This window comes from Pongo abelii, chromosome 8 (genome assembly GCF_028885655.2).
Source record: "Pongo abelii isolate AG06213 chromosome 8, NHGRI_mPonAbe1-v2.0_pri, whole genome shotgun sequence".
NCBI lineage: Eukaryota > Metazoa > Chordata > Mammalia > Primates > Hominidae > Pongo > Pongo abelii.
In genome coordinates this window covers 68,817,499-68,959,190 of record NC_071993.2, presented here as the reverse complement: position 1 = coordinate 68,959,190, position 141,692 = coordinate 68,817,499, and the positions used below count along the sequence as shown (strand labels likewise).

The following is a 141,692-nucleotide window of genomic DNA, read 5'->3' as shown; positions in this document are numbered from 1 at the left end:
GATTCTGGCAAGTATGTTAACAGGAGGCAATTATGTGAATTAATATAAAATCCTTTTATTAAAAAACACAGAAGAGCCTTCATTTTAAAAGTAATTTAATATTCCTTCTCTGATGGTGTTGATGTCATGAACTTGTTTGATTAACTCTTCAAATGGTTTCAAAGCGCTTGGGGTGGTAATTTATGAACTTCTAATTGATTTCCCCAATCTTGGTTTGGCAGAGGCGGGCCTCCCGGAAGCCCTGAGGAGGCTGGAGGCCATACTCAGCTTCCTTCTCAGACAAGGGAGCTGGCCGGGGTGGACTTTCTTGAGTGGCCAGGGGAGAGGGAGCTCTGGCAGTGGAGACCCAGACTGTGACGTCTGACCAGGCCCATTGTGCTTCCTGAATCCTAAGCAGCTGGGCCTTCACTCCCTCTGAAGATGTGTGGAAACACCACAGGTGGTTTCACAGGAACCATTTCCCACTGGGCCTCACCTCAGAACAAGCCTTCCTTGTTTGGGGAAGGGCAAGACTCCAGAGGTGCAGCCCTCACCATGGTCCTGCCGCTCCACCACTTCCTGTCCAGGCCACTTATTCATCACTGGTCCTGTCTCAGATGCTACACAGGGGACGCTCTGGGCCTTGGGAAGGCGAGGGGCTAAGGCTGCCACCTCTTAAATCTGTCACCCACAAAAGCTCGCAGAGAAATCAAGGCCTTGGCTGGACCCAGGGAAATGATCATGTTGCTTTTATTGTGTGCCCAGTGATTATCTACTCTCAAAACCTTCTAGATAGTGGCCGGGCGCGGTGGTTCACACCTGTAATCCCAGCACTGTGGGAGGCCGAGGCAGGCGGATCACTTGAGGTGAGGAGTTTGAGACCAGTCTGGCCAACATGGTGAAACCCTGTCTCTACTAAAAATACAAAAAAAAAAAAAAAAAATGAGCTGGGCGTGGTAGTGTGTGCCTGTAATCCCAGCTACTAGGGAGGCTGAGGTATGAGAATCACTTGAACGCAGGAGGTGGAGGTTGCTGTGAGCTGAGATCACGCTACTGCACTCCAGCCTGGGTGACAGAGTGAGACCTTGTCAAAAAAAAAAAAAGAAGGAAAGAAAGAAAGAAAAGAAAAGAAAGAAAGAAAGGAACGTTCTAGATAGGGAATAACTGCCTCCACTTTACAGATGAAAAAATGAGGGTCAGGGAGGTTAAGAAACAACACACCAAGCTAGTAAAGGGTGCAAATAGGACTCAACCCAACAGCCCCACATCCCAACCCACCACAATAGATACTTCACTATATTCTTGGTCACAAAGTACAAGCTCCTGAGGGCATGCCTGGGCCTCTCAATTCTGTATGCGTCCCTCCCCAGAGTGGAGCACAGAGTCATGTAAATTTGCAGCAAGCGCCTCTTATGGGCCTTGGAATCTCACTACCTGGGCTTCGGCTTCCTCATCTGTCAATGGGGATAACATTCACCTCACTGGTTGCTGAATTAAATGAGATAATCTAAGCCCTTGGCACATCCACATGGGCTCAAAAAGGGTTTCAGGGAGCAGGGACAAGGAAGCGGCCTGGAGGGTGGGTGGGGAATTACCAGCTGTACTGGGAGTTGTGTTCCCAACCGAGAATAGGAAAGAGTGGGTGGAGCAGTTTGGCCGGGCAGAGGTCTCGGTAGGGAAGCTGTGGCGGAGGAGACGGGCTCGTGTGAGCCTGAGCATTGTCCTGTGGGTGACCGGGCCCGTCGCCTCCTGCGTGACATGCGAGAGAGTAGGAGAAAGGACTCTCCCCAGCTAGTCAGTCTCCGGTCGCTGTGTCAGGCTGCTGGGAGATCTGACCCCCTTGTTACTGTGGAAGGGGTAGGCCCAGAAACATGAATGGTCACCAGAAGAGGAGATTAAAACACCATCTGCTCTGAAATCAGGCTGAAGAGGACAAACAGCTGACTCTTGGCCCAGGAACCTGGAGTGGCTGTTTCCAGGCTGGGCCTCCCTGAGAGAGGGGCCCTGGTTGGAGTTTAGGGGTTGAGAGGAGTAGGAGAGTGAGACGCCACCAGGTCTCTACCCCACTGAGGGGCACCAGAGCAAAAGGGCTACACCCCCAGACTCTGAGGCACGCTGGGTTCTGGCCTCTGCCCCTGTTTAGGCTGCATGACCTTGGGCAGAACACTTAGTATTTGTGTCTCTGTGTCCAATCTGAAATGGGGCTGTGCTGTCCACCCCTCATAGAGCTGTTGCAATTATGAGGAATAAATGATTTCTGCTTGTCAGGAAAGCTCTTGGAACAGTGCCAGACACATAGCACAGGAAACACCGCCAGGCCTCGAGGCCACAGTGTCTGGGGAAGGCTTGGTGGAGGCTGCTCACCCCCACCCTGGTGGACTCAACTGGCCCTCCCTGGGGCTGCTGGAAAATGCTCACAGCCCAGCCCCTGGCCTCAGGGCCTCCCCTAAGCCCCTCATCTACTGTGGGATTGTCAACAGCCACGGGAGTGCCACCCACAGACAGGACCAGGTTCCCACCCAACCCAGGTGTCAGCCATGACTGAAATGTCCCCAGTAAGGGCTCCAGTTTGTCTGATGGCCGAGGACCACTGGCTCTCTCCTCACCCTCAGCACAGATCTGCCTTTGCCCATGAAGATCCTTCAGAGCCAAGTGAGCCCCTGATACCGGAGGAGGGCGGGGAAGTGCTGGGTAGAGAAAGGCGGGTCTCTGGCCAGGGCTCCACCCCCACAGACCTGGGTGAGGACAGGCACTCCTGCCTTCGCACCCAAATGTTGTATTTTCCAAGACCACCCTGGCCCGCCACACCCCAATCCTGTGCCTATAAAAACCTGAGACACACAAGCAGCTGGACATACTGAGGAACACATAGGCAGAAGACACAAGCAGCTGGGTGTCAAAAGCACGCCGGCAGAAGATCATGCCGATAGGCGCCGGCAGGCCTGCAGGCCATTAACCAGCGGAACGATGCAGAGTTTGGCCAAAGCGGTCGGAGGAGAAGAGTCGGCTGCCGAGTGGCCCAACTCCAGGGAAAAACCGTCTCCCTTCTGGCTCCCCCATCTGCTGAGAGCTACTTCTACTCAATAAAACCTTGTACTCTTCTCCAAGCCCACATGTGATCTGATTCTTCCCCTACACCAAGGCAGGAAACCCTGGGATACAGAAATCCCTCTGTCCTTGTGATAAGGAAGGAGGTCTAATTGAGCCAGTTAACACAAGCCGCCTATAAACAGCAAACTAAAAGAGCACCCTGTAACACACGCCCACGGGGGCTTCAGCTGTAAACATTCACCCCTAGACACTGCCATGGGGTCAGAGCCCCACAGCCTGCCCGTCTGTATGCTCCTCTAGAGGTCTGAGCAGCTGGGTGCTGAACAAGCGAGCCACACCCCCATCGCATGCCCTGTGAGAGGGACAAAGGAACCTTTCCTATTTCACTCCCACTGACTCTCCTCAGACCCACCCCATGTCCACCCCAGCCTCCATGCCCAACGCTCTTTCCTTGTTAAGAACTCAGCTCAGAAGCCCTTTAAGTGTTGTTTGTTAATGTCCGAGTCCTTGGATTTGTCGGTGGGACCAAATGATATTCTCATGACGAGAACAAGGAGGGATCACAAGCTAAAGGTGGGGGCAGCGGAAAAAACATCCAGTGCCAGGGACCCTCAGGTGCTGGCGGCCGAGAGTGTGGCAACCTCTCCAGACATCCTCCTAGTACCCCTCCTCCTGCTCGCTGGAGCATTTTCCACTTTCCTGAACAATCAGAGCCCCCAGGCCCAACTGTTCTTGGGTTCCAGGCCCATGAAGGGCCCCCTGGGGTCACAGCACAAGGGCACCAGGGTCTAATGGGAGAGCCCTGGTCTAAGACGCAGGCCCGTCCCACTTCCTGCCCACACGTGTGAGACGCAGGCCCGTCCAACTTCCTGCCCGCACGTGTCTGAGACGCAGGCCCATCCCGCCTCCTGCCCACACGCAGTGCCGCCTACACTCTTGGTCCACTGGCTCTGATCCTTCATGACCCAGCCCCACCCCCCATCTCTACCACGGCAGCGTCATCCCCAACCCCATCCTCCCAGCAGGACTGAGAAATGCTTCCAAACCCGCCACTCTGTCCAAATGATGCTTTTGCGTTACCTGGGACACAGGGAGAATTCTCATCCCTGGAGCTTTAAGTACTTTCTTGTCTTTGATGCTGCCCTACACAGGATCTGAGTCACTCCAGGGCCTCTCTCTCTCTCGCCCCCGAGATTTCTCCCCCTTTACTGGCTAAATGGACAAACGTAGAACCTTGTCAGAATGTGGAATATGATACAATACATCCAATGCTTCACAAGGGCTCGATGAGCTTTAATCCACTCCATTATCCTTTAGAAATGGTCGTTGAACTGGAAGTTCAGATTTGGAGAAAGGGAAATGGAGAAAATTCCATGGCATCTCTAGTAAAAGGACAGCAAGAAACCTTTCACACTAGAAGGAGGTCAGCTGTTCCCCACAGCACCAGGAACAGGGTGGAAAAGGGGCTTCTAATCCCCACACCCAGGCCCCCAAAGAACACGTGGGTGAACCCAAGGGGTGCCGGCCTCCCCACCCAACGGCCTTACCTGGGTGTGCCGGGGCCTGGCCGCGTCAGGAGGTTCTGGTCCGTGGGGCATGTAGCAGCCGCACACCCAGCCACCCCAACTGGCAACAGAGGGGCCTATTTTTAGGGTCAGATCTGCTGACGCTGACTTTGCGTGCCGTCCAGTCTAAGAGGAGATCTATGACATCTGCTTGCAAAATGATTTTCCAGTGTGACCTGAAACCCTTGACTTAGGAAGCCCTGTACCTGAAGCCCACATGCTTGTCCCTGGCCCAGCCACAGAGGCAGGGCATGTGGCCGCCAGGGCAGGGACAGACAGGAATTTTCCAACTTTGTTTTCCTGGGATGGACGAAGCCAGGTGTCTACAGGCCCTGCCCTAAGCCTTGTCCCAGAACAGCTAGAACAGGGGAGGTTTGCCCACTGGCACAGCTCTCCATTCCAGTCTTTTCTGAGATTTTGTGGAGCTATCTCTGGGAGGCCAATGGAATGGATGCCACATCACACAGGGTAATCAATGAAACTCTGGGCAGAGTTTGTGCTGTGTGGCTTCCAGTGAGACCCCAGCAAGCACCCAACCATGCTGGGCTTCAGTGGGGATAATGATCATAATATCCTCCTCTTGCGTTGCTACAAGGACTGAATGAGATAAAGAATTTAGTGGTATTAGAATATTTAACAGTCTGCAGTGAGCCAAGATTGTGCCACTGCACTCCAGCCTGGGTGACAAATCAAGACCCTGTCTCAAAATATATGTATTTATTTAACGTTAACAGTCATTAACAGTCATTCCCAGGTCTCTCTTCTTGGCCCTTCTGCCAACCTCCCTCCTCAGTGGCTCCAGAGTTCTTTGCTCTGGGATCCCTCCCACCAAGCCCTACCAACGTAGCCCCCCTTTTTAATACTTATGGGCAAAATCCTTCCCAGTCTCCTCTAATTTTCTAGTAAAATCTTCCCAGGGCTTGCTACAGTTCCTTATGAATGACGTGGTTCTTCATTCATATCCATCGTTGTCACCCTCTCTGGGGCATGCTTTAGTGTGTGAAGGACTGGGAGAAGTAGGGAAGGAGGCACCAGGCCCCCACATCTTTCACTTAACACGATCTTCTTGCATTGGGGTCATTATATTGTCCTCTGCAACTTTATTCAGCCAACCAAAGATCTTCCTCACAATTTGCTACATTAGCTACTGCCAGTTTAATTTATAGCGATTATTTCTACTAGTACTATTCATTGCTAAGTGACTTAGCTTTTATTGATTTCTTGGTGTGAGGAAAATTCCCAAGGCAAATACACAGAATCTGAGTGTACAATGAAATCAGAATGTCAGAGTCCAAATATCCCTGCTGTCAAGTGCTGGAGTCAAAACAGCAAGGTCGAAAGGCCCTTCTGCACTTACCCCAAGAACTAAGGGAGTCAGAGATGCTGGAATTGCCAAAGATAGAGAAGAAAGATTTCTCCTTAGCTGAAAGCCTGGGGGGCAGCCCCAGCCCCAGTCAAGGGCTGAGGAAGCAAAAGGGAGCTCTGAAGATGCAGCTTCAGCACGGAGCAAACATAAAATATCTAAAGACATCTGAGCTAGCTAGATGACTGAGAGAGGGAGAGAGAGAGTATTTCACACCATCTAGGAAACGTTCAATGACTTACTTTACATGAAGTCAAGAGGAGAATTTGGTGGGTTGTTGGATTATCACCTCCAGTAGAGTAGACCCTACATGTGGTTAACCAGAAGACTGATGGCCCCTCCTCTAATCCTTCACACATTAAAATAGGCCCCAAAGAGGGTGACAAGGATAGAGAAGGGGAACTGAAGGAAGCCCTGGGAAGGTTTTCTTAGAAAAGAGTGGTGGTGGTGGTAGAGGACACCTGGTCTGTCTTCGAGGAGCTAAGGGGAAACACCAACATTCTCTGCACAACACTAAGGGCAGAACCTGGTCCCTGGCAGACAACCCAAGAGCTGCCTCATGTAGATGAAGCAAACACACCATCCCATCAAGATGGGAGCGAGCCAGGTAAGCATCAGTTGGACTGAGAGATGTGTCCAATTATTCCCACCTCCAAGGAGATTTCCTGGGATTCTGTGAAAAAGCAAGCTCCATTCATGCAGGTCAAGTATAATCCTGTAGAAACAACTGTTACTGGCTGGGTGCAGTGGCTCACACCTGTAATCCCAGCACTTTGGGAGGCCGAGGTGGGCAGATCACTTGAGGTCAAGAGTTCGAAACCAGCGGCCAACAGGGGAAACTAACATATGAAGTTTGCCGTCCTGGACCCAAACTTTTCTGGGTCCAGAAGATCCAGAGGCTCTTAGTGCCCTGTGGATACCTGAATATGCATGGAGGCTGAGTCCAGCTGCAGCCCAGGGGAGAGGCCTCCCTGCCCACCCAGAGGCCAGATCCAGTGGCTGTAAGTCTGCAGCTCTCCCAGAGGGCAATCTCTTCCTTCATATCAAAAAGCAAAGCAAAGCAAGAGAAACTGAGGCCCATGTTCTGCAGGAAGTCCAAAGCCCTCTCCCACATCTCAGAGGACTGTTTTCCCCTGGGAAAAGAATAGTAGGATGGCTCTCATTTCTCCAAAGTCAATTCTGCTGTGGCCTGTCCACCCTCGCTGGTGCTCTCTGGCCTCTCACTCCTACAGCCTCATTCCGAGCTTGACACCACCATCTTCTATTATTCCTCCATCACTCACACAAGGGATTGTGTGGGGCAGAGGGATTGCAGCACAGAGCAGGAGACAAGTCCACATTCAAGGTTCAACCTCCACATTCTTTGAAAATTATTGGCTGGGCCCCATCTCCAAGGACTTTCTGTGTCCTGCTGTGTTCATGAGGCTCCTCTTTGTACATGCGATTGTCACAGCTTTCCTTTTTCTTCATTCGTCATCTCTCACCTCCTCTCTAGAGCCGAGCGCCTCAACAGGCTCGAGAGTCCTCCTATTGCCATGCAGAGCAGCTCAGCTCCCTCTTAGTCTCAACCTCCCAGGCAGACTAAGTCTAGGGTGCCCCCATTCTCATCCAACAAGCCCACCCAGGTGGCTTGGTGGCGGGTGCCTGTAATCCCAGCTATTTGGGAGGCTGAGGCAAGAGAATTGCTTGAACCCGGGAGGCAGAGGTCGCAGTGAGGTTGCAGTGAGCCGAGATTGCGCCACTGCACTCCAGCCTAGGAGACAGAGCAAGACTCCGTCTCAAAAAAAAAAAAAAAAAAAGAAGAAGAATATGTAGGTGCTTTGTTCTCTTGGGATCTGGCTTTCAGCAGTGGCAAAGTGTGACGGTAACTCTACCCACTTTTGTAATTAAAACCATCCACAGGCCACAGAGAATGCTTTTCCCTTTCTCTTGCTCTGTGTCCTCAAAATCAAAGGTAACTAAATATGAATTGCATGAAGGTCGGTGGGCCGTGCTGCCACTGACCTTGGAGGTGGACACTGCTTTGGAGTACTAGGAGGATCTGAGCTGTGGAAGGGCTTCCTGGTGAAGAAACGGAGCTTATTCTATTTGTCAAGTATATCTACTCAGATAGTATAAAGGACCTGGTAGCACTGAGCATCATGATGTCTGTTTCACCTCACAGTTCTGGGGGCACTCCAGAATTAGCATGGTATTCTGACAGTTGCAATGGCTGAGAAATATTTTGGTATATTACACAGTTCATAGTGGTTTTCTGTTTGTTTGTTTGTTTGTTTGTTTGAGACAGAGTTTTGCTCCTGTTGCCCAGGCTGGAGTGCAATGGCGCAATCTTGGCTCACTGCAACCTCCGCCTCCCGGGTTCAAGCGATTCTCCTGCCTCAGCCTCCCAAATAGCTGGGATTACAGGCACCCGCCACCACGTCCAACTAGTAGAGACAGGGTTTCACCATGTTGGCCAAGCTGGTCTCGAACTTCTGACCTCAGGTGATCCACCTGCCTTGGCCTCCCAAAGTGCTGGGATTACAGGTGTGAGCCACTGCACCTGGCCCCATAGTGTTCTTTAAAGCATGTATATGTAGGTCTAGATGTAATGAGCGTAACACATAATGACAGTTTTTTACATTGGCTGCTAGACTTGTAAATAGTTTCATTTTTATAATATTTTATTTATTTATTTATATTTGTTGAGATAGGGTCTCATTCTATCACCCAGGCTGGAGTGCAGTTGTGTGATCACAACTTACTGCAGCCTCGACCTCCCTGGTTCAATCGATCCCCCCACCTCAGCCTCCCAAGCAGCTGGGACCACATCTGTGCACCACCACACCCAGCTAATTTTTAAATTTTTTTGTACAGATAAGGTCTCCCTATGTTCCCCAGGCTGGCCTTGAACTCTTGGGCTCAAGCAATGCTCCCACCTCGGCCTCCCGAAGTGCTGGGATTATAGGCATGAGCCACTACACCCAGCCTATAACAAAATTTTATGAGATTTAACAAAATTTTTTTTAAAAGACTTCAGATTTTCAGGTTTATTTAGATCATTTTGTCTTAAAACTTTGATAGTCAATGATTATATTTCTTTTTATTTTTAATAGAAACACTGAATATCTTAGAAAGAAAAGAACGCTTGAAAATTATATGAAAATAATTTTAGGTTTTTATTGTTTTTATTTAATTTGCTTTTTTTTTTCTTCTTGAGACAGAGTCTTGCTCTATTACTCAGGCTGGAGTGCAGTGGCGCAATCTCAGCTCACTGCAACCTGCGTCACCTGGGCTCAAGCAATTCTCCCACCTTAGCCTCCCGAGTATCTGGGACTACATCTGTGCAGCACCATGCCTGGCTAATTTTTGTTTGCATCTTTATGTAGAGATGGGGTTTCACCATATTGCCCAGGCTGGTCTCAAACTCCTCAGCCCAAGCAGTCCACCCAAGTGCTGGGATTACAGGCGTGAGCCACCGTCCCCGGCCTAATTTCATGCTGATAAAGAATATGTTCATATTTTTTTTCACTTTGAATTCAATGAATCATTTTATTTTTGATCCTTCAGAGCAGCACTGTCCAACAGAAATATAATGTAAGCCATGTATACAATTTTAAAATTTTTAGTAGGCACATTCAAAAGCGTAAAAAGAGCCAGACATAGTGGCACATGTCTGTAATCCCAGCTACTTGGGAGGCTGAGGTGGAAGGATCACTTGAGCCCAGAGTTTGAGTCCAGCCTGGGCAACATAGTGAGACTCTATCTCCAATCCCAGCTACTTGGGAGGCTGAGGTGGAAGGATCACTTGAGCCCAGAGTTTGAGTCCAGCCTGGGCAACATAGTGAGACTCTATCTCCAAAAAAAAAAAAAAGAAAGAAAAAGAAAAGAAAACCTAAACTTAAACAGGTGAAATTAATTTTAATAATACAAATTAAACAGGTGAAATTAATTTTAATAATACATTTTACAAGGCCAAGCATGGTGGCTTACGCTTGTAATCCCAGCACTTTGGGAGGCCGAGGTAGGCAGATCACCTGAGGTCAGGAGTTCGAGACCAGCCATGACCAACATGGAGAAATCCCATCTCTATTAAAAATACAAAATTAGCCAGGCATGGTGGCACATGCCTGTAATCCCAGCTATTCAGGAGGCTGAGGCAGGAGAATCACTTGAACCCGGGAGGCAGAGGTTGCAGTGAGTGGAGATTGCACCATTGCTCTCCAGCCTGGACCAACTCCGTCTCAAAAAAAACAAATAAATAAATAAATAATACATTTTACAAAATCTGTCCCAAATAGTATTTCAACATGTAACCAATATGAAAAATTAGATATTTGACATCGCTTTTTATTTCACACTGTGTCTTTGAAATCTGTGAGTATTTGATACTTACAGCACATTTCAATTTGGACCAGCCATCTTTCAAGTGCTTAGCAACCCCACAGTGCTGGTGGCCCCCATGCTGGACAGCCCAGGTCTAAATCATTGAGAATGGGACAAGTCAGTGTGGTGATGGGAATATGGGGTGGGGGCTTCCATTTGTCCTCCGGCCAAGCCCTGACCTACCTTCCTCCCACCAGGAGGACAAGTTTCCTTAAGTGATTACAAACCTTCCCTCCTGCCCTGCCTGGGTTGGCCATAGTTCCTAAAGTCTAGGTGTGGGTGCCTTTGGAGGTTTCAGTCGCTCTCGATGGAGTTTGCCGGCAGCTGGCCTGGCCACGTCTGCTGTGAAGCTGTCACTTTTGACTCTGATGGCTGAGCTATGTGAGGACATCGTGTTTGGCGAGAAGGCCTAAGGGCCAAGGATATTTCTCTGAAATCGATATCTCTGTTTCTCTCCCTGGCTGTCAAAACACTGAGAAAGCTGCCGTCAGTCTTCTGCTGGGGGGCTCTGAAGCACTTAGGACCCACAGCAGAGGTTATGGGTAGGGGTCCTCACCAAATTCTGCCTTTCCTAAGGGATGAATGTTTTGCTCAAGCCTGTCAGTGATCTCAGCAAATCGGTCAATTGTGTCTCTATTAGCACCTCTGTCTGCATGCCAAGACTTGTTTATTTTACAGATAGATGGCTGTTTCCTCTTCACGGCCTGTTAGTGCATCAAAGTGACACTGGTGAGGATTGACAGGGTGATTGCTGGCATGGGGGAGGCAGGAGAGCAGAGGAGTGAAGGACGTGTACTTTCAAACGTAAGGAATTGGGTTCAAATCCTGCCTCTCCCACTTACCTCTGAACTTGTGCAAATTCCTTAACTTCTCCAAGCTCATCTCTCTTTACGTTGGGCATAATAACAGGAACAGTAACGGGATCCACCTCTAGCATTATGGTGCAGGTTGAATAAGATAATGCATATAAAGCTCTTGGCTTGTCCTAAGCAACCAATCTGTGCCAGTCACTACTGCGCTTTTTCTTGCTTTCCCTCAACTCTGGTTCATTGTCTTAGCTCTGATTGGACTAAGAAATCCCTAAAGAGGATTAAACTAACCAACCAATGGGGGCTGAATTCTCCCCATGGATTCAGCAGCTGACCCAGGTGAGGCCCTACTCTGTGTCCAGGCCCTGTTCTAGAAGCAGCCAGCAGGTCAGGGAGGCAGGAAATCGGGACCTGTCTGGGGTGAACTCACGGTCTGGTGGGGAAATGCACTCCGGAGCACACGCTGGTGGCTCAGTGGATGCGGGCTGTGCTGGGGGTGCACACGGGGAAGGGCTGTCCCATAGAGCTGGGAGATTCCATAAAGACTGCTCAGAAGTGGCCAGTTTGGCACTGGATGGGAGTATCATATGATGATGTGCTGGTCATCCATGAACCCAGTGGGCACTCAACAAGTCAAATACTTGTTGCACAGAGAGTGATATTATTCCAAACTGCCATGGGCCTTTTGTTCAGAGATAGACATTAGCCAGTCTGTGATCGTTTGGTTTTTTGTTCGTTTGGTTTTTTAGAGACAGGGTCTCGCTCTGTTGCCCAGGCTAAAGTGCAGTGTTGTGAACATAGCTCATGGCAGCCTTGAACTCCTGGGCTCAAGCAATCCTCCTGCCTTAGCCTCCCAAGTAGCTGGGACTACTGACGTGCACCATCATGCCTGGCTAAGTTTTTGTTTTGTTTTGTTTTGTTTTCATTTTTTGTTGAAACAGGGTCTCATTTTGTGGCCCAGGCTGGTCTTGAACTCCTGGCCTCAAGCAATCCTCCCACTCAGCCTCCCAAAATGCTGAGATTACAGGTGTGATTACAGGTGCCACCACACCCAGCCAACCCATGATAGTTTAGTCATGACAGGTACCTTGAGCCCACCCCAGTTAAATTTCAGGGACTTTATCTTGAAGAGAAAAAAGATGATAATGTATAGGCTGGACTGAGCTCAGTTTTAGGAAGGGGTTGACTTTGATACATTGTGCAGAGAGGATCCTCTACTGGTCAGGAACCAGCAAGGAACAAAATTCGTCAGGGTTGCTTTAAACAATAAAATATTAATGAAGGGACTACATACAGAGTGTGAACAGGGTTAAGGGAATAAACAAGGAATGCTGCAGCATCCAGGAAGTGCAACAGTAGAAAGCCATGGGATGCGGATGTGGCTGTGCCCCAGCTTCAATCCAGCAGATAAAGACAACATTCTCCGGGACAGCAGAGCAACAAGGTGGAAGGAAGCTGGGTCCCTGCATGACCTTGTGGAGCTGAATCACTTTGCCAGTCTAGACTGCCCACCTACCTCTGTACGTGACATGAGGGAGAAATAAGCAGCTGTCTGTTTAAGCCACTGTATTCTGGAGTCTCTGTTACAACAACTGGCCTGTGCCCTTATGCGTTCAAAGGCCAATGCAGCTGGAATAGAGTGAGAGAGGGTGTGAGGGTTAGCAGATGAGGGCCAAGATCTCATAGGGCCCTGCAGGCCAATGTAAAGAGTTTGGAATTTATTCTAGGGAGCGATGCTTACACGATCTAATTTGCATTTGAAAAAGAACATTCTGGTTTGTGGAGAATGAAATACAACAAACAAAAGTAGAGGCTGGGACACTAGTGAGGAGGTTATTCTGGATGTCCAGGCAAGAGCTGCTGGTTGCCTTGGTCAGGGGTGGTAGCAGCAGAGGTTGTGAGAAGTGAATCAGATTCTGGGTATGTTTTGATGGTGGATTATAAAGGATTATCTGACGATTTTGACTTTGAGGGGTTTGTATATTCAAGAATAAATGAAATAATACACAGTGCTTAACACAGGCCCTAGCACATAACCATTGTTGTTTTAAGAAAGGCTTTCTAATCCTGCTGCTGTAGCTTTTCCCACAAGACGCTGGTGGGTTGGGCTAGCAAACCAACTCACTACTTGGGTTCTGGGGACAAGGTCTGGGACTGTCCCTGAGGCCAGTTTCAGGAGGGAAGGATGTCTGCGGGCATGACCCAGGAATCTGAGAGAACCTCGTGGCTGCAGTTGGGCTTGAAACCAGTCAAAAACTCACTTCTTCTACCCATTCCTGTACAGCAAATAATGACCCATTGCCTATTACGAGCTGAAAAGTACTCTAGAATCTGAGTGAAAAGTACCAACAAGAGACACTGTGCACTGCCCTCATGTTGCTGCTATTCTTTCCACTGGGATGTGCAAAGAATGTGAGGTGTCTATTTTTCTTTGGCTCTTCTACCTTTCCCCACATGACCAGCCCCACCCTGCTGGGAATTGAGGACATTTAAATGGCTAAATGATAATGCCACAGTCCCTTCCCAGTTAAAAGCTCAAGTGGGCTGGGTGCTGTGGTTCACGCCTGTAATTCCAACACTTTGGGAGGCCAAGGTGGGAGGATCACTTGAGGCCAGGAGTTCAAGACCAACCAGGGCAACATCTCAAAACAAAATACAAAAAAACAAAAATAAAAAACCAGCCAGTTCTAGTGGTGTGCGCCTGTAGTCCCAGATACTCAGAAGACTGAGGTGGGAGGATCACTTGAGCCCAGAAGGTTGAAGCTGCAGTGAGCAGTGAATGCACCACTGCACTCCAGCCTGGGTAGCAGTGAGACCCTGTCTCAACAACAACAACAAACAAACAAAAAAACAACACCTCAAGCACTTCAAATTCCCTTCTCCTGCCCAAGATGGATTATGGATGACATCAGGGTTTATTGCAAGAAGCAAGGTGGCAAGAAGGCCTTGATGCTATGGGCCCCTTGAGTCTGGCTGTTACATGTCTACGTTGGTGCAAAATGATCTTCCAGAAGCCTGAGTAAAGAGCAAAGTCCCCCTCTTTCAGTGTCTTCCTTGTTCTATATGGCACCCCCACCTACATCTGGGACACTGTCTTAGAGAAGGGAGGTCACCCTCCATAGACCTCTGTCGCTGCCCCTCCTCACCTCCCTCTTCTTCAAGCATCCTCTTTCTTTTCCTTTCTTACCAGAATATCCCCCCTCTTGGCCTCCTCCTACTGGATGTGGTCCCCCTTTCCCATTTTTCTGGGACAATAATGACAAAATGAGTTCCAGGTAGGGTTGAAAGATTTACAAATAAATGGGTTTTTGTGTTTTGTTTTTTGAGATAGGGTCTTGCTCTGTCACCTAGGCTGGAATGCAGTGGCACGATCACAGCTGACTGCAGCCTTGACCTCTCAGGCTCAAGCAATCCTTCCACCTCAGCCTTCTGAGTAGCTGGGACTACAGGCATGCACCACCACACCTGGCTACTTTTTTTCTTTATTTTTTGTAGAGATGGGGGTCTCATTTTGTTGCCCATGCTGGTCTTGAACTCCTAGTCTCAAGTGATCCTCCCGTCTTGGCCTCCCAAAGTGCTGGGATTAGAGGCATGAGCCACTGCATGGGCCTACAAATAAATTTTTAGATTAAGTTTGTCCCATGCTTCTTTGGGACATATTTATGTTAAAAAGTTATCTGTTGCTTATCTGAAACTCAAATTTAACCGGGTGTCCTGTATTTTATCTGGCAACCCTACTTCTAGAGAACTTAATTATCGGCGAGAGGAATGAAAAGTACAGCCATTCAGTATTTTCAAAATATTATGCTTGATACAGAGCTTACCTCCTTCTGGCCTCTTGGCTGGACAGACTTAGACAGGCTTCAGAAAGAAGGAGGTTTCTCCCTACCTTCCCACTAGCATGGGCTATTCTGTTCCTCAGAGGAGCCCATTGTGTCTGCTGTGTGTGAGGGGGGGTGGAGTTGTGGGGAGGATGGAGGAATCAACTCTGGTTTTCTGCCCTTCCTCCCCCAATCACACCAGGCAGGCTTCCCTGGGATGTGGGTAGCCCCATCCTGTCGGCAAAGCAATTGCTTACCTAGGATTTTATGAGGACATTTTTATTGAGCTATAATTGAAAAAAAAATTCCAAGACACTCCAGATTTTTCTCATAAGCCTGCTTCAGGTGTGCATGCCTGTGTGTGTGTGTGTGTGTGAGTGTGTGTGTGCGCGCGTGTGTGTGTGTGTGCGCATGTATGAACATGCATATACTTTGGCCAGACCACATCAGAGTCTTTGTTGAAAAAGTGAGGAGGTTTCATGTAAGGCATTTTACTTTTCTTGCCTTTTCTCTAAATTAAGGATCAGAATAAAGATCAGTAGGGATTCTGGAGAGCCTCCAAGAGTCTTTTCATTGCCGGGCGCGGTGGCTCACGCCTGTAATCCCAGCACTTTGGGAGGCCGAGGCGGGCGGATCACGAGGTCAGGAGATCGAGACCATCCTGGCTAACATGGTGAGACCCCGTCTCTACTAAAAAATACAAAAAATTAGCCGGGCGTGTTGGCGGGCGCCTGTAGTCCCAGCTGCTCGGGAGGCTGAGGCAGGAGAATGGTGTGAACCCGGGAGGCGGAGCTTGCAGTGAGCCGAGATCGCGCCACTGCACTCCAGCCTGGGCGACAGAGGGAGACTCCGTCTCAAAAAAAAAAAAAGAAAGAATCTTTTCATTAAGCGAATACTGCAGTAGTTGGAGAATCTGAGTGTTATGTAGGAGGGCTGCGCTTGTCATGACAGCCTAATATCCTAATGGAAGTTGACAACCGTAGTTGGGAAATCTATAATAGAATGCAGAGCCTGTTATCTCTGTGAAACTGCTTGGCAAAAGTTTGTAAATCATATACATATATTTAAAAGAATGTGAAGTAAAGCCAGATGAGGGTCTTTTAGAAACCGGCTGACTGTAATGGCCCTGTTATGTCCTCCTGCCTCACTCACGCACCTCCCCCCACTGCTGTCCTGAGAAGCTGCAGGAAAAGACAGCGTCTCTCTTGGGGTCTGTGTGACCAGCCCTCCCATCGCCCACTCAGGAAGGATGGAGATACAGGTCTTCCTTCTGCGCCCTTGATTGTCTCAGCAGAAGGAGAGATACTCAAGCTTGTACTGAGCGCCTACTATGTGCCAGGCACTGGGCTGCTTCGTTATTTCCACCCCCCCAGCAGAGCTGCGCAAGGCTGTTAATCCTTCCCACTTTGACACTTGAGGAACCTGAGGCTCAGAGGAGTTCAATATCTGCTCAGGTTCACACAGCTGGTTGTGAACCTAGTCGCAGGAGGAGTCGCAGCGAAAACCCGGGTCCGCCTGTGTCCAAGGCCCGGTTCTTTCTACCTTTCAGTTCCTGCCCCAGGCAGCGGCGCAGCTTGGTGGTGGCCGTGTGCGGGTGGCGAGGTGTGTTACGATCTCCTTGCTGGAGACATGTCGCTGCTTCTCAAGAGGGACAGCGCTGGATGGAGAGTGAGTGAGATCGGGCCACATATCTCCGTGTGGTGCCCATTTCTGGGACAGGCCTGGATCCATTGACCCGCCATCCTCCCAAAGGTGCTCCCTCTCTTCAGGTGGTGCCCATGGTCCGATCAAGGTTCAAGAAGTGAATGATGAGGTTCTTTCAGATGCCACAAGGTGGACCCCCACTCAGGTGACCTCAGAGGTTCATGAGTAACACACTTAAGAGCAAGGACTCTGCTGGGCAATGGGAGTGCCTCCCGGCATGGCCCGTGGCTCCCTGGCCGGCTCCGCATGGGTTCTCAAGTGCAGACTGCTCTGCCTCCCAGCGCTCTGGTTACGGGGACTCTCCTCTGCTTTGCCTCTGAGGTTCCTGTGGCTGCAGCTGCCTGCCTCTGGTTCTTGGTGACTTCTGCTGCCTTCTGGCTACTGCTTCCGGATTTCTCTCTCCAGGCACCTCCCAACCCAACCTGCCACCTCTGACTCTGTCTCCCATTCAAACTCTCCCAGAGAGCACTTCACTGGGTGGGCAATTCCCTGTCCCGTCAATGGCAGCTCTTACATGAAAGAGCCTCGCAGGCCTCTGGCTACCTGTGGGTCAGGAGACAGAACAGTTAAGACCAGGTTTGGGGCAAGTAACGGAGACTTGAAAAATAGTGGCTTAAACAAGATAATCGTTTCTCTCTCAGAAATTATAAACTTGGCTTAAACAAGATAATCATTTCTCTCTCAAGATAATCATTTCTCTCTCGCTCGTCCTGGACTGCAGAGGCAGTTCAGGACAAGCAGGGAGCCCCACACTCACATTCACACTCCAGGCAGTGGAGGTGATTTTTTTTTTTTTTTTTTTTGAGATGGAGTCTCCATCTGTTGCCCAGGCTGGAGTGCAGTGGCACCATCTCAGCTCACTGCAACCTCCCCCTCCAGGATTCAAGCAATTCTTCTGCCTCAGCCTCCCTAGTAGCTGGGACTACAGGCACCCACCACCATGGCCGGCTAATTTTTGTGTTTTTAGTGGAGACAGGGTTTCATCATGTTGGCCAGGCTGGTCTTGAACTCCTGACCTCAGGTGATCTACCTGCCTCGGCCTAGTCTTTCCCTTACAAAGAGACTTTTCAGAAGTTCCACACAAGAATTCCACTTACATTTCATCTGCCAGAATGTAGTCACTTGGTCACACTTACCTGCAAGGAGGCTGGGAGATGTTCTACTTTAGCTGGGTTCACGGCCACCCAGCTAACACTCGAGGCTCTTTGCCAAAGTAAAGGGGAGAATAAATACTGGGAGGCAAGTAGAAGTCGCTATCCAGCTCCAGACAAAGATTCTTGGCTCGACCAAACTTCAGTCAGGCTCCTGAACCTTCTCCTAGGCCCACCTGTGCACTTCCTGGTAAAATCGAGTTTTAGCAACAACCCCGCTAAGTCAGTTTATCAGGAACTCCTCCCTGCCCCCGCTCCCCTGCATATCTGATCAGGTTTCTCCTCCTCCACCCTTCTTCAGGTGATATCGAGCCATCCTGGCCTGTTTTCAGCAAAAATCCTATTAGGCTAGTTTAGCCAAAACCCCTCTTATCCCTGATACTTCCTCTTGGTAATTTTCCTTCCACTAACTCTACCCCTCTCCTTGTCTATAAATTCCCACTTGTCCATGCCGTATTCAGAGTTGAGCCCAATCTCTTCTTCCCGCTGCAAAATCCCACTGTCGTGGTCCCCACACCCATCTCGGTGGTCCTGAAGTCTTCCTTTCTGTGCTTTAACAAGCATCACTAATTTTTTTTTTTTTTTTTAACAGGGCTCATCCTAATGCAGCCATCTCTGGCTAGGACAACAGACCTACCCTGTAAAGAGTTTGTGAGGCCAGGAATCCCTCAGAAAGGGGTGCTGGCACAATGGGTGCCTTGCACAGGCTGGACAGAGTGCTCATTCATATTCATGTGGCATGGCTGAAAAGGAACCAGAAGAGCCTCTTCACCCCACTCCCAAGCTTCCCACTTAGCACTGCTGCCTGCAAGTTCATCACTCAAGTTAAGTGATGCCTTCTCCAGCACTCCTTTTCAAGTGTGCCCCTGATCCTGGGCCCTCCCTCACAATCACTGTTCAAGTCAGGATGGTCCTAGCAATCACTATCACTAAGCTGGAGCCCACAAGCCTAGTCTGACGGGGTCCTAGTCATGGGTCCCAGGAGCCCCATCTCAGGCTCAGAGGGTCCAGGAGGCAAAGCCCGAACACCTGCACAGGTGTGAAAGGGAAAGGTTCTGAGGAGGGAGCGGGAGGGTGGGGGTGGGGGAAGAATGGGCTGATGGAAGGCTCTGAAGTAGCAGCCGGAGTGCAGAAAATCTCAGAGGAGGGGAAATGCTAGCAGCTCCCAAGGAGAGAGACCAGGCTGACCTGACTTCATACGGCTCAGGAAGCATGGTTGAGGAGATGAATTCAGACACCTGGGGGAATGAGCTGAGAAAAGCAGAGTGATCTGAGGCAAAGGAGAATAATGGTGGCGGTTCCTCCTGATTGGTAGGGAGGGTAGTACCTGGGGAGGATGTCATGGGGTGGGCCAGTTCCCCTTGAGTTTTCCCCAATCAAGTTTCCCCCAAGGCCTCCCTGGCTACGGAGTCCACACTGCAACTGCCCACCCCACCCCAGGGCAGAAAGCAGAGGAGGCAGCCATCAAGGACTGGCTCTGAACTAGAGGCCAGCAGAACCCCCAGGAGGCCTTGCCGAGGGAAGGAAGGAGGTCTCGGGCCTCTCAGCGGGAGTTTATTGTCCTGGGAGGAAGGTAGGATGGCTGGAGCTTAGGAAAGAGCTGGGGGTGTGGATGAGGAGCGGGGAAAGGTTCTCTTTCTGGTAGCCTCTCCACCCTCCCCATCTCAAGCCCTTTGCCACCAATATTCCCCTTGGGCCCCTAACATCTTTCCTGGTCTCCAGTGGAGCTCTATTGCCATCTTCATTCCCCTGTACACACAGGGCCTCTCATCTCCATGCACTCAGCACCACGGGGATGGATGTGGCCGCCCTGTCCCTTCCTCACTCACACACTCCTCTGGAGGCTAATGAAGTGGCTACAAGCCAGGGCTGCTGGTCAGACCTGGCTCTGCCCCTGTGCTGGTTACCCATTGATGTGTAACAAACTACCCCAAAACTTAGTGACTCCAAACAAGAGCATTTTCTGATATCTCATTTTAGGTCAGTAATTCAGGAGGGTTCAGTAAACAATTTTGCTGTTCCATGTGGCATTGACAGAGGTCACTCTGTGGTATTTCGCTGGCAGATGTGCTGGTCTGGAGTGACCAAGAAAGGGTCACTCAAATGTCTAGTGTCTGGGCTCAGTAAGGCTGTCAACCAGTTGGCCTACCCATGACCACTCCAGCATGGCAGAGTGGGGCGCAGGCCGACTTCTACAGGGTGGCTCAGGATTCCCAGAGAGCACATTCCAAGTGACCCAGGCAGAAGATGCAAAGTGTCTTATGACAGCCTCGGAAGCCCCAGAATGCTGCTTCTACTGCATTCTCCTGGCCAGCAAGTCACTAAGGCCAATCCAGAATGGAGGCTCCTGAAGTGTTTAAGAACACAGGTTCACTGACTGAATTGGTAGTATGATTCTACCCTGCTAGCTAAGCAACCTGAGTAAGTTTACTTATGCTCTTTAAGCCTCAGTTTTCTTATCTGTAAAATGGGAATAACAACAATATCTACCTCTTAGGGTTTGTGAGAGTTTAGTTATATATACATATATAATTTCTAAATTAATACAAATATAAAAATTATACATATAAATTATACATGTGTGTATGTGTATGTATATATTTTGTTTGTTTTTTTTGGCATTTCATTTTTATTTCATAATCATAAACTTAACTCTGCAATCCAGCTGGGCATGGAAGGGAACAAGGAAAACATGGCACCCAAAGGGAACTGCAGCGAGAGCACAAAGATTCTAGGATACTGCGAGCAAATCAGGTGGAAGGGTGCTCTCCTGAGTTACAGAAGGAATGGTCTGGAGGTTAAGATAAAACACAAGTCAAACTTATTAGAGTTGTCCACAGTCAGCAATGGTGATCTTCTTGCTGGTCTTGCTATTCCTGGACCCTCCATGGCCTCCACAATATTCATGCCTTCTTTCGCCTTGCCAAAGACCACATGCTTGCCATCCAACCACTTAGTCTTGGCAATGCAGATGAAAAACTGGGAACCGTTTGTGTTGGGTCCAGCATTTGCCATGGACAAGATGCCAGGACCTGTATGCTTTAGGATGAAGTTCTCGTCATCGAATTTCTCCTGGTAGATGGACTTGCCACCAGTGCCATTATGGCGTGTGAAGTCACCACCCTGACACATAAACCCTGGAATAATTCTGTGAAAGCAGGAACCCTTACAACCAAATCCTTTCTCTCCAGTGCTCAGAGCACGAAAGTTTTCTGCTGTCTTTGAAACTTTGTCTGCAAACAGCTCGAAGGAGACACAGCCTAAGGGCTCGCGGAGATGTCAAAGAACACGGTGGGGTTAACCATGGCTGATAGTACAGGGCTCCTGGCAGTGGCGGTGGCGTCTGCAAAGCCTGTTTTTGTTTTTTTTAATGCCTGCTGTAGAAAGCTCATGATCACCAATATCTGCAGTTTCCTCTTCTTCTTGGGCACCACCCTAGACTACTTCCTGGCTTCCCCTGCAGTTAGGTGTGGCCATGTGACTGGTTCTGGACCATGGAACTTGAGGGGCAGTAGTAGACCTGGCCTCCATTCCTCCATGCTTACTCTCCTGGCCCTCCATCAACCTGTGTTGTGAATAAAAAATAAAGCATGGCCTGCCAGGTGTGGTGGCTCATGCCTGTCATCCCAGCACTTTGGGAGGCCAAGGCAGGAGGATTCCTTGAGCCCAGGAGTTTGGGAACAGAGTGGTAACATAGGGAGACCCTGTCTCTACAAAAAATCAGCCGGGTGTGGTGGCATGTGCCTGTGGTCCCAACTACTTGGGAGGCTGAACCCAGAAAGTCGAGGCTGCAGTGAGCTGTGATCGTACCACTGCACTCCAGCCTGGGCAACAGAGTGAGTCGCTATCTCAAAAATAAAAATATCAATCAATAAATAGTGTTGCTGAGTTTAGGTCACTCAGGTTTTGGGGCTGTCAGAGTCATTGGCCTAGCCTGACTGACTAAGGCACGGGTAGACAATAAATTTGTCAGCCAATACTAGCTGCTATTCTGGCCTAATCTCCCTGGGCCTGTGTTCTCACCCATAAAATGGTGTTCACATGACCCACCCTACAGGATTGTGAGGAGTGAAAGAAATGATGGAGAGTATGACTCACTGGCTTAGCTTCTCTTCAACACAGTTACTTTATCTAAATACTACCAACTGAGTCATCATTACCTTTTTTCTTAAGCAAGATTATTTGTAATATAGCCTCTTTAAAGTTTTATTTTTATTTATTTATTTTTTGGAGACAGAGTCTCGCTCTATCACCCAGGTTGGAGTACAGTGGCGCAATCTTGGCTCACTGCAGCCTCTGCCTCCCAGGTTCAAGCGATTCTTGTGTCTCAGCCTCCCGAGTAGCTAGAGCTACAGATATGCGCCACCACACCCCACTAATTCTTGTATTTTTAGTAGAGATAGGGTTTCACCGTGTTGGCCAGGCTGTTCTCCAACACTTGACCTCAAGTGATCTGCCTGCCTCGGCCTCCCAAAGTGCTGGGATTACAGGCGTGAGCCACTGCGCCCAGCCCAGAATACTTCCTAAAATCCATTTGACTTGATGGTTTCCAAACCTAAATATGGAGTAGGATGTTCCTAATTTAAAAGTTAGTAGATTTATTTATTTTTAATTTTTAAAGTGACGAAATATTTTTTAAAATATACAAAATCATATAATAAACACCTATATTCCCACAACTCCATAAATATGGTCAAATCTTAACATTTTGCTGTATTTGATATGTGATTTTTTTTCTTTTTTAGAGACAGGGTCCCACTCTGTTGCCCAGGCTGGACTGCAGTAGTGCAATCACAGCTTGGCTCACTGTAGCCTATAGCTCCTGGACTCCGATTCGTGTGTTTTCAAAAGGCATAAAACGTTATGGATGAAATTTGAAAAAAAAAATATGTATCTAAAGAACTTGGCACAGTGCCTGGCATATGCAAAGCAGTTGGTAATTGTCAGCTAATTTTTTTATTTTTGAAATAATTTTAGATTTACAGCAAACTTACGGAGATAGCAGAGACATTTCTTGTATATCCACTCAGCTTTCTCTAATGTTAGCTTCTTACATAACCTTGCTACCTTTATCAAACAAATTAACATTGCTATAACACTATCAACTAAACCACAAACTTTATTCAGATTTCACCAGTTTTTCCACTTATGTCCTTTTTCTGTTCCAGGATCCAATCCAAGTCCAGGTGTGGTGGCTCACTCCTGTAATCTCAGCACTTTGGGAGGCTGAGGCAGGCAGATCATTTGAGGTCAGGAGTTCAAGACCAGCCTGACCAACATGGTGAAACCCTGTCTCTACTAAAAAAAATAAATAAATAAATAAAATAAATAATATGCCGGGCACAGTGGCTCACACCTGTAATCCCAGCACGTTGGGAGGCCGAGGTGGGCAGATCACCTGAGGTCAGGAGTTCAAGACCAGCCTGGCCAACATAGTGAAACCCTGTTCCTACTAAAAATACAAAAAATAGACAGGCATGATGGCAGGCACCTGTAATCCCAGCTACTTGGAAGGCTAAGGCAGGAGAATCACTTGAACCTGGGAGGCGGAGGTTGCAGTGAGCCGAGATTGTGCCACTGTACTCCAGTCTGGGCGACAGAGCAAGACTCTGTCTCAAAACAAAAAGCAAACAAAAAAAACCCCAGGATCCAATCCAGGATACCACGTTGCCTTTAAGTCAGCTGATTTTTACTCATTCATCCATTCGTTCAATGCACTGAGAATGCTGCCAGCTTTCAGTCCAAGACTGGAGCCCCAGTACTATGTGCTGTGATGATGATTGATCACAGCTATCATTTATTTATGTATTTTATTATTTTTATAAATGACATGGGGTCTTGCCATGTTGCCCAAGCTGGTCTCGAACTCTTGGGCTCAGGCGATCCTCCTGCCTCGGCCTCCCAAAGTGCTGGGATTACAGACATGAAGCACTGCACCCGGCCACAGCTACCATTTCTGGGAACTCACCACATATTGTGCAAAGCACTTTCTATATGCCCCACTTAATTCTTACAGCAATCCTATGTGGTGGCTGTCATTAATCCTGTGTTATGGATAGGGAAACTGAGGTATGGAGAGATTAACTGAGATCATACATCTGACAAGGGGCAGAAGTAGGATTTGAACCCAAAGAGTCTGGCTCCAAAGTGGTGCTCCTCACAATACACCACTTCTTTCACAAGGCTGCTCTATAGAAGAGGGAGATATGTTATTACAGGCTTCCCTGGGTGAGTGTGGCAGGCAGGAAGGCATCCCAGAGGAGGTACCAGCCTGGAGCTCGGCCTCGATTTCCTCAGTACTTGGGGAATGTTTGGCTTCCCCTCCACCTGCCTCCTCATGGCTTCCTTCAGTCTCGCCCTGCAGCCTCAGATTCTGCACCCAATCCACAGAGCCCCAAGAAGGTGACCTGCTGGAACCCAAGCCCCAGGCCCAGAGTGTGGCTCTGCCGCAGCCTCAGTGCATCCACCCCAGCCAGCAGGGGCAAGCTGCCCATACTCAGATAGGGATGACTGGCTTCTGGAGCCACCATCTTGGGTCCCACTGATGGTGCATGAGCAAGAAACAGCAACAAGCATTGAGTTGTCAGGTGGAAGAGGGATCCAAGAGAATTGGGAATGGGCAGGTGGGGCTACTGAGCTGGGACTGGGTTTGTCTGCTCCAGAGAATCATAGACTCCATCAACCCCAGGATGAATTGAGAACAGTCTTCCATTCCTAGGGTGGGGAGCCCAGGAGTGTTTGCACCTGCCAGGAGGGGGCTGGGCCCTGTGACTAAGCTAGACACGGCAGCACCAGCCCTCCCGCCATCCTCCACCTAAGACATACATATATCCTCTGTAAAAGACCCAGAGAGCACCTGAGGCAGCCAACAGCAATGTGGGATTGGGACCAAGTGTTGCAGAGAACTGGGAGAGCAGAAACACTGCAGGAGAGAGGAGGCAGAGGATGGAACTCTGAGAAACCTTGATATTGAAGGGCCAGCCAAAGGAGGCAAGGGGCCAGGCACAGTGGCTCACACCTGTAATCCCAGCACTTTGGAAGACTGAAGCAGGAGAATCACTTGAGTCCAGGAGTTCAAGAGCAGCCTGGACAACATAGTGAGACCTCATCTCTACAGAAAAATTTAAAAATTAACTGGGTGTGGTGGCTCACGCCTGTGGTCCCAGCTACTTGGGAGGCTGAGATGAAAGGATTGCTCGAGCTGGGGTTCGGGGATCAAGACTGCAGTGAGCTGACTGCACCACTGCACTCCAGCCTGGGCCACAGAGTGAGACCCTGTCTCAAAACAACCAGAGACCCCAAACACACACACACACAAACAGAGGAGGCAAGACCTCACTAAGAGCAGCCAGAGAGGTAGAGGAAAGCTGCCCATTTAAACCCCATAAATACCTTGGGTTTTTATGATGTATTTTACAGGTGAGGAACCTGGGAGAGGGGCCTTTCTTTATTGTTTTATTTTATTTTATGCTAAGATAAGAACTAAGAAACTCAGAGCTGTTTTGCTCTTTGCCTAGTATTTCTGGTATGTCTCCTTCCCAACCCCATCATCCTCTTGTTTAATGCTTTAATTTGTTGGGTGTCTAATTTTAAGCAGTCCGTTTGAAAGCAGAGTGCCAATGAAAAGACTGGTTTCAAGAGATGCTACTAGTGGACAGTGAATTTTGATATTCAGCCTTGGGTAGGACGGGCATGGAGAGAATAGTGATGCATTGAACTTGGGTCTTTATCAGACAACCTAACTCTTGGGTGAGGGTATGAGGAGGACAAGATGAGGATGAGGTTATCTAATCCTCACACTTGTACCCCCAAACCTTCCTCCTGCACCCAAGGCAGATATCATGAATTATTCCCACCTGTACTCCTCCCTGAGGCTGCCATCCCACTGAATCAGAGTTGGCAAGCCATCTGGAACCTTGTGACCATCCCGAGAGTAAGTCATTGCCCCACAGACTATGAAAAGATCGCCTGTCTTTATGACGATGAATATTTTATTATAGAGATGGACTGAACTCACTTTTGCATAAAGAATCTCTGGATTGGGTCAGGGAAATCCACCTGCTAAGAGGTCACCACCAAGCTATCCCTGCCTCTGCCTCAGCCCCCACTTGTTTACATCTCAGGGTTACTAGAAACAGCAGAGCCTGCTGTTCCCAGGGCCAGGCTGGTGGGGTTGGGCCAAGGGTCAGGGATCCTGGCTGCCTGCCAGATCAGAACCGCCCCGTCTCCCGCCCCAGTCGGTTGTCCAGAACCTGGAGCTGCCGGAGGAAGCCTGAGTTAGGGCAGATATTGCGGTGGGCCTGCACCGTCTGGATGGCCTCTACCAGCGTCATGTTCTCGTAGATCATGAGGAAGGCCAAGACAAGTGTGGCAGAGCGGCTTACCCCCATGGCACAGTGTACCAGCACGCGGCCTGTAGGGAGAACCAACTTAGCATCAGCTACCTGCCCTTGAACCACCCACCCCTCTGGGAAGAAGAGACACTCATGGCCATCCTCTACAGTATCCTGGAATACTGACACTGTCTACTCTGTCAAACGGGGCAACTGAAGCCCAAAGAGACGAGGCTGGCTCAAAGTCACATAGCAAGTTAGAGGCAGGGTTTAGGTTAGCGGCCGGGATTTCCTTCTTCCAGTCCAGGTGCTTCCTCAGGCATCCTTTGCAACTCTGGGCCAGGGGATGGGGGTTTACTGAATTCCTGAGGTCCCTGGGTTTGCATCAGATTATAGGCGGTGTCCACCTACCTCCCTTTCCCCCGAGTTCTGCCCTCTCGCCTGTCCCTGCAGCTCTGTGCCAAGGCCTCATCTTAGAGGAGCCCACTCAAGAGCTTCGCTGGGTCCTATACCTTCTGTCCAGTGCCTGGCCTCTCACGGAGGGATGTGGTGATGCTGATGACCACACTGGATCTTAGTTATGTCTGCGATTGCTAGCCTCCAGGGTGTCCCTGAAGGGGACACTCACTGAATGGTAGTAGCTATTTTCCCCATAGAGTGGGAGGGTTGCTGAAAGGGTTTGTCTCTCTGGACTCCCACCCACCAGTGCTACTGGAATAATGGAGAGTCCTAAAGCACACCCTCCACCCTCCACCAGGCCTGACCCAGAAGTGCACCTTGGGGAACACTGAGGGCAGCTCGGATGTATCGAGCAACAGGCAGAAAGTAGACACTGAGGTCGAAGAAGGGGTTGTCATCTGCCTCGATGCCATAGTACTCCAGGGACATTCCATGGTAGAACTTGGCACCTGTGTCCACCTGGAACTTGCCCGCAGCGGCATTCACAATATGGGTGATTCCCAGCTGGATCAGCTTGCTCTTGTCCCGGGCTGCGTACCTGGAGGAGAGGGCACAAGGGGTTAGGAGAGTGGAGGGAGATCTGACTGTGGCAGCTCTGGCTGGGTTGAAGTTTGCAAACACCCCCGCCCACCACCCACCAAGGGTAAAGACAAGAGCCTGCAAATTGGCCCAGGGTGAAGGGGCTCCTCCTGTTGGAGTTTAAGACTCCTTTTCCGGCTGGGTGCAGTGGCTCACGCCTATAATCCTAGCACTTTGGGAGACTGAGGTGGGCAGATCACTTGAGGTCAGGAGTTTGAGACCAGCCTGGCCAACATGGTGACACCCCATCTCTACTAAAAATACAAAAATTAGCCAGGCATGGTGGTGGGCACCTGTAGTCCCAGCTACTCGGAAGACTAAGTCAGGAGAATCACTTAAACCCAGGAGGCGGAGGTTACAGTGGGCCGAGATTGTGCCACTGCACTCCAGCCTGGGCAACAGAGCTAGACTCCATCTCAAAAAAACAAAAAACAAAAAAACAAAAAAGACTCCTTTTCAGGCCAGGCACTGTGGCTCATGCCTATAATCCCAACACTTTGGGAGACCAAGGCGGGAGGATTGATTGAGCTCAGGAGTTCGAGACCAGCCTGGGCAACATGGCAAAACCTTATCTCTACAAACAATGCAAAAATTAGCCAGGCATGGTGGCATATGCCGGTAGTCCCAGCTACTTGGGAGGCTGAGGTGGGAGAATCACCTGAGCCTGGGAGGTCGAGGCTGCCGTGAGTGGAGATTGCATTACTATACTCCAGCCTGGGTGGCAGAATGAGACCCCGCCTCAAAAAAAAAAAAAAGAAAAATTAGCTAGGTGTGGTGGTGCAAACCTGTATTCCCAGCTACTTGAGAGGCTGAGGCGGGAGAATTGCTGAGCCTAAGGAATTTGAGGTTGCAGTGAATGATGATAATCCCTGCACTCCAGCCTAGGCAACAGAGAGAGACCTTGTCTCTAAATAAATAAATAAATAAAAATTTTTAAATGAAATATTACTAAGATCACTGTTCATAATAGTAAAAAAGTGGAAACAATTCAAATGTCCATATTCAGTAAAATGGATAAACTGTGGCATAATCATATGACGAAATCTCCAGCAGTGAAAACATGATTGAACTGCAGGTACACATAACAATGTGGGTGACTCACAAATTTGAGCAAATGATCCCAGGCACAAAACACACACAACATGATTCCACTCATTTTAAACAACAGGTGAAACTAACTACACTGTTTCGGTATATAGGTGGTAAAACTTTACAGAAAATAATTAATTCAACAGATAGTGATTAACCACAGAGAATAGAAAAGTTATAATGAGAAAGATTCAGTGGGGGCTTCTGGGAGACAAGTAATATCCTTTTTCTTCACTGGGTGATGAAGCTGTTCATACATCCTCTGTGCACATTTCCTTTTTCCTTTTTTTTTTCTTTTTTTGAGACAGTTTCGCTCTTATTGTCCAGGCTGGAGTGCAGTGGCACGATCTCGGCTCACTGCAACCTCTGCCTCCCGGATTCAAGTGATTCTCCTGCTTCAGCCTCCTGAGTAGCTGTGATTACAGGCGTCCACCACCACACCTGGCTAATTTTTTGTATTTTTAGTAGAGATGAAGTTTCACCATGTTGGCCAGGCTGGTCTCGAACTTCTGACCTCAAGTGATCCACCTGTCTTGGCCTCCCAAAGTGCTAGGATTACAGGCTTAAGCCACCGCACCCGGCCCTGTGTACTTTTCTTATGTGCATTCTAGTTCCACAGTTAAAAGCAGTAACAATATAAAAGGAAAGAAACATAGGGAAAGAGACGGTGGGAGGCAAGGGTGCCACCTCTGCCCTGGAGGGCTCTGGGAGAGGCTTATGCCCCCATTCCCGTGTGAACCTCACACCCTTCTGCCACCCCCACTCCTAATGTGGATCTTACTCACGCATCTCCCAGGAAGAGGCTGGGCCAGACCTCGTCGATATGGTTCAGCGTGCCAGCCTGACGGACCCACAGCAAGCGCTGCAGCGAAGCCAACGTGGGCGGCTGGTAGGGAGATGCCCGGACTGCCCCATGGATCTTGGGCCTCCGGAGGTCCTGCTTCTGCAGTGAGTCCATCCTGGAACAGAGTGGACACCGCAGTGGCTGGAGGCAGGCTCCCAGAGGGTGGATCCAGCTGATGGGGAAGCCCATGGTGCAGTGCCCAGGTGCCACGGGGATGCTGCGGGAAGGGCCTCAGCTATTTCACATGAGGTATTAACAAGCTCAGCTGGGGCTGAGGCCTAGAACCCTTCCTCAGGGAACAAGGGAATCAATCCTTTGTCACTGCTGTGGAGCTGGGCAGACCTCTCTCCTGCTCTCTGCTGAGCTGCAGATGTATGAAGCTTTGGCCAAGGGGCCCTTGGACTTCCCTGTTTGTGGCACTAGTCAGTGCAGATCTCACCCCTAAGTCAGCTTGGACTTTGTAGGGATGAAAGCCCCAGATGGCTGTGGCTCTCAGGACACCCAGGAAGCCCCCACCACCAACCTAAGCAGCTCATCCAAGCCCCCTCACCTGCTACTTCCAGTACTCATCCTCAGACCCCTGTCCCCTCCCACTTTCAGGGACTTGGATATCAGAGCCCATCTCCAGGTAAGAGGCCAGGACTGTGAACTGGTATTTGTTAGCATCTCCACATGGAATGAGCTAATGCCTCTTACAAGCCTGATGTCTCTGGCTGGGCACGGTGGCTCACACCTGTAATCCCAGCAGTTTGGGAAGCTGAGGCAGGCAGATCAACTAAGGTCAGCAGTTCGAGACCAGCCTGGCCAATGTGGCAAAATCCTGTCTCTACCAAAAATACAAAAATTAGCCAGGTGTGGTGGTCCACTCCTGTAGTCCCAGCTACTAGGGAGGCTGAGGCAGGAGAACCTCTTGAACCTGTGAGGCAGAGGTTGCAGTGGGCCGAGCTCACACCACTGCACTCCAGCCTGGGCAACAGAGCGAGAGTCCGTCTCAACAACAACAAAAAGCCTGATGTCTCATTCGTGGGATGTCTGTTCCTATTTTACCCAGGAGGAAGCTGAAGCTCAGAATGTTTTAAAAGTGATGCCCAAAGCCATACGGCTCATGAGTAGCAAAGCTGGGGTTTTAGTCCATCCCCAAGCCTTTCAGTTACCATCTTTGGGGCCTTCAGAGAGTGGTCACTAACCCATCTGTTTCCTCAAGGGAGCCTGGTGCTGCTGAGCCACACACCTGCCTATAGGCCCTGGGTTTTCCTCCTTACCCCCACGACTCAGGCCAGCGCTGGATGTCAGGCCCCACCCGGGTCGGGTAGCTTGTTTCAGGCATCTGCTGGCTGAAGGAGTCAGGAACCCTGCGGAGCTGGATTTTCAGCGGCACCAGAATATGGGCCTGGTGCCGTGTTGGAGAGGGGGTCCTGCCTTTGCTAACTGCCCCTGATCCCCTGGACCAGTGACTAGGGAAGGTGCATACTGGGAAGAACATCTTTTCCTTTTGGTAGGCAGTGCCAGGGCCAGAAAAAGAAACGGGCACCCAGGAGTCTGCCGGCTTGGCCAGGCTCACCCAGTGGGAGGCTGTCGGGCAAGGCGGAAGTGAAGACCCAGCTGTCCTCCTCATCCCCCACTGTGACCTCTCCAGGTGGCTGAGTGGCCTGCCACCTACCTGGGGCATGGTCTGGGGCTGGGAATGGGGGAGTGGGTGCAGGCGCAGGACTCTGCCTGAGCAGAACAGGGTTGGGCAGGTTCCGCCCAGAACACAAACACTGTGAAGTGGCTAGAATTCCAGGTGCTGGCTGGGGCGCCCATGGGGGTGGGGCCTGAGAGCCAACTGAGGCCTTGCGGACTACAGTGGGCCCTCTGGTCCCTCTAAACCCCCAGGCCTCCTCTCTGCTTGGTATCTCTTTGGGATTGAAGACCGTTGGTTCCATAACCCCCCATGAAGATGGGAGGCTACCTGAAGAGGTGGGAAGAGAACTTCTGAGGCAGGCAGGAGAGCCCGGCTCCCCCAGGACTCTGCCATAACTCATTCTGTAGCCACGAGCAAGTCTTTGCTCCCATCTGGACCACAGTTTATCTTCCCATGCTAGGGATCCTGGACTTAACTTTCAGGATGCGCTGGGTGTCTGACCCGAGAATGAGAGAGGAGTGTCTGGATGTGCGGTCACTGCAGGGCAGAGGGCAGTGTAGTGTGGTGGAGTCGGGGAAGCCCCCAGGCCCCAGGGGAGTCCAACAGCCACACTAGTCTGGAGCCACCGGGGGGGGTGCTGCACCACCCCAGGCAGGAGATGGGGCTTTGGGAAGTGGGACAGGCTCCGGGCTCAGGCCTGCGGAGCTTGGCATGGGGTGAGGCTGCCCCCTGGTGGCCAATGGGTGTCTCACAGCCCAGCCTTGCCAGGGAGCAGGCAGCCAGGCTCCACCCCCAGGAGGCTCCAGAGGGGTCAAGGATTTGGGGGCTGGTAGGCCACAATGCATGCCTCTGCCTCCGAGAGGACCTAGGCCCAGGTCTGAAGAACGGGGCTCTCCCCTGGACTTAGCGCTATCCCTGGTCAGGCTCCACCTAATGCCTCGCTCCCGATGCTCAGGGTGTTGCCCCACCTGTCCACTCTAACCCACTGGGACCCAGCTCATCCCATCAGTCAGAGTCAGGCCCGGCCACCCGCCCAGGGATTCGTCCTTTAAGCCCCAGGCCCTCCCAAGGAGGGGAAGTTGGTGGTTGTGGCAGCTCCACCGGTTTCTGAGACCTGAGACTTGGTCTTCGGAGGGCCCTGCCTGACACTACCTTCCATGTCTCCTCGTCCCCAGCCGGGTGAAGCACAGGCCCAACGTCCAGCAGGGCCAGGGACCGGCCGAGCTCCCCTCCTACTCCCTGCAGCCTTCCTTCTCTACCCGGTCCCGTGCTCCTCCTCGCCCCCTTCCTGCCTCCCCCGCTCAGCAGAGCAGCTGCCTCTGTAGGCAGGGCTTTTCCTGGCTGCTCCTGTGCTGCTGCTGTTTGCAAGTCCATGCACTTGTTTTCTGTGTTTGCATCTCTCCTCCCTGGGTCACTCCCCGGTTTGCCTCTGTCTCCCATCCTCCCCCAGGAAGCTCATGTGCCTTTGCAGCCTCCCATGACACTGCTCTGTGTGCCCACGACATCAGGCAGAGGCACAGACTTCCTTGGGGGCAGGGGGCAGCTGTTTGCCATCCACCTCTCAGCTGCAGTTTCAGATGGTCCCCTGGACTTTCTTCCTGCCCATCCTTTCTGACTCCACTCCAGGGAGGCCAGACAGGAGTGTGGCCACAGGCCATGTGGGGCTGGAGATCTCAGGGCAGGACCAGTGAGGAGTGTGGGGAGAAGGCCTGCAGAAGGGAGGCATGTGGCTGCCAGTGGGGAACAGCTGTGGGTCTCTGCGCTCAGCCTGCGGGTCTTGGGGAGGGCAGACCTGGGCAGAAATCTCAGGTCTGGTACTTGCAGCTATGTGGTCTTGTCTTCATTGAGCCAGTTTCTTCAGTGGGGCTGCTGTGAGAATTCCATGTAATAATTAATGTAAAGCACCTCCCACAGGGTCTGTCTCATGGTAGATGCCCAATAAATGGCACATCTTACTATTATTATCACTACTATAATTACTCTTACCCTTTCCAGCCCCAGCCATATCCTATGTGGAGGGTAACTTCCCTACGGGACAGTGAGATTTCTTCTCTATCTCTGTATTTCTTGACGTCTCTTTCTCTGTCCAGCAATAATTGTTATATTTAGCACTCATCAAGGATGTACTATGTGCCAGACAGAGCTAGGCGCTTACATTTTCTCATTGAATCCTCACAGTGCCCTTAATGGAGTAGGTAATATTATCATCCCCATTTTACAGATGAGGAAACCGAGACTCAGAGAGGTTAAGCAACATACCCAGAGTCACACAGCCAATTGATGTGGGAGTCAGGATTCAAGCCCAGGTCTCTCTGACTGTACTATACTTTGTCTGTGCCTTCATCTCTGACCCAGTCGGTTATCTACCCAACCCAAACCCCACCCCTCCCCACACAGGCACAAGTGTCCTGGCCCTCATTACCCAGCATGCTTAGGGACCACACCCTACTCCCCCCAAATTAGGGGCACTCACCCACCTGTGGGAGTATCTGGCCCAGGCTGTGCACTTCTCTGACGGGCAGCGTGTGCTGCCGGCTTTCAGCTGCCTGTCTCCGCACACTTGATGCTGTTTCTATTTTTTGATTTGAGTTTAATTGTAAAGCATGCTGTCTACCCCCCTCTTCCAGCCTCCCCTGCCACTCCCAACTTGTCCACTGATTCCATGGCATGGCCAGTGCCAAGCCCAGTCAGGCACCTTCCCCTCCAGGCCCAGGCCTCTGTCCCAGCACTACTAAGGATCAAGGCAGCTCAGCCCAGGTCTGACTGTGGCATATTTTGTACATGTATGTTGATAGTGGGAGAAGGGGCCGGGCGCGGTGGCTCACGCCTGTAATCCCAGCACTTTGGGAGACCGAGGAGGGCGGATCACGAGGTCAGGAGATCGAGACCATCCTGGCTAACATGGTGAAACCCCGTCTCTACTAAAAATACAAAAAAATTAGCCGGGCATGGTGGTGGGTGCCTGTAGTCCCAGCTACCCAGGAGGCTGAGGCAGGAGAATGGCGTGAACCCAGGAGGCGGAGCTTGCAGTGAGCCGAGATTGCACCACTGCACTCCAGCTGGGGTGACAGGGTGAGACTCCGTCTCAAAAAAGAAAGATATTGGGAGAAGGAAGATCAAATAAACCATTTTAAAAGGTCCCTTGGCCGGATGCAGTGGCTAACACCTATAATCCCAACACTTTGGGAGGCTGAGGTGGGAGGATTGCTTGAGCCCAGGAGTTCAAGACCAGTCTAGGCAATATAGCCAGACCCTGTCTCTACTAAAAATACAAAAAATTAGCGAGTTGGGCTGGTCGCGGTGGCTCACGCCTGTAATCCTAGCACTTTGGGAGGCCGAGGTGGGCGGATCACCTGAGGTCAGGAGTTCGAGACCAGCCTGACCAACATGGAGAAAACCTGTCTCTACTAAAAATACAAAATTAGCCAGGCTTGGTGGTGCATGCCTGTAATCCCAGCTACTCGGGAGCCTGAGGCAAGAGAATCATTTGAACCCAGGAGGTGGGGGTTGCGGTGAGCTGAGATCACGCCATTGCACTCCAGCCTTGGCAACAAGAGCGAAACTCCGTCTCAAAAAAAAAAAAAAAAAAAATTAGCTGGTTGTGGTGGCACATTCTTGTAGTCCCTTCTACTCGGGAAGCTGAGGTGGGAGAATCACCTGAGCCCAGGAAGTCAAGGCTGCAGTGAGCTCTAATCCCTGACCATGCCATTGCACTCCAGCCTAGGCAACTGGAGTGAGACCCTCTCCCTTGGCCTTCAAGGGTATTATAGAAGAAGGGCAGGAAGTTCAAGCTGGAAGGATGTTCTGTGGAGGAGGACAGTGAAGAGACTAGCCAAAAATCACATGTAAACTGGTGGCATTGCCAACAGCAGGACCCAGGTCCAGGCATCCTCAGTTAGGGGCCAAGGCTGATGGGACAGGTCCAGGATAAAGACCTAGAAGACTCAGGCTGAGGGAAGCGGCACAGGCCCACACACAGACACAGGTATAGAGCAGGTCTTCAGACAGCCCTGGGCTGCAGGCAGAAGCAGTGTGTCCAGGGCCACTCCTACCCTCTGCCAAGCTCCTCCCCCAACCCAAAAGGCAGGGACACCCAGGCCCCACTGTCCTCTGAGGCCAGAGAGATGGTCTTTAAGGTTTCTCCCCATGCTAACTGTGGTCAGCTAGGACCTTCAATTGAGCCTATTAGAAACCTTCTCTGTCATCCACAGACCTTTGTCATACACCCATACCTTGATACTACTCCCCACTTGCACTCCCAGATGGTGGGAACAGGGCACACCCATGCCTGCAGCTATACCTGCACTGGGTCTCTGAGGTCTGAGCTCCAGGGAGCTAAGGCTCAGCCTCTCCTGGGGCTCTCTGAGCCCTGAGGGCAGCTGCTGGAGACAGCTGTGGCCAACAGCTATCACAAATACCTGGAACCCCCTTCCTCTCTCCTCCCCTCCCCACTTTCCCAGGGAACTTGGGGTCCCTGGCCAAGAAGCCTGAGGGCTTGGCTGAGAGGGGAGCCCACTCCCACCTGTGGAGACTGAAGACAGTGGCTGAGAGGAGGTGCAGGCGCCAGGAGGAGCCAGATGGAGTAGCAGGCTCTAGGGCGGACCCCACGCTGGGCTTCCACCATCTTCTGTGTGTCCGCCTGGGCCAGAGCCTCCACCAGCACCAGCAGGACCAGTGCCGGGGTGGCAAAGTGGCAGAGCCCCATGGCAGGGAGTAAGGACCAGTTCTGGAAGAGAGATGAGCTCTGTGTTACAGGCAGGTGAACCAAGGCCCAGGCTGGCTGGGACTTGTTGGGGCAGGGATAAGAGCTGTCACCTAAACCTGCTTCTGCCTTGAGCCCTGTGCATAAGGTCAAGTGAGTGCAGCTGCTGGGAGAGATGAGGAGGTAGATTTGGTATCCATGGCTTAGGGACAGAGATGACCTCTCCCCATGGGCCCCTTATCTTTCAGAGTCCCCGGACCCAGAGCTGCTCTGTACAGCTGCACAGGCTGCACACTGCATAACTCCTGGGGCCTCCAGTTGCACAGTTTGGTGGATGACACCTCCATGAATTGTGCAATGCTGTACCCCTGCCTATCCAACTCCCCCAAAGTCAGCTGCCTGATGGGAAAGATGCTGAGGTCAGAGGTCAGGGAGCCTAAGGCCCCAGGCTGAGGGAGAAGGGTGACTTCTCCGACTGGGCATGGTCGGAGATCTGCTGCTTTGCCAGGTTCCTGGGTCCTGTCTAGAGGAGAGAGAGCAGGCAGGGAATTTGCCATTCCACGGGATACATGCCCCCTTCAGACCTTTTACCCACAGAGCTCCATGCCACAGCTTGGCCGCAGGCCAATCTCAAGCCCAGCTATAACCCAAAGTTTCTTATCACACTCACCCCCAAACTCTAAACTTAGCCCCTGATCCTTCCCTAATCCTCCTCCTCAAGATGCTTATCCTCCAGCCAGCACGTGGGAAGGGGTCGATGCTGCTGAAGGGCCCCCCTTCTGCTTGGGCTGGCTATGCCTTCAGAGACAGGAACTGCTCTTAGGGGTGGGAGGCAGGGAGAGAGTCAGGCCCTGCCCTGGGAGGTTTCTGGGAGGAAAAAGCTGCTGCTGTTCCAGCTCCCAAGCATGCCCAAGCCAGTCACCCACCCCCAAATGGCAGCCCATCTGTGGCATGGGGTGGTAGGGACAGCCAAAGACATGCTTGAGGCGAGACAGGGAAGGAGTTATAGGGGAAGCAGAGGTGGAGGCAGGCCCTGCTGGGTGGGGAGCCACCGTGGAGGCCTGGCCTTAGCTCACTGATGAGAATTAGCTAAGCCTGTAAGGTTTTCTCTGTGGCACTGTACCTGGGGTCCAGACCTAGGGGGAAGGGGATGTGGAGGTTCAGGAGGATCCAGGCTGGCTGTGCAGATGCCTCAGTGAGATTTAGGGGAGCCCCCACAGGCTTTCGGCTGAGGCAGGGCAGGTTGGCCCCAAGACCAGATAGGAAAGTCTCCTCTCTTCCATTTTATGCTTTCCACACCCTCGCATCCCAGTCCTTCTCTTCTCTTTGGGGTCTGAAGGATCCGGGTGGGGTGGGGGAGATGGGTTGGGGGTCCTACAGGAGAATTGCCTAGGCCAGACCCTTGGGTGAGACCAGACCTTGGGTAGGTTAAGGGAACCCAGCAGTTTGGGGAGAGGGCCAGGCCCCCTTTAATCCTCACTTCCAGCCACACACAGCCCTGCCAACCAATCCTGGAAGAATGCAATCCTATGTCTGCAGCCCAGGCCCTCACCTGGCCTTTTCCTGCCAACCACATCCAGCTTCGCCCCCTGAGGCCTCACCTGGCCCCTCAGCTCTGGCCGGCACCCCGCAGTTGCTGGTCCAGCCTGCAGAGCTGGTGCAGGAAGCCTCGGTTGGGGAAGACCCATCGGTGCTGCCTCACAGTGATGACCGCCTGGCGCAGGGACAGCCGCTGGTGCAGCATGAGGTAGGCCAGGACCAGCGTGGCAGAGCGGCTCACGCCCACCACACAGTGCACCAGGACCTTGGCTGAGGAAGACATCCTGGTGAAAAACCCTGTCCCACACACCGGCCCACCCATGGGCTGGGATGGGGACCCAGGTTCCTTTCCTGACCCTGCCTTGAGTGCACTCTGTGATCCTGTGCAAGTCACTCAGCCTTTATGGACCTCAGTTTCCTGATTGGTAAAATGGGTAGATCAACACCTGTTCTGCCTACCCTTGGGATAGGGTCTGAATTTCTTTTTTCTTTTCTTTCTTTCTTTCTTCTTCTTTTTTTTTTTTTTTTTTTTTTTTTTTTTTTAGTAGAGACAAAGTCTCACAATGTTGCCCAGGCTGGTCTTGAACTCCTGAACTTAAGTGATTCTCCCACCTTGGCCTTCCAAAGTGTTGAGATTACAGGCATGAGCCACCGCTCCTGGCCTCCAAACCTTTTTAACATAGCTTGTAAGACCCTTCAAGAGCTGGCCCATGTCGCCTCATCTCAGACTGTCCTTCCCCCACCTTTAGCTCGAGAAATATGGAGGAACTTGCAGTTCCTTGAGGCTGCCATGGTTTCTGACCTCCAGCCTTACCACATGCTATTCCAAATACCTGCAAATCATTTCCCCTGATCTTGGTATGACTAACTTCTACTACTTATCCACCAGGCTTCGGCTGAGACACAGCTTCCTCTACAGGCTTTCTTGATCGCTCAAAGTATTGCTTGAATCACAAAGCAGCTCATCTTTTTTGCATATGACACATGGATACTTTTGTAGAGGCAATTCCCCCCACCTTCCCGATCCTCTGGGCTCAGCACCCCTGACGTGTGCTCCCAGAGCCCTCCACACTGGCCCACTCTTATGAGTAGCTCTCACTACGCTATTCACAATTTGGCTGTCTTTCCACCAGTTCCAAGAGGGCAGGGACCCTGCTTCTTAAAGTCTAGATTCCCAGTATTTAGCTCAGTGCCAGGCACGAAGTGGATACTCAGTGCCGGGTGTGGTGGCGGATGCCTGTAGTCCCAGCTACTTGGGAGGCTGAGGCACGAGAATTGCTTGAAGCCCGGAGGCAGAGGTTGAACCCAGGAGGTGGAGGAGCAGAGATCGCGCCACTGCACTCCAGCCTGGGTAGCACTGAGACTCTGTCTCAGAAAAAAAAAAAGGAAGAAAAAAAGTACTTTGGGGCAGACATCTAGGTGCCAAATGGTGCTTTCCCAAAGTTGAGTGTTGCAGAGAAAGAGCTGTTCTGCTGTTTGGGAGAAACGGCTTTCCGCCTCAGGGTTGCTCCTAACTCATGGCATGACCTTGTATTCCAGGCCTGAGTTTCCCCATCTGGGAAGGAATAGGGTTCGATAAAATGCTGGAGCACTAAGCAGAGGACTTTTTTTTGGAGGAGGCAGGATGGAGTTTCCCCCTTTTGCCCAGGCTAGAGTGAAGTGGCATGATCTCGGCTCACTGCAACCTCTGCCCCCCATGTTCAAGCAATTCTCCTGCCTCAGCCTCCCGAGTAGCTGAGATTATAGGTGCGTGCCAGGAAACCCCATGCCTGGCTAATATTTGTATTTTTAGTAGAGATGAGGCTTCACCTTGTTGGCCAGGCTGGTCTTGAACTCCTGACCTCAGGCGATCCACCCACCTTGGCCTCCCAAAGTGCTAGGATTACAAGCATGAGCCACCGCACCCGGCCTAAGCAGAGGATTTTTAAAAAACAGGGCTGGGAGGGCACTGATGACTGAGAGGAAATGAGGCATCCTCCCCATGAATGAGCAAGATGGGATATGGGCTTGGACCCCAAGTCCTACCCCCAGGCGTGTTGAGGGCACGGTGGATGAAGTCAGCCGCAGAGGAGAAGTAGGCACTGATGTCAAAATCAGGGAGGTCGTGGGCTGGCACCCCCAGGTAGCTCACACTGCTGCCGTAGAAGTCAGGGCCGCCCTGACAGTAGAGGCCCCCGTGGGCGGCGTTCAGCACGTGAGTGATGCCCAGCTTCCACAGCTCAAAGCGGTTGTTTGCCGTGGCCCTGGGGAGGGCAGGAAGGGCACTTGATGCCGGCCAAGCCATGGGACCAGGAGGGAGGCTTCGCCTGGCCCCCTGCTGCAGAGGGACCGAGCCATTAGGGTCCAAAGAGAGTCCAACCCCAGCAAGCTCCAAGTGGGGTCTGACTCCACAGCCCCATACCCAGAGCCCCGCACTTTCTGGTGGTAGAGCCGGTGGTGTGTGTGTGTCGGGGGATCTTTAGACCCTCTTTGCTTCCTCAGTGCATCTGCCCCTGCCTTGACCAGGACAGGAAGGAAGGGATTGCTTCAGCCCTGGAACCTGGCTGCCCCTCCCTTCTTGCCCCATGTCCTCCCACGCACATCCGTCCTCTACTGGCTACCACCTCATACCTGCTTCTAACCTACAAATGTTTAGAGGCAACACCTTCTCTGATTCACCTTCAGTCAGGCTTCTCCACTGTCTGTATCCAGAGGAGGGAGGCTGGGCCCAGAAACAGGGGGCTCTCTGTCTACCTTATCTCATGCCCCAAATACTATTTCCTAGGCCTCTGCCTCTACACTTGACAGTTGTCCTGGAAATGTTTCCCAGGACTCCTGGGAGACTCCCTGCTTTCAGGCAGGCGAAGTCCCTGCTCTCCCTGGTGTCCATACCTGGTCACTGCACTGTCCTCAGCACGCCGGGGGGTCCTGGAGAAGGTCCCTGGCCTGGGACGGTCAGAACAGAGCTATTTCTCCTTGTTTCCACCCTCCTGTGTCTGGTAAAGCGACCAAGAACGGCCTCTCCATGTCCCCACCCCCATGCCCCTTGGCCAGCTACCACTCACGCATCTCCTATGAAAAGGTTGGGCCAAACTTCGTCCACGCGGCTGCAAGAAGACTTCCCCGCCCTCAGGAGCTCCTCCAGCTCCAGGATGCTGGGGCAAGGTGTGGCTTTGTCCTCTCCCCCCAGCTCTGGGAGAGAGGTCTCAGCCATGGGCCAGCCCACCCACCCCTCTGCCTCTGCGGTCACTCCTCTCTCCCTCTCCAGTGTCATTTCTCCTTCCCAGAGATTGACAGGGACAGGTGACAGGAGCAAGTGACTCAGCAAGTCACAGGGGCCTCCAGAGCAGACAAGACCTTTTCCTCCTCAAGCCTCCCCCCACCCCCAAACTCCATGAGAACATGGAATCAGGGAGACCTCTGCAAGTCAGCTACCACCCTGAACCTCAGTTTCTTCATCTGTGAAATAAGGATAATCACACCTACCTTACAGAATTTGAGGATTAAATGAAACAAAGGACGTGCTGGGTCTGACACATAGTAGGTGCTTAGAAACATCTGTGGAATTAGTAGATGTAGAGCCCTACCTAAGGCTATTAGGTTCTGAGGACTGAGTTAAAGTAGAGATCCAGGGTGCAGAGGAGGTGGCTGGTTCCAAGGATGAACGATAGAAAGAACTGAAAGAAGTGTACAGTCTAGGTGGGCCACAAATTGGATAGGAGCTGGATTGGATGTCTTTTGGATGAGTCTCTGAATTATGGAGGTCAGGGACAATTTTCTGAGTTGTAGAGTCAGAGAAATATGGGTAAGAGACATGGATAGCTTCCTTTAAAGGGTGCCCACAAGATTCATGGGGGGAGGGGGAAGGTGTTTTGTTTTGTTTTGTTTTGTTTTTTTAGACAGGGTCTCACTCTGTCACCCAGGCTGGAGTGCAGTAGCATCATCTTGGCTCACTGCCACGACCACCTCCCAGGTTCAAGTGATTCTCCTGCTTTAGCTTCCTGAGTAGCTGGGATTACAGGCATATGCCACCATGCCACACTAATTTTTGTGTTTTTAGTAGAGACGGGGTTTTGCCGTGTTGGTCTGACTGGTCTTGAACTCCTACCTCAAGTGATCAGCCTGCCTCGGCCTCCCAAAGTACTGGGATTACAGGTGTGAGCCACCGTGCTGGGCCAATGGGGGAAGGTTTGAACAATGGTCCTGTAATGAAGATGGCTAACTTCTCAGAAGAGAAGGCTGAAGAGGGCCTTGTATGTCAAAATGGGGAGAAGGGAGGTGAGTGTTGCCCTAGACTTTGAGAGCCAAAGGGGCTAACTGTCATCAGAAACATTTTGAGGGTGGGAGGGAGATTCCTCTGCCTATAAGGGCTTTGGGTCCCAAAATAGAAACTGAGAAAGGTCAGCCTGTCCTTCTGCCAGAGCTGGTTATCAGCAAAAGAGATGAGATGTCTCACCCTCTCTCATGTGACTTCTCAGTGGCCCTGATGGAGCTGGGAATGGTATGAGCTGCAGTGAGGAGGTTCCCAGCTGCCCTTGACCTTAAGACCAGTTTGAAGGGAAAGGCCACACCAGGGCATCCCATGGAAGCAGTCTACACTCATGTCCATCCCATTCAGAACCATTGAAGTCGGCCTGGCACTGTGTGGGGAGGCGAGGCCAAGGAGGGGCTCGTGTCCAGGTTACAACTGGGTTTGGACTTGGTTTATGCCAATGCTAGACGTGGCTTGGGAGCAGACCTTCCCTCAGGGTGGCGCAGCATGGTGGAGTGAGGAAAATACAGGATCTGATGTTAGAGAGATTTGGGTTGGAATATCAGTTTGCAATATGTCAGGTAACATGTTTCTTTACCTTTCTGTGCTATAGGATCCCCCTTGCAGAATTAGCACTAGGATTTTTTTTTTTTTTTTTTTTTTTGAGATGGAGTTTTGCTCTTGTCGCCCAGGCTGGAGTGCAATGGCGTGATCTTGGCTCATTGCAACCTCCACCTCCCGGGTTCAAGCGATTCTCCTGCCTCAGCCTCCCGAGTAGCTGGGATTACAGGTATGCGCCACCACGCCCGGCTAATTTTTGTATTTTTAGTAGAGACGAGTTTTCACCATGCTGGCCAGGCTGGTCTCGAACTCCTGACCTCAGGTGATCCCGCCTCAGCCTCGCAAAGTGCCGGGATTACAGACGTGAGCCTCCGCTCCCAGCCTTAACACAAGGATTAAATGAGATGTTTATATGGCGTTTGGCATAGACACTGTCAAAGAGTAAATGGGCAATAAATTATAACAATGATCATTGGGGGCTGGCTATTGGAGAAGAGCTGGCTGTCTCCAGAGGAATTCGGATTACCTCCTTCTAGGCCCTAACCCCATTTACTGATCCCACAGGCCCCGCCCCCGCTCCGCTAGCCCCGCTTCCTCCTGTCGCTTTGGCCTCCGGCATGACGCATGCGCCCTCGGGCTCCCCCGCGGCAGCATCTCGGTTCTCCTCTCGGGCCCATCTGGAGCCTCGCGTCTTTTCCAGCGTGGGCCCCGCCCCCTGCCGGTAGAACCCCGTCCCCGGCAGGTAGGGCCCCGCCTCCCGAAGCAGTTCCGGTTCGGCTCACAGGCCCTGCCGGCGCGGCCGTGACGGCGGCCGGGACGATGCCTGCGCGCAGCCGCCACCGCCCCCGCCTCCACTCCGGCTCCCCGCCCCAGGCTCCGCCCCCGCCGCTTGAGGCGCTTCACTCCGGCGAGGCGGGCAGGGCCCCGGACTCCGACGGCGGCTCGGACGCCGACTCGGAGGTGGGTCCGGGGAGCCCGACTCGAACGGCGGAGGTGAGCGGGAGCTGAGGCTGAGGAGAGGGGAGCTTGGGGGGCGCCTGCTGCCAGGGGTGAGTGGGGAGTCTGGGATGGAGCTGGGGGCTGCCGAGGGACCGCGACCTGGAGGGGCCCCGGGGAGACAGTTGAGGGAGCCGGGAGAGTCAGCTCTGGAATGGAATCTGAAGGAAATGGAGGTTGTCGAACCGAGGGCCTGAAGGCTGAGGGGTAAGTGGAGGCCGAGGAACGAGAGGGAGGGGGCGGGAGGGGGAGGCTTGAAGAGCCCAGAGCTTGGGGGCTTTTGAAAGCTGCGCAGTGGGGGAGGAAGATCGAAGGTCCTGCGGGAATGTGGACCCGAAGGAAGAGATGCTCTGGGTTTGGCAGCGGGGATGAGAAGTCAGAGGAGCAAGACCTGGGCCGGTGTTCCTTTCCCAGGGCGAGGGAGGGCGATCGGGGCTGGGACTGGAGCCCTCTTATGGGGTTCTCCTCTTTTGGAGCCCTCTTATACCGCCCCCACCCCGGGTGGGGCTGGTGGTGATGGAGGGCAGGATTTAGGTTTGACTAGAAGGAGGAGGGCTATTGGATGGGAAATCGTCTGGCCTCAAGGGGTGAGGGAGGCATTGAAAAAGAGAAGTGTGGTCAAGAAAGAAAAGGAGCCCTTGGGGATCTAATTTTGGGCTTTGGAATTTTTACAGGTGCCTTTTAAAACATCAAAGATCACTAGGGCAATGTACTTGGATCGTGGGGCTTTCTCGTTCGTGCACGGTGGATCCTTTTAAGAATCTTGGGTGGAAGGGGCGGTGTGAATCACTGATTTGCCTAAAGGACTGGGGGAAGTAGTGGAGAGGAAGTGATGTTTGAAGAAGGTAGTGGAAGACGTGATTCTGAAAATGAAGATATCATTTGGATTTATTGACAGTAATGGTGTCTTTTTTCATTGTATTTTTTTCGTAAATAAGTTTAAATACCAGACATGTTAAGATCCTAAAAAAGATTTACTGCATTACCTTTAAGTTTTAAAAACTTGAAACAAGAGTTTGGATACTCAGATTTAAAAAATTAAACTTGAAACAAGAATTTGGACACTCGGATTTTACAGATACTCAACATGGACTGGTTCCACTTTCAAAGTTTTAAGTTGACACATGTATTTGCCACATAGTAAATATATAGTCAATGCAAGTTTCTGGGTTAAGGGGGCACAGTGAACTTGCCACAGTCTAGGCGCAATACCAAATCTTCCTCTCACTGATAACCCCAGGATTGGAGTTATCTCTTGAAAATTGGAGAGGTACCTTTGACTGATTGGCAAAACCAATATTGAAATACTATTTTGCAGGTATTGTGTGAATAGTATTTTTAGTAGAGTGATTTGGAAAAATAAGGACAGAGGATGCTTGTAGTTGGCAGCCAACACAACTAGGACAGGTGGGTACACAGATGCTTTTTATAGAAGACATAGTTCCAAAACATAATTATGCCAGAAAAAGAATGATTGCAATATTTATATTCACTTTAGTAGAGATAAATTCACTTCCTTTTGTGATTGTTAAGTCGTAACATGGTTCCATGAAGTCTTTGTGTGACTTTAGCCACATGTCTCATATGTTTTACGACTTTTTATGTGATTATAGGTTTGTAAAGTTGTTGGCCATTTCTTTTCTCTTCTTTCTTTTCTTTTCTTTTCTTTTTTTTTGAGACAGAGATTCGCTGTGTTGCCCAGGCTTAAGTGATCCTCCCACCTCAGCCTCCCAAGTAGTAGCTGGGACTGCAGGTGGGCGCCACCACGCCTGGCTAATTTTTGTTAGCATCAAGCATTTTCTAAATGCTTGATTAAGTCTAAATGGATATCTACTGTTTAATCTTCATGAGATGATAATTTGATTGGCAACAGCTTTTAAATTAGTTTATGTGTATGGGCTACGTGACATACCCTCAGATGCACAGTGGAATAGTAATTGTTTCTTCAAAGGATATGTGAATTCTTAGCTAAAAATGCTGAGATTGTTAAAGTATTAATTCCCTTTTCTTTAACTTAATACAAATTATCTTCAGTTGAAGTTTATGTAATATTACTGTTTGTTGGTTTTATCTCTAGAGTTAGATCCTTTGGAGACCTTATCTTCATACTTAGTTCTAAATAAAAGTCATGGCATGTAAAAATTTGCTGAATTGCAATATAAGAACTCTATTAAGATTACAGCTTAATGTTATTGCAAAATTAAAGAGAAACTGTTAGATGGAGTTGTACAATTAACATATTAGCATGTCTAATAGTTTTTTAATTTTTGTTTCCATTTGTCAGTTCTTACACCCATTGAATAAAGAAAATCAGTTTTAGGCTAGGTGTGGTGGCTTACTCCTGTAATCCCACCACTTTGGGAGGCCGAAGCAGGCAGATCACTTGAGGTCAGGAGTTCAAGACTAGCTTGGCCAACATGGCAAAACCCCGTCTCTACTAGTACTATAAAAAGAATTAACCAGGTGTGGTGGCTCACACCTGTAATCCCAGCTACTCAGGAGGCTGAGGCAGGAGAATCTCTTGAACCCGGGAAGCAGAGGTTGTGAGATGAGATCACACCAATGCACTCCAGCCTGGGCGACAGAGTGATATGTCTCAAAAAAAAAAAATCAGTTTCTCTAAGGCAGAAGAAGCCATCATGACTGATGGCACAATATGCAGACACATTTAGGTAAATCAGTTTTGATTTCAGTAGCATAACCCGCCTTCTGCAAAAGCTTATTCACATTGCACAGTTGCTTGTAAACATTTTTTTTATTTTGTTAATCATTAGATTCTCAATACTTCTTCAAAACTTTGCTGTTACTGGTTAAGACATTTTCATGGCTTTTCTAAGAATTGAAATTTGAACACTTTTTTTGAGAAACTTAAATCACAGATGTTTCCATGAATAGTATTATTATTGTTTTATAAGAATGCCATGTTAATGAGCTATTCTTTCGAGATTTTTTCTTCCAGGCCTGATGTAATATATGGTGTTAATTGTTGGGTGTACCTAGCATGCCCGTTAATTTATGGATGGAAATCTTTCCTGTCTTCAGATTCTACCCCCTTCATTTTTCATATGCCATGGATTGTTAGTGAACTAAGATTGAATTCACTTTCTAATTTTAAAGCTTCTGTAGCTTTGATTCTCTTTGGACATCAAGCTGATTTATATGAGATATGAATACAATTCCATATTTTGCTAAATTACCTATGAAGCTCTTTTGAATGATTGTGGTATTTGGTGAAAAAATACAGTATGAGCTAATCGTAGTTCTTTTAAGGGATTTAGGTTATAGAGGAGGACTATACTATTTCATTCCCAGATTAAATGTTTTACTTATTTGCAGAGATGACAGGGGAGAGCCTTGATTATTTTCACATGTCTCATGTATTTATATTTGTTTACAAATAAAGAGTTACTTATTTGCAAAATGCCATGCTTTAATACTTGCTTATATGTGATTTTGGGAATTCTTTTGGAACTAGTTTTTGTTCTTGTTTTTGTTTTGCTCTAAGGGTATGATGTAACACATTGAGGGGTTAATAGTAGGGCAAGAACAGAGAAAGCCATTTGACAACAGATATCGTCAGGACAGTGATGCTTACTTTAGGTCTTGTGGTTTTCTTGGCCTTGAGAAATCAAGATGTTAACTAAAAATAGGAGAGCATGGGCCAGGCACACAGGAAAAACAGATCGGTGTTTACATGCTATCGCTGTTGCTTCCTGGTAGTTTGCCATATGAATGTGTGGGTATGGATTTGTAACAGACCTGTGATGTGAATATTCCTGTACCCCCTCCTCCCATACACACAGCACCATCATCACAGATCTGAAGCCTAACCTTTAGCTGAGTTTAGTGACTTCATGTTTCCGTATTGAAATGTTCTGTTATTGGGTCCTCACAATACTATAGAATGTAACATACTGCGGGCACGGTGGCTCACGCCTGTAATCCCAGCACTTTGGGAGGCCGAGGCGGGCGGATCACGAGGTCAGGAGATCGAGACCATCCTGGCGAACACGGTGAAACCCCGTCACTACTAAAAATACAAAAAAATTAGCCGGGCCTGGTGGCAGTTGCCTGTAGTCCCAGCTATTCAGGAGGTTGAGGCAGGAGAATGGCATGAACCTGAGAGGCGGAGCTTGCAGTGAGTGGAGATCGCACCACTGCACTCCAGCCTGGGCAACGGAGCGAGACTCCGTCTCAAAAAAAAAAAAAAAGACTATTATTAACTAAGAAAAACTTGGTTATAATAGTTTCACCACAAAACAATGTTTTCTGATATGTACTTCAGAAAAGAGTGTTGTGGGGCAGGGCAGTGAACTATATTTATATTTGTCTAAATGTTTTTTAGTAGTTTTTTTTTTTTAAAGATAGGGCCTCACTGTCTCCCAGGCTGGAATACAGTGGCGCGATCATGGCTCATGCAGCCTTGAACTCCTGGGCTCAAGCAGTCCTCCTGCCTCAGCTTTCTGAGTAGCTGGGACTATAGGCGTGTGCCACCACACCTGGCTAATTTTTTAAATTTTTCTTTTGTAGAGATGGGGTATCAGCTATGTTGACCAGGCTGGTTTAGAGCTCCTGGCCTCAAGCAATCCTCTCACCTCAGCCTCCCAAAGTGCTAGGATTACAGGTGTGAGTGTCTTAAATTTTTGAAGTGCATTTAGTTAAGCTTATGAGTTGTGGCAGAGGACAAGAGAGGTAGTAACATGAGTATCTGTTATCTTGATACTTGTTTTGTTGTCTTGAAATTTTTGACAGATAAATTCTAGTTGGAGGTGAGAACCATGGATTCTGCTAATTTAGGGCCTTCGTATAGGTTAACTGGTGTCACTGAGTTTTTGGAAATACTTGCAAATCTGTTTTAGTTTGGAACTTTGAGATTAAATGGAATTGATGTCAGTTCCATCAATATAATATTGGCATGAAAGCCAGAGATTTCCAAAACCATACATTAAAATTTGGCTCCAAATCCAATCCATTTTCACAATATTTAAAGGAGTTGAAGTCTTGAGCCAGTTTCTCATTTTCCATTATATTGATTAGATTTTGGATGTAGCATATTTATTTATTTATTTAGAGACAGTCTCACTCTGTTGCCGAGGCCTGGTGCAGCGGCATGATGTCAGTTCATAGCAGCCTTCGCCTCCCGGGTTCAAGCAATTCTCCCACCTCAGCCTCCCCAGTAGCTGGGATTACAGGCGCATGCCACCATGCTCAGCTAATTTTTTGTATTTTTAGTAGAGACGAGGTCTCACTGTGTTGCTCAGGCTGGTTTTGAACTCCTCGGCTCAAGGCATCCACCCACCTTGGCCTCCCAAAGTGTTGGGTTTACAGGCGTGAGCCACCGCGGCCTGCCAGTGTAGCGTATTTAAAAATAAAGATTTTACCAGCTGGGTGGGGTGACTCATGCATGTAATCCCAGCACTTTGGGAAGCTGAGGTGGGTGGATCTCTTGAGCCTAGGAGTTTGAGACCAGCCTGAGCAACATAGTGAGACCTCGTCTCTACTAAAAATACAAAAAATTAGCCGGGCGTGGTGGTGTGCACCTATAGTCCCAGAACTCAGGAGGCTGAGGTGGGAGGATCACCTGAGCCCAGGAGGTCAAAGCTGCAGTAAGCTTTGATTGTGCCACTTCACTCCAGCCTGGGTAAAGAGTGAGGCCCTATCTTAAAAAAAAAAAAAAAAAAAAAGGGTGGGCGTGATGGCTCACACCTATAATCCTAGCACTTTGGGAGGCCAAGGTGAGTGGATCACTTGAGGTCAGGAGTTCAAGACCACCCTGGCCAACATGGTGAAACCTTTTCTCTGCTAAAAATACAAAAGAATTATCTGGGCGTGGTGGCACGTGCCTGTAATCCCAGCTACTTGGGAGGCTGAGGCAGGAGAATTGCTTGATCCCAGGAGGCAGAGGTTGCCATTGTACTCCAGCCTGGGTGACAAGAGTGAAATGCCATCTCAAAAAATAAACAAACAAAAAAGATTTTACCAAATTGATATGTTAAACTGCTAGCCTGGTTAGAATAAAAATTAGAATTTTAGATACTTAGCTTCTTTACTGGTTTGCTGTGGCATTGCAGCCAGGTCAGGAACCCTTTACCAGATTTATCACCAAAGTGATAAATCACTTTGGTGATTTATCATCGTGTAAAAACTTTTGGTATAACTGAGGGTATAAAATGGACGGTAATATCTGTCAGATTCTTACTCATTGAGGGGAGACAGTTCTGGATTTGGTGTAGATAATTTGGTGCAGCCTGATAGTAGAAGTTAGTTTAAAGGCTATTTGGAGTCAGAAAAAGATTGCGTTATTTGGTATATATGACAACTTTTTTTGAGTAAAATTATAAGAGTTCACGGTTAGAGCAGCAAAAAAGTCCCAGAACCGAAGTGCAGCCAAGAGAATGATGATGTAACTGAGGAGGGAATTTAATTCTTTTAAAGGTGCTGCCCTAAATTCTACTGCTCAGAAGCGGGACATAACAAAACAGAAAATCACCACTAAAGAATTTCAGAATGGATGGTAGGAATTAGTGTAAGGTCTTTGAAACTGTTTTGTAATTATTGCAGGTTTTATCGATGTTTTGGAAACGATACCCTGTGCTTACTAAGAAAATGCAAAACAGGCTGGGTGCAGTGGCTTGCGCCTGTAATCCCAGCACTTTGGGAGGGTGAGGCAGGCAGATCACTTGAGATCAGGAGTTTGAGACCAGCCTGGCCAGCATGGTGAAATGCTGTCTCTACTAAAAATATAAAAATTAGCCAGGTGTGGTGGTGCGCCCCTATAGTCCCAGCTACTCGGGAGGCAGAGGCAGGAGAATTGCTTGAACCTGGGAGGCAGAGGCTGCAGTGGGCTGAGATCATGCCGCTGCATTCCAGCCTGGGTGGCAGAGCAAGACTCCGTCTCAAAAAAGAAAAAGAAAAATATCTTTCTATAAGTATAAAGAGAAAAGAGTAGTTTTTGTTTGCTGAATGAAAATGTTTTCATTTATGGTAAAAATTTTAAAATGGGATGGAAAAAAGTTGGATAATCCCAAATACTATAAACTACAGAGTTACTAATCACAAAGTTTGGCCATAAATGCCCACATTAAACCTTATCCTTCTACATCATAGTTTAGGCTTTTTGCTTTCATAAGAATTGTTTTTATGTTCTGGTTTATGGATCTGCAAACATGTAGTCTTTATTATGTGGATATTAGATAAGCTAAATGTATTTGATTTAGCTGTATTTTAGCTTCAGTGCATCTATAATATATAATTGCCCTAAGGAAAATTTATTAACTCTAGCTTTATATAATGTTTTAAGTCTCTTCCTCAGTGTTTATCTTGGGATATGGATCTTAATTTTTTTATGTTTTATACATCATTTGGAAACTGTTTAACTTTTAAATTTTGTAAACTAAATCAGTAATAATTTCTTTTTTTTTTTTTTTAATTTGAGACGGAGTTTCGCTCTTGTTACTGAGGCTGGAGTGCAATGGTGCAATCTCAGCTCGCTGCAACCTCCGCCTCCTGGGTTCAAGCAATTCTCCTGCCTCAGCCTCCTGAGTAGTTGGGATTACAGGCGTGCGCCACCATGCCCAGCTAATTTTTTTGTATTTTTAGTAGAGATGGGGTTTCTCCATGTTGGTCAGGCTGGTCTCGAACTCCTGACCTCAGGTGACCTGCCCGCCTTGGCTTCCCAAAGTGCTGAGATTACAGGTGTGAATCAATAATAATTTATACAAATAGCACATATTGTATTTATGAGTCAAGTTTTATCAGTTGTGCATTCCTTTAGGGGCATTTGAATGTAGGGCTTTTAAATACAATCACAGAATTTAGAATAGAGGACAGTTGCTTCAGCTGGTTGTACTCCAATATTTTTGATTATTTTCTGCACACACATGCACACACACGTGTGCACACGTGAGAAGTGAAACTACAAGAAAAATCCAGCATGTTTAAGTCACTGTAATCACCATCTGAACATGGACGTTGGTTCTGTAAAAGTAAGCATATTGTAAAGGTTTCATTTTGTTGATATATCCTCTCTATTTTAAATATTGTTAGCTGGGCATGGTGACTCACGCCTGTAATCCCAGCACCTTGGGAGGCTGAGGCAGGCGGATTGCCTGAGGTCAGGAGTTCAAGACCAGCCTGGCCAACATGGTGAAACCCCGTCTCTACTAAAAATACAAAAAAATTAGCTGGGCATGGTGGTGCACATCTGTAATCCTAGCTACTCGGGAAGCCGAGGCAAGGGAATCGGTTTAACCTGGGAGATGGAGGTTGCAGTGAGCCGGGACTGTACCACTGCACTCCAGCCTGGGCGACAGAGTGAGACACTGTCTCAATAAAGGTAAAGATTGTCCAGTGATAGAGGCCATTTTCGTCTCTTGTGTGTTGGTATAATTAAGCCCAGTGGAATAGCTGTGTCTTTCTAGTTTTTAGTGCCTATCGCTTTAGGAAGTTTCCCAATTCCCAAACTGTACAGAAGTGCTTTTAGGTATCAACAGTAATCAGTTACATCACTGACATACTTTTTATTTTATTTTAATTAATTTATTTATTTTTGGAATGGAGTCTCGCTCTATTGCCCAGGCTGGAGTGCAGTGGCACGATCTCGGCTCACCGCAAGCTCCGCCTCCCGTGTTCATGCCATTCTCCTGCCTCAGCCTCCCATAGTTGGGATTACAGGCGCCCGCCACCATGCCCAGCTAATTTTTTGTATTTTTAGTAGAGATGGAGTTTCACCGTGTTAGCCAGGATGGTCTCGATCTCCTGACCTCGTGATCCGCCTGCCTCAGCCTCCCAAAGTGCTGGGATTACAGGCGTGAGCCACCGTGCCTGGCCGGCGACATACTTTTTAAAATGTTGGTGAGTGGTATGCTCCTGTGGAAATATTTATTAATAGTTAAATTTTTTGTTAAGTCTTTATATGAGCAGTGCATATTGATGTGTAGAGCAATGCATTGAGTAACTAGAACCTCTATTTTATATGATTGTTTCTCAGTTTATGTAGCTTAATTACACTGTTGTTATGTTGAAGAGTAATTTCCATCTTTTTTTTTTTTTTTTGAGACGAAATCTCACTCTGTTGCCTAGGCTGGAGTGCAGTGCTGCAATCTCAGCTCACTGCAGCCTCTGCCTCCCAGGTTCAAGTGATTCTCTTCCCTCTGCCTCTCGAGTAGCTGGGACTACTGGCGTGCACCACCACACCTGGCTAATTTTTGTATTTTTAGTAGAGGTGGGGTTTTATGTTGACCACGCTTATCTTGAACTCTTAACCTCAAGTGACATACCCAAGTCAGCCTCTCAAAGTGCTGGGATTATAGGAAGGAACCACCACATCCGGCCTATTGAGCAGTTTCTATTTGCTAAGCATTATTATAAGTGCATTATTGTAAGTGCATTACGTGTATTATTCCATGTAATCTTCACAACAAGCCTATGAAGTAGGAATTCTCCTCATTTTACAGATAAAGACAGTGAGGCCCAAGAAAGTTATGTAACTTCTGCAGGGTCACATAACTGTGAGTGGTAAATCCACAATTTGAACCTAGGCAGTTTAATTCTAGAGCCAGTACTCTTACTTTCTGGGCTGTATATCAGTTGCTGTTGGCGAATAGCTTATTTATCTGAAGCTTGTTTAACTCTCTAGCCTTAGTTTTTTCAGCTGTAAACTGAGGAATTGTACTAGATCTCTCAGGTCACTTCCATTTTCTAACCTAAGAATGCTGTCATTCTGATTTACAAAACACAACATGTTTTAATGTTTCAAATTACTTTCTGTTTGTAATCTCTGGATCCCTTATGAAATAAAGGTTAAGCTATTTCCAACATCACACTGTTAATGGGTCGTGGAACTGGATCAGATCTTTTTTTGGACTTCCTGGTTTTGCTGGTTGCCTCATGCATATACTTAGTGTGTATATGCATATATGGGTTAATAATTGAATTTAATTGACTTTCTTAATTTTCTTTTCTTCTTCTTTTTTTTTTTTTTTTTTTTTTGACAAGAGTCTCACTTTGTTGACCAGGCTGGAGTGCAGTGGTGCGATCTTGGCTCACTGCAGCCTCTGCCTCACAGGTTCAAGCGATTGTCCTGCCTCAGCCTCCCGAGTAGCTAGGATTACAGGCATCCGCCACTATGCCCAGCTAATTTTTGTATTTTTAATAGAGACAGCATTTCACCATGTTGGCCAGGCTGGTCTTGAACTCCTGACCTCAAGTGATCCACCCTTTTTGGCCTCCCAAAGTGCTGGGATTACAGGAGTAAGCCACCATGCCCAGTGACTTTCTTAATTTTCTATTTATATCTGTTTAAATGAGATTTGCTTCAAACAGTGAAAAATAATACTGCTTTCATTTTCTTTCTTTTTTCAAAATCATATCACATCATTTTCTTAAAAATCCTTTTCTCTCTGATTATTAGTATTACATTCTTGTTGTGTAGAATATAGAAATTTTAGAAATTTTTAATGTAGACGGTGAAAGGGCCCATCCAAGGAGTAAATATTACTAGTTTGATATTTATTTATTTAAAAATATACACATATACCATATTTGCTATTTTTTAGGACATTGTGCTTCTTTTAAAATTTTTTCAGTTTTTATTTTGAAATAATTATAGGCTGGGCGCAGTGGCTCACACCTGTAATCTCAGCACTTTGGGAGGCCGACGCAGGCAGATCACCTGAGGTCAGGCATTCAAGACCAGCTTGGCCAACCTGGCAAAGCCCTGTCTCCAGAAAAAAAATAGAAAAATTAGCCGAGTGTGGTGGGGGCACCAGTAATCCCAGCTACTTGGGAGGCTGAGGCATGAGAATCACTTGAACCCCGGAGGCAGAGGTTGCAGTGAGCTGAGATTATGGCACTGCACTCCAGCCTGAATGATAGAGGGAGACTCTGTCTCAGACAAAAAAAAAAAATTTCTTGGCTGGTCACTGTGGCTCTTGCCTGTAAACTCAGCACCCCAGCACTTTGGGAGGCTGACACGGATGGATGCTTGAGCCATGGAGTTTAGCCTGGACAACATAGCAAGACCCCGTCTCTTACCCCTTCCCCAAAAAATCCTCCTCTGTTAGCAGTTTTCTGACAATTTGTATTATAAATGGGTATTTGCGATAAAAATTTTGTTAGATGCTTTTTTTATTTATATGCTCCTGTGTTTTTTCTCCTTTAGCTGGTTAAGATGGTGAGTTACATTGTTTGATTTTCAAATATTGAACCAGCCTTGCATCCCTGGAATAAGCCCTATTTGGTCATGATATATAATTAATTTTATATATGGCTGAATTCTGTTTGCTAATATTTGGTTAAGTATTTTTGCATCTATATTTGTGAGGGATATTGGCCCTTCCTATTGTAGTGTTCTATAGGCACCATCTCCATAGTACCAGGTGGAGAAGGGTTAGGTTTTGTACCTTGCTTGCTGGGAAGGAAATGGACACCTCATGCTTACTTCCCACCCCACCTCACCCCACCCCACCCTGTGCAGGGGGTTGGGCGGGTAAAAGAGATGAGGGTTGTGGGTGGTTTTGTTACCTCCGATTTACCACTGAGTGGTGTTAGTCCTGACTCTCCAGCAGGCTTCCTCTGGTAGTACCTCGGCAAGGAGCAGGAGGGGTGCCTCATAAGTGCTGTTTGGGTTTGAAGTCTGAGTTCCCCAAATGGTCTCCTCTGACAGCGTGTTAAGAGAAGGGGAGAGACTTGTTACTGCTAGACAATGATGACACTCCCAGCTCCCTACTTGGTCTTCTCTGATACCACCCTGACGTGGAGAGAGATATGGCTGGATTATAACCTGACAGGCTTAAAAATCAAGGCTCTCCATTTGGCCTTTCCTGGTGAGGGTGGGAGTGGAAATGGGGCTGGTTTTTTATGTGGTGTTTGGCTGGATTAGAGTGGGTTATTGTCTAAAAGTCTTACGTCTTGCTAGGCTGTCTCTTTTTCTGGTCCTTTGGTTTTTCTTTTCTTTCTTTCTTTTTTTTTTTTTTTTTGAGGTGGTGTCTCACTGTCTCCCAGGTTGGAGTGCGGTGGCATGATCTTGGCTCACTGCAACCTCTGCCTCCAGGGCTCAAGCGACTCTCCAGCCTCAGCCTCAGAGTAGCTACTCAGCCTCAGAGTAGCTGGGACTACAGGCACACGCCACCACGCCCAGGTAATTTTTTGTATTTTAGTAGAGACAGAGTTTCACCATGTTGCCCAGGGTGGTCTCAAACTTTTCAGCTCCGCCAATCCACCGGCCTCAGCCTCCCAAAATGCTGGGATTACAGGCGTGAGCCACTGCACCCAGCCGGTCTTTTGGTTTTTCTTGGAGCTTTTTTTAACTGCACCTTTGACATTTCCAGGTTGCTAGCTTCTCTAGTATCCACTTTGGGACATATGTGGCAAAATAAACAAACAAAACACCCAAAGAGCTCACTACTGTGTTGTTCCTTGGGTCCCAAGGTGCCTGGCCAGTCAGTCTTCCTCTTCATTTCTCAGAGTCTTCTTATGTTTATTTTATATATAATGTCCATAGAGTAATAGGAAAAAGTATGTCTACTCCATCTTCCTGCAAGCAGAAATCCATTTATTTTTTAAAATGTACCTGTCAGAGGCCAGGCACCATGGCTCATGCCTGTAATCCCAGCACTTTGGGAGGCCAAGACAGGCAGATCACTTGAGGTCAGGAGTTCGAGAGCAGTCTGGCCAACGTGTTGAAACCCTGTCTCTACTAAAAATACAAAAATTAGCCAGGTGTGGTGGCGCACGCCTGTGGTTCCAGCTACTTGGAAGGCTGAGGTGGGAGAATTGCTTCAACCCGGGAGGCGGAGATTGCAGTGAGCCGAGATGGTACCATTGCACTCCAGCCTGGGTGACAGAACGAGACTCCATCTCAAAAAAAAAATTTAAAAAGTACCTGTCAGAAAAATCTAGAGAGCAAAACAGTACACGTAGTGAAGAGTAGCTCTCTCTTCTTCTGTTCCTCTACTTTTTAGAAGCTGTTTCCTTCATTCTGTCTTCATGTCTGTCATTATATTCCATCCTGTCTCACAATCTGTTTTACACTCTTAAGACAATTAGTCTTTCTTTTTTTTTTTTTTTCCCTAAGATAGGGTCTCGCTCTGTCACTCAGGCTGGAATGCAATGGCACAGTCATGGCTCACTGCAGCCTCAACCTCCCAGGCTCAAGCCATCCTCCCACCTTAGCTTCCTAAGTAGTTGGGAGTATAAGCACATGCCAGCACAGCCAGCTAATTTTGTTGTTGTTGTTTTTGTTTGTTTGTTTGTTTGTTTTTTACAGAAATGGGGTTTCACCATGTTGCCCAGGCTGGTCTTGAACTCCTGGCCTCAAGTGATCCTCCCGCCTCCAGCTACCAGAGTGCTAGGATTATAGGTATGAGCCACCACACCCAGCCAATTATTCTTTCTAAAACACACTCTGATTATGTCATCCTCTTTTTCAGATATCTGCAGAGAATCCCATTGTGTGTAGAATGTTTTTAACTTGACAGAGGTTTCCATGGCTCTCTCAGGTCCTCGTTTCCAAGAAGGAACAACTGTTGTGTCTAAAAGGGCTACTGCCTTATGCAGCCTATTTGCTGCATGAACTGTGCATGATGTATGCCCAGGGACAAGCCTATTAAGAAGTTCATCATTTGAGGCTGGCTGTGGTGGTTCACACCTGTAATCCCAGCATTTTGGGAGGCTGAGACGGGAGGATCACTTGAGCCCAGGAGTTTGAGACCAGCCTGGGCAACATGGCAAAACCCTATCGCTACAAAAAGAAAAAAGTACAAAAATTAGCCCAGCGTTGTGGTGCACACCTGTGGTCCCAGCTACTTGGGAGGCTTAGATGGAAGGATCACTTGAGCCCAGGAGGCAAAGGTTGCAGTGAGCCAAGATTGTGCCACTGCACTCCAGCCTGGGTGACATAGTGAGACCCTGTCTCAAAAAAATGAAAAAAAAAAAAAAGTTCGTTATTTGAAACATAGTCGAGCCCACAGCTATCAGGGACATTTCTGAAACAAGTACCTTAGGCACCTATGGGCTTCCAAAGCTGTATGTGAAGCTACGTAACTACATGAGTTGTGCCATTCACAGAAAGGTAGTCAAGAATCGAACTTGTGAAGCCTGCAAGGACCAAACATGTCCACCTGATTTAGACTTTTGAGTGCTGCCCCATGACCTCCACCAAAGTCCATATAAGGAGCCGACTCCTTAAGGACTGAAGAAAAACTATCTTCTGGAAAAAGATAAAATGGAGATTATACTAAAAACAAAAACAAAAAGGTTTTCGTCATCTGGCCCTAGTTTATATTTTCAACTTTTTATCCTATTATTCCCCTGTGCCTTTTACATACTGATGGTTCACCACTGTTTCCTGCCTTCATACTTTGGTCATGCAATTTCCTCTGCTAGTATACTTTTATTTTTATTTATTGATCTATTTATTTATTTTTAAATTTTTGCTATTGTACTTTATTCATCTCTATCCACATAGTTTTACCACTCCTTTAACGTTTAGTTCAAAAGTCACTTCCAAGAACTCTTTTCTGATTTTACCAACTGGAAATAACTTCTCTTTTCCAACTCCTTTAACTTTCTAATTTTTAGCAAATTAGATAAGTATCCACTTTATTAGTCTTTTGAGGATTGAGTGAACTAATTATGACTCTCTTTAATATCCCTTTCTAGACTGTAGAATCATTGAGAGCAAAATCTGATTCAGATTCATTTGGATGAATGCCACATTGCCTAGTGTAATACCTTTCATATAGTATGTGTACAGTAAATAATAGATGAATAAATGTAACATATGAGTGCTTTTGTTTGCTTTTTTTTTGAGACGGTATCTTGCTCTGTCATCCAGGCTGGAGGGCAATGGCATGATCATAGCTCACTGCAGCCCTAACCTCCTAGGCTCAAGTGGTCTTCCCACCTTGGCCTCCCGAGGGCCTGGGACTATAGGCATGTGCCACCACGCTGGCTAATTTTTTTTTTTTTTTTTTTTTTTTGTAGGGATGAGGTTTCCCTATGTTGCCCAGGCTAATTTCAAACTCCTAGGCTCAAGCAGTCCTCTGGCCTTGGCTTCCCAAAGTGCTGAGATTACAGGCCTGAGCCACCGGGTTGGCCCGATTGTATCCTCAGTGCCTTAGTGTCTGGCATCTCTATATAGTAGACATTTAGTAAATGTTTGAGACGGAACAGTGCAAAATTGTGGTTCAGAAAGTCTTCATTAGGCCGGGCACAGTGGCTCACACCTGTAATCCCAGCACCCGCCAAGGCGGGTAGATCACCTGAGGTCAACGGTTCGAGACCAGCCTGGCCAGCATGGTGAAACCGTGTTTCTACTAAAAAATACAAAAATTAGCGGAGAGAAGCAGCTTGTGCCTGTAGTCCCAGCTACTCGGGAGGCTGAGACAGGAGAATCGCTTGAACCTGGGAGGCAGAGGTTGCAATAAGCCGAGATCGCGCTACCGCACTCCAGCCTGGGCACAGAGCGAGACTCTGTCTCAAAAAAAAAAAAAAAAAAAAAAATCTTCGTTATGTAATGTAACTTTGATACATTCTTCTGCTGATAACTAGAAAATATTTAGTATTTTATATTTGAGATTTAGTTCTTGCAGAAGTACAAGAGCCCTCAGTTCATGTGAGGCAGTATATTGTCATGGGTAAGAATATGAACTTTAAAATGAGATTGCCTAGGTTGAACAGTTCTCTGTACTACTTGCTAGTACAAGTTGATCTTGGGGAACTTAACCCATTTATATCAGTTGTCACATCTATAAAATGAAGAAATTAATAGTACCTACTTTATATAGTTGTGAAGATTATTTGGGCATATAAGTCAAACACTTAGAACACTTCCTCAGACACTGTAAATGCCATGAATGTTAGCTAATTTATTATTACTTCCTGAAAATGCACTGAACATGGTTCAGAACTTGAGTTTGTGAGTTAGGGTATACATTCTTTTTAAGGAATAACACTCTGCTGACATCACATATCCTCTAGCTGTACGTCCTGTCTGCTTCCTACTATTTTAACTAGGTATTGAATGGATAGCTGATAATCCCAGTTACATGACAGACAGATTCAGCATGTAAATGTTAAATAAACAAGTCCTCTTGAGACATTTTAACTCAGAAGGAATTAACTAGTTAATGCCATGAAACAACATGTACTTTTGTTCACTGTATTTCCTTTGAAGGATACAATAACACATTTTATTTGTTCTGGTTGAATATACTTTCCCATTCAGTGCAGTTAACTCTTCCTAGGTCATAAAACCTTTGCCGGTCTTCACTGACAAATTAAAATGACTATTTAACGTTTCCTGTAGTATTTTGAACCTTAAAACTGTTTTAACAGCCCTCTAAAATTAATCTGGTTCTGATGTTTTTTCTTCTTTGATTTTTTTTTTTTTTTGAGACAGAGTCGCTGTCACCTAGGCTAGAGTGCAGTGGTGCGATCTTGGCTTATTGCAACCTCCGCCTCCCAGGTTCAAGCAATTCTACCTCAGCCTCCCGAGTAGCTGGGATTACGGGCGCATGCTACCACGCCCAGCTAATTTTTGTATTTTTAGTAGAGACAGCATTTCACCATGTTGGCTAGGCTGGTCTGGAACTCCTGACCTCAAGTGATCCACCTGCCTTGACCTCCAACAGTGCTAGGATTACAGGCGTGAGCCACTGCACCCGCCCTTCTGTTTTTTAAAATTTTAATAGAAACAAGGTCTCCCTATGTTGCCCAGGCTGGTCTTGAACTTCTTCGCTGAAGCAGTCCTCCCTCGTTCGCCTCCCAAAGTGTTGGGATTACAGAAATGAGCCACCACACCCAGCTTAGATATTTTTAATAACAGGTGAATTCTGAAATCTACGTTTGTGTAAGATTAAAAGAATACATATGGTATTATTCCATTCATTTAAAGTACAAATGCAGGGAAAACTAAACTATATTGTTTATGGATATATGCTTAGGTAGTAAAGCTATAAAGAAAAACAAGGGATTATCACGAAGATAGGTTTGTGGGTACCATGGGGTGGGCGGCAGGGGGTGGGGAAGGGAATTATTGATTAGAAGTGGTACACAGTGATACTGGGCTGGTGCCTTGGGGTGATTACAAATTAAAGGAGGTGACTAGTTGCAAGCCTGAGATGAAAAGATTTGCTTTTTTATCCAGCTGTTTGTATTGCATTATTAATACATGCATATAATTGGTTTTAGTGCCTAAATAGCAAAATTTCAGACACATACTGGCGAAAATGTATTACTTCTGCAAAAGGGTCTTTTAACAAAAGTTGACACTTTCATAGTATAGAAGCCCTACTTTTCCTCCATACTTCTTTCTGTATTCCGAATCACCTAAAAAAAACCATCTCAACTGGATCTTTTTTCCAGTGTGCTTTTCTTCTAATTCTAAAGATGTTTGTTATATCTCTTTGTACTTCCTCTTCTTCTTCTTCTTTTTTTTTTTTTAAAAAAAGACTAGGTCTTGCTCTGTTGCCCAGGTGTAGTAATAGCTCACTATAGCCTGGAAGTCCCCAGCTCAAGTGACTCTTTTGGACTTCTGGGTTTTTTGTTTGTTTGTTTTGAGATGGAGTCTTCTTCTGTCACCAGACTGGAGTGCAGTGGCATGATCTCGGCTCACTGCAGCCTCCAACTCCCTGGTTCAAGTGATTCTCCTGCCTCAGCCTCCCAAGTAGCTGGGATTACAGGCACCCACCACCACACCCAGATAATTTTTGTATTTTTAATAGAGACGGTGTTTCACCATGTTGGCCAGGAGGCTCTCAATCTCCTGACCTCGTGATCCATCCACTTCGGCCTCCCATAGTGCTGGAATTACAGGTGTGAGCCACAGCACCCGGTCTGGACTTCTTTAAAGTTAAAATGATTAGCTAGTTTCATTTGGCATCTTTAGATTTGAATTTGACATCTATGTAGGAAGAAGTAGTTATATAATCTTAGGGACAGTAGAACATGGTTTGTTTATACAGCCTTAGATACATAACAAGCCATTAATGTTTTAAGAAACACCCCAAAGCCATCTGAGTAGTTACATGAATACATGTGATTGGAGATTTGTGTTAGGTTTAGCTGTGATCTTAACCCTTGACATCATAGTATAGTGGTTAAGAGTAGAGGAAATAAACAACTAGGTAAATCTAGAATATAGGTTATTCTACAAAGAACTACCCTGAACTCGTCTCCCCACTAAAAAGAAACAAGAGCTAGGGGACTGTTCTAGACTAAAAGACACTAGCAAGATGTGATGACCAAGTGTAATACATGAACCTAAATTGAATCCTGATTTTTGGAGGAAACAGAAATAAAATAAATTTGAGGGACAATTAGGGACGATATTATGGTTAATTTTCTTAGGTGTGGTAATGTATATTGTACTTATTTGGGAAGTTGTCATTATTATTAGAAGATGAATAACAACTGGATGCCGAAATATTTATGGTGAATGTCATAATGTCTTCATATTAAACAGTTAAGCAATGTCTTCAAAATAAGATACGAATGCTTAAAAAAAAAACCAGCTATGATCAGCCAGGCACGGTGACTCACGCCTGTAATCCCAGCACTTTGGGAGGCTGAGGCAGGCAGATCACCTGAGGTCAGGAGTTCGAGACCAGCCTGACCAACATGGAGAAACCCTGTCTCTACTAAAAATACAAAAAAATAATTAGCCGGGCTTGGTGGTGCATGCCTGTAATCCCAGATACTCGGGAGGCTGAGGCAGGAGAATTGCTTGAACCCAGGAGGCGGAGGTTGTGGTGAGCCTAGATTGTGCCATTGCACTCCAGCCAGGGCAACAAGAGTGAAACTCCATCTCAAAAAAAAAAACAAAAACAAAAACAACAACAACAACAAAAAACACTATGCTCATTCTTTAAATCTCTGGTAGGATTTAGTAGCTTTATTTTCAACCCATCCTTTAGCTCCAAGGAAAAGCAGCATGAAGTGGTGGAAAGAGTACTGAATTTGTTGTCAAAATTCTTGGAGTTTAATTTCAGCATCAATATTAACTCTCTAGGTGACTTTAAATAATTTAAGTTATAATAATTTAAAGAATTTGTGTAAAGCAAATCTGGCAAAATGTTTGAATCCCAAATTTGAATCCTGGCTCGGACAATTTCAAGTAGGACCTTGGTCACTTCACTTAACTTTTCTGTGCCTTCATTGTCTCATGTGTAAAATGAAGATAATAGTAATGTCTACCTCATAAAAGTGTTGTGAGAATTAAATAGTACTATAAAGATAAAGTACTCAGAATAGTGCCTTAGCATTCAACAAATGTAGCTGCTGCTGCTGTTATTGTTTTATATTTATTTTATTATCTATTACTTTGAAGAGAGCTTGGAAGACTCAAGAGGTAGAAAATATAAAACAGAAGTCCAGGCAGGCAGAACCCTCAAAACAACTAGGCAGAGATCAAGCAGGAGTTGTTATAATTAGGAAATGAGATCACACATGAAATCACCCTGCAGGGTCTAACCTGTAGTAGGTATTCATAAATGTTAGTTTCCTTCTGTTATCCCTTTCTTTCCCTCCTCATTTTATAGTATTATTTAATCTGAGTTTTGCAGAGCATTATGTGACCATCCATTCTAATTCTGCTTGTTCTCTGGTCTGGTTTGTGTAACATTGAGTTTTTGAGGTGCCTTTGCACACATCTTATTTCATCTATTACATCTTGATTTGATGTTGGCTTGTTGCCTCTACTAATTACTACATAATACAGTTGAATAAAATATAGTTTAAGCATATACACAGAACTGTCTGAAAAGAAAAATCACGCTCTAGTGTTGACTGCAGATATATAATAAGAAAAATTATAGGTTATTTTATATTAAAACATATACTAATTAGAAGCTTAGAATCTGTCTATAATACCAAAATCTAATAGCCAGAAAACAGAACTTTGATTATTAAAAATAACTGATCAAATTTATCTACAATTTATATATTTCTGATAATTAAAGAAATAAGTGAGCTTCCAAAATATGGTAAGAATATTTTTTAAAAATCTATAATAAATCTTTAAATCTCTGTTAGAACTTGATAGCATTATTAACTCATCCTTTAGCTCCAAGGAAAAGCAGCATGCAGTGGTGGAAAGAACACTGAATTCGTTGTCCAAATTCTTGGAGTTTAATTTCAACACCAATATTAACTCTCTAGATGACTTTAAATACTCTAAACATCTTGGCATCTCAAGCCTCACTGGGCATTAGAATCACATGGGGAGCTTTTTTAAAAATGCAGATATAAAATTTCTGTCTCTTCTGAGATTCTGATTCAGTTGTCTGTCCTAGGATGAGGCATGGACATTGATACAAGTACATTTTAAAATTTCAGATTATTCTAATGTGTAGCCAGGGTTGAAAACCTTTGTATATGTAGTTTCCTTGGAAGCCTAGGCAAAGGAGGCATCAAACAGAATTGGCTTTTTATATCCTACACTGTCTAGGAGAGAGAGAGACTGAAACTGGGAGATGTGAACAACCTTTTCTAGACAGGTACTCTCTGCTCTGTGGCACTGATGTTACGTTAGGTCTCACAGGAAGTTGGATTAGATTTTGCCCAAGACGATCTGTTTTTCTTTGCCCTGATTACTTGCTCTACAAGTAGCGTTCTGATTATTAAATCAGCCTCCTAGACACTTCAGAATTATAAAAGGGTGTGCCTGAGATAATGCTTGAGCATTCTTTTTAGACACTTGAGTGTCTAGAATTGGTGCTCTAGTTTATCCGTTAGTACCTTGTGAGTTTGCTTTTAGTCTCTCTTGATTTGACCAACTCTGGGGAACTGACGGGGTCAAGTTTTGATCTCTAAGGGTGAATACCAGATCCTGATTCCTGGTAAATTTACCAGATTAGTGACCCTGTGTTATCTCTTGACAGTTGGACATTTTAAATTTATGGATATAAAACTCCCTGAAGCCGTGAAGAATTTGTAATAAAGTATTATAATAAAAATATAAAGAGAAATATGTAATAAAATCTTTCCTGTATACTCTTAAGACTGAAATAATCAGCTGTCTAAAGGCAGATTTTTTTTTTTGCCAGCTATGGTGGCTCGCGGCTGTAATCCCGGCACTTTGAGAGGTCAAAGCAGGAGGATCACTTGAGCCCAGGAGTTCAAGACCAGCCTGGGCAACCTAGGGAGACCCTATCTCTACAAAAAATAAGAAAACTAACTGGGCTTGGTGGTACACACCTGTGGTCCCAGCTACTCAGGAAGCTGAGGTGGGAAGATCCCTTGGGCCTGGGAGGTCAAGGCTACAGTGAACTGTGATCACACTATTGCACTCCAGCCTGAGCAACAGAGCAAGAGTCTATCTCAGTCAATCAATAAAGAAAGAAAAAAGCAGGTTTTTGTTTTGTTTATAATGATCCTGATTGACTGTTGGTGGAAATGTAAATTAATACAGCCATTATGGAAAACACTGTGAAGGTTCCTCAAAAATTAAAATAGAGGCTGGGTGTGGTGGCTCACACCTGTAATCCCAGCGCTTTGGGAGGCTGAGGCAGGCAGATTGCTGGAGCTCAGGAGTTCAAGACCAGCCTGGGCAGCATGGCAAAACTCCATCTCTACAAAAAAAATACAAAAATTAGCTAGGCGTGGTGGCGCGTGCCTATAGCTCCAGCTACTTAGGAGGCTGAGGTGGGAGGATTGCTTGAGCCTGGCAGGCGGTGGTTGCAGTGGGCCAAGACTGCACCACTGCACTCCAGCCTGGATTACACAGTGAGACCCTGTCTCAAAAAATAAAATGAAATAGTAACTACCATACGATCCAGCAATCTCTCTCTTGGATATATATCCAAAGGAAATGAAATCAGGATGTTGAAGAGATATCTGCACTCTCATGTTTATTGCAGCACTATTCACAATAGCCAAGATAAGGAATCAACATAAGTGTCCGTCTACAGATAAATAGAGAAAATGTGTGTGTGTCTGTGCGCGTGCACCATATTCATATTCAGCCACAAAACAGAATGAAGTCCTGTTATTTGCAGCAACATGGATGAATCTGGAGGACATTATATTAAGTGAAATTAGCCAGGCACAGAAAGACAAATACTACGTGATCTCGCTCATATATGGAATCTAAAAACAAGTTAATCTTGTAGAAGTAGAAAGTAGGATAGTGGTTATTAGAGGCTAGAGAGAAAGGATAGGAGAGGAGGATGGAGAGAGGTTGGTCAGCAAGTACAAAATTACAGTTAGCTCCATCCATGTCCCTGCAAAGAACGTAATCTCGTTTCTTTTTATGGCTGCATAGTATTCCGTGGTGTATATGTACCACATTTTCTTTATCCAGTCTATCATTGATGGACATTTGGGTTGATCCCATGTCTTTGCTATTGTGAATACAGCTGCAGTGAACATACGCGTGCATGCATCTTTGTAATAGAATGATTTATATTCCTTTGGGTATATACTCAGTAATGGGATTGCTGGGACAAATGGCATTTAGTGGGAGCTGAACAGTGAGAGCACAGGTACACAGGGAGGGGAACAACACACACTGGGTCTGTCAGCGGGGGGCAGCCGGGAGAGGGAGAACATCAGGATAAATAGCTAATGCATGCAGGGCTTAATACCTAGGTGATGGGTTGATAGGTGCAGCAAACCACCATGGCACATGTTTACCTATATAACAAACCTGCATGTCCTGCTCATGTATCCCGGAATTTAAAATAAAATAAAATAACAGGCCAGGCGCTGTGGCTCATGCCTGTAATCCCAGCACTTTGAGAGGCCAAGGCGGGTGGATCACCTGAGGTCAGGAGTTAGAGACCAGCCCGGCCAACATGGTGAAACCCCATCTCTACTAAAAATACAAAAATTGGCCGTGCGCGGTGGCTCATGCCTGTAATCCCAGCACTTTGGGAGGCCGAGGCGGGTGGATCAGGAGGTCAGGAGATCGAGACCATCCTGGCTAACACAGTGAAACCCCGTCTCTACTAAAAATACAAAAAAATTAGCTGGGCGTGGTGGCGGGTGCCTGTAGTCCCAGCTCCTCGGGAGGCTGAGGCAGGAGAATGGCGTGAACCCGGGAGGTGGAGCTTGCAGTGAGCCGAGATCGCGCGCCACTGCACTCCAGCTTGGGAGACAGAGCGAGACTCCATCTCAAAAAATAAATAAATAAATAAATAAAATAAAAATACAAAAATTAGCTGAGTGTGGTGGTGGGCGCCTGTAATCCCAGCCACCTGGGAGGCTAAGGCAGGAGAATTGCTTGAATCCAGGAGGTGGAGGCTGCAGTGAGCCAAGATCGCACCACTGCACTCCAGCCTGGGCGGCAGAGTGAGACTGTCCCCCCAAAAAAAATTACAGTTAGATGAGAAGCGTAACTGGTTTTCTGTTGTACAGTAGGGTGACTATGACTTATAATAATGTATATTTCAAGGTAGCTAGAAGATTTTGAATGTTATCACCACAAAGAAATGATAGATGTGACTGGTGTGGTGACTTATGCCTGTAATCTTAACACTTTGGGAGGCCGAGGCAGGAAGATCACTTGAGCCTAGAAGTTTGAGACCAACCTGGGCAACATAGTGAGACCCTGTCTCTACAAAAAAGTAAAAAAAAATTAGCCAAGCATGATGGCACATGCCTGTAGTCCCCACTACTCAGGAGGCTGAGGTGGGAGGATCACTTGAGCCCAGGGGTTTGAGGTTTCAGTGAGCTATAATTGTGTCATTGCTCTCCAGCCTGGGAAAGAGAACAAGACCCTGTCTCTAGAAAAAAAAAAAAAGAAAGAAAAAACAAATGGTAACTGTTTAAAATTATATATGTGCTAAGTATCTTGATTTGATCATTATACAATGTATACATGTATTAACATATTACACTGGGCCGGATGCGATGGCTCATGCCTGTAATCCCAGCACTTTGGGAGGCCGAGGCGGGCGGATCACCTGAGGTCGGGAGTTCAAGACCAGCCTGACCAACATGGAGAAACTCCGTCTCTACTAAAAATACAAATTTAGCTGGGCAGTGGTGGTGCATGCCTGTAATCCCAGCTACTCAGGAGGCTGAGGCAGGAGAATCGCTTGAACCCAGGAGGCAGAGGTTGCGGTGAGCTGAGATTGTGTCACTGCACTCCAGCCTGGGCAACAAGAGCGAAACTCCATCTCAAAAAAAAAAAAATTACACTGTACCCCATAAATGTGTACAATTATGTGTCAATTATAAATAAAGTTGAAATTTTAAAAATGATCTGTGGCTGGGCGCGGTGGCTCATGCCTGTAATCCCAGCACTTTGGGAGGCCGAGGCGGGCGGATCATGATGTCAGGAGATCGAGACCATCCTGGCTAACATGGTGAAACCCCGTCTCTACTAAAAATACAAAAAAAATTAGCTGGGCGTGGTGGTGGGTACCTGTAGTCCCAGCTACTTGGGAGGCTGAGGCAGGAGAATGGCGTGAACTCGGGAGGCGGAGCTTGCAGTGAGCTGAGATCGCGCCACTACACTCCAGCCTGGGCAACAGGGCAAGACTCCGTCTCAAAAAAAAAAAAAAAAAAAAATCTTATTTAGAAGGACATTGGGGAATTGAATGAATTATTGTTTTGATTGCTGCTTTTCTTTTTTGCACATTTATTTAATGTTTATTGAGAACCTACCATGTGCTAATCATATAGGCCTTAGTAATCTTCTTGGTTACTCTGACCATCTTTCCTAAAAATAAAACAAAAATAACCTAACAAAAACCCGCTAAGCTCTTCTGCTGCCCTAAGTGCTACTTTTCTTTTCTTTTCTTTTTTTTTTCTTTTTGGCTAGATAACACTCTCATTTTGCCTTTCCTCCCTTTTCTTTTAAATTGTAGTATGGTACTTGTCTGCTTTCATGTTCTTACTGCTGTTGAACCTACTTAGTAGATGAAGTAGCCAGATCAGAGCTTTTGTTTTGTGTAAGTTACTAATGGGTTATTTTACTATTCAAGTCTTTTTCCCCTGTCACTAAGTGCTTGGTTGAGAAAAAATAATTGAATAGCTTTTTGAAATAAAACATGTCATTCATTCCAAAGAATGCAAAAGTACATATAGTTAATGAGAAGAGAGCTGAAAAACATATCCTGCTTAGTTTCCCAAGAAACTAAGGGAAAAAAACATAAACTTACCTTGCCTTACCTAGAATTGGACCAGAATGTGGACCTCATATGAGACAGCTTGAAGCCTTGACCTTTGGGTACTTAGCTTGCTCTGAAATCAACAATTCAGAGGACTAAAGAGCCTTTGGTAATCAGTCAGGGTTCACTTGTAAGAGAGAGGAACTTCTCTGGTCTGGGCTAGGAATGACTTCTACTACAATATTTAAATTGGCCTGTCAGAGGAATGCTGCCTTTGCTACAGTCAGAAGGTTGGCATTAGGAGGCCAAAATGAAACTGCTGAGTTTGAGAATACGCCATCTCAATACCAAAAAAACCCAGTAAAAAAATAGGCAAAAGACTTGAATAGGTGTTTCTTCAAGCAAAATATACAAAGGTCCAGTAAGCATATGAAAAGATGTTCAACATGGCTAATCATTACTGAAATCAAATCAAAATCACGATGAAATACTACTTTACGTCATAAAATGGCTACTATTAAGAAAAAAAACACAAAATTACAAGTGTTAGCAGGAATATAGAGAAATTAGAACACTTTTTGCATATTTCTAGTAGGAATGTAAAATGGTTCAGCTGCTGTGGAAAATGATATGGTGACTCCTCAAAAAATTTAACAGAATTACTGTACAAGCCAGCAATTCCACTTCTAGGTATATACCTGAAGTGAAAGCAGGGACTTGAACAGATATTTGTTTACCCATGTTCAAAGCAGTATTATTCACAATAGCTAGAAGATGAATGCAGCTTGAGTGTCCATGGATGGATGAATGTGTAAACAAAATGTGATATATACATAGAAGGGGATGTTATTCAGCCTTAGAAAGAAAATTCTGGGCCGGGTGCAGTGACTCATGCCTGTAATCCCAGCACTTTGGGAGGCTGAGGTGGGTGGATCATTTGAGGTCAGGAGTTCGAGACCAGCCTGGCCAACATTGTGAAACCCCGCCTCTACTAAAACTACAAAAATTAGCTGGGTGTGGTGGCAGGTGCCTGTAGTCCCAGCTACTTAGGAGGCTGAGGCAGGAGAATCGCTTGAACCTGGGAGGCGGAGCTTGCAGCGAGCCGAGATCGTGCCACTGCACTCCAGCCTGAGTGACAGAGTGAGACTCCATCTCAAAAAAGAAAAAAAAAAAAGGAAGAAAATTCTGACATACACTACAACACAGATGAACCCTGAAGCCTAAGTGAAATAAGGTTGATACAAAAGAACGAAAATTACATAATTCTACTTATATGAAATATCTAGAATAGGGAAATTCATAGCAACAGAATGTAGATTAGAGGATACCAGGGACTGAGCATGAGGGGGACAGTTATTGCTTAATGGTTACAGGGTTTTTGCTTGGAGTGATGATGAAGTTCTGGAGATGGATGGTGGTAATTGTGGCACAACATTGTGAATATATTTGAGGAAACAGAACTATAACACTTAAAATGGTAAAAATGGTAAATTTTATGTATAGTTAACCACACACAGAAAAGAGCATATATCTGTTATGCAGGTATTAGGAAACCACTACTACTTGCCCCACAACTGCAGCTGCTTAATGACCCTTACAAAGTTAGTGACTGAAAACTGGAGAATTATGTGCACGTGGTCAATATTTCCATAATCCTTGTGGATAGCCAAAACTTCAGTAAAACAACTCCCATTTCACCATCTGTTTTACATATCTCATGAGCATCTCATAAGCATCTAGTTGGCTGAATCTGATTCACATTTGAATCCTAGTTTCAAGGGACCCTGAGGAATAATGATTAGCTTTTCAGACTCTGTAGTAGGAGGAAACGACTAGAGGGAGACTAGAAAGGATACTGAGTGCTACTTCATCATATCTGCCACAGGCACTGAGTCAGAGGTGATTCATAGATGGCAGTGCTCCTTTTAGTCAGGTCACCATTTCCAGTAGTACTGAGAATGTCCTGCAGCTGATAAGTTGGAGAGGTAGGGTGGGGACAAAGTCATTATCTCTTTTTGCAGTTAATGGGCTGATTGTGCTATGGTATTTGCAGTTTTAATGTGGTAGAACACATTTGGATTATTTAAATTATTGTAAAGAGATTTGGGTCACTCTAATGGGATGCATTAAAGACTCACTAACTAAAGAGTATCTGGGCTAATGTTTAGGAGTACCAAATGTAAAGTTGTTATGTTTATGATAAGCTTTTTTCATTTCATCAAGTATGGATATAAGAATATAATAGAAAATATACTGAGTTCTTTTGCTCTTAGGCTGCTGAAATCTCTAATTAGTATGAACTAAATTTGTTTGGAGAGAAAAGAAACAGATTTACTAGTAAAGCGTTTACTTGCTGAAAATTGCACTTCTTAAAAACAGTTTTCAAAAATTCTAACCAGAGGTCACCCAAAAGATAAGATATTTCATATTGTTCAGAACAGTCAGGTGTTTTTATCTGTTATCTGTGACTTAAAACTAAGTTTGAATAATTCCTATTGATAATCGGATTCTGCAGGAATGATTGTTCTCTCAGCACCTTGATAGGTATTGACCTTTGATGCTTAAGTGATTTTTTCTTTTCTTTTTTTTTTTTTTTTTTTTTGAGACAGAGTTTCGCTCTTGCTGCCCAGGCTAAAGGGCAATGGTGTGAACTCAGCTTACTGCCGCCTCTGCCTCCCAGGTTCAAACAATTCTCCCGCCTCAGCTTCCTGAGTAGCTGGGATTACAGGCATGCGCCACCACGCCAGACTAATTTTTTTTTTTTTTTTGTATTTTTAATACAGACAGGTTTCACAACATTGGCCAGGCTGGTCTCAAACCCCTGACCTCAAGTGATCTGCCCGCCTCGGCCTTCCAACATGCTGGGATTATAGGCATGTTATCACCCATTAACATTTTGGACAAGTATCAAGCTTTGCATGAAATGCTTTTTAAGGTGGACCACGCTTTAATGGTGTAATAAGAGTTAGTATTTAAATCAGATTTGTTGATACAGTTATTCCACTTCTAGAAATTTAACCTAAAGCACTGCAATGCCATTTATAATAATAATAAAATAGTGAACAATTGCTAACAATGGGGAGATGGATAAATTATTGTATAGCCATACAATGGAATGTTTTAAAACTATCTTTTCAAAAGATATTTAATAGCATTAGACAGGACTCATGCAATAATGTTAAGCAAAATGATACAGAATTATGTATGATGTGATTTCTCTTTATAGAAAATTCTGTGTGTGAGAGAAATAAATTATAAGGAGTGATTCTCTAGGGATTAGTTTTCAAATTTTCTGTTCTTCAATGAATATATATTGCTTCTATATATTTGGCTTTTTATTATAGAGAGATTTAATCATAAAAGATTCAAACCGTGCAGAAACTTGCAGACTAAAAACCCTAAAAATCCTTCCTCTGTCCCTGACCTAGAGAAATGGAGACCAATTCATCAATTTGTTTTTATATAGATTTTGTTTTTGGTGTCACATCTAAGAGATCTTTATCTAACCCAGGTCAGAAAGATTTTCTCCTAGAAATTTTCTAGTCTTAGGTTTTATGTTAGGTCTATGATCCATTTTCAGTTAATTCTTATATGTGGTAGAAGTATGAATTGAGGTTTTTACATATGGATATCCATTTGTTCCAGCATCATTTAATGAAGAGACTGTATTTTCTCCACTGAATTGCCTTTGCACATTTGTAGAAAATCAGATATCTATATATGTATACGGTTGTTTATGGACTCTACATTCTGTTTCCTTGATTTATGTTAATACCACTTTGTCTTGATTTGAGTACTGAGATAGGCAGAAGTCCCTGGGTTCAAGCAATTCTCCTGCCTTAGCCTCATGATTAGCTGGGACTACAGGCAAGCACCACCAAGCCGGGCTAATTTTTGTGTTTTTAGTAGAGACAGGGTTTTGCCATGTTGGCCAGGCTGGTCTCGAACTCCTAACTCCAAGTGATTCACCCGCCTCTGCCTCCCAAAGTGCTGGGATTACAGGCTTGAGCCACCCCTCCCTGCCAAGATACAGAATTCTAAAATGACCCCTAATGACCTATGCTTTTGTATAATGGGAGGGACCTGTAATCTCACCTAATCATGGGATATCACTCCCATGGTGACTAAGAAAGGGAGATTATCCTCAGTGGACCTGATCTAATCAGGCAAACCCTTAAAAGGGACTGGGCTTTTCCTGGAGAAATAATCCAAGTACAAGGGAAGGGAATTCAACACAGAAGAAGCTGCTGGTTTTCGGGAAAAGAGGAGGCCATGTAGTAAAGAATTCGAGTGGTTGGTAAGCTTATGGTAATTTGTTACAAAGCAATAGAAAACAAATACAGGTAGTTGTATAATAAGTCTTTAAATCAGCTGTTTATGAAATGTATCAATATCTACAAAATTAAAGGCCCCTTGGGATTTTGATTGGAATTGGGTTGAATGTGCAGATAAGTTTGGGGAAAATTGTCCTCTTAACAGTATTGATTCTTCTGACCTACTCATTTCTCATTTTTAGGTATTTGTCTTAGCAGTGTTTTTCGTTGTTTTCAGCATATAGGTCTTGCCCATATTTTGTCAGATTTATCCCTGAGTATTTCATATTTTTTATGCTATTATAAATGGTATTTTATACATTTTAATTTTTGATTGTTTGTTGCTAGTATATGGAAATACAATTGATGGCTGGGTGTGATAGCTCACGCCTGTAAATCCCACACTTTGGGAGGCTGAGGCAGGTGAATCTCCTGAGCTCAGGAGTTCGAGATGGGTCTGGGAAACATAGCGAAACCCTGTTTCTACCAAAAATATTAAAAATTAGCCAAGTGTGGTACGCACGTACCTGTGGTCCCAGCTACTTGGAAGGCTGAAGTGGGAGAATGGCTTGAGCCTGGGAGGTGGAGGTTGCAGTGAGCCGAGATCATGCCACTGCACTCCAACCTGGGTGACAGAGTGACACCCTGTCTCAAAAAAAAAAAAAAAAAAGAAAGGAAGACAATTGATTTTTGTTTGTTGATATTGTATGTAGCAATCTTGCTAAACTGACTTATTCTAGTAACTGTTTTTGATATAGTCTATTGAATTTTCAACATAAATAATCAAGTTGTCAGCAAATAGAGTTTTATTTCTTCCTTTTTAATCTGTATGCCTTTTACTTTTTTTTTTTTTTTTTTCTCGAGATGGAGTCTCGCTCTGTCTCCCAGGCTGGAGTGCAGTGGTGCGTTCTCCGCTCACTGCAAGCTCCGCCTCCCGGGTTCACGCCATTCTCCTGCCTCAGCCTCCCGAGGAGCTGGGACTACAGGGGCCTGCCACCGCGCCCGGCTAATTTTTTGTATTTTTAGTAGAGACGGGGTTTCACCGTATTAGCCTGGATGGTCTCGATCTGTTGACCTCATGCTCCACCTGCCCCAGCCTCCCAAAGTGTTGGGATTACAGGTGTGAGCCACCATGCCTGGCCTGCCTTTTACTTCTTTTTCTTATCTTATTACACTGACCAGAACTTCTGATGTTTTGTAGAAGTGGTGAGAGTGACGGTCTTGCCTTGCATCTTTTTTTTTTCCTTACACTTGCTTTTTAAAAAAATTTTATTTTTATTTTTGTTTTTGAGAAAGAGTCTCACTCCGTTGCCCAGGCGGCTCACTGCAGCCTCCATCTTCTGGGTTCAAGCAATTCTCCTGCCTCGGCCTTCTGAGTACCTGGGATTGCAGGCACCCACCACCATGCCTGGCTAATTTTTGTATTTTTAGTAGAGATGGGGTTTTACCATGTTAGCCAGGCTGGTCTTAAACTCCTGACCTGAGGTGATCTGCCCGTCTCAGCCTCCCAAAGTGCTGCGATTACAGGCATGAGCCAACATGCCCGGCCTTTGTTATTGATTTCTGCCCTCATCATTATTATTTTCTTCTGCTTTGGGTTTAATTTTCTCTTTGGCTTCTTGGTGGTATTATTTTAGCTGATATTAGTGGATTTCCATTTCTCCCAACCTTTGTGCTACTGTTAACATATGTTTTACATATGTTATATATCCCACAGTACATTGCTTTTTGTTTAAACAGTAAATTATCTTTTTTTTGAGACAAAGTCTTGTTCTGCCACCAGGCTGGAGTGCAGTGGCACAATCTTGGCACACTGCAACCTCTGCTTCCCGGGTTCAAGCGATTCTCCTGCCTCAGCCTCCCAAGTAGCTGGGACTACAGGCGTGTGCCACCACGCCCAGCTAATTTTTGTATTTTTAGTAGAGACGGGGTTTCACCATGTTGGCCAGGATGGTCTTGATCTCTTGACCATGTGACCCGCCCACATCAGCCTCCCAAAGTGCTGGGATTACAGGCATGAGCCACCGCCCGGCCTAAATTATCTTTTAAAGAAACTTAAGGCTGGGTGCAGTGCCTCCCAGCACTTTGGGAGGCCGAGGCAGGCAGATTACCTGAAGTCAGGAGTTCAAGACCAGCCTGGCCAACATGGTGAAACGTCTCTACTAGAAAAACAAAAATTAGCCTGGTGCAGTGGCATGGGCCCATAATCCCAGCTACTGCGGAGGCTGAGGCAGGAGAATCTCTTGAACCTGGAGGGAGAGGTTGCAGTGAGCCAAGATCGTGCCACTGCACTCCAGGCTGGGCAATAGAGTGAGACTGTCTCATAAGTAAATAAACAAACCAACTAACTTAAATAATAAGAAAAAATGTATATATTTATGCATGTGGCTACCATTTTGGTGTTCATTTCTTTGTGTAGATTCATATTTTGGTATGGTAACATTTTCCTTCTGCTTGAAGGACCTTAAATTTTTGTAGTGCATGTCTGCTGGTGATGAAATCAGCTTTTGTGTGTCTGAACAAGTATTTGCCTTTCCTTGTGAATGATATTTCACTGGGCATACAGTTATAGGTTGATTTTTTTTTCTTTCAGTACTTTAAATATGTTGTTTCACTGTATTCTAGCTTGGCTTGTGCCCAGTAAGAAATCTCTTATCATTCTTACCTTTGTTCCTAATGTGTCTGTTTTCTCTTTTTGCTTTTAAGATTTTCTCATTGCCACTGTTTTTAAGTAATTTGATTTTGATATGCCTTGGTATAGCTTTCTTCTTGTTTCTTGTATCTGGAGTTTGTTAAGCTTCTTGGATACACATGTTTATGGTTTTCACCAAATTTGGAAAATTTTTGGCCATTGTTACTTCAAATTTTTTTTCTGTTCTCTCTTGTCTTTTGGAGGCTGTTTGATGTTGTTCCACCTCTCACTGATGTTCTTTCTTTGGTGTATTTGTGTGTGTGGTAAAATATATACAACAAAATTTATAATTTAAACTTTTTTTTATTATTTTTATTTTTTTGGAGTTGGAGTTTCGCTCTGTCACCCAGGCTGAAGTGCAGTGGCGCGATCTCGGCTCACTGCAACCTCTGCCTCCCGGGTTCAAGCGATTCTCCTGCCTCAGCCTCCGGAGTAGCTGGGATTACAGGCGCCCGCCACTATGCCAGGCTCTTTTTTTGTATTTTTAGTGGAGACGGGGTTTTTACAGTGTTAGCCAGGATGGTCTCCATCTCTTGACCTCGTGATCCGCCCACCTTGGCCTCCCAAAGTGCTGGGATTACAGGCGGGAGCCACTGCGCCCGGCTGAAATCATTTTTTTATACAGTTCAGTGGCATTAAGTACATTTACTGTGTTGTGCAACCATTATCACCATCCATCTTTAGAACTTTTAAAAAATCTTCCCAAACTGAAATTCTATACCTGTTAAAAAATGACTCATTCTCCCTGCTCCCAGTCCCTGACAGCCACCATTTTACTTTCTGTTTCTGTGAATTTCACCACTCTAGTTACCTCATATAAGTGGAATCATACAGTATTTGTCCTTTTGCGACTGGCTTATTTCACTTAGTATAATGTCTTTAAGGCTCATCCATGTTGTAGCATGTGTCAGAACTTCCTTCCTTTTTAAGGCTGAATAATATTCTCTTTTTTAAAGTTTTTTTTTTTCTGTGTTTTATTTTGAATAGTTTCTTTTCTTTTCATTCTTTTTTCGAGACAGGCTCTCGCTCTGTTGCCCAGGCTGGAGTGCAGTGGCGCGATCTCAGTCCACTGCAGCCTTGAACTCCCGGGCTCAGGTGATCTTCTTGCCTGAGCCTCCGAGTAGCTGGGACTACAAGCATGGGCACCCATGCCTGGCTAATTTTTTAAAAAATATTTATAGAGACGAGGTCTCACTATGTTGCCCAGGCAGGTCTTGAACTCATAGGCTTAAGCAATCCTCCCACCTCAGCCTCCCAAAGTGTTGGGACTGCAACCAGTGCCCTTGAATTGTTTCTGTTGTTACTTAGTTACATTTATTGCTCTTACCTTCTGCAGTGGCTCAGCAGCTGTTAGTCCCATCCAGGGTATTTTTCATCTCAGATTATTTCATTTTATCTCTAGAAGTTGGAGTTGCGTTAGTCTTTTTTTATGTATCTATTTCCTTTTTTGTTGAGATGGTGCAGGGGCAGGGGGCATCTCCCTTTGTTGCTCAGGCTGGTCTTGAACTCCTGGCCACAAGAGATCCTCCTGCCTTGCCTCCCAAAGTGCAGGTATTACAGGCGTGAGCCACCACATGGCCATTATGTGTCTATTTCTTCATTTAACTTTTTGGACAAATGTAATACACAATTATCATAACTGAGTTAATTTCCTTATCTGCTAATTTTATTATATGTGTCAGTTCTTGATTGATTGATTGTTTTCCTCGTTATAAGTGATACTTTCCTGCTTCTTTGCATGCCTGACAATCTTTGACTAGATTCCAGGCATGAATTCATTGTTGGACATTATGGAATTCATTGTTGGGCTCTAGATACTTTGGTATTTCTATTAATATTCTTGAGCTTTTTGTGGGATGCTGTTCAACTACTTGAACAGAGTTTGATCCTTTTGAGTCTTCCTTTTAAGATTTGTTAGGATGAACCCAGAGACATGTTTAGTCAAGGGTAGTGTTTCTCAATAGCAGCACCATGGCATTTGGGGCCAAATAATTCTTTGTTGGGGGAGCGGATAGTCCTGTGCATTATAGAATGTTTAACAGCATTCTCCCCAAAGTTGTAACAACCAAAAACGTCTTCAGACATTGCCAAATGTTCCAGGAAGTGGGGAGGATTGCCCCCAGTTGAGAGTTGCTGCCTTAGGGTTAGTTTTGCCTCACTACTATGGCAAGATCTTTCTGTGTACTCTACCCAAAGCCATTCATGAGACCTTTTTTCAGTCTGGCTGTTTGGAATAGGCACTTTCCTTGGCCTCATGTGAGTGCTGGGAATTCATTTGGGCGATCTTTCCTTGGTCTTGGTTAGTTTCCTTACATACACGTGCTGATAGGCATTCAGCTAAATATTCAAGAGAGACCCGCAGATCTCTGGAGTTTTTGTCTGTGTATCTCATCTCCAGTATTGTGCCCCATAAACACTAACCATCTTGATTGCCCCAAACTCTCAGCTCCATCTCTTCAACTCAGTGAGCCTGCCAGGCCTCACATGAGTTTCCCATCCTGTGCCTCTTGTGGCTGGGAAACTCAAGGCTGTAACCTGGGGCAGTAGGGTTCACCTTATTTGTTTCCTGGCTCTCAGGGATTTTCCTGATGTCCAGTGTCTTGAAACTTTTTTTTTTTTTTTTTTTTTTTTTTGGAGATGGAGTTTCACTCTTGTTGCCCAGGCTGGAGTGCAGTGGTGCGATCTCAACTCACCACAACCTCCGCCTCCCGGGTTCAAGCTATTCTTCTGCCTCAGCCTCCCAAGTAGCTGGGATTACAGGCATCTGCCACCACACCCGGCTAATTTTTTGTATTTTTAGTAGAGACAGGGTTTCTCCATGTTGGTCAGGCTGTTCTCAAACTCCCAACCTCAGGTGATCCGCCCACCTCACCCTCCCTAAGTGCTAGGATTACAGGCGTGAGCCACCGCACCTGGCTGAAACTTTTTTTTCCCATATATTTTGTTTGTTTTTTGGTTGTTTCAGGTCAGAGGATAAATCTGGTTCTTGTTAGTAAATCTTGGTCAGAAGCACATGTCTTTTAACAGATCATTTATTTGTATTAATTATTGATAAAAGCTGAATTCTTAAACATTTACTAATCTAATTTCCTTACTTTATCAATTTGTATTTATCACTCAAAGTCTCCTGTTCCCTGTAATTCCTTTGGTACAACATAAATGTTAAATGGGCCCTAAAGCTTTTTATCATCTTTTAATATACCTCCTTCATGCAGGCTTTCACAGTGTTAGCTAAGTAGTGATTTAGTATGGGCCTCTTAACTATTATATAGTAGCATACAATTAAAGGGCATGCACTGACCTGATAAAGCAGAACAGTGAAATGTGTCATGCTTTTAGGGCATTCCCACAGGAGGCTCAAAGACTTCCAAGAGACTTCCATGTATAACTCATATTTTCTAGCAGCTAAAACGTCAGTATCAAAGCCTGTTAGCCTGTTTGAGGTTGTAAAGAACTGGTGAGCTAAGACAGTGGAAAAAAACATATAAAAGAAGAGAAGAATCATTTTCAACAGAGTATGAGAGGAAACTGTCCTAACGAATAATGCTACAAGAATGGGAGTGACATGGAACCCATTGGTGGTAAGCTGTTAGAGAAAGGGGCATGTTAACAGACTAGAAATAATGTGACTGAAGAAATCTGGCCTTGTATTTTTTTTTTTTTTTTTTTTTTTTTTTTGAGACGGAGTCTTACTCTGTCACCCAGGCTGGAGTGCCGTGGTGCGATCTCCACTAACTGCAACCTCTGCCTGCCAGGTTCAAGCGGTTCTCTGCCTCAGCCTCCCTAGTAGCTGAGATTACAGGCGCCTGCCACCATGCCTGGCTAATTTTTTTGTATTTTTAGTAGAGACGGGGTTTCGCCATCTTGGCCAGGTTGGTCTTGAACTCGTGACCTCGTGATCCACCCGCCTCAGTCTCCCAAAGTGCTGGGAAAGGTGTGAGCCACCGTGCCTAGCTGGCTTTGTTTTATATGAAGGAAACTTGTCTCTCAGATTTGCTATATCATAACCGCTACAGAGATTATAGCATGTGCTTGTTGGATATCCAAGGATGAAGTAATTTAGTCAGAGATAACTTGGGTAAAAGAAGGTATGTATAGTAGGTAGGGTGAAAGCATCTAGTTATCCATGTGAACTAAAACAGCAAAATCATATTTCTAATGGAATTGTATATATGATATAATAAATGATATAAAATAATATAATAAATGTGTAAGTTCCATGTGTTAAAGTGAATAAATCATAATTCTTTAAATCATAATTCTTTGACATTTGAGGTGGTGATGATATGCTATAGCTAAAAAGAGTTAAGAGTTTTTGTTATTCCATAATGCATAAGAATTAGACAACTTTGTAAAAAATACAGACTCCTTGTAAATGGATATTATAATAATTTTCAAAGACAGGGAAACTATGTGGGTCAATAATATAAGTTCTTTTGTGAAACAAAATATGACTTAAGTCTTCCAAAAATTACGATTGCTTTTAGTAATAAATAAATACTTAATGATTAACTGACACTTCCCTGACATTCATCTGTGGGTGGATTTTATCAAGCTTATTTCTTGTTTTCTAAATAGTTTTGATGATACAAGTGGTGCTCGTGTAGTTAGTGTCTGCCTTTGCCAAGTGACTGTAAGTCTTCCTGGCAAGAGTTTATGTGGGTAGGGAAAGAATGCAGAGCAATACCAGCTTTTTTTTTTTTTTTTTTTTTTTTTTTTTTGAGACAGAATCTCACTCTGTCACCCAGGCTGGAGTGCAATGGCACAATCTCGGCTCACTGCGAGCTCCACCTCCCGGGTTCACGCCATCCTCCTGCCTCAGCCTCCGAAGTAGCTGGGACATCCTCCTGCCTCAGCCTCCGAAGTAGCTGGGACTGCAGGTGCATGCTGCCACGCCTGGCTAATTTTTTGTATTTTTAGTAGAGACGGGGTTTCACCTTGTTAGCCAGGATGGTCTTGATCTCCTGACCTTGTGATCCACCGCCTCGCCTCCCAAAGTGCTGGAATTACAGGCGTGAGCCACCGCATCCGGCCGCAGTACTAGCTTTTAACAAGCTTTGCTTGTTGTAAGGAGGCACAGAAAGTTTTTCATAGCCAACAATGCATTTATAAGGCTGTGATAAACACTCAAATGAAGAATTATTACATTGTGGGAAAAGGAAGAGGATGCTTCCTTGTCCTTCAGGATAGAAGGATATTCATTTGTATTGATGTTTTGTTTGGTTTTACAAGACCTTGAAAATAAAGTTTAACCTAACATATATAGAGAAAAGTATAGATCACAATTATACAGCTTGATGAATTTTCACAAAAGGAACAGACTCATATAACTAATACGCAGATTTTTAAAAAAGAACATTTGTATTAGAACAGTTTTTTTTTTTTTCCAAGCTGGGTCATAGGCACATAGGTGTTCATTGTATCATTTTATTCTTTTATGCTTTAAAGTTTGCCTCCCATTTTTAAAAAATTATCTCAGGAGGAAATACAATCTTCAGAGGTCTGGAAAGTGTCAGAAAACCTACAGGCTTTAATAGTTGAGAAAGTACTTTTGAGAAATAGTGTTTTTCCCTGTAGGCCTTTGTCTCCTATGTATCTGATATACTTTATAAACCTGAGAAGGCCCAAGTAACTGAATGTTTTACAATAAAAGAAGAACATAAATAGAGCTGTGTGAAATCAAAGTAGTAAAAATTATTGGTACTTTTTAAAACATAGCACATTATTGGCCTTTTATTCTGCAGTATAAAGTCTGGGTCATCAAATTTGTGAGTACATGGAAATGACAGTTTTCGTTTAAAAATTTTTTATTGCTAAAGTCCATGATAGTTGAAGAATAAAATGCCTTATTCAGTTCTATAATGTAATATTCAAAGCTGTAGAAAGAACTGTTATTATTGAGATTCAAATATATGTCTAGTTTAAAGGCTTCATATCTGCTATAGAAATCATTATGTGTATAGTAGTTAGAAATACGCTTAATCTAAAGGGCTCCCTGGAATTACAGTTATCTACTTTCTTTTATGTTTATTTCCCCCCAGGTGGGGAGATACGTTTTCCATGAACATGGAGATTTCAGAAATCGGATTTTTTTCTCTTTTCTTTGATTTTTAAAAATATAATCTTCCTATATTTCTTGATTTTATGAAAAGTATTAAAATGGGATTTTTCTCAGTTCTTGAGTAGGCTTTTTAATTAAATTATGACTCATACAGTGGAAAAGCCATTTGTAAAATGTCTTTCTGTAAAAATGTTTGGTTATTAAATTTTCTTCTGCTGTTGGAGTCATATGCATAAAATTATTAGTATGTTAATGTATTGAAAACCATTCATTATTGAATAATTTTTGTTTCTTTTACTCTAGAAACCAATAGGATAGTGTAGGTAAATTACTGTTTCTGGGGTGCGTGTGTGTATATACATATGTGTGCGTGTGTGTGTGTATATATCTATCTCTCTATCTCTCTCTCTCTCTCTCTCTCTCTCTCTCTCTCTCTATATATATATATATACATATGGTTTTTTTTTTTTTGAGACGATCTCCCTCTGTTGCCCAGGCTGGAGTGCAGTGGCACAACCGTGCCGCACTGCAGCTTTGACCTCCCAGACTCAGGTGATCCTCCCACCTCAGCCTACAAGGTAGCTGAGACTATAGGTGTCCCACCATGCCCAGGCTAAATTTTTTTTTTGGTAGAGATAGGGTCTTGCTATGTTGCCAGGACTGGTCTCGAACTCCTGGGCTTAAGTGATCCTCCCAACTCAGCTTCCCAAAGTGCTGGGGATTATAGGCATGAGCCACTGCGCCTGGCCTGTTTCTGGTGTATTTATGTGTGTTTGTCTTTGAAGAAATTGTTAGGACACACTGAAGCTTTTGTTTTGTTTTCCTGTTTTCTCTCGACAGGCAGCAGAGGAGGAAATGGCAGGTCCTAATCAACTCTGCATTCGCCGCTGGACTACCAAGCATGTAGCTGTGTGGCTGAAGGATGAAGGCTTTTTTGAATATGTGGATATTTTATGCAATAAGCACCGACTTGATGGAATCACATTGCTAACATTGACTGAATATGACCTCCGGTCTCCTCCTCTGGAAATCAAAGTCTTAGGGGACATTAAAAGGTTAATGCTCTCAGTCCGAAAATTGCAGAAAATACATATTGATGTTTTAGAAGAGATGGGCTACAACAGTGACAGTCCCATAGGTTCCATGACCCCTTTCATCAGTGCTCTTCAGAGTACAGACTGGCTCTGTAATGGGGAGCTTTCCCATGACTGTGACGGACCCATAACTGACTTGAATTCTGATCAGTACCAGTACATGAATGGTAAAAACAAACATTCTGTTCGAAGATTGGACCCAGAATACTGGAAGACTATACTGAGTTGTATATATGTTTTTATAGTATTTGGATTTACATCTTTCATTATGGTTATAGTCCATGAGCGAGTGCCTGACATGCAGACCTATCCACCACTCCCAGATATTTTCTTAGACAGGTAAGTTTTGTTTCTAGTTGCTAAGTTTGTAGGATGTTGCTACAAACATCCTACAAACAGCAATGATACTATATTTATGATAATTATATTGTTTCTTATTGTGGTAGATGTATACTTTTCATTTGCTTTATCTGGTGGTATAAAAAGATATGCTTTGAAATTACCTTTTTCACTTAGAGTAAATTAGGCCTTAAGCCTAGGTGAGTGAGAAAAACCACTGCTCTTTTAATTTTTCAATTTAATTTAATTTTAATTTTAATTTAATTTTTTATTTTGAGACAGTCTCACACTGCACTGTCACCCAGGCTGGAATGCAGTGGCACGACCATGGCTCACTGCAGTCTCAACCTCCTGGGCTCAAGCAATCCTCCCACCTCAGCCTCCCAGGAAACTGGGACTGTAGACATGTTCCACCATGCCCAGCTAATTTTTAAGTTTTTTGTAGAAATAGAGTCCCACCGTGTTGCCCAAGCTGGGCGAACTCCTGGGCTGAAACGATCCTCCCACCTTGGCCTCTCAGAGTGTTGGGATTACAGGCATGAGCCATCATGGCCTGGACTGCTTAATTTATTTTTGTGTAGTTATAGCTCCTTGGGTACTTTAGATTTTTTGAGACAGAGTCTCGCTCTGTCACCCAGGCTGGAGTGCAGTGGTGTGATCTTGGCTCACTGCAACCTCCACCTCCCTGGTTCAAGCCATTCCCCTGCCTCAGCCTCCCGAGTAGCTGGGATTACAGGAGCATGCCACCAGGCCCGGCTACTTTTTTTGTATTTTTAGTAGAGATGGGGTTTCACCATGTTGGCCAGACTGGTCTCGAACTCCTGACTTCAGGCAGTCCGCCCACCTCGGCCTCCCAAAGGGCTGGGATTACAGGTGTGAGCCACTGCTCTTGGCCAGGTACTTTAGATTTTAAGAGGGTATCTGGAATGATGTTTGTAATAAATGGAACTTGGTTGCCTTTTTTTTTTTTTTTTTTAATGAAGAATAGGGTTCTGCTTTTTCAAAAATATTGATGGTGTCCTATCACCAAATGAATTGGAACTATCACAAAGAAGACAAATGGATGCAGTGATAGCATGCTGTTTTATTAAATATTGAATACATAAAAAATATAGTATATGTGTAACATATGAAAAATAAGAATAGAACAGTAGGCCAGGCATGGTGGCTCATGCCTATAATCCCAGCACTTTGGGAGGCCCAGGTGGGAGGATTGCTTGAGTCCAGGAGTTCAGGACTAGCCTACAAGTTCAAGACTTGCAACATAGCAAGACCCCCATCTCTCCAAAAAATTAAAAACTAGCCAAGCATGATGGCATATGCCTGTAGTCCTAACTACTCAGGAGGCCAAGGTGGGAGGATCACTTGAGCCTAACAGGTCAAGGTTACAGTGAGCTATAGTTACACCACTGCACTCCAGCCTGGGCAGCACAGCAAGACCCTGCCTGTCTCCAACAACAATAATAATAATAAAACAGTAAACAAGTACTCAGAACTGTTTTCACATTTTTGATTTTTAAATCTTTTAAAAATTTGAGTATTACTTTCTTGTTTGTTAGTTTTTGGTTTTGTTTTTGTTTTTTAGATGGAGTCTTGCTCTGTCACCCAGGCTGGAGTACAATGGCACGATCTCAGCTCACTGCAACCTCTGCCTCCCGGGTTCAAGTGATTCTGCTGCGTCAGCCTCGCGAGTAACTGGGATTACAGGCACCCACCAGCACGACCGGCTAATTTTTGTATATTTAGTAGAGACGAGGTTTCACAGTGTTGGTCAGGCTGGTCTCAAACTCCTGACCTCAGATGATCTGCCCACCTCAGCCTCCCAAAGTGCTGGGATTATAGGCGTGAGCCACCGCGCCTGGCCCCTTGTTTGTTTTTTATAAAACATTTTTGCCCTTCTAAAAGTGCCTTTGCTGGGCATTAGGGCTCATACCTGTGATCCCAGCACTTTGAGAGGACGAGGCGGGTGGGATCACCTGAGGTCAGGAATTCGAGACCAGCCTGGCCAACATGGTGAAACCCCGTCTCCACTAAAAATACAAAAATTAGCCAGTCGTGGTGGCGGACACCTGTAATTATCTCAGCTACTCAGGAGGCTGAGGCAGGAGAATTGCTTGAACCTGGGAGGCAGAGGTTGCAGTGAGCCGAGATCATGCCATCACACTCCAGCCTGGGTGTCAGAGCGAGACTGTCTCAAAAAAAATAAATACATAAAGTAAAATAAAACTGCTGTGTAGTATTTGTATTTGAAAATGAAATGAATTTAAAATGTCTGTGTTCCTATGCCAGAATAATGTATACATCTCATTTTGCTCCCTGTCAAACCCCAACTAAAACTATAGTAAAGAGGTTTTGTTTTGTTTTGTTTTTGTTGTTTTGAGACAGAGTCCAGGCTGGAGTGCAGTGACACAATTTCGGCTCACTGCAACCTCTGCCTCCCGGGTTCAAGCTATTCTCCTGCCTCAGCCTCCCAAGTAGCTGGGATTACAGACATGTGCCACCATGCCCAGCTAATTTTGTTGTATTTTTAGTAGAGACAAGGTTTCACTGTGTTGGCTAGGCTGATCTCGAACTCCTGACCTCACATGATCCACCCACCTCGGCCTCCCAAAGTACAGGGATTACAGGCTTGAGCCACCATGCCCGGTGAACTGTAGTAAAGAGTTTTTTGTTTTTGTTTTTTAAGTAAGCCCACAGGATGGAGTGGATAAAATAAGAGAAAAGAGCCATACATTTTTGGAAGTTGGAAGACGATGGATGAGTGGCAATTGACAAACCCAAAATTAACCTAATTATAAAATTTGAGCAATGGGGAAAACTGAGAACCAACCCAGTTTATATTGCAGATTTCTCCAAAGTAAGGAGAACTTATTGAAAGCTGTCTAAGAAGTTGTTATATCCATGTATCTCCTCTCCCCTTCTATACAGTTTTTCCAACTGTAAGCAGAAGACCACAAGGAAGTAAGGAAGAAATCATGTGGCTGTCTGGGGAAAATAGTACTTTAGGCAAAGGAAACAGCTGGGTGCAAAAATCTGAACTGGGAGTGTTCCTGGCAGGTTCAAGGAACAACCAGTGAGAGATGAGCAGATCTGAGAGGAGACAAGAAGCCAGGTTGTGTAAGGACTTGAGGACCATTGTAAGGACTTCAGCTTTCATTCTAAATGAAAAGGGAAGCCACTGGAAAGTACTGAGGACAAGAGTTGAGGGATCTAACTTCTATTTTAAAAGGTCATTCTAGTTGTTGTATTGAGAATACCCTGGGGGTGTGGGTGGGGATCTAGAGATCATTTAAGAATTTATTAAATTCATCTAGCCAAAGAAGATTTTAGATTGGATGAGAACAGTGGTAGAGGTGGTATGAAAGAGTCAAATTCTATATATATTTTGAAATTAGAGCTAACAGAATTTGCTGATGAATTTGGATTTGATGAATTAAGAGAGAGAAATCAAATATTATTCCAAGATGTTTTTTGTTTTTTGTTTTTTTTGAGACAGGGTCTCACTCTGTTCTCCAGGCTGGAGTTTAGTGGTGCATTCATAGATCACTGTAACCTCAAATTCCTAGGCTCAAGTTATCTCCTTCCTTAGCCTCCTGAGTCACTAGGATGAGAGGTGTGTGCCACCACACCTGCCTGATTTTTAAATCTTTTGTAGAGATGGGGTTTTGCTATGTTGCCTAGGCTGGTCTCAAACTTTTGGCCTCAAGTGATCCTCCCACCTCTGCCTCCCAAAGCACTGGGATTGTAGGTGTGAGCTACTGCCCCCAGCCTATTCCAAGATTTTTAACCTGAGCATCTGTAAAGATGGAGTTGCCATTTACAGAGATGGGAAGACTGTGGAAGGAGCTGACTTGGAGGGAAAATTAAGGGTTTGGTTTTCGACATGTCAGGTTTGAGATATGTTTTATAGCAAAATCAGATGTCAAGTAAGAGATGGAAATATGAGCAGAAGTTCAGAGAGATTGAGAGAGACAGAAATCTAGGCTAAGATTTGGGAATGGGCAGAGAGAGAGAACAGTATGCCAGAAGCCAAGCAAAAAAAAAAAAAAAAAAGTATTTTAAGAAGTTAGGAACAATTGGCTGTATCAAATGCTGCTGAGAGGTCAAGTAAGATGAGGATAATTGACCATTGGCTTTAGCAGCATGTTGGTCATCAGTGACTATGACAAGAGTTAATAAGGGCAAAAATGGGTTATAATAGATTCAGGAGAGAATGTGAGATGTATTGGAATTTACGTGAAGGTACTCCACAAATATGAAACAACATGAGCACAACAGTATTTGTTGTGACATTGTTTGTAATAATTATAAATATTGTAAATAATCTAAATGCTTACCCATGGGAAGCTGGTTGAATAGACTATCATACATCTATACAGTGGCATACTATTTAATCATAGAAAAGAATGAAGACAATTTCTGTGAACTGATACAAAATGATTGCAGGAAAAACTCAGCAACAATAGCACTATGAGCACACAGATCATGGTTTTAAGATACTGTTCCCAGGCCAGGTATGGTGGCTCACTGCTGTAATCCCAGCATTTTGGGAGACCCAGGCGGGAGGATTGCTTGAGTCCAGGAATTCTAGCCCAGCCTGGACAACATAGTGAGATCCAGTCTCTATAAAAAATTAAAAATTAGCTAGGTGTGGTGGTGTATGCCTGCAGTCCCAGCTACTTCAGAGGCTGAGGCAGGAGGATCACTTGAGCCCAAGAGATCAAGGCTGTAGTGAGCTGTGATCATGCCATTGCACTCCAGCCTGGGCAACAAAGCGAGACCTTTTGTTTGTCTTGGTAAGTAAGTAAACAAATAAATACATACCATTCCTCAGGAAAATGAACTAGACCAGGGCTGAGACCAAGCAAACAAAAATTGTGGGGTGAGAGGGGAAGCTCTTCAAGAATAATACGAGCAAATAAATGTGGACAGCATGATTATTCTGCCTCCAGTGTATTCAGGCAAGTCATCAGTAGATGATAAAATCTATTAGGTGAAAGGCCATTGAGGGGGAGCTTATTCACATGATCTGAAAGTTTCATCTCACCTATTAATTACAGAGGGAATGAGGTAGCTTTACAGTGGCAAGATCTGACATGCATCACCTTAACTAAATGATCAAATGTAGCATCACAGTGGAACAAACAGACATTATGTGCATTGGACGTGATGTCCACAGCATCACCTATGTAATCATCTTGTCCAAAAAAAAAAAACTTGAACCTATATCTAATCACGAAGAAACAATCAGACAAATCCAGAACAGGGAACATTCTACAAGACAGCTGACATGGACTCTAAAAATGTCAGTGTCATGGCAGGCAAAATCCAGGGGGAAATGTAAGGGAAATTGAAGAGACAACCAAGAGCCACGTGAACTTTAATTAGATCCTATATCAAGAAAACAAAAATAATGCTATACAGGACATTTTTGGGACAATTAGGAAAATTGGAATATGGACTGCATGTTAAATAATGATACTAAATCAGTGTTACAGTTCCCTCGGTGTAATAGTGTATTGGGTTATGAGGAGGATATCCTTGTTCCTAGAGAAACAAAGGGGAGAAGTGTCATAATGTCTGCAACTTACTTCGGGGAGGGGTTCACCTCCCCGAAAAGAGTATGTGTGTATATGTATGTAGGTATGTATAGAAAGAATGAAAGCAAGCAAATGTGGCAAAATGTTAATTATTATAAATGATGAGTTTAAGTGAAGAATATAGTGTTGATTCTTTTAACTTTTTTTGTAGGATCAGAATTTTTCAAGTTAAAAGAATTAGGCAAAGAAATGATGAGAGAGAGAGAGAGAGAGAATAGGAACAGAGAAATTGGAGACAAAGTCTTTCCTGTAGGGACAAGTTTTCCTGGAAGGGCAGCAGAGAAAGGGAGCTGTAGCTTGGGCAGGAGTGGGGAAGGATCTAGGGTCAAGAGGGCGTTTGTTCATTTTTGTTTTTTTGATTGGCTATATGATAGCATGTTTGTTGTATTAATAATAAGAATGACTCAATGTAGGGGGGTAATGATGGTAGAAGAAAGAGAGGATACAATGTTAGAACAGTGCCCTTGAGTAGATGAAAAGGAATGGTACCTTGTGGCTGGGAGAGGCTGGCCTTAGGCCCTTGGGCTGTTCCTTCATAACAGAGGGGAAGGTAGAAAATAGGAAAACAGGTGGAGGGTTGCCATATGTGATGGTGGAGCACAAGGAAGTGCTCTCGTGATTGTTTTTATTTTCTCTGTTTAAAGACAGAATGGAGAGGAGGATGGAGGCTTGAGGAGGAAGGATGAGATGTATAAAATAAGCCATCTAGGAGAGTAGGAGAGTGAATAGACTTGTGTAATGCATTAGCAGCACTTAATGGTCTCCTTGAGGTTAGTAGTCATATTAGCATTGTGTGTTTTTACCAGCCTCGTTCAACAACAGGTACAGATATGGAATAGGTGGAGAACTGGATTTAAGCAGGGTTGAGTTTTGCTAGGCAGTACAATGAAGGGAAAAGTGGCAAGGGAGTGGTTATAATGAGAGACCATGGACTGATATGGATGAGGAAAGAAGTAAGGCCGGACATGGTGTCTCACGCCTATAATCCCAGCACTTTGGGAGGCTGAGGTGGGCGGATCACCTGAGGTCGGGAGTTCAAGACCAGCCTGACCAACATGGAGAAACCCCATCTCTATTAAAATTCAAAATTAGCCAAGCATGGTGGTGCATGCCTGTAATCCCAGCTACTCGGGAGGCTGAGGCAGGAGAATTGCTTGAACCTGAGAGGCGGAAGTTGTGGTGAGCTGAGATCACATCATTGCACTCCAGCCTGGGCAACAAGAACAAAACTCTGTCTCAAAAAAAAAGAAAAAAAGAAGGAGGTAAAGGATATAAGGTAGATGAAAAAATAATAAAAAAAAAAAGCAAAAAATAAAAAAACAAAGCATAGTGGGAGAGCAGGAAATGGTTCAGCAGAACAATGAGGCTTTTATTATTTTAAAGTATACAGGCTGGGTGCAGTGGCTCATGCCTGTAATCCTAGCACTTTGGGAGGCCGAGGCAGGTGGATCACCTGAGGTCAGGAATTCGAGACCAGCCTGGCCAACATGGTGAAACCTTGTCCTTACTAAAAATATATACATTAGCTGGGTGTGGTGGCACGCGCCTGTAGTCCCAGCTCCTCCAGAGGCTGAGGCAGGAGAATTGCTTGAACCTGGGAGGTGGAGGTTGCCGTGAGCCGAGATCATGCCACTGCCCTCCAGCCTGGGTGACAGAGCAAGACTCTCTCAAAAAAAATAATAATAATAAAGTATACAATTCAGTGGTTTTTAGTGTATTTACAAAGTTGTACAGCCATCACCACTAATTCCAGAACATTTTCATCATCTTGGGAAGAAACTCATACCCATTAGCAGTCATACTCTCTCTATTCCTTCCTTTCTCCAGACCCTAGCAACCACTAATCTACTTTGTTTCTATGAATTTGTCTATTCTGGACATTTCATATAAGTGGAACCATACAGTATTGGGTCTTTCTGTGTCACTCAGCATAATATTTTCAAGATTCATCCATACTGTAGCATGTATCAGCACTACCTTCCTTCTTATTACCAAATAATATTCCATTGTATGGATGTACCAATTTTGTTTATCCATTTTTCAGTTGATAGATGTTTGTGTTGTTTCTATTTTTTGGCTATTATTAATAATGCTGCTATGAACATTCATGTGCAAAGTTTTGTATAGACAAATATTTTCTTTTCTTTCTTTTTTTTTTTTTTTTGAGACAGAGTCTCACTCTGTTACCCAGGCTGGAGTGCAGTGGTGCAATCTCAACTCACCGCAGCCTCCATCTCCTGGGTCAAACAGTGCTCATGCCTCAGCCTCCTGAGTAGCTGGGATTACAGGTGCACACCACCACACCCAGCTAATTTTTGTATTTTTAGTAGAGACGGGGTTTCACCATGTTAGCCAGGCTGGTCTCAAGCTCCTGACCTCAAGAGATCCGCTCACCTCGGCCCCCCAAAGTGCTAGCATTACACGTGTGAGCCACCACACCCAGCGGGACATATATTATCAATTTGCAGGGAGGATTTCAAACCAAATTTTGCCTAACTCTTTTTACTTACTATGCCACTCACTAAAACTCCATGGTCTTAAACATCTAAACTTTATTCATAGGAGAATGGTAGCAGATGCTGTCAGTGTTCCTTCTATATCCCCTCAGATCTCTTTTCCATTTTCTTGCACATGGATACTCCCAACATCCAGCAGATATGTCTGTGTTGGAGGGCTGCTCTTGGGCTGCTGGAGCAACTTTGCCTGCTTGAAGAGAAAGCCAAAAAGTATTTGGAAATTTACTTCCCACCAGCAGCTGTCCTTAACCAGTGACTCATTTCTCTTTGCCCTAATTGGGACGACGTTTAGATTGGACCTACACTGTCCCAAATTCCCCATAAGCCTGAGCCAAAGTTACCCTTTCCTGAGTTCTCCACAGGGCTTTGCTTGATGTCTCACCCTTGCTTTGCTTCCTTGCCTTCTAATCTCATATCATAACCCACTACCCTGTGGGTTTTCTTTGAGAACATTTCCCTGTAATTGACTTTCACACTGATGTTTGTTTCAGGGTCTGCTTCTGAAGCTTATTTTACACAAATCCAATGTGTTCAGCACATAGAAACAGAAAATTAGAAGAAGATAGGAATGTTTCTAGAAGCAGGCCTACCTACAGCAGTGAGAAGTGAGAGCTGATAACCATAATAGCAAGGGAAGAAACAAAAGCACTATAAAAAGCAAACATAAATAATGGAAAAACTACATCAATCTGGGCTTAACTGCCCTTCATTTCTCAGTAGTCTCCAAGGTCATTACCATATACAGTATAATAATCAGTGTTCATAGTGATGACTCTAAATTACTAAAGAAAATTAAATTTTTTTTTTTGAGACGGAGTCTTGCTTGTCGCCCAGGCTGGCGTGCAGTGGCGCGATCTCGGCTCACTGCAAGCTCCGCCTCCTGGGTTCACGCCATTCTCCTGCCTCAGCCTCCCAAGTAGCTGGGACTACAGGCGCCTGCCACCACACCAGGCTAATTTTTTTTTTTTGTATTTTTTAGTAGGGACGGGGTTTCACTGTGTTAGCCAGGATGGTCTCGATCTCCTCTCCTCGTGATCCGCCCACCTTGGCCTCCCAAAGTGCTGGGATTACAGGCGTGAGCCACCAGGCCCAGCCAAGGAAATTAAATTTTATCCAGAAAAAGGGCATATCCGTGTATAATGCATTTTAAAAGCTTAGCTCAAAAATAATATGAGGGATTGAATACATATTTGACAGGTTCCTCACAACAGTCCACTAAAATGGCAGTAAAAGAGTGAAGAAACTGTATAATCTCATGAAATCAAAAACAGTGCTAATAATGGAAGTTTGGAAAGTAGAACGCTAAGTACCTCTTGTGAGGTTGTGGGTGGAAGGGGGCCCTGCCCAAGAGGTAAGTTTATTTGTACTTCAGAGCTCCCATAAAACAGAAAGTACCAAGCATCACTCAAGGCCAGGTACAGATAGGAGCTAAATAGGGGAGAATTGGTTAAAAATCTCCTTAAGCCTGGGCAACATGGTGAAACCCTTTCTCTACAAAAAATACAAAAATTAGCCAGGCATGGTGGAGTGTGCCTGTAGTCCCAGGTACTGGAGAGTCTGAGGTGGGAGGATGGCTTGATCCCAGGAGGTGGAGGTTGCAGTTAGCCGAGATTTCGCCACTGCACTGCAGCCTGGGCAGCAGAGCGAGACCCTGTCTCAAAAAAAAAATCTACTTAAGCTTTTATACCTGCTCTACTCTGACAGAAGACTAGCGGTCTGTTCTCCAGAGCAGTTGAATATGAAGCACTGTTGACTTAGGGATACCATGTCCAGATGAGAACATGTTTTCCATGTCCAGATGAGAGCTGCCATGTTTTCAAGAGGATTCATTAAAAGTCTATATACCAATCACAGAGACTTCTAGCTCCCTTCCTTAAGTAGCCAGACTTATTTCTCATCTCCCCTCCTACCCAACCCCAGTCTTCCAAGAAGGGTAAGATTCCTTTCCTTGGAAAACCTGAAGAAAAACACTGTAAATAACTGGTTGGGATATCCTTATCTAATCAACTAGATCTCTGCACACTCTGAGTGCGCAGAGAAACCCAAAGCTTGACAAAGCTCAGTCTATGCCCACAGAATGTCTCATCTTTTTTAGTACTTTACTGTCAAATATGAATGGTCAGTCAAGAAACCAGACGTCTGAGAAAAAACATAAATGCAAACAGAAAAAAAAAAGTAAATTAGAAAACACAAAATAGGGAGCAGACGAACACTTAAAAAAAAACTTTCATGTTTTCAAGAGAAATAAGAGATGTTGCATTCTATGTGACAGTAATGAGAGGCCCAAAGAAAATTCAGAGAAAAAGAGCTTTTGGAAAAAAAAAAAAAGAGAGAGAAAATAGAGATTTAAAATCCAGCAGGGGCTGGGTGTGGTGGCTCACACCTGTAATCCTTTGGGAGCACTTTGGGAGGCCGAGGCGGCTGGGTCACCTGAGGTCAGGAGTTCGAGACCAGCCTAGCCAACATTGTGAAACCCTTTCTCTACTAAAAATACAAAAATTAGCTGGGCGTGGTGGCGGGCACTTGTAATCCCAGCTACTCGGGAGACTGAGGCACGAGAATTGCTTGAACTCAGGAGGTGGAGTTACAATGAGCTAAGATTTCATCATTGCACTCTAGCCTGGGCGACAAAGCGAGACTCTGTTTCAAAAAAGTGAGGCCGGGCACGTGGCTCACGCCTGTAATCCCAGCACTTTGGGAGGCTGAGGCGGGAGGATGACCTGGGGTCAGGATTTCGAGACCAGCCTGACCAACATGGAGAAACCCCATCTCTACTAAAAATACACAATTAGCCGGGCCTGGTGCCGCATGCCTGTAATCCCAGCTACTCGGGAGGCTGAGGCAAGAGAATTGCTTGAACCCAGGAGGCAGAGGTTGCGATGAGCCAAGATTGCGCCATTGCACTCCAGCCTGGGCAACACGAGTGAAACTCCGTCTCAAAAAAAAAAAAAAAAAAACTGAATTGCCAAGATGAGAGTTAATTTTATTCTAGGAAATAACCACGCAGGAGGATTGGAAAATACAACCATTCTAAATTGGAATAAAAAGGGAGAAGGCTCTAGGAGAGATTGCACTGGAGGAAAAATTGAAATTGATAGACTAGTTTGGGGATGAGTTAGTAATAAGCACTCAGGAAACACAGAGCAAACTAAAAAAAGAAGAATTTATTAGCTCCAGCAAATTACAAAAAGTTGTACAAGAAAGGAATTTTTTTCTTTTTTTTTTTTTTTTGAAACAGAGTCTCACTCTGTCGCCCAGGCTGGAGTGCAGTGGCATGATCTTGGCTCACTGCAACCTCTGCCTCCCGGGTTCACGCAGTTCTCTGCCTCAGCCTCCCAAGTAGCTGGGACTACATGTGCCTGCCACCACGCCTGGCTAATTTTTTTGTATTTTTAGTAGAGACGTGGTTTAACCATGTTGGCCAGGCTGGTCTTGAACTCCTGACCTCGTGATCCACCCGCCTTGGCCTCCCAAAGTGCTGGGATTACAGGCGTGAGCCACCGCGCCCAGCCATGTTTTCTTTTTTTAAATACCTTTATTTCCCTAGTTATAAAATTAACATGTCATTGTAGAAAAGTTTTTAGTAGAAATGTACAAAGAATAAAAGAACCGTCAATAATCCTGGCACCCAGAGATGACCTACTGGACTATTTCATTCGTTTCAGTCTCCTTCCCCTTCCTTTCTTCCTCCCTTCCTCCCTCCCTTCCTTCTTTCCTCCCTCTTTCTTTTTTTCTTTTTTGAGACAGGGTCTGGTTCTGTCACCTAGGCTGGAGGCAGTGATGAAACCTCGGCTTACTGCAACCTCTGCCTCCCAGGCTCAAGCCATCCTCCCACCTCAGCCTTCCAAGTAGCTGGGACTTACAGGCGCGCAGCACCGCGTCTGGCTAATCTTTGTATTTTTCGTAGAGACCTGGGAGTTTGGGTTGTTCACCATGTTGCCCAGGCTGGTCTCCTGAACTCCTGAGTTCAAGTAGTTGGCCCACCTCAGCCTCCCAAAGCACCGGGATTACAGGCGTGATCCACCATGCCCAGCCTCTTTCTCTCTTTTTCTCTCCCTCTCTCTCCTTTTTCTTTCTTAAAGTGACCTGTCCTTTATTAGTGAGTAATCATAGGAGCTGTTTGGTGGGGAGGAAAAAGGGACAAATTGAAAACAGAAAAAAAACCAGGGTTACAAAACAAGGGAGGATAGAGAGAAAGAGGTAAAACAAAAAACAAAAACAAGGGGCCAGGCGCTGTGGCTCACACCTGTAATCTCAGCACTTTGGAAGTCTGAGATGGGAGGATCACTTGAGCTCAGGAGTTTGAGACCAGCCTGGGCAACAAAGTGAGACCCCATACAAAAAATACAAAAAGTTAGCCAGGCATAGTTTCACGGGCCTTGTAGTCCTGGCCTCTTAGGTGGCTGAGGTGGGAGGATCACTTGAGCCCTGGGCTGTCTAGGCTGCAGTAAGCCATGATGGTGCCACTGTACTGCAACCTGGGTGACAGAGCAAGACCCTGTTTCAAAAACAACAACAACAACAACAAAGCATCAAGTTCAAACCCTGATTGTTTGCACTCTGAAAAGAGCACTTCATGCAAGAAATGGGCCTTTCTCCCATTGTCCTTTGTGGGTAGTCCTATATCCAGATCTGCTGTGCTATAGGATGGGAGAAAAGGGTGGCCACTTCTTTTTTTTTTTTTCCTCTGGCATTTGCTGTCAGTCACTTCTTTATAGAGAACCCTGACTAGGAATCAACGGACAAGAAACAGGTTCCGATAGGTGGGGGTACTTAATGACACAGATTTTTTCTCCCAGTTTCTCCAAATATCATCTTCTGAAAGAGATAAAAGTTATATAAAACCAATTTTAAGGTCATTATTAAAAGAGCACCTTACTGAAAAGGGTGGCATCATTCACATGTATACTTCTTCAATTCAAAATCATTTTTTTCTGTTCCAGTGTTCCTAGAATCCCATGGGCCTTTGCCATGACGGAAGTATGTGGCATGATTCTGTGCTATATTTGGCTCCTGGTTCTTCTTCTTCACAAGCACAGGTACCTCATTACTCCATTAAATGACTGAAAATGTTTTGACTCTTGTATCAAGATCATAAAATCTTATCTTTCTCTTTGCAGTTTCCTTGTTAATTTCCTTCTCTGGTCATTGTGACATAGTTATTAACAAAGGATTTTGAGTTTGATCAGTAAGAGTCAGCCTAAGATAATATCTACATATTTAGTAATAATCCTGAATGCATTTTGCACGGAAAGATCAGAGATGCCCTATGGCTGATCGTGCCCATCTCCGATCTAAAAAAAGAGGCTGGGCGCGGTGGCTCATGCCTGTAATCCCAGCACTTTGGGAGGTCGAGGCAGGTGGATCACCTGAGGTTAGGAGTTCGAGACCAGCCTGACCAACATGGAGAAATCCCATCTCTACTAAAAATACAAAATTAGCTGGGCGTGGTGGCACATGCCTGTAATCCCAGCTACTTGGGAGGCTGAGGCAGGAGACTCGCTTAAACCCCGGGGTTGGACATTGTGGTGAGCTGAGATAAGAAAGCCTTATCTTTCTTTAGAAACAAACTGGAAATGTTACTTTCTGTAGGATAGAAACTCTTCCAAGGATATTCTTTGGTCACATGTTTAGATGGAAGAAATTTTCTCTGCTTGGAGGAGGCCCATTAAAAAAGAGATTATTGGCCGGGCGCGGTGGCTCACGCCTGTAATCCCAGCACTTTGGGAGGCCAAGGCGGGCGGATCACGAGGTCAGGAGATTGAGACCATCCTGGCTAACACAGTGAAACCCCGTCTCTACTAAAAATACAAAAAAAAATTAGCCGGGCATGGTGGCGGGTGCCTGTAATCCCAGCTAACTTGGAAGGCTGAGGCAGGAGAATGGCGTGAACCCAGGAGGCAGAGCTTGCAGTGAGCCGAGATTGTGCCACTGCACTCCAGCCTGGGTGACAGAGCGAGACTCTGTCTCAAAAAAAAAAAAAAAATTATTAGCCAGGCACAGTGGCACATGCCTGTAACCCCAGTACTTTAGGAGGCTGAAGCAGGAGGATTGCTTGAGCCCAGGTGTTCAAGACCAGCCTGGGAAACATGAAGAGACCCTGTCTCTACAAAAAATTTAAAGATTAACCAGGTGTGGTGGCACATGCCTATGGTCCCAGCTTCTCAGGAGACTGAGGTGGGAGGATTGCTTGAGCCCAGGAGGTCAAGATTGCAGTGAGCTGTGATTGTGCCACTGCACTCCAGCCTGGGTGACAGAGCCAGACCCTGTCTCCAAAAAAAAAAAACCAAAAAACAGATGGTTTTGCACAACATGTACATATAGTCTGTGTGGTTTACTTCAGATGGTATAGGAAGTTGCTAAATTAGAAAGTGCTTCTTGGCACTTTCACCAAAAAATATAGAGGAAAGAATTCATTTACTTTCATTTTATTTACTTTTACTGCTTCTTGTGGAGCAGGGCTAACTCACAGGCAGTGTACCCAGAGTCATCCAGGAAGAATTTTTTTAATTAAAAAAAGGAAGCCTGGGGGGCTCCTTTCCTAGTTTAATGGGCAGGAAGAATTAGTGGATTTAAGTAAAAAACAAGGCATTGTAAGCAAAAAAATTAAAGATAAAATTAGTAGATATTGCATAAGAGCTCCTGAGGGGGCTTTAAAAAAATTGTAGATATGTGAGCTTTGAGATTACTTTAAAAAAAATTGTAGCTTCTGCTCTCCATTGTCTTTGGAACACTGGAGAGAGGAACAAGGGTAGTTGCTTGAGGTTTTGACCTTTCTCCTCACCAGGAAGTGCTTGAGGTAAACCACAGTGATGAGCTTTAGGTCCTAGGCAGCAGTTATTTCAGTGTTCTGAAGGTGAAAAGAAAGGTTGGTGGTTGCTATTCTTATCACACTTTTAGGCCACACTGAGCCTCATTCTCTCCCATTTTGTCCTGTTTTGCAGCAATATTTTAAATTCTGGATTGCTTAAAACCAGAGGTGGTTTTAAAACATGTGTATCATTGCTGCTTTCTGGTTAACTTTGCCTCACAAGATCTCATCAATTTGAATTTATCTGCTCTTCAAAACTGGAGTTTACCTTACAGGAAACCTTGGTAGGTTTAACAAAGCATAGAGGTAACCCATTAAATCCAAGTGTTAATGTTTACTTAGTCAAAGAAAGTGTTTCTCAAAGTGTTTGTACCACTTTCGTTAGAATCACCTGGGTGCTTGTTAAAATGCAGATTCCTAGGCTCCATCTCAGGAGTGCACACTAATGCTTGAAACATACCTAGCCTTGTGTTTAGTGCTTTTTCTGAGGGTGGGAGGATCATTTCAAAAATATGTGATGTATGGTCCCTGTCCTCAGGAATATTAGTCCAACAGTACTGGTGTTGTCACAGTGCAGTTCATGATTACCCAAGTGACAGTTATTCAGAATTTTTATTTGATATATACTTGATATAAAGATTTTTTTAAAAACATAGTGTTTTATAGCTTAAGTTTAAGGTAAGAGAAGTTAGAATGAGTATTCGATAGCTACTATCATTAACTAATTTACAATGGATTTTTTTGTTTTGTTTGAGATAGGGTCTTGCCCTGTCACCCAGGCTAGAGCGCAGTGACATGATCATGGCTCACTGCATCCTTGACCTCCTAGGCTCAATCAGTCCTCTCCCCTCAGCCTAGGACTGCAGGTACATACCAACATGCCTGACTAATTTTTTGTAGACAAGATCTTACTGTGTTGCCCAGGCTGGTCTCAAGCGATCCTCCTTCCTGCCTTGGTCTCCCAAAGTTCTGGGATTATAGACATGAGCCACTGCACCTAGCCTACAGTGTTATAAATGAGCAAAAAATTCCCTGGAATCACAGGTGTTTAACTTTACCTCCTTTTTTTTTTATTTTTATTTTTTATTTTTTGAGACAAGTCTCATTCTGTAACCCAGGCTAGAGTGCAGTGGCACAATCATAGCTCACTGCAGCCTCCAACTCCCAGGCCCAAGCAACCCTCCCACCTCAGCCTCTCAAGTAGTTGGGATCATAGGTGTGCACCACCACATCCAGCTCATTTTTTAATTATTTGTAGAGATGAGGTCTGGTTATGTTGTCCAAGCTGTTGTCAAACTTTTGGACTCAAGCAGTCCTCCCACCTTGGCCTCCCAAAGGGCTGCAATTACAAGCGTGAGCCACCATCCCCGGCCAACTTTATCTCTTATAAATAATTTAAGAGCAATTTTCAGTAATAGGACTAACACCAGGCTTACTTGTCTTCTGTCTTGTATAACTCTTTTACTTTCTCTTAGCCATATTTTCTTTTTTTTTTGAGACGGAGTTTCGCTATTGTTGTCCAGGCTGGAGTGCAATGGCGCATTCTCGGCTCACTGCAACCTCCATCTCCCGGGTTCAAGTGATTCTCCTGCCTCAGCCTCTCAAGTAGCTGGGATTACAGGCACGCACCACCACGCCTGGACTCTTAGCCATATTTTCTTATCAGTGAAATGATACTCTTAGAATATAATTTAGGTCTGTATTGTTCATTATGGCAAAATTTAAATTAACTAAAATGAAATAAAGTTTAAAACTCAGTTCCTCAGTCATACTGGCCACATTTCAAGTCCGTAAGATCCACATGGTATATAAATAGCTTCTTGGACAGTATATGGAACATTTCCATCATTGCAGAGAATTCTATTGGACAACGATGCTTCTGATGGTCTTTAAGATTTCTGTCCTCTTCAAAGAGTCTAGTGATTTTTCTGTTTGCTCTTCCTTGAAGTAAATATTTGATGCCTGGGGTTTTTTGGTTTGTTTTCTTCTGATCTTTCCCCCTTTTTGGTTGATCTGTTACAGGTCAATACTTCTGCGAAGGCTCTGTAGTCTGATGGGAACTGTATTCTTGCTTCGCTGCTTTACCATGTTTGTGACCTCCCTCTCCGTGCCAGGACAGCACCTGCAGTGTACTGGAAAGGTAGCCTGCTACCTTCTTTATCATTCTTGTTTTTGGTGGGTTGATGGCACACTGTATGCAATAGGGCTAAGATTTTGCTTATAGTATTAAAATGTGCTTTTTAGTATCTGCAATGTCTATAAAAAAACTATAGAAATAATTTGGTAAAAGTCTTAAGCCAGATTTACCTCTCTGTTATTTCTGTTGAAACTTGTTCTATGCTGTGGAGCTATAGAAAGCAAATGTCTTTCGGCCGGGCACAGTGGCTCATGCCTGTAATCGCAGCACTTTGGGAGGCTGAGGCGGGCAGATCATGAGGTCAGAAGTTCAAGACCAGCCGGGCCAAGATGGTGAAGCCCTGTCTCTACTAAAAATACAAAAATTAGTTGGGCGTGGTGGTGGGCACTTGTAATCCCAGCTACTCGGGAGGCTGAGGCAGAGAATTGCTTGAACCTGGGAGGTGGAGGTTGCAATGAGCCGAGATCGTGCCACTGCACTCCAGCCTGGGCAACAGAGTGAGACTCCATCTCAAAAAAAAAAAAAAGTGTTTCTTTTGGCCAGGCGCAGTGGCTCATGCCTGTAATCCCAGCACTTTGGGAGGCCAAGGCAGGTGGATCACGAGGTCAGGAGTTTGAGACCAGCCTGCCCAAGATGGTTAAACCCTATCTCTACTAAAAATACAAAAATTAGCCGGGCGCAGTGGTGGACGCCTGTAATCCCAGCTACTCGGGAGGCTGAGGCAGGAGAATCGCTTGAACCTGGGAGGCGGAGGTTGTAGTGAGCGGAGATCGTGCCACTGCACTCTAGCCTGGGCAACAGAGCAAGACTCTGTCTCAAAAACAAAGAAAGAAAGAAGGAAAACAGTTTTCTTTCAGTTATTATTTTCCCTTTCCCACCATCCTCAGCATTTTAAAAGTTTCTCATATGGCATGCTCTGATTCCTTCACTGTCCTCCTCACTCCTTTAAAAATGTTGCCTGCCAGGTGCAGTGGCTCACGCCTGTAATCCCAGCACTTTGGGAGGCCAAGGCGGGTGTATCACCTGAGATCAGGAGTTAAAGACCCAGCATGGCCAACATGGTGCAATCTACTAAAAATACAGAAAATTACCTGGGCGTGGTGACAGGCACCTGTAATCCCAGGTACTCAGAAGGCTGAGGCATGAAAGTCACTTGAACCCAGGAGGCGGAGGTTGCAGTGAGCCAAGATGGCACCATTGTACTCCAGCCTGGGCAACAAGAGTGAATCTGCGTCTCAAAAAAAACAAACAAAACAAACAAACAAACAAACAAAAGTTGCAGTTTGACGGCATACTCAGCACTCTAAACTTTACTCTTTTTGAGATAAACAAAATAATGGCTGACTTTTGGTTTTCATTTTATATTTTGTGGATTTGTTTTGGTGTACTGTAGACATCTCATTAAACAGAGAGAAGAAATTATGCAGATGGGGACAAAATAAGACTCTGAAAATCGCCTGTACTTTATATACAAAATTGGCTAAAATCTATATACAAATTTGCAAGGAATTTTGTCCAAATTATATACAAATTTGGACAAAAGAACTCTACTTTTCTAGGCCTCTATGCTTTAATTCTGTGTTCTCACATATTCAAATAAATGTATGTGTTAACACCTTTGTAATTATTTTAATGTTGTTTGTAACAGCATTCAAGTTCACTTCTTGTACTGCAATATCATAGCTGAAATGCCAACAAGGGAAGATTAAGCAGCCAAAGGAGATCAAGAGCTAAAAATATACCCCTGAGCTGAAGGGTGACAAAACTTTCTCCTGGTATTAGGAAGGGTTAGACTGACCAGTAAGAAAGGGGGAAGGGTTGATAAGACACAGGATTTCATGTAAAGGAAATGTTTTATTTTTAAGGTAAAAGTTGTTTTGAGGTCTTTTTTTCTTTTTCCAAAAAGGAAAAGTAATTTTTTCAAATTATAAAATTATATGTTTATTATAAAAATTCAAATTATATAGAAATGTATATATTAAAAAGTAAAAATTCACCTGATTCTTTTTTACCACACCCTATAAATAACACAGTTAACAGTTGTGTGTATAGCCACACAGACCATTTTTAAGCATACTTACACAACTCATGTAAGTTTTTTTTTTTTTTGGGTTGGGGGAGGGGTGGAGTCTTTCCCAGTCGCCCAGGCTGGAGTAGTGTGGCGCAGTCTTGGCTCACTGCAACCTCCACTTCCCAGGTTCAAGCCATTCTCCTGCCTCAGCCTCCCGAGTAGCTGGGACCATCACCCCTGGCTATTTTTTGTATTTTTAGTAGAGACGGGGTTTCTCCGTGTTGGCCAGGCTGGTCTCGAACTCCTGACCTCAGGTGATCCGTCCACCTTGGCCTCCCAAAGTGCTGGGATTACAGGCGTGAGCCACAGCGCCTGGCCTTCATATAAGTTTTCATAGATACTTTTTAAACAAGACAGGATTATATTGCAAACATTGTTCTTTAGCCTAGTTTTCTTTTTCTTTCTTTCTTTTTTTTTTTTTTTTTTTTTTTTTGAGATGGAGTCTCGCTGTGTCACTCAGGCTAAGTGCAGTGGCACGATCTCGGCTCACTGCAAGCTCTGCCTCCCAGGTTCATGCCATTCTCCTGCCTCAGCCTCCCGAGTAGCTGGGACTACAGGCGCCCGCCACCATGCCCGGCTAATTTTTTTGTATTTTTAGTAGAGATGGGGTTTCACCATGTTAGCCAGGATAGTCTCGATCTCCTGACCTCATGATCCGCCCACCTTGGCCTCCCAAAGTGCTGGGATTACAGGCGTGAGCCATCGTGCCCAGCCTCTTTAGCCTATTTTTCATTTAATAGTATGTTGTTTACTTTTTTCTGAAGAAGTACATGTGGTCATATTCATCTTTTTAACAGTATTCCATTGTGGATACCAGGCTCCAAATGATGTACATTTTGGTTTCAAAATTTTACTATTTATAAACAGTGCTATAGTAAACATTCTTGTACATTGTGCGTTGCACTTACTCAGTTATCTCCTTAAGATAAATTATTGCAAGTAAAATTATAGAATTAAAGGACATGCACATTAAAAAATATAATATGGGCTGGACGAGGTGGCTCATGCCTGTAATCCCAGCACTTTGGGAGTCCGAGGTGGGCGAATCACTTGAGGCCAGGAGTTCAAGACCAGGCGGGCCAACATGATGAAACCCCATCTCTACTAAAAATACAAATAATTAGCTGGGCATGGTGGTGGGCACCTGTAATCCCAGCTACTCGGGAGGCTGAGGCAGGAGAATCACTTGAATCTGGGAGGCAGAGGTTGCAGTGAGCTGAGATCACACCACTGCACTCCAGCCTGGGTGACAGAGCGAGACTCCATCTCAAAGAAAAAAAAAAAGTGATATGTATTGCTGAAATACACACTTGAAAAGATGAGTTTTTCACTACTGCCAACATGTGTGCATGTGAGCTTTCTCATCTTCTTGCCAGCAGTGCCATTCTGATTGATGAAAGGTCATATCTGATGCTTTTATGTTCTTTTTTTTATATTTTACATATTTAATTTATTTTGAATTTGTTTCTGTGCATGGTGTGTGCAGTTTCTCCAAAATAGTATGCTGTATACATGGTATGAAGAGTTTCACCCAAATAGTATTCTAGTTGATTAGGGGAGATTTTATTGTATTTTAGTCATTGTTTTTTTAAGACAGATTCTCGCTTTGTCGCCCAGGCTAGAGTACAGTGGCATGATCATAGCTCACTGTCAGCCTAAAATTCCTGGTCTCAGGCGGTCCTCCTGCGTCAGCCTTCTGAGTAGCTGGGACCACAGACACACGCCACCACACCCAGCTAATTTTTTTTTTTTTTTAGACGGAGTCTTTCTCTGTCGCCCCGGCTAGAGTGTGGTGGCGTGATCTTGGCTTACTGCATCCTCCACCTCCCGGGTTAAAGGGATTCTCCTGTCTCAGCCTCCCGAGTAACTGGGATCACAGGCGCCCACCACCACACCCGGCTAATTTTTGTATTTTCAGTAGAGATGGGGTTTCACCATCTTGGCCAGGCTGGTCTTGAACTCCTGACCTCATGACCCACCCGCCTCGGCCTCCCAAAGTGCTGGGATTACAGGCGTGAGCCACCACGCCTGGCCTAATTTTAATTTTTTTTTTGTAGAAACAGGATTTCACTTTGCTGCTCAGGCTGGTCTCGAACTCCTGACTTCAAGTGCTCTTTCCATCTCCACCTCCCAAAGTGTTGGGATTACAGGCATGAGCCACCACACCCAGACAGGACAGATTTTAAAGAAGAAAAATATAAGCTTATTACACTGAAAAGAGAAAATTTGCCATAGCTAAGGGATTTAATTGTAGGACAGCCGCTGAGGAGAGGGATATCTGTGCATAGGGCTGCAACGTATCCTGCAAAAATAAATTAGATACCATCCTTCTATGGTATAAACATACCTTTTTCTGTCTCTAATGACTGTTTTTATCAGTTGATTATATATAGATATTTCTACTCCAATCTGACCTAAATACTGTTAATTGCTTTGAATTATAATATAACCTACTTATTGACCCGTATTATTTGCAGTAATTGTTAAAAATAGAAATCAAATCCCTTACAGTGAATTCCATAAGGTACTTTCATTATAATAAATTAATTGCTTGAAATTGCATTCCCGGAAGTAAGGGGTTTGAGGACAGAACCAAGAACATGCCTATTTTTGAAATTTAGAAACACTTAGTGCATATTTCTACACCTTCTCTTGTCAAAACATCCTATTCATTCTGCTCTGTTGTGTTTCAGTTTTTATTTCTTGGAAGGATATATGAGACATTTAAGATGGGAAAGGATGGAGAGATAACTGCCTTTTGACTGGCATCACTAGTTTCCTATCCTTGGTTGAGACATTTTCCTGCCAGTCTCTTCTGTTTATTTACTACATGATTTTTTACTTTCTCAAGAGTAATATCTCTAAGCTCGTGTTCATAGCGATCACAGAAGAACCAAACCCATGTGTATTATCTTTCTTTCTCTCTAGTAATAAATTCTTCTTCCTTTCTTTCCCTCAAATGAGGCAGAAAGGGAAAGCTGGGCAGTGTATAATCAGCAGGTGAGATTCCTAATGAGATCGTGGTATCTATGAAGTTGTTTATTTTGGTCATATTTGATAGAATCTTGAAGACATAGGGCTTTGGAATTGAGCTCCCTGGGTTCACATCCTGACTGTGTTACTTACTAGCTATGTGACTTCTCTAAGCCAGTTTCCTCATCTGTACAATTGAATCACTTCATAGGATTGCTGTGGAAATTAAATGCAGTAACATCTAAAGCACTTAGCAGCATGCCTTGCACATAGTAAGTGTACATAAAATTTTAGCACCTTTTTGTACCATTATTATGTTGTTATTAAATTATGTTATTATTATAATATTAGTATGCCTTTTTGTGTGTGGTTTTTTTTTGTTTTTTTTTTTTGAGACGGAGTCTCGCTCTGTCACCCAGGCTAGAGTGCAGTGAGGCTAGAGTGCAGTGGCGTGATCTCTGCTCACTGCAAGCTCCGCCTACCGGGTTCACGCCATTCTCCTGCCTCAGCCTCCCAAGTAGCTGGGACTGCAGGCGCCCACCACCACACCCGGCTAATTTTTTGTATATTTAGTAGAGACGGGGTTTCACCGTGTTAGCTAGGATGGTCTCGATCTCCTGACCTTGTGATCCACCCGCCTCGGCCTCCCAAAGTGCTGGGATTACAAGCGTGAGCAACCGCGCCCGGCCTTTTTTTTTTTTTTTTTTTGGAGATGGAATTTTGCTCTTGTTGCCCAGGCTGGAGTGCAATGGCACGATTTCCACTCACCACAACCTCCCCCTCCTGGGTTCAAGAGATTTTCCTGCCTCAATCTCCTGAGTAGCTGGGATTACAGGCATGTGCCACCATGCCTGGCTAATTTTTGTACTTTTAGTAGAGACGGGTTTCTCCATGTTGGTCAGGCTGGTCTCGAACTCCTGACCTCAGGTGATCCACCCACCTCGGCCTCCCAAAGTGCTGGGATTATAGGCGTGAGCCACCGCGCCCGGCAGTGTGCCTTTTTTTTTTAAGTGACTGTCCCTCTTTTGTAAAGCAGTTATCACTCGAGGTCTTCCTCAAAATGGACTGCTTTTTTAGGCGTTATGTGTGTGGGAGTTAGGATTAGGTTTGGCTGTTGATAACTGGAAATTCAAAGTGGCTATGGTTTAATAAACACACAATGGTTTATTCTCTCTCAAAAAAGAGTCTGAAGATAGGTACACAAGGTCTGGTATGATAATTTTACGAAGTCATCCAAAAAAACCCCATAATTCTTCTGTCTTTCTGGTCTGCTATCCCAATACTTGGCTTGTATCCTCAAGGCCACTTTGTGGTCCAAGATGGTTGCTGGAGTTTCACCTCCAGTTGAATGAGTCTGAGTTGTAGACTAAAAGAAGGAAAGGTAAAAAGTTAGAAAAGACTTCCTCAAAAGTGTTGTCTCTTACCTTGGTAAGTAGCCTTCCCAGAAACCCTTAACACTTCTACTTAGATCTTATTGTACAGAACTTAGTCACGTGGCCACACCTAGCTACAAGGGAGGCTGGGAAAGGCAATATTTTGGCTGAATTCATTGCTGCCTCAGTATGTTTGAGATTCTGTCACCAATGAAAAAGGGGAGAGTGGATGTTGAAAGGTAGACATTGATCTCCGTCTGTCATAGCCTATGTCTTATTGGCAAGAATAGCCAAGCAACTACTACTGTGATATTGGATTAAAAACTTGGAGATGTTTTTGTGTTATAGAGAACTTTTTATTATAAAGGAACTCCTAGTAAAGGAGTTCATGTTACAGTGATTTCATTTATTTTTTTATTTATTTTTAATTAATTAATTAATTTTTTTGAGACAGAGTCTTACTCTGTCACCCAGGCTTGGAGTACAGTGGCGCGATCTTGGCTACCTGCAACCTCCGCCTCCCAGGTTCAAGTGATTCTCCTACCTCAGCCTCCCTGGTAGCTGGGATTACAGGTGTGCACCACCACGCCTGACTAATTTTTGTATTTTTAGTAGAGTTGGGGTTTTGCCATGTTGGCCAGGCTGATCTTGAACTCCTCACATCAGGTGATCCACCCACCTCAGCTTCCCAAAGTGCTGGGATTACAGGCATGAGCCACTGCGCCCAGCCTGATTTCATTTAATTACCAAAATATTTCTGAGTACAGCCAAGCTTTGCCCACCCATTCTTGAAGTCTGGCTGGAATTCATTAGACTGAGGGCCTAGCTGCTTTGGCTTAGATCTTATTTCTAAGTTATTCAGCATTTGAATTTCAATAGGAATGGATGTTGGGAAGTTCCCACCTCCCTAAGCATTTGAAGCACTAATTCATAACTTTTCTTCATAGATATACGGCAGTGTATGGGAGAAATTACATCGAGCCTTTGCCATTTGGAGTGGCTTTGGTATGACCCTGACTGGTGTTCACACATGTGGAGATTACATGTTTAGTGGCCACACAGTCGTCCTAACTATGCTGAATTTCTTTGTCACCGAATGTAAGTATCTTTTTAGTGCTTCTATGCATATTAGATAACTAGCGCAGTGAAGGCTGTGGGAAGGGTGTCAGATCCTGTGAAGAATGGCAAAACAGCCTGACCTGAGAAACGTGACTGAGAAGCATTGGAAGGAATGTAGCTTTAAAATGATCTTTCTGTCCTTTTCCTAGATACACCAAGAAGCTGGAATTTCTTGCACACTTTATCCTGGGTTCTCAACCTCTTTGGAATCTTCTTCATCTTGGCTGCCCATGAACATTATTCCATTGATGTGTTTATTGCTTTTTATATAACAACAAGACTCTTTTTGTACTACCATACTCTGGCCAATACCAGAGCATATCAGCAGAGTAGGAGAGCAAGGATTTGGTTTCCCATGTTCTCTTTTTTTGAATGCAATGTTAATGGCACAGTACCTAATGAATATTGTTGGCCATTTTCAAAACCAGCAATAATGAAAAGACTAATTGGATGAATACTATCTTTCTAATGAATTTGTGATTAAATATATAATAGTTGTTGAAAATGAATAACTTTGCGTTCTCCCCCTAGGTTGTTCTTAGATGCCTGGCTTATGTGTTGACAAAGTAAAGTTTTCTGTTCTCAGCAAAGTTATGATTATAAAAAGCAAGAAAGAACAATCAAGAGTCCTTATGTAGCTGTTTGAACAGAAAGCTTAAGTAGATGTTTTCTGCCCCTTCTCTTTCGGAAGACTTAATGTTGTGATTGAAGTCAGGCTGTACCCTTACCTGTTGAGTATTTGCTTATTGAACTTTAAACAAGTCAACTTGAGCAGTTTGCTGGTTGAGGAATTTTCACTGATTTCCAGTAGGGCTGTAGTCAAGAAATAATATGTTTTGAAGCTCCTTATTACCTTTAGAAGAATAAACCCTACCAAGTGATCAGTACTTGTTCTTTGGATTAATCTCTGTTTCAGTTTAAAAAATGCAACCCTGGGACATGATCTGTTTTACTGACAAACAGTTTTTGCCTTCTGAACCATCTTTAAATATACTGAGCATACCAGGATGCCTGAAATAAGAAGAGAATGAAAGAGGCCATAGATGACATGACAGAGTACTGGCTAGGATGCCATTGGTCTCCTCATTAATGCAAATGTAGGGCTGGCATATTTTACCAAAGATGCAACAAAAGATGCAGTGCCTGTTTTGTTCTGAGGGTTCAGTGTGACCATCAGTGAGTATTCATGAGGGAAAAATGGCTGCATCCATAAAAATAAATGGGCTTAATGTTAGTGGTATAGGTACCCAGAATAACTTCTTTGTGCTATAGTTGTTAGATGACAGTCCAATTTTATGCTTTTTTAATGGTGTTATTTAATGAGCCAAATAGGAGTGTTTTACCACATGCTAGATAAAGTTCTTAATGTCGTTAAGTAGGGAGGTATGCATGCAAAGAATTGTTTTCTCCTGAAAAGAAACTTACAGCACGCAAAATATAACTTTTTGGTTTTTGAAATTTATCATTCTTGGCTGTTGGAAGTAAACAGTCTCAGACATATTTGGATATGAAAAAGTTTCGTTGTTTTTTACTTTTAAATATAATGGTGTATATACATTCTTTCTATTTAGTCTTAATTTGGTAGTCAGGAAGTGATATAACTTAGCTGCTATTTACAACACTAGAAATTTAGTACTTTAAGTAATTTCACCTCTATGATAACATTTGTTACTTTATTTTTAATGATTTTTTACAATAGTTATGACAGTAGGATGGTTATGGAATTGGAATTTAAACTCCCAACTAATGAGCTTAGCTGCTTGGAGTATTAATTATGTAGTTTTTACATTCTGTTTTAAAACAAAAACTTAGAAAAGGTGCTGGCATTCTGAGGCCTGCAATTAGGCCACATAGCAGAAGCTTGCTCCTTCCTATCTGGGTGAAATATTTTATTTTTGCACTTTGAGTCATATTCCCACCCCTGTATAAGCTACATAGGAGCCTGAATGAATTGGGTAGGAAAGGAAATTATGCGAACAAGTCTCAGCTAGTGCTGAATGACCCCAATTTGTGTCTGCTGTGAACATTATTTTTGTATTTCTCACTTGAGAAATGCTGCAAGGCAATTCAACTTTTATGCTTTTAAATCTCACACCTCAGAATCTGATATCTTAAATTGCTGATTCTGTTACATGCTAGGAACAAAATGCCAACATTTCATGTAAAGAAGTTGCATAATCATGAAAAGTAAAGGATGCTTCCTATGCCAGTTAGAGTGGTTTGACCCTTCAGGTCAAAAGATGTGTTACTGTTATTTTTCTACACGAACAGACTGAATTTAGCTAGGGAGGCACTGATGTTGGCTTTTGGGAAAGGGTTCAAAAAACTCTATGGCAACATTAATGTTAAAATGTTAAGCTGAGTGCAGTGGTGCAAGGCTGTAGTCCCAGCTTCTGAGGAGGCTGAGGCAGGAGGATTGCTTGAGGTCAGGAGTTAGAAGCTGGAGTGTGTTATGATAACGCCTATGAATAACCGCTGCATTCCAGCCCTGGCAATGTAGCAAGACCCATTCTCTTAAAAACATGGCTGGGTGCGATGGCTCACGCCTGTAATCCCAGCGCTTTGGGAGGCCAAGGCAGAGGATCGATTGAGGTCAGGAGTTCGAGATCAGCCTGGCCAATATGGTGAAACCTCATCTCTACTAAAACTACAAAAATTATAGCTGGGCATGGTGGCACGCACTTGTAATCCCAGCTACTTGGGAGACTGAGGCACAAGAAACACTTGAGGTGGAGTTTGCAGTGAGCTGAGATCACTCCACTGCACTCCAGCCTAGGTGACAGAGCGAGACTCCATCTCAAAAAAAAAAAAAAACAGCAACAAAAAAACAAGTTAGACTGGGTGCAGTGGCTAATGCCTGTAATCGCAGCACTTTGGGAGGCTAAGGCAGGAGGATCACTTGAGCTCAGGTAAACGAGACCAGCCTGGGCAACAAAGTGAGACCTCGTCCCCACAAAAAGTTGTTTAGAAAATTAGCTGGGCATGGTGGTGCATGCCTGTGGTCCCAGCTACATGGGAGGCTGAGGCAGAAGGATCACTTGAGCCCAAGGAGGTTGAGGCTACAGTAAGCTGTAATCATGCCACTGCACTCCAGCCTTGGTGACAGAGTGAGACCCTGTCTCAATCAATCAATCAATCAATCAATCAATCAATCAATCACAAAAACTTAAATAGCTATTAACCTCGGTCTTCTTTCCTTCATATAAATTCTATTCTAAGACCAAATAGAAAAATAAATGCAACTAACTTTGCAGAGCTATTGACATTGAGAGACCTAACAACAGACTGCAATGGGGATTGTAAAATAACTTTTCAGCCTTGCACTTGCTCATATATGTTTTGAGAAAAATGTAAGTTAGGTATAACTTATTGTTTTAACTATTATAAGGCAGTGTTTACATAAATTAATCATCTCTTTCTTGGAAAACATTGAGACAAATTTATTTTCAGTTTTACTTAAACATGAAACCTATATTTTAGTTGCTTTTTGTTTTGTCCAGAAATTTCCAGATTTTCTCTTCATTTTTTTTTTCTGGTTAAAATCTAAACCATAGTGAAGATAGTATTTATGTTTACATTTTATCTGTGAATGTGGCTAAGCAGAGAAGCTAAATGGCTTTGGTCTGCGTATTTTTTGACCTCGTATTTGGTTCTATAGTTGCAGACTTGTGAAGGCTTACATCATCATGGAGACTTTAGTATGGAAGGAACCAAAAGGTTTTTGGTTTGGGGATGCAAACTGGAGGTTATGTTGCAAGTCTTCGATGCATTTTCTGTGTTCCTGGGAGCAGTGTTGCCTTTTTTTTTCCTTTTCCTTTTTTTTTTTTGTACGACCAGGTAGGGTAGTGTTATCGAAGGGTAATTGAAGAGTTGGTAGAGAGTAAGAGGTTTTGAAGGAGGCAGGTTTGCTGTTGTCACCAAATAATTTGGGGGAAACCTTTCGTGGCTGTGCTGCAAGAATTCTTTATGTGGCTATCCTCTCCATAGTTCTCTGACCAGAATTGCAAGGGCAAAAATAGAACTTCTAGCTCTATTTATTTGTATCCTTTGAAATCAGAACTTATCCTTAGAACCAGTCAGTTAAATAATGCGGGCTATGCCTATAATCCCAACACTTTAGGAGGCTGAGGCAGGCAGATCACAAGGTCAGGAGTTCAAGACCAGCCTGGCCAATATGGTGAAACTCCGTCTCTACTAAAAATACAAAAATTAGCCGGGCATGTTGGTGCACGCCCATGCCTGTAGTCCCAGCTCCTCGGGAGGCTGAGGCAGAAGAATTGCTTGAACCCAGGAGGCGGAGGTTGCAGTGAGCCGAGATACTGCCACTACACTCCAGTCTGGGCGACAGAACGAGACTCCATCTCAAAAAAACAAAATAAAATAAAATAATAATGTGGGCTATTCAGAAGAAAAAGTCAGTGACAGAGAGACCAGAACCCATTGGATCAAGAGACCTGCAGGGATTATAACTGTTTACTCTGTGAGCAGCGGTGTTTCGTGCCGTCTCTGCCCGTGTGTTTTTACTAAGAATTCCAGAAATCCTATAATTTGTAAATGGGAAACAGAGGAACCAGATTCTTTTATAGCTGATAAGAAACAGTCTGTTTTAGAAACATCTGTTTGGAAAGTATTACTCATGTATTCACAAAGTCATATTTATAACACTTGTCTGCTTTGTATTCAACAAAAGGCAGTTTCACCATTAATTTCATAGTAAGCTTTTTTAAAGGATTCTAGATCTAAATTGCCTAAGAATGTTAACCACATTCATGTTTTAAACTCTCTAATTTAATAAATGTAATTATTTGATAGTCTTTTATAGACAACGTTTTCTTCATACTAAAGGTAATGATAATATAGTCATTTGCCAGTTCTTTAAGGTATTCATGCATTTGAGACAAGAAAGCTGTCTTGTAGAATAGTCCAATTGCTTTCTTAAACAGTACTGGTTTCATTTAGACAGTTTCTAAGCCAGCAAAGGTGTCAATTTTAATGCCAACTTGACAGTTTAACAGTTTGTGTTTGTAAGCAGTTTAGCCTGAATTACCCCATACTGCTATAGAGGAGAATTGTTAGTAACATCAAAGGTCAGAATGCTTCAGGTGACTAATAAGAATGGAAAGAGACTGAGTAGGTTTTTTGTTTCTTTTCCCTGTCTTGAGTAACTTTGAATGACTAAAATTAGTATGAAACTAGGTTTTGGACCCCCTTCTCACCTTACCCGGATGTAATGCCACCAATTTCAAATAACTAAAATGTGACCAATTACTTTGCTTCAAGTTCTATACAGATATCTCTGAAATCTGTAAGCCATATTTCAGCTATTCTGGTTTTTATAATACATTCTACTCTAAATTAACCAAAGGACTTTTTATTCAGTGTATTCCATGTTTCAGCATAAGGAAAGTTTGTGCCTGATATGGCAAGAGAAAGAACACTATGGTAATTTCATTGTTACTTCAGGTCTCTTTCAATCTGAAGGACTGGGTTGTCTGGAGAATTGAACACAGCCGAGCAATATTATCAATTAGTAATGTCATCTTAAAAATGTTCAGTTTTACTAAGTTTTATTCAGAGGATCTATGTATTATTAGAAAAATGAAGTATTTCTGATATGGAACAAAGAAAGTAGAAACTGGTACTTAATGGGGGAAGCAAAATTAGCTTGGACTAAAACAGACATGTTTTGTTTTGTGAATTCTACCTAAATGTCTCTCTATCCACAGAGAAACTAGTATTACTTGAAGATGTGAAAGTTCCTGTGGTAGCCATACCTTGAAGCACAGTGTTTGTACATAAGTAAATATCTTGATTCTAAATTAAATCCAGATTTAACTAATATATATTATTTTATATCTTTGTTGTATTAAAATGTTTAAAAACACTAAAAATAAAACATTTGAAAGTTGGATTGCAGTTTCTTATTTAAATGTCTTTGCATTATTAATGGAGCTGGTCAGTTTTTTATATAATGAATTTTAGTTTTTGCAAATGATTGGCCAGGTGCAGTGGCTCACGCCTGTAATCCTAGCTCTTTGGGAGGCCAAGGCAGGCTGATCGCTTGAGCCTAGGAATTCGAGACCAGCCTGGGCAACATGGCGAAACCGCGTCTCTACAAAAAATACAAAAATTAGCCAAGTGTGGTGGTGCGCGTCTGTAGTCCCAGCTACTTGGGGGACTGAAGCAGGAGGATCGCTTGAGCCTGGGAAGTCGAGGCTGCAGTGAGCCGAGATCATGCCACTGCACTCCAGGCTGGGTGACAAAGTGAGACCCTGTCTCCAAAAAAACAAGCAAATGATTGAGCTCTGCAACTTTAAATCTGTGGAACTTAGTCCAGAACTGTGGAGTAGTTAGAATGCTAAGCATTGTCACAGGTACAGGACCGTATCAGCTTGATCCACGACTGAACTTGTCTTCTTGATCACTGCTAATATATAGCCTCTGTAGCGCTGGCCCAGCTAGTCTTTTTGAGAACTCTGAGAAAAAATAGTCCAGAAGAGACCTCAAGGAGCTTGGTGGAGTAGAAAATGCACTGGGTTTAGACTCTGATGACCTGGGTATGAGTTGTGTTTCTGACACTGATTAAGTTTGTCTTCAAACCTCCGCTTAACCTTATTTAAGTGGAAAAAAGTGCCTACCACATAGGTTGTATTAAGGGCCAGTTTATGAAAGTACTGTAGCCTTGCTCACGGAGATGTTAAGATGAGGGTGCTGAGTTAAGAGAGTGCCTCAGAGGAGCTCAGTTGCCACCTTCAGCTGGAACTTTGAAGATGCCCAAATGATAGTTTTAAGGCTTCTGGTAGAGTAGCATGACATTTAAATGCCGTATGTTCTCAGTTCACAGGGCCCCCATGAGAGCCAGAAATACAGAAGCACCAAGACCTGCTCATATTCCAGCTTTAGGAGCCCTGGGTCACATGATGAAGTGAATGTCTGTACCTGATGGTTTTTTTTGTTGTTGTTGTTTTTGTTTTGTTTTGAGACGGAGTTTCGCTTTTGTTGCCCAGGCTGGAGTGCAGTGGCATGATCTCAGCTCACTGCAGTCTCCACCTCCCAGGTTGAGAGGTTGAGAGATGCAGGGCACAGAGGCTCACTCCTGTAATCCCAGCACTTTGGGAGGCCAGCGGATTGCCTGAGCTCAGGAGTTTGAGACCAGCCTGGGCAACACAGTGAAACCCCGTCTCTACTAAAATTAAAAAATTAGCCGGGGTGGCAGCGTGCGCCTGTAGTCCCAGCTACTCGGGAGGCTGAGGCAGGAGAATGGCTTGAACCTGGGAGGTGGAGGTTGCAGTGAGCCGAGATCGCGCCACTGTACTCCCGCCTGGGCGACAGAGCGAGACTCCATCTCCAAAAAAAAAAAAAGTGTTTTTAAAATATATTAAAGACCATATGACTATAAGATGTTGAGGGGGAAAAGAAAGATGATTTTCAAATTATACTTTTTAATCTTTTTTTGTGTGTGTGGAGATGGGGGTCTCACTATGTTGGCCATGCTGATCTTGAACTCCTGGCCTCAAGCGATCCTCCCACCTCGGCCTTCCAAAATGCTAGGATTATAGGCATAAGCCACTGTGCCCAGCCAGGAAGATGATTTAGCAGATTGAGGAGTGTTTCTCCTGTTTAATTTTTAAGATAGTCTTTACATTGGCCATCTCTTGCCATTCAAAAGTAGCAATTTTTTCTGATCATTGTCTTCCTTGAGCACCTGTAGGAGGCTGAGTCCTGTCTGGCCCAAGGGAAAGCCCAAAGGACTCAGTTGCTCTCTGTTTTAAAGTTCTGTAAAGAGTAATGTTGATACTGGTCTGCCTGCAGTAGCTATTTTTGGCCCTACCATCACCTGGAAGACATTGCAAAGACCCAGCTTTACCTGTGGAGGGCTTCATTATAGATCTGAGCTATGGAAGATGTTTTGAAAGAATATTTATTAAACATTTATTGGGTACCTATTCTATGCCAGGCACTGTTTAGGTGCTAGTGGTTCAGTGGTAAACAAAACAAAGCCCCCCTTCAGGAATCTTACTTTCTAGACAACAAACACATATATGAGAGAGAGAGAAAAAAAAGCATTCCTGGCAGTTGTCAACTAGTAATTGACCTGGGTACAGTGGCATTCTCCTGCTGAACATAAGCAATTCTATAGAATATCATCATCAGATGAGGACCCTGCCTGGCTGTAATGGATCCTCTTCACTCGTAGTCATGCCTGAACCGCAATAAAGACACCGTGCAGCCACAAAAATAGCCATACACCCCTCTCCTGATCAACATGGGCAACTATTACTTTGTTCCTTCATAAGAATTAAGATTCCGAATTGCCACAGCTTTCTGAAAGCACTCAATCCAGAGCAGCACCCTACTTGGTTGCTTTCCTAAACCTTCCTTAAGAACACCTAACACAAGCCCAAATCCTGTACCAGCCCCACCTAACAGTCTCACTGAAATTCCCCTCCCTTCTCCAGGTGTTTAGTCTTTCTCGCTGCAGGAAGTTTAATTAAAAACCTACCTTTGGCTGGGTGCAGTGGCTCACACCTATAATCCCAGCACTTTGGGAGGCTGAGGCGGGTGGATCATTTGAGGTCAGGAGTTCAAAACCATCCTTGCCAATGTGGTGAAACCTCGACTCTTACTAAGAATACAAAAATTAGTCAAGCGTGATAGTGCGCACCTGTAATCCCAGCTACTTGGGAGGCTGAGGCAAGAGAAATCACTTGAACCTGAGAGACAGGTTGCAGTGAGCCAAGATCGTGCACTCCACTCCAGCCCGGAGGACAGAGTGAAAGTCTGTCTCAAAAAAAACAAAAACAAAAACAACACCTAACTTAGTTTTACTAAGGTGTGCTCCTGGTGATATTTAGCTAGCAGAAATTGCCTTCAGGCAGCCCAAACAGCTATGACAAAAAAAAAAAAAAAAAAAGAACAGCTAAAAGGATAAGAGTGACAGGGAATGCTCACTACTGAGATAGCACTAAAGGAAGTCCTTCTGCAGATGTGGCATTTTAGCAGAGGCCCTGGATGAAGTGAGGGCCATGTGGGGCAGAGGGAATAGCAATTGCACAAGCCTCTGGAGCAGACTTGGCATGTTCTACAAACAATAAAGAGTTTGGTTTAAGAGTAAACAAGTGGAAGAGTTATTGAAAGTGGGTTGGGCGCAGTGGCTCATGCCTGTAATCCCAGTACTTTGGGAGGCTGAGGCGGGTGAATCACTTGAGGTCAGGAGTTCGTGACCAGCCTGGCCAAAATGGTGAAACCCTGTCTCTACTAAAAATACAAAAATTAGCCAGGTGTGGTGGCAGGCACCTGTAGTCCCAGCTACTTAGGAGGCTGAGGCAGGAGAATCGCTTGAACCTGGGAGGCGGAGGTTGCAGTGAGCCGAGATCGTGCCACTGCACTCCAACCTGGGCGACAGAGCAAAAACTCCATCTCAAAAAAAAAAAAAATAGTGACTGACATGAACTTAGAGAAGTAGCTAGGCTCTAGTCTTACAATCCTTGAAGGTCCTGATGAAAACTTAAGTTTTGCTTCAAGTGACATGGGAAGCCATTGGCGGATTTGGGTTTTGTGCAGGGGAGTGACTCACATCCCCACCTCACATCTCCATTGTAGCTGGAGTGACATGTGTAGGCCAAGGCAGAGAAGGCCTCCCCTACCCAGCTCTTTCTGTGTAGGCCAGTTTGCCTGGCCCTGGACCTTGAAGGTTTCATCAAATGCTTCTGGGTGCTTTATTAGGAGCATGGAAGAATTGAAGGATGCTCAAGGAGACGAAAGCTGCAGCAGAGCCAAAGGAAAAACAGCATGATCTCAGAAGTACTGCAGTGGGACGAGGCAGCCCTGGATAGAATGGCAAGCAGGATTATTATTATTATTATTATTTTTTCTTTAAGCTCTGTCACCCAGGCTGGAGTGCAGTGGCGCAATCTCGGCTCACTGCAAACTCCGCCTCCCGGGTTCAAACAATTCTTCTGCCTCAGCCTCCTGAGGCGCCTGCCACCACGCCCAGCTAATTTTTTGTATTTTTAGTAGAGATGAGGTTTCACCGTGTTAGCCAGGATGGTCTCGATCTCCTGACCTCATGATCCGCCCGCCTCAGCCTCCCAAAGTGCTCAGATTACAGGCGTGACCACGCCCGGCCGGCAAGCAGGATTTTTAACTTTGCTTAAATTTTTTATTTTTTTTAATGCACAGGCTGACAAACTAGAGTTATGAGAACCTTTTTTTGGTTCAGAAGTCAACCTTTGCTGTTGGTTACCAGCAGAGGGTGCCACAAACCTCCAGCAGCCCTTGTGCCTTTGTCACAGGAAGTCACTGGTTTGAACAACGTAATAGGTGTGCATCAGAATCACCTAGCTTGTTAAAACACATTGCTAACCCCTACCTTCCGCCTAAGTGGGAGGAATTTTTATTTCTGACAGGTTCCCAGGTGAGGCCGAGGCTCCCAGTCAGACTGGTTCTTCCTCAGGAAGTGATCAGAACCCCCCGAAGAGCCTTTCACCAACACCCACAGCTTGAGGCAGCGTCCCCCAAAGGCATTTCAGAACAGGCTAGAGTGAAGACGCAGGTGTTCCCCAAGCTCCTGGGTTCCCTCCTCCCTCCCCTGGGCTGTTGTGAAAGTACTGAACGCTGTAAATTAGTAATCTCCATACAAATGATCACTGCCAGCATCTTAGCTTTTTATTCCTCCCTCCTATCCTTTCATTTTGGTATCTAATTGTGCATTTTTAGTGTACAGAAATAGAAGTGTTTTTTTTGTTTTTGTTTTTGTTTTTTAGACAAAGGCTTGCTCTGTCACCCAGGCTGGAGTGCAGTGGTGTGATCTCGGCTCGCTGCAACCTCTGCCTCCTTGGTTCAAGTGATTCTTGTGCCTCAGCCTCCCAAGTAGCTGGGACTACAGGCACACACCACCACACCTGGCTGATTTTTTGTATTTTTAGTAGAGATGGGGTTTCACCACGGTGGCCAGGCCGGTCTCGAATTTCTGACCTCAAGTGATCCACCTGCCTTGGCCTCCCAAAATGCTAGTGTTACAGGCATGAGCCACCGTGCCTCGCTAGAAATACAATTGATTTTTAATTGCTGGCCTTTTATCCGGTGACAGTGCCAAAGTCATGTTCTAGGAGTTCTTTCGTAGATTCGTTAGTGTGTTTACATAGTCATAGACAATCACATCATTTCTGAATAGGAACAGTTTTATCCTTCCCCCTATTCCATCTTGAACTCTGGTTTCTCTGGTGGCCAGAACTAGATCTGCCGACCACATTCTGTCATGATATTTAGGGGCAGATAACACACCAGTTCACAAAGCAACTTGACAGTATTCTGAATCCTAGCAAAGACCACTAAGGCCAATGAGGGGGTAAACATCTGAAATGATCAGGCCACTGGCCCTGAAATGAGGGAGACCTAGCCTTGATGAAATAGTTTGTTCTCACTGGCCAGAGCTAGCGAGTGGAACCCCTACCTGCCCACAGTGGGGAAGTGCCTAGCCCTGAGCCTCACCTTGAGCACAGTCCTGTTTCTCTGAGCCGGAGTTCCTAAGTGGGTCCAGTATCTGAGCTGTGGCATCCGAGGGGACTCTGAGGCAAAGCCTTGGGTGGAACAGGGCTTGGCAGAGGTGGAGGTGGCCCTCAGCCCACTTGATAGGTCAGTGGGAATCGGGAGCTGCTCTCTCTTGGAGTGCTTCAAAAGGAAGGCAGGAGATGGGGCTTCTGATCTAGGCAGCAGGGAGAGTGAATTTGCCCTTTCCTGGACAGTAGTGAAATGGGGGCACATGGCGTCTGGGGGGGTGGCAGTGTAATGTGTTTGCGCCCTCTCCCCCATACGCTGCTGGGTGTCTTCACAGAGAGGCACAGGAAGCATCGCCTCCCTTGGCCCAACTTTGCCAAGCCCCCGTCCTGTGGACTGGCTTCCCGGGTCAGCTCACCAAGCAGCTCCCGTTTACACAGCTTCATCCACCCTCTGCTGCTAAACGTAAAGGTAGCCATTGCCTTCTCAAGGCAAATATCAGCAAGCCTTTGGCCTCCCACTCTGGACTCAACCCCTCACCCTCTGCAATCCTTCCTATTAAGAAAGCCATCTAAAGTAGAAATGGCTGCTAATCTCAACTGCCACACTCTAATGGGGCTTGGCTTTCAAAGGGAAGACCTGGGTTCTGTCTCTTAGTCATGATGTAATGGGACTGTGTATGAGGTTAGGCAAGTCACCAAACTGCACTGTCTCAATTTCCTCCTTTGATATAACGCATGATAATATTTGGAAGGCAGATAGCATAGTGGTTTAAGGACACAGACTCAGAAGCCAAGTGCCTGGATTCAAATCTTGGCTCCTCCACTTATTAGCTGAGTAACCTTGGGCAATCATGTAACCTCTCTTTCTCTCCGTTTTGAGGTGATCATAGTACTTACCTTCTTAGGGTTATTCTGAGGATAACATGCAAAGGATGTAAAGTGTTAAATATTATTATTATAAATGTTAAACATTGCTATTATTAGCATATTTTAAGGATATTATAAGGACCTACTGAGTTCATATTATAAAAGTACTCTGAGGCCAGGCGTGGTGGCTCATGCCTGTAATCCCAGAACTTCGGGAGTCCGAGGTGGGCGGATCACCTGAGGTCAGGAGTTTGAGACCAGCCTGACCAATATGATGAAATCCCGTCTCTACTAAAAATACAAAAATTAAGCCAGGCATGGTGGCTGACACCTATAATCCCAGCACTTTGGGAGGCCGAGGCAGGTGGATCACCTGAGGTCAGGAGTTCAAGACCGGCCTGGCCAATGTGGTGAAACCCGGTCTCTGTTAAAAATACAAAAATTAGCTGGGCGTGGTGGCAGGCACCTGTAATCCCAGCTACTCGGGAGGCTGAGGTAGGAGAATTGTTTGAACCCAGGAGACGGAGGTTGCAGTGAGCCGAGATCATGCCACTGCACTCCAGCCTGGGCAACAGAGCGAGACTCTGTTTCAAAAAATATATACAAAAATACAAAAATTAGCTGGGCGTGGTGGCATGCACCTGTAATCTCAGCTACTCGGGAGGCTGAGACAGGATAATCGCTTGAACCCGGGAGGCGGAGGTCGCAGTGAGCGGAGATCGCACCATTGCACTCCAGCCTGGGCGACAAGAGTGAAACTCTGTCTCAAAACAAACAAACAAGAAAACCCTTCTCTCTCTTTTTTTTTTTTTTGAGATGGAGTCTCACTCTGTTGCCCAGGCTGGAGTGCAGTGATGCAATCTTGGCTCACTGCAGCCGCAGCCTCCCAGGTTCAAGTGATTCGCCTGCGTCAGCCTCCCAAGTAGCTGGGATTACTAATTTTTGTATTTTCAGTAGAGATGGGGTTTCACCATGTTGGCCAGTCTGGTCTCGAACTCCTGACCTCAGGTGATCCACCTGCCTCAGCCTCCCAAAGTACTGGGATTACAGGCATGAGTCACTGCACCCGGCCTAAAAAAACCTTTCTCATTGGTCTCCTGTATCTTGAAAAGCCTACCTCTACTGCATAAAGAGGTCAGAGTGTATTTTTCCAGTCTTCTTGGATGGCATCCATTTTCATAATTCCACACTGTTTTGAAGTCTTTTTTTTTTTTTTTTTTTTTTGAGACAGAGTCTCGCTCTGTCATCCAGGCTGGAGTGCAGTGGTGCGATCTCGGCTCACTGCAACCTCCGCCTCCCGGGTTCAAACAATTCTTCTGCCTCAGCCTCCCGAGTAGCTGGGACTACAGGCGCGTGCCACCATGCCCAGCTAATTTTTGTATTTTTAGTAGAGACGGGGTTTCACCATGTTGGCCAGGATAGTCTCGATCTCCTGACCTCGTGATCCGCCCTCCTTTGCCTCCCAAAGTGCTAGGATTACAGGCATGAGCCACCGCGCCCAGCAAAGTCTTTTTTTTTCCCCCCCAACAAATACTTGCTATTTATTTAGTCTTTTGATTTGGAACAAAAGGTAAGGAATTCATAAATGCTACCAACTAAGCACCTGTTTCAAATAAAGCATCAGTATTCAGCTTGCAAAATAATTTCTTTATAATTAAGCAAACAGTGCCAAAAGACCCACGTCATTTGCTTCTTTCTTCCTGGAGAAGTGGGCAGGAATACTGCATCCTAGTGGACTTTCTGTGTTTAATCAAGTCCTGAGTTGAGTTTCGTTTTCCTTTCGAGATGACTATAAAATCACCTAAAGGTCAAGGAAAATGGTCTTCCTATGATAAGGAAGTTTTGCTTTAGTGTAGGTGACCACTCCCCTGTGTAAGGTAGGGAGGGAGAATGTTCCGTTCCTTTCCTCTGCTACATATCTTCTTTCTTCTCCTGGATGAGATGAAAAAATTACTCTGCCTTCAGTCCAGCAGATGCACTCGGCCCCCCAGAGGTCAGCCCACCCCAAGCCCAAAGGCCGGCTGGCTTCGGCACGCCTCACTCCACTATCTTCACTCCTCCCTGAACTCTGTTTACACAAGGCTGGTCTTGGCTCTGAGGCTGCTGGAATTTAAATGCAGTCTCACTGGTAACTCACTGGTGCATCGTCATTTGGCTTTGCCTGGAATTAAGTGGAGCAATGCATATGATTTTTACATTTTTCAATTGAGAAATCACTATTTTGTTTTTTCTTTTTTGAGACAGGGACTTGGTCTGTCACCCAGGCTGGAGTACAGTGGTGCAGTCATGGCTCACTGCAGCCTCAACTTCCTGGGATCAAGCTATCTTCCCACCTCGGCCTCCTGAGTAACTGGGGCTACAGGTGCACACCACCACACACAGCTAATTTTTTAAAAATTTAATTTAATTTTTTTTTTTTTTTTTTTTAAGATAGAGTCTCGCTCTGTCGCCCAGGCTGGGGTACAGTGGCGCAATCTCGGCTCACTGCAACCTCCGCTTCCTGGGTTCAAGCGATTCTCCTGCCTCGGCCTCCCGAGTAGCTGGGACTACAGGTGCACGCCACCATGCCCAGCTAATTTTTGTATTTGTAGGAGAGACAGGGTTTCACCATGTTGGCCAGGCTGGTCTTGATCTCCTGACCTCATGATCCACCTTCCTCGGCCTCCCAAAGTGCTGGGATTACAGGTGTGAGCCACTGTGCCCAGCCCACGCAGCTAATTTTTAAATTTTTTGTTGTTGTTGTTAGAGAAAGGGTCTCACTTTGTGGCCCAGTCTGGTCTCAAACTCTTGGGCTCAAGCGATCTCCCTGCCTTGGCCTCCCAAAGTGTTGGGATTACAGGCGTGAGCCACTGCACCCAGCCAGAAATCATACTTTTAGACATCTGCCTATGGCCCCAACAGAGTAACAGGGATGAGATTTACTCTTTTGCCTCATCGATGCCCCCTAATTTGTCACTGAGTTCCTAAATATGATACTCCAGATGTGATATGGGTCTGGTGCTGAGGACAGCCAACCCATGCTCTCCCTTGACCTGGACTGGGCATATATGCGTCATGACATGGCTGGGGATATGGGCTAAGCAACAGCTGGGCATCTATGTCTTATTTCATGCTTGTAATTTCATGAGGAGGTAGAACTTGAGCAGGCACTGTCTTGCGTAGGTTCCAATCGGGCCTTAGCTGACCTCTCCAGCCTGGTCTTGCTGGGTAACCTTCTCCCCTAATATCCCATCCATTGTCATTTTCATTCTTGCCATATTGTTTGCAGCTGGCTAAATATGTCTTGCAGTTGCAGTATCAGGCCCGAGCACCTTTCCTTCATGTGCTGCCCTTCCTCTCCCTGTCTGCCAAACACATCCTCCTTTTTTTGAGACAGAGTCTCGCACTGTCACCCAGGCTGGGGTGCAGTTGGCGCGATCTCGGCTCACTGCAACCTCCGCCTCCCGGGTTCAAGTGATTTTCCTGCCTCAGCCTCCCAAGTAGCTGGGACTACAGGTGCCCGCCACCACACCCAGCTAATTTTTGTATTTATAGTAGAGACAGAGTTTCACCATGTTGGCCAGGCTGGTCTCGATCTCCTGACCTCGTGATCTGCCCGCCTCAGCCTCCCAAAGTGCTGGGATTACAGGCGTGAGCCACTGTGCCTGGAGCATCCTCTCTTTTTTTAATAGCCCATGATGCAACTAAATATATCCTCCTTTTTTTTTTGAGACTAGAGATTTCCTGTTACCCAGGCTAGAATGCAGTGGTGCTATCTTGGCTGTTGGCCAGACTGGTCTCAAACTCCTGACCTCAGGTGATCTGCCTGACTCAGCCTCCCAAAGTGCTGGGATTACAGGCGTGAGCCACCACGCCCCGCCTTATAGCCTCCCCTTTTTTTTTCTTTTTTTTGAGACTGAGTTTCGCTCTTGTTGCCCAGACGAGTGCAGTGGCACGATCTCTGCTCATTGCAACCTTCACCTCCCGGGCTCAAGTGATTCTCCTGCCTCAGCCTCCTGAGTAGCTGGGATTACAGGAACCCACAACCATGCCTGGCTAATTTTTTGTATTTTTAGTAAAGACGGGGTTTCACCATGTTGGCCAGGCTGGTCTCGAACTCCTAACCTCAGGTGATCTACCTGCCTCAGCCTCACAAAGTGTGGGGATTACAGGCGTGAGCCACCGCCCCCAGCTGTATCCCCCATTTTTAAGAATCCATTCAACGCTGAAGCCTTCATGAAGCTTCCCAGGTGAACTGACTCTAACCCCACTGTCCTCTGTTCATACAGCTATCCTTGTACCTACAGCACTTTACAATACTTGCTCATTGTTCATGTCTGTCTCCCTTTCTAGACTGTGAGGTTGTTGACTATTACTTAGTCCCCAGCACAGTGTCTGACACATTACTAGTTCCTTAATAAACATTCATAGAAAGGAGGGAGAAAGAATGTGTGTCACAAAATATGAAAGAATAGGGCTGGATCCCCAAACCCCCACCCCTGGAAGAATAGCCCATGCAAAAGCTAAGTGTTTCTTTCGAGTGATGAGTACAATGATTTTTTTTTTTTCCTTTCTTTTTCGAGACAGGATCTCCCTCTGTCATCCAGGCTGGAGTGCAGTGGCATGATCATGGTTCAACTGCAGCCTTGACCTCCCGGGCCCAAGTGATCGTTTTCACCTCAGCCTCCCAAGTAGCTGGGACCATAGGCACATGGCCACAAGAAATAATTTGGTTTATTTTTTGTAGAAATGAGGTCTCACTATGTTGCCCAGGCTGGTCTCAAACTCCTGGCCTGAAGTGATCTTCCCAACTCAGCCTCCCAAAGAGCTAGGATTACAGGTGTGAGCCACCGTACCCAGCTGGTACAATGACTTTTGATTTTATGCTAACAGAGCCATTGAGGCATTAGTTGGGACTTCACTAATTTAGAGGGAATGACAAGATGGATAGTTTATTTTATACCATTTATAAACACAGGGTTCATTAAACTAAAATACTGTGATCGTAAACAAGAGCAAGCATTTCAAGTAAACTTAAACACTTGATGAGTAACCCTTTCTATATAAACAATGGATAGACTGAATTAGGAAATATTCTCATCTGTTCATTAAAGCATATTTCCCTTAAGACCTACACAGAGGAGCAATTTATTAGCATAGTTCCACTAGATTCCCGAAGGTAATAAAACTGAGTTTCTTTAAATATACTTTGATTCAGACAAACCAACTCTTGTTAACTGGACCTAGTCATTCTGAATTAACTATGCTTGAAGTTCTTGGCACTGCAGAGAGCAGAGTGATTCATCTAAATGGTGTATCTTTGTAGCTTGTCTCATAAAATTGCTGGAAATGCAGATAAATTGATGTTGTTTTGGAGGTGATGGTGGCGTCCCTGGTACACTTTGGCCTCTGTATTTGAATTTCATAAACCCGTTGGCTTTCTACTTGTAGGGCAGCTGTGGCAGCAGCCTCAACTCTCAACAAGAACTCCTCCTACCTTCCCCTCCTCCAACCCCCCAAAAAAACTACAACCACAAAAGCCCACATCTGTATACATACACATACACATAGAACTTTCCTGTTACATAAGGGCTTAAATGAAGAAAAACAGAGACTGGTCATGGAGGATCATCCAGTTAGAACAGAAGAAGGATCCTGTGGGAAGGAGACCTTGCTACACATGAGTTCCCTTGCCTATAAGAGTGAGGAGGTGGCCGGTGCAGTGGCTCACACCTGTAATCCCAGCACTTTGGGAGGCTGAGGCGGGTAGATCACTTGAGGTCAGGAGTTCGAGACCAGCCTAGCCAATACGGTGAAACCCCGTCTCTACTAAAAACACAAAAATTAGCCGGGTGTGGTGGCGGGCACTTGTAATCCCAGCTACTTGGGAGGCTGAGGCAGGAGAATCCCTTGAACCCAGGAGGTGGAGGTTGCAGTGAACCAAGATGGCGCCACTGCACTCCAGCCTGGGCAATAGAGCAAGACTCAGTCTCAAAAAAAAAGAGCAAGGAGGCCTTTAGGGCTGGGCTATGCCCCCAAAGTAGGGCCATAGGCATTTCTTCCTGCTGTGACTTACAGCTGGAAGTAAAATGTCCTGGTGCTATGGTTTCAAGGAACTAATGAGATTTTGGGAAGAGCTGGAGTAAGTGAAAATAACCTTTTCTCCCCTCTGAGAGCAATGCTGGGCTCCTGGGACAGAGTGAAGCCCTTAACTGAGCCTCCCCAGAGGCCAGGCCACAGCTAGACACACTAAGAATTCCAGTAGCTTCCTCCTACAAAGACCCGCAACAGGTTAGTTTGGGAGCCACCACTCCTGAGCTATAGTTTCCCTTGCCAAGTCAGACTCCTTGGGAAAACTCTAAAACCAAGGTGGCTTTAGACATGCTGCACTAATGGAGAAGGCCAGGAAAGCCTGGATTCTGTGTGTCCTCATTGTGCTCCCTCATCGATACACTGTCTCTCACCAGCCTTTGGAATTTCCTTCCTTTGGTTTTCTGCCATTTTTTTCTACTTTTGCTGAACTTGAGTCTGAGGCTTTCACTGCTCAAACCGCCCTTCCAGGTTGTATTTAACAGGGTTTAACAAGCACCAGCAGGCTGGGTGCGGTGGCTCACGCCTGTAATCCCAACATATTGGGAAGCTGAAGTGGGAGGATCCCTTAAAGCCAGACCAGGCAACATGGTGAGACCCTCTTGTTCCTGGACCAAACTGAGGGTTGGGCTGCTATTTCTCATGGCCCAATAACAAGATGCAGATGAACTAGGGAGGAGGAGAGTTTTTATTTCTGCAACCAGGGCAAAGGCCTGGAAATTATCACCAGACCAACTCAAAATTACAAAGTTTTCCAGAACTTATATATGTTCCAAACCATATGTCTATGTGTAAGTGTGCACATTGTGACACAGGAAGGAGGGGAGATAAAGTGGGAAGAGCCTCAGATGGCAACACAGTTCTAAGAAAGTTCAGCCAGGACAAAAGGTCATCCTCAAGCCAAAGCTGCCTCTTAGAGGAGTCCCGGGTTTTGCAGGGACGGCCCTGCGTGAGTGCAGGTCTTCAGCGGGGAGCAGCCTGCCTGGCATCAGTAGGTCCAGAGCCCAGCAGCTGCAGCAGTCAGCCCTCTGCTCCTCACAACAGGAGATCGGAACAGCACCTTTCTATGATTGCCACAATGGGCCTGGAAGAACTGGTTAAATTTCAGGGTGGGAATGATATTTAATGCAGCATACTTTTTTAGTCTCTCAAGATCCTTCTGTAAAAAACTGGGGCCATACTGCATTCTCTCAGAGACTCATCCTGCACAAAAGTGGGGCTCTGAGAAGTTACACTTACAAAATGGGTTAATCTTGGTTTAATCCAAAGTTTCCCCAGCCTATTTGATCACAGAGCTCCTTCTGTATATGTAAATTATATTAATGACATGTGTAATTATTCAACAAAGCTGTGCTGCCTTAGAAAGTTAAGTTTAGGCCATGCCGTGGAGAGCTTTAACCTGTATATTACCAGGTATGTGGGTTGCTTCATGGAGAGGTTCTGAAAAGGGGAGTCATGTACTCAGAGCTATGTTCATCTCGCAATGGGGTGTAGTGGGGATTGGAGCAAGAAGGTGGTCCTCAGAGGTCCTCAAAGTCATGGCTGATCAGTCCTTACAGCCATAACCAGCCCTGACACTGCCTCAGTTTCCAGACATAGGATGTGACTCATTTGAAATCCAATTGCTTTACTTCCCACCAAAGCTCTAGGAGAACTCAAATTGGTGGGAGAGATGGTGGGTCACCCAGGATCAAACTGACCAAACTCCTACAGCCAGAATAATGGCCCTTTGTCCCTCTGGCCTCCTCATCAGCTTCCCTCTGTACTGAGTGTCCAGGCGGCTGCTGGCCAAATTGCCCATGTGACTTTCCCAGGCCGCAGAACGCTCCCTTTCCCTCCTTCCATTGCCTCCCACACCGGCCCCAGAGACACAGGGCAGCCACATAGTAGATTCAGGCAGCCGTGGGATGTGAGTCATGAGACATTCTCAGCGGTGACCCAGTGAAAGGTCTTGGAGAAGCCCCCTCCCTGCTGCCCAATTTACCCTCATTGTGGAAGCTCCTGTCCTCACTACAAATTTAAAAGGAAAGAGTTTTGAAGGCAACTCTGTCAATGGATGCAAGTCATGACTGGAATAGTCCAAAGCAGTGGACTTTTTAAATGTTCTATAAATATTACTAGTCACCCTCCATGGGGAAGGCTTTGACAATGAGGAGGCAATATAAGTGGTGGCTCAGAGTATGCGCCTCACACTGAGAGAGAGCTGGTTTAGATTCTGTCTCTAGCTCTTGAAGAACTAGCTATGCATCCCAAGCCAGGCCTGTGCACCTCCGTAAGCTTGTGTTTCACGCTTAATGGTACCTGTCTCATAGGGTTGTTATGAGAATTAAATAGGCCGGCCATGGTGGCGGGCGCCTGTAATCCCAGCTACTTGGGAGGCTGTGGCAGGAGACTCACTTGAACCCGGGAGTCAGAGGTTGCAGTGAGCCAAGATCGTGCCACTGCACCCCAGCCTGGGCGACAGAGCAAGACTCCGTCTCAAAAAAAAAAAAAAGAGAGAGAATTAAATAAAGCACATGAATTGTTTTGAGCAATGCCTGGCACAAAGGAAGTACCTGATATGTGTTAGCCATGACTACTTTGATTGTGTTTATTATTCATGACTAGTGTCATCATTATTAGATATTTGGTGAGTGGTAGGGATACAGTTGAGTAAGAAACAATTCTCGGCCGGGAGCGGGGGGCTCACAATTGTAATCCCAGTACTTTCGGAGGCCGAGGCGGGTGGATCTCATGAGGTCAGGAGTTTGAGATCAGCCTGACCAACATGGAGAAACCCCGTCTCTACTAAAAATACAAAATTAGCTGGGCGTGTTGGCACATGCCTGTAATCCCAGCTACTTGGGAGACTGAAGCAGGAGAATCACTTGAACCCGGGAGGTGGAGGTTGCGGTGAGCTGAGATCACGCCATTGCACTCCAGCCTGGGCAACAAGAGCGAAACTCTGTCTCAAAAAAAAGAAAGAAGGGCAGGGCAGGGCAAGATTCTATTAAAGAGCTTGATGGGGAAGGCAGAGTTGTGGTTTTTGTTTTTTTTTAATATAAAAAAAAAGTGGGCTGGGGATAGTGGCTCATGCCTGTAATCCCAGAACTTTGAGAGGCCGAGGCAGGAGGATCACTTGAGCCCAGGAGTTCAAGACCAGCCTGGACAATATAGAGAGACCCTGTCTCTACAAAAATAAGAGAAATAGCCAGGTATGGTGGTGCACATGCCTGTAGTCCCAGCTACTTTGAAGGCTAAGGTGAAAGAATTGCTTGAGCTTGGGAGGTTAAGGCTGCAGTGAGCTGAGATTGTGCCACTGCATTTGTTTGAAAAATAAAAGAGAAAAGAAAAAAAAGAAAAAAAATATAAAAAGGAAAGGAAGAAAAGAAAAACGAAAATATTGTGTTATGTTCACTCAGAAAGTTAAAAAAATATATGTAATAAATGTTATAAGGTAACAAATTCCACAGAATTTCAGAGGAAATAAAATGAACTTGTAACTGGTAAGACAGAAGAAAATTGTGGTGGGAGTATATCTGAGCTGGGCTTTATAAGGATTCAGAGAATTTAACTTAAAACAGTGGGGACAAGGAGGCATTCTAGGTACAGTGAGCATAAGCAATGGCAGTGGCACTAAACAAACCATGATTTGGGAATTGCCTGTGACCTGAATTGGCACAGGTGGCAGGTGGGAAACATGACTGTCACAGAGGCAAGGTAGGATCATGGTTCCATCATCATTGTGTCAGGGACCTTACCCTATGGGTAAATGGGAGCCACTGAAGATCCTTGAGCAGGAGCCTCTGCGTTATCCCCACTATTGGGGCTAAGCATTCCCACAGAATGTGCTGAGCTTTTTTTTTTTTTCTTTTTGAGATGGAGTTTCACTCTTATTGCCCAGGCTGGAAAGCAATGGCGCGATCTCAGCTCACTGCAACCTCCGCCTCCCAGGTTCAAGCGATTCTCCTGCCTCAGCCTCCTGAGTAGCTGGGATTATAGGTGTGCGCCACCACGGCCCGCTAATTTTTATATTTTTAGTAGAGATGGGGTTTCACCATGTTGGTCAAGCTGGTTTCGAACTCCTGACCTTGTGATCTGCCTGCCTCGGCCTCCCAGAGTGCTGGGATTATAGGCGTGAGCCACTGTGCCCAGCTGTGCTGAGCTTTTGAAAGAAACAAAACAATGTTTCACCAGTGTTCCAACCAGAACTCTGAGCAAGGCCACAGGTTACTGACTGGACAATGAATAGGAAAGCCTTTTTTTTTTCTTTTTTGAGACAGGGTCTCACTCTGTCATCCAGGCTGGAGTGCAGTGGTGTGATCTCAGCTTACTGCAACCTTCGCCTCCTGGGCTCAAGCGACCCTCCCACCTCAGCCTCCCAAGTACCTGGGAGCACAGGTGCGTGCCACCACACCCGGCTAATTTTTTTGTATTTTTTGGTAGAGATGGAGTTTTGCCATGTTGCCCAGGCTGGCCTCAAACTCCTGAGGTCAAGTGATCTGCCCGCCTCGGCATCCCAAAGTTTTGGGATTACAGGCATGAGCCACTGAGCCTGGCTGGAGAGTCCTTTTTTTTTTTTTCTTTTTTAATTGAGACGGAGTCTGGCTCTTGTTGCCCAGGCTGGAGTGCAGTGGCACAATCTTGGCTCACTTGGCTCATGATCTTGGAGGATGAACCTCCACCTCCTGGGTTCAAGCAATTCTCCTGCCTCAGCCTCCCAAATAGCTGAGATTACAGGCATGTGCCACCACGCCCAGCTAATTTTTGTATTTTCAGTAGAGATGGGGTTTCACCATGTTGGTCAGACTGCTCTCGAACCCCTGACCTCAAGTGATCTGCCCACCTTGGCTTCCCAAAGTGCTGGTATTACAGATGTGAGCCACCGCACCTGGTGGGAAAGTCCTTTTATATCAAACTTTATATCAACTCTGAATGGTTAAACTGGGATATCAGTTGGGAGGAGCTGCATGAAGCTTGTACTTAACTTGTGTCCTGACTGTTGAGCTATAACTCCATTATCTGCTTTAATCATCACATTGTATATTAAAAACTAAATCGGGCAGATTAACCCTGAATGTGATCTGGAAAGCTGTAGAATGCTCCTCCTTTCTCCCAGTCACTCCTAGGATTTGATAGACAGTCTAGATCAGTGGTTTTCATGTTTTAGTGTGGCTAAAAATGGCAGCCCGAGGTTGTATACCCAAAACCAGGCACACTGTCCTTTATGCATGATTTAATGGATTTTCACAGGCACTGGCTTGACTTTTGAGCCCATTGAACCCTAGCATGCCCCTCACCTCTGGCCGTTGGCCCTAACTCCCCAAAATATGAGTTCGTCTGTTCATTTCTGCTCTTCCTAGTTTTATCCCAGTCTTGTCTGCGCTTCCTTCTCCTTGGTTTGAACTTCCACTGCTGCCTTCCTTACCCCATCCCATTGTGCCCCTCTAGAAGCCTGTGCTGTTGTCAACAAACTACCCCAAGTTCTCAGCTGCACCACTGAATGCTCTTTCACTCTCCTCACCTTTCCCCGTGGATACTGGAGCCCAGGGAAGACTCCCTCCCACACTCCACGACTGAACTGGGGCTGGGAGGGGGCCACTTACTTCACTCGTCACCTCCTATAAGATCACCTGCTTTGAGGTTCATGCCATCAACTCTGCCATCCTTTACTTCTTGCCATCCCTTATGGCCAGCTTCCTGGTCACACCTCCATGTCCCCTGAAGACTTTGGTACCTGACTCATCGTTGTCCTCCTCATCTCTTATCCTGGAAACACCCTGGTGACATCAGTACCTCTGTCAATAACCTGTGCCGACCCCACCACTGTTTGCTGGGTGTGTGTGTGGGGTGCATAGCTTCAACATCTTAGCCTCAGCTACAGCCTGATCACCTCAGCTCCACTGGGCTTCACTCCACACTTCTACAGCTACTCACCACCTTGAATGTGCCATGGCGAAATCTTGCCTCCCTGTGTCCCACATTCTAACCATAACCCCAGCTTGCAGTCCTCTCTCTCTCATTTCATCCTAACGTGTTTCAATCACAGGAAGATTCTCAGTCCCTAGCCCCAGTATTGCCCTTCAACCTAGGAAGAGGGGCCCCTCCCCCGGGCCTCATGTTTTGGAGGGCCCCCCCGGGTCTCAGGTTTTGGAGGGCCCCTGCCCTGGGTCTCAGGCTTTGGAGGGCCCCCCTGGGGTCTCATGCTTTGGAGGGCCCCCTGGGTCTCATGCTTTGGAAGGCCCCACCAGAACCCTTCTCAGGTTGTGCCCATTCCTATGAGGTGAGGAGCCTTCAGGGCCCAGGGAACATGCCCACCAGAGCCCATTCCCACCCTCTCCATATCTAGACCAAACTCTGCATACAGGAGACCTCAGAATTCCTATTTGAAGCCATCCTGAGCCTGCTTCTGGGGCCTGCATGGACTTTCCCCCAGGGTCCCTCCTCCAGAAGATGGACTGAACTGACACACCCCTAAGCCCTTGGGGTGGTCAAGCAGGGTATGTATGTGATGGGGAGAGAGCTTGGATGTGCAGGCTAGGGTGTGCCCCTCCCAGTGTGGGACAGAGGCCAGGGGCAGGAAGAGGAGTGTGTGTTTAGGGCTGGCTCTCCCTGCATGACCTCATCTGGCACAGGCAGGAGGAGGACTGAGTCCTAATAAGGGAACCTCCAAGTTTGCCTGGCTGGATTTCAGAATCTCTGTGGACCTGTGACTTCTGGGTACCTCCTGTTTCCCCCTTTTTGAACAGGGGTGTCTGTAACAGTTATGCTCTGCCTATCCCACCATTGTGTGTTGATATCTCTTTAGTTCACAGGTCTTCAGATGGAGAACTGCTGTACTCAAGGAACTACACCCGAGGAGCCTCATGCGGCTTCCGTGAAGGCTGGGATCTTCGGGAGGTTTTGGGAGGGAGTGAGTATGTTTTGCATGTGGGAGGAATGAAAGTAAATGTGACCATGGCATAGGCTGTGAGGATTTAAAGAATATCCACAAATTGACACTCCTTTCAAAAGATAGGCTGTGGGGGCCTGGTGCGGTGGCTCACTCCTGTAATCCCAGCACTTTGGGAGGCTGAGGTGGGTGGATCACGAGGTCAGGAGTTCAAGACCAGCCTGGCCAAGATGGTGAAACCCCGTCTCTACTAAAAATACAAAAAATTAGTCAGGCGTGGTGGCAGACGCCTGTAATCCCAGCTACTCAGGAGGCTGAGGTGGAAAACTGCTTGAACCCAGGAGGCGGAGGTTGCAGTGAGATCGTGCCACTGCACTCCAGCCTGGGCGACAGGGCGAGCCTCCATCTCAAAAAAAAAAAAAAAAAAAAAAAAATGCTGTGGGGATTTAAGGAATATCCACAAATTTTTTGATACTCCTTTCAAAAGATAGAGCCTAACTTCCCTCCTCTTGAGTGTGGTCTAATCTTACTAACTCACTTCTAACAAACAGAATAAGGCAGAAATGATAGTGCGATTTCTGAGGCTGGATCATATAAGACACTCTGGCTTCAGTGTCTCGCTCGGATCACTTGCTCTGAGAGAAGCCAGAGGCCATGTCACAAGGACACCCAAGCGGCCGCATGGATAAGCTCACATGGCAAGGAACTGAAGCCTCCTGCCAAAAGCCACATGAGGGTGCCATCCTGAAAGCAGGTCCTTGAGTGCCGTTAACCCTTCAGATGATTGCAGCCCCAGCCAGCATCTCAACTGCAACCCCCTGAGGGGCCCCGAGCCAGAACCACCCGGATAAGCCAGTCCTTAATTTTTGACCCACAGAAACTTTCAGATAATAAAATGCTTATTTTAGGCCATTAAATTTGGGGGCAATTTGTTACACAATAATTGCAGCTAATGCTGCTATTTCTTTTATTAATTATTATTATTAAAGACAAGGTTTTGATCTCTCACCCAGGCTGGAGTGCAATGGCACAATCATAGCTCACTGTAACCTCAAACTCCTGGGCTCAAGCGATCCTTCCAGCCTTAACCTCCCGAGTAGCTGGGACTATAGGCACACACCACTGTGCCCAGCTAATTTTCTATTTTTGCAGAAATGAGATCTTGCCATGCTGCCCATGCTGGTCTCAAACTCCTGGGCTCAAGTGATCCTCCTGCCTTGGCCTCCCAAAGTGCTGGGATTATTGGTGTGAGCCACTGCGTCTGGCCCTAATGCTCTCTGCCCTTACCTCATTTGACCTCTCCTCAGTTTGTGACACTGTTGAGCACTCCCTTCTCTACCCAGTGCTCTCTTCCTCTGGCTTCCACGAAAGTGCTCCTCTTGAGTTTTCTTTTTATCCTCCTGGCTAGTCTTTGTCAGTTCTCTTCATTAGCTCCTCCTCTGCTGCTTGCCCCTAAAAGACTAATGCTCCTGGCTGGGCACTGTGGCTCACACCTGTAATCCCAGCACTTCAGGAGGCCAAGGCAGGTGGATCACGAGGTAAGGAGTTCAAGACCAGCCTGGTGAACATAGTGAAACCCTATCTCTACTAAAAATACAAAAAAATTAGCCAGGTATGGTGGCACATGCCTGTAGTCCCAGTTACTCTGGAGGCTGAGGCAGAGGTTGCAGTGAGCCAAGACCACGCCATTGCATTCCAGCCTGGGTGACAGAGTGAGACTCTGTCTCAAAACAACAACAACAACAACAACAAAAGACTAATGCTCCCCATGGCCTCGTCCTTTAGGCTGCTAGTGTCTTTATTCCTATCCCATATCTCACTGACTTAAACCACACCCATGGTGAGTCATAATTAAAACTAACTTTTACACCCATGCTTCTCAGCCAGACCTTTCTCCAAAACTTCTTAACTGCCTATTGGACAACTGCATTGCGATGTAGACCTGGCTCCTCATATTCATCCAAAATGGTATCATGGTCTTCACCCTCACACCTGCCTCTCTTCCTGCAGACTTTCCCACGGTGGGTGGAACCTATGTCCTCCCCATTGCTTAAATCAGAAATGTTGCTCCCAGCCACCCTAGACTTGTCCTCACTTGCTGCTTTCAGGACCTTCAGCATTTGGCTCCAGCCAACATCTTTAGTCTAATTTCTCCACTTTTTTGATAGCTTTTTCCAGCTTTACTTAATTACTTGTGGTTTCCACCAGGCCCTGTGGTACGCACCTGTAGTCCCAGCTACTCATGAGGCTGAGGCAGGAGGATCGCTTGGGAGTTTGAGAACAGCCTGGGCAATGCAGGGAGACCCTGTCTCAAAAACAAACAAACAAAAAATTGGCTGGGCGCAGTGGCTCACACCTGTAATCTCAGCACTTTGGGAGGCCAAGGCAGGCAGATCACCTGAGGTCAGGAGTTTGACACCAGCCTGGCCAACATGGCGAAACCCTGTCTCTACTAAAAATACAAAAATTAGCCGGGCATGGTGGCACGTGCCTGTAGTCCCAGCTACTCAGGAAGCTGAGGCAGGAGAATCACTTGAACTCGGGAGGCGGAGGTTGCAGTGAGCCAACTCTGCCTCAAACAAAAACAAAAACAAAAACAAAAACAAATCAAAAGCAAAAAAATCATATGTGGTTTCCAAACAATTCTTGCCACTTCAAGCACTCCTGTGATTTTGCACATCGTCTTTCTAGAATTTTGCCTTCCCAGCCTCCACCTGTTGGCTTTCTAATTTTGGTAAGTCCTGCTTTCAAACTTTAGTGCAAGTAGCTCCTCCGTCTGACTGTGCCCACGGTTCTCTGTATTTACATCTTAGAACTGTACTTGCAGGAGCCGAGTGTGGTGGCTCACACTTGTGATCCAGCTACTTGGGAGGCTGAAATGGGAGGACTGCTTGAGGTCAGGAGTTCAAGACCAGCCTGGGCAACATAGCAAGACCCTGCTCCCCCCAAAAATACTGTACTTGTGACATCTTGAGCTTGTCTTTCCCATACCCCATCCTTTGTTGGGGCCAATTCTCCATGGTGTTTCTACCCATCTTACGGCAGCTTTTGTCTCAGACTATCTTTCCAAGGATGTTTACTTAGCAAACAGCCTTGGAAGACAGTATCTCTCTCTGGGGCAGAGAAAAGATTTTATTTCCTGAGCAGTATAATAATCTCCCCCCCAGGGATTGTGAACCTCGAAAATTTGAGAAATTTGAGAATTTAGAATTTAAATTTGAGAATTTAGAAAGTTTATGCCAGGTCAGGCATAGTAGCTCACGCTTATAATCCTAGAACTTTGGGAGGCCGATGTGGGTGGATCACCTGAGGTCAAGAGTTCGAGAGCAGCCTGGCCAACATGGTGAAACCCCATCTCTACTAAAAATACAGAAATCAGCCGGGTGTGATGGCAGATGCCTGTAATCCCAGCTACTTGGGAGGCTGAAGCAGGAGAATAGCTTGAACCTGGGAGACGGAGGTTGCATTGAGCTGAGACTGTGCCACTTCACTCCAGTGTGGCGGTGTGGGCGAAAAAGCAAAACTCTATCTCCTCTGTCTCAAAAAAAAACAAAAAACAAACAAAAAACCCGGCGCCGTGGCTCACGCCTGTAATCCTAGCACTTTGGGAGACTGAGGCAGGTGGATCACCTGAGGTCAGGAGTTTGAGAGCAGCCTGGCCAACACAGTAAAGCAGCCATCTCTACTAAAAATACAAAAATTAGCTAGGCGTGGTGGTGGTGCACCTGTAATCCCAGCTACTCAGGAGGCTGAGGCTGAAGAATTGCTTGAACCCAGGAGGCAGAGGTTGCAGTGAGCAGAGATTGCACCATTGCACTTCAGCCTGGGCGGCAAGAGCGAAACTCAGTCTCAAAAAGAAAAAAAAAAGAAAGTTTATTTTGCCGAGGTTGAGGACACTTAACCTTGACACAGCCTCAGGAGGTCTTGATGACATGTAACCAAGGTGGTCAGAGCACAGCTTGGTTTTATACATTTTAGGGAGACATAAGACATCCATCAACATATGTAAAATAAACATTGGTTCCGTCAAGAAAGGCGGGACAACTCGAAGTGGAGAGAGGGCTTCCAGGTCACAGGTAGGTGAGAGACAAATGGTTGCAATGAGTTTCTGATTAGCCTCTCCAAAGGAGGCAATCAGATATGCATTTATCTCAGTGAGTGGAAGGATGACTTTGAACAGAATGGGAGGCAGGTTTGCCCTAAGCATTCCCAGCTTGCCTTTTCCCTTTAGCTTAATGATCTTGGGGGCCCAAGATATTTTCCTTTCACAGGATGAAGGTTGGGCAGATTTGTTAGCAGCTCCTTCTAAGACAGGTGGTTTTGTAAGCTTAGGGTTCCTTGGCTGTGACACCAATGCATGGTGTGCACAGCATCCACCTAAGCTGCTCTGCATCATCCCCAAAGGACGCAGAGGACGGGGGAATTGAGGCAAAACACGAAGCTTACACTGCCTGCTGTGCTACAAGTAAGAGAGTCTTTTATCCTTGACCCATACGTCTCATGTCTTCTGCTAGCATCTGTGAGCCTCTGAAACTATGGCAGGCTAACTTGTTAGTCTGCAAGTAGGGTAAACTTTTGGACCCTCCCCTGTTCTTGACATCTTTACACACACTTGACTGTAAGTGCCTTGAGAGTAGGGACTGTGTCTCAATGGACTTTGCTTACCCTGTGGATGACACAAAGTAGTTGCTTGTGGTAGGTAGTAACTACCTACTAATGCAGCTTTGGTCTAAAGGACTTTGGATGTAAGCACTCAGATTTATTTACTAAGTTCAGCTCTGGAAAAAATTGCCATTATTCCCCCGTTTAGGCACAGATCTTCTTCCCCTGGTCATTAGGTATTGTGTACATTCCTTGGGTTTGCAGAAGGTGAAGCTGCAGAGAAAGTGAAGTGCAGGGGGCTACAAATTGCTACAGATAATTCACATCGTGAATAAGCCCTGCTGCAGGTAGTGGAGGTGACTCATTTATTTAGGCTGGGTGTTTGGGGGAGGTAGGGTGCTGTGGTGCAGTTAGGATGGAAATGCCGGTCTTTGTTATTAGCCTCACAATAACATCAAACATGCCAGACCATTTCTCAGAAGAGTCAGGATGATTGCAAACCGACCTGTCTGAGCTCGAATGAAGGAATGAATGAGGGCTTCTGGTGCCTGATCTCTTAGAAGTAAATTCTGCTAACCTTTTGCAACATGAGTAAGCCCAGTCATGACCAGGCAAGACAGCTGGCTGGGCTTGCTCATGGGAGGGAAATCTTCCAGGCTGCAGCTTTCATCTGGGTTTTGAACTGTGGAAGCCCATCCTTTTCTGGTTTAGGAGGAGGGTAGAACCTTGACAGCATTTGAGCAGACATGGCTTTCAGAGCCAGAGAAAGTCTAGGGGGAAAAGGCTTTGCTCAGAGACTATGGCTGATGGCTACTAAAGATCACTTCGTTTCATTTGTCATTTTATAGATTAAAAAAACGAGGCAGGCCGAGCCTGGTGGCTCACGCCTGTAATCCCAGCACTTTGGGAGGCCGAGGCTGGCGGATCACGAGGTCAGGAGCTCGAGACCATCCTGGCTAACATGGTGAGACCCCGTCTCTACTAAAAATACAAAAAATTAGCAGGGTGTGGTGGCAGGCGCCTGTGGTCTCAGCTACTCGGGAGGCTGAGGCAGGAGAATGGCGTGAACCCGGAAGGTGGAGCTTGCAGTGAGCCGAGATTGCGCCACTGCACTCCAGCCTGGAGGACAGAGCGAGACTCCATCTCAAAAACAAAAACAAAAACAAAAAAAACCCAAAAAAACCACTGAGGTCTACCGGCGAAATTACTGAGATAGACGACTGCTTTGGGAGTTCCAACTGAACCCATTTCTATTTCATAAGACTGCTCATTTTTTCTTTTTCCTTTGGCTCTGTTAAAAGAAAAAATTACAAATAATTTAGTTTAAACATCTTAACTGGCTTTTAGTTCCAGTTCTACAATTGGGCAACGCTTCATTCTGTAAAATGGAATGAATGTTCCAATGAGAAGAGGAAGTTGGTATTACAGACAGAAAAGAGCCGAGGAAAGCAGAAACAAAAAGTGGATTAGTTGGTAGAAAGTTACTTTTCTTGTAAAGGTTAAAGAACACGGGACTTCTTTATGCCAGCTAAAACTGACCTGTTTGGGGATTTTTGTTTTGAGACAGGGTCTTACTCCAGCGGGCAAGCCGGAGTGCAGTAGTGGCACCATCTAAGCTTACTACAGCTTCAACCTCCCGGGCTCAAGCGATCCTCCCTCCTCAGCCTCCCAAGTAGCTGGGACTACAGGCGCCAGCCACCACACCCGGCTATTTTTTTTTTTTTTTTTTGGTAGAGGCAGGGTATTACTATGCCTAGGCTGGTCTGGAACTCCTGAGCTCAGGCAGTCCACCCACCTCCGCATCCAAAAGTGCTGGTATTACAGGTGTGAGCCACCGCGCCCAGCCTGTTTGGGGATCTGGCTAGCATCTCTGTTTCTCTCCTGATTTCTTGGAAGGTCAGATAAAGATCCTAGCTTTGGCGTGGTAGTTTGGAACTTCAGCATGAGTAACCCTTTTGGTTTGGTCTGATGGGCCTAATGCAGGAGCTCAGTCTAAACTAACGGCCTCCTATACATTTTATCTAATAGCTCTGTCACCCTTCCTGCACACCCGGGGAACTTGGGTGCAGCATTCTAACGCCTGCTCAGCATGATTCCACATTTTCTCCAGGACCATAATCCAGAGGAGATTGGTCCCGGAGCAGGCTTGCCTCGCCAAGCTCCGGCTCCGTGCGTGTGTGAAGCAGTGCCATGCCTGAGTGGGGAGGAGCCGCGGAAGAGAAAGCCTAAGGCGGAGTGGAAATGGGTGGGGCACGCTGGGACCCGCTCACATTTGTTCAGGGAGAGGCAGTCCCAAAAAATCTCTCAGGCACACAGCCCAGCACAGCAAGGCAGTCACACCAAGTTGGGAAAAGAGGGCAGAAGAGCGCGAGGGGCTGAAGGTGGCGCCCCTGTGTCCCACTCGTTCTCCCTGGGCTGGGAAAGAGAAGCGGTCCCTCAGAAGGGCAGGCTGCGCTAGCTTAGGATGGACGTGGGTAACGCTCAGCTGACTCCCCGCAGGCACCCTATGCAGGGCTTTGTTTCTGGGGGGGAACCCGCACCAGCGCGTAAGGGGAGTAGGAGAGACGTACGTGACCCCGGTGCGCAGCCGCGCCCTATCGCCCTGGCCACGCGCCGACGCCCCGCCCCGTCCGTGACGCGTTCGCGCGGGGCCTCCGCCCCATCCCCCCTCCCGGGCGGTCCCCAGCGCGCTGCCTCCGCCGTTCCCCGCCCCCTCGCCTCTGAGGCTGCCCGGATAGCTGCCTGATCCAAGGCCCAGCAGCTTCTGCCTTCCCGATCCCCACCGACGGACGGAAGCAGCCCACCTGCAGGGCCGGGGCGCTGTCGGTCCACGTGGCCTCTCTGGAGCAGGCTGGAGTTGGCAGCGGGCTGCGCTGCGAGGACAGGCGCGGCGGACAGCCCCGGGGGCAGCGGCGGGGTCCTGGCTGGGAGAGGACAGGGTTGCGGCGGGCGGAACGGTGTCTCCTTCACTTCGCCCTCCAGCCGCTGCAGCTGCAGCCCGACCGCGAGCGTGCCGAGCGGCTTCAGCAGCTAGCGGAGCGGTGGCGGCGGCCCCCCTCAGGAGACCACCAGGTACCGCCGCGCCCGCCTCACGCCGAGCCAGGGGCCTAGGCCGCGGCGGCCAAGCGGGAGGCCCGCGCCGGACTCGGGGTCGGCCCTGGCTTCCTAAGATGGCCGCGCTGCCCCGCGGCCCCTCGCCCTTCTCTGCCCGGGACCTCCCTTTGGCCTTTTGACCCCAGCTGACCGCACTTCTTGTCCCTCCCGCAGATTCCCCTCTTCCCGCGGCCTCGCCATGGCGACCCACGGACAGACTTGCGCGCGTCGTAAGTAGAGCAGGGATCTCTGCGGGATGGGGCGGCGGGGAGTCGAAGCCTGTCGACCAGAAACCCGCAGTTTGTTCCCCCCCATCTTTCCAAGAACTTGGAAATTCGGCTGCTTTTGGTGGTCGCTCCACCGTCTGACCACCTCCTCTGCGGAGGAGGGGCTAGGCTGCTGGATTTCAAGTGGGGAACAAGGCCCGGGGAGTTGGTCTGTGGCCGCATGGACTTTCAGCTTTTGTACATATCTTTGACGTACAGAAGTAAAAAGTTATTAATTGGGGATTCCGCCTTTGGAGGATCGGATCAGTCACTTTTCTAGAGGAAGTAGCAGTCCCTCTTGTGAGAGCGCAAGGTCATTACTTGTGCTCCTAAGGGCGTGGACGTGCTTTGTGGAATGAATGAGCTGGTGTAATAAGCTCAGATTGCCTGCCCTTAAGCAGCACAGCATTGGCTGAGGACTTGAGAGTCACATTAGTAAGTTTGAGGCGCTATTTGATATTTAGTTGATGTAGACATTTGAGTGAAACACACATGGCAGTATTTTTTCCAAGTTTCAATATTTAAATTCCCAGTATTAAATTGTCTTCCCACTCCAGGATGTTGGTTTTCACCTCAGCGAAGATATTAAAGGACGTATCAGGGGAAAGGGCCTAGTCTTAGGTTTTGGTTTTATCTAATTTAGTTAAATCTGCTCATCTCAGTGAATTTTGGCAGATACATACATATCCATACACACAAATACTTGTTTGATTCTTTGTACTTGTCCAGTCCTAGGAAGTGAGGCTGTAGGTAATAGACTGTTTTTCTGTTTTGAAACGAATTTCCCAAGTTTGTATAACCATGGTTATCTATTTTAGAAATAATTCGTTGGTGGTATCTCTTTTATGGGTCGTTACAGTTTTATTGTAGCTCCTGACCGCATAAAAAACATTCCAACAAATGGGATTGCTTGAATTTTAATATCAGCAGTGGGTCATACTCTAGTTCTTGGATAGAAGATGGGAGAATAGAGACATTAACTCTGGAATGTTTTTTTCTACCAGCAATGTGTATTCCTCCATCATATGCTGACCTTGGCAAAGCTGCCAGAGATATTTTCAACAAAGGATTTGGTAAGAACCTTATTTTTAAAACGTTTTAGATGAAGAGTGAAAATGTATGTTTGGGTTGCTTAGCGAAATCAGATTAATCATTGCAAATTGTAAATATCTTGCTGCTTTAAATTTAGAGTTACTTATTTTTTTGAGACAGGGTCTCCTTCTGTTGCCCAGGCTGGATGCAGTGGCATGATCATACCTCACTGCAGCCTGGACCTCCTGGGCTCAAGCGATCATCTTTCCTCAGCCTCCCACGTCCCAAGTAGCTGGGACTACAGGCACGCTCTGTCACACCTGGCTAATTTTTTTTATTTTTCGTGGAGGTGGGGTCTCATTGTGTTACCCAGTAAACACAGTGGCCTCTCAAAGCCTGGTTGGATTACATTACAGACATGAGCCACCGTGCCCAGCCTTGTATTAATTCTTCTATTAGAAACTTAAGA

General features: G+C 45.6%; 4 protein-coding genes, 2 long non-coding RNA genes and 1 pseudogene across 12 annotated transcripts in view; 3 read left to right on the top strand and 4 right to left on the bottom strand.

Moving 5' to 3' along the window:
- Positions 1-20,586: 20,586 nt before the first annotated feature.
- LOC100453362 (peptidyl-prolyl cis-trans isomerase A-like) lies at positions 20,587-21,113 on the bottom strand (annotated as a pseudogene).
- A 4,666-nt stretch (positions 21,114-25,779) lies between these two features.
- Positions 25,780-35,456, bottom strand: DUSP13B (dual specificity phosphatase 13B). Of its 4 annotated transcripts, XM_009245447.4 has the most exons (5): positions 35,259-35,456; positions 33,214-33,308; positions 29,054-29,227; positions 26,918-27,138; positions 25,780-26,221 (listed from the first exon to the last, which is right to left on the bottom strand). In XM_009245447.4, exons 1-5 carry the CDS (start codon positions 35,439-35,441, stop codon positions 26,019-26,021), a joined length of 876 nt encoding a protein of 291 aa, XP_009243722.2. In that variant the 5' UTR covers positions 35,442-35,456; the 3' UTR covers positions 25,780-26,018. The 4 variants fall into 4 exon arrangements, with proteins under 4 accessions (XP_009243722.2, XP_054378397.1, XP_009243721.1 ...); XM_054522422.2 differs by lacking the exons at positions 33,214-33,308; positions 35,259-35,456 and adding an exon at positions 30,375-31,439; XM_009245446.3 differs by lacking the exons at positions 33,214-33,308; positions 35,259-35,456 and adding an exon at positions 30,773-30,876.
- Positions 35,457-37,047: 1,591 nt separating this feature from the next.
- Positions 37,048-40,170, bottom strand: DUSP13A (dual specificity phosphatase 13A). Its single transcript, XM_054522424.1, has 3 exons — positions 40,022-40,170; positions 39,003-39,220; positions 37,048-37,247 (listed from the first exon to the last, which is right to left on the bottom strand). The coding sequence occupies exons 1-3, from the start codon at positions 40,168-40,170 to the stop codon at positions 37,048-37,050; spliced, it is 567 nt and encodes a 188-aa protein (XP_054378399.1).
- A 2,221-nt stretch (positions 40,171-42,391) lies between these two features.
- Positions 42,392-112,833, top strand: SAMD8 (sterile alpha motif domain containing 8). Of its 4 annotated transcripts, none has more exons than XM_063727604.1 (6): positions 42,392-42,511; positions 81,730-82,322; positions 95,382-95,477; positions 99,272-99,389; positions 106,751-106,901; positions 107,072-112,833. In XM_063727604.1, exons 2-6 carry the CDS (start codon positions 81,745-81,747, stop codon positions 107,374-107,376), a joined length of 1,248 nt encoding a protein of 415 aa, XP_063583674.1. In that variant the 5' UTR covers positions 42,392-42,511; positions 81,730-81,744; the 3' UTR covers positions 107,377-112,833. The 4 variants fall into 4 exon arrangements, with proteins under 4 accessions (XP_063583674.1, XP_009243715.3, XP_009243716.3 ...); XM_009245440.4 differs by having other exon boundaries at positions 42,392-42,762; XM_009245441.3 differs by lacking the exon at positions 42,392-42,511 and adding an exon at positions 42,663-42,818.
- LOC134762055 (uncharacterized) lies at positions 42,829-43,658 on the top strand. The gene is made up of 2 exons (XR_010141552.1): positions 42,829-42,972; positions 43,440-43,658. It is a non-coding gene; the product is annotated as an uncharacterized LOC134762055 (long non-coding RNA).
- On the bottom strand, positions 50,526-56,146 carry LOC129048267 (uncharacterized). The gene is made up of 3 exons (XR_008510475.2): positions 56,047-56,146; positions 54,289-54,423; positions 50,526-50,742 (listed from the first exon to the last, which is right to left on the bottom strand). It is a non-coding gene; the product is annotated as an uncharacterized LOC129048267 (long non-coding RNA).
- A 26,624-nt stretch (positions 112,834-139,457) lies between the features above and the next one.
- VDAC2 (voltage dependent anion channel 2) overlaps positions 139,458-141,692 on the top strand; it is a 20,811-nt gene continuing 18,576 nt past the window's right edge. The window contains exons 1-3 of the mRNA XM_024253287.3: positions 139,458-139,904; positions 140,100-140,155; positions 141,196-141,264. Coding sequence (XP_024109055.1) covers positions 140,125-140,155; positions 141,196-141,264 — 100 coding nt within the window. The 5' untranslated portion in view covers positions 139,458-139,904; positions 140,100-140,124. The remainder of the gene's footprint in view (positions 139,905-140,099; positions 140,156-141,195; positions 141,265-141,692) is intronic.

Excerpts from the sequence above, each read along its gene's own strand:
- DUSP13B (XM_054522422.2), bottom strand. The coding sequence starts at position 30,781 with ATGCCCCAGGTAGGTGGCAGGCCACTCAGCCACCTGGAGAGGTCACAG. Across the intron at positions 29,228-30,374 it reads CGCTGGCCTGAGTCGTGGGG|GATGGACTCACTGCAGAAGC; the intron begins GTAAGGAGGAAA and ends ACTCTGTTCCAG. Across the intron at positions 27,139-29,053 it reads AGCCTCTTCCTGGGAGATGC|GTACGCAGCCCGGGACAAGA; the intron begins GTGAGTAAGATC and ends CCTCTCCTCCAG.
- DUSP13A (XM_054522424.1), bottom strand. The coding sequence starts at position 40,170 with ATGGCTGAGACCTCTCTCCCAGAGCTGGGGGGAGAGGACAAAGCCACA. Across the intron at positions 39,221-40,021 it reads AACCTTTTCATAGGAGATGC|GGCCACGGCAAACAACCGCT; the intron begins GTGAGTGGTAGC and ends TGCCCTCCCCAG. Across the intron at positions 37,248-39,002 it reads TGCCCTCAACACGCCTGGGG|CCAAGGTCCTGGTGCACTGT; the intron begins GTAGGACTTGGG and ends TGTCTTCCTCAG.
- SAMD8 (XM_009245440.4), top strand. The coding sequence starts at position 42,394 with ATGCGCCCTCGGGCTCCCCCGCGGCAGCATCTCGGTTCTCCTCTCGGG. Across the intron at positions 95,478-99,271 it reads CTTCTTCTTCACAAGCACAG|GTCAATACTTCTGCGAAGGC; the intron begins GTACCTCATTAC and ends GATCTGTTACAG. Across the intron at positions 99,390-106,750 it reads ACCTGCAGTGTACTGGAAAG|ATATACGGCAGTGTATGGGA; the intron begins GTAGCCTGCTAC and ends TTTTCTTCATAG.